Source organism: Oncorhynchus gorbuscha, linkage group LG23, assembly GCF_021184085.1.
Source record: "Oncorhynchus gorbuscha isolate QuinsamMale2020 ecotype Even-year linkage group LG23, OgorEven_v1.0, whole genome shotgun sequence".
NCBI classification, from domain to species: Eukaryota; Metazoa; Chordata; class Actinopteri; order Salmoniformes; family Salmonidae; genus Oncorhynchus; species Oncorhynchus gorbuscha.
In genome coordinates this window covers 22,071,510-22,204,140 of record NC_060195.1, presented here as the reverse complement: position 1 = coordinate 22,204,140, position 132,631 = coordinate 22,071,510, and the positions used below count along the sequence as shown (strand labels likewise).

Here is a 132,631-nt window from a genome sequence, read left to right as displayed (position 1 = left end):
TGTTTGAAATAACGAGGGCCTTGGAGGGGTGTGGTTGCACTGCTCCAGGTGAAGATCGATTATGCAACATTATGTTTAAACATCTGTCTACAGAAGTTCTGGGAAAGATTGAGTTAATTTAAGAAAATATGGAGGTGAGGAGTGCTACCATCAGGATGGAAACGTGCTGTGGTTTTGCCTTTTGTGAAGCCTGGTAAAGATCCATCCAGTCCTGCTAGTTAAAGACCTATTGCACTTACAGTAAATCTCTGTAAACTAATTGAACAGTTGTTTGTAGGCAGATTGATGTGTTATCTGGAACATAGGGGTCTATTAAGTCCATACCAGAGTGGATTCCGAAAAAGAAGGACTCCCCTTGGTTAAAGTTAGTATTGAGGTGACCAAAGTTTTGGCAATGAAGGATGTGATGTCAATAGTATATTTTGATATTGAAAAACTATATGATACAATGTGGCGGGAAGGTCTACTGATTGAATTGAATGGAATGGGTATTAGTGGGAGAATGTACACCTGGATAATGGATTTCTTGTTTGACTGAACCTTCCAGGTCAGGGTGAGTTATCAAGAGAATATGAGGTGGAAAATGGAACTCCACAGGATTGTGCTATAACTATCTTATTCAAGTTGAAGATTGATTATTATCTTTTGGGATATTGGACAGGGCATAGGGGCGGCCTCATATACAGATGATGGTGCCATTTGGAAAAGGGGAAGGGATATTCCTTGTGAAATAGAGAAAATGCAAGGTTCTGTTGCAGCAGTAGAGGAATGGTCTTTATCATGAGGTTTCAAGTTATCTGTGTCAAGGTGCTGTTGTAGCAGTAGAGGAATGGTCTTTATCATGGGGTTTCAAGTTATCTTTCTCAAGGTGCTTTTGTAGCAGTAGAGGAGTGGTCTTTATCATGGGGTTTCAAGTTATCTGTATCAAGGTGCTGTTGTAGATATATGGTGTGCAGAAATTTGAAGAGGGTGGCCAGCAGAGATAGGTGATATGGGCTGAGGGAAGCTGAAGGTTGGGATGGGGAACTGGAGACATGTGGGAGTGGAGTTGCTGGACAGAGGATAGAATGACAGAAAGATAAAAGTCAAAATAAACAAAAAAATTAATGACACTGAGGGGCAACACTCTTACATTTAGTGCCGTGCAGGTGTTTGTTCACGTGTAAACATGCATATACACACACCTGTATTCAAACGCACACGTGCACAACCACATGGACACACACACACACACATAGACGCATGTAAATAGTGCCACACATGCACTCAAATGTATACAGTTGGCCTTTGTTGTCCTTGATGTCTTTTGTTTTTGCATTGTTGTTTTCATTTGTTTTTCTCTTGTTCCTTTTGTTGGTTGTTGTTGCCTTGGGAGAGTTTTATTTGTGTGTGTGTGGGGGGGGGTGATCTTGGATGGTTGTTGGCCTGGCAGTTAGGCGCTTGGGCCAGAGGCCGACAGGTCGATGGTTCAGGTTGGAGATCTATCGACACACCCTTGGGCGGGGCGCTTGACCTTGACTGCTCCTGTGGGTCGCTCTGGATGGGAGTCTGTTAGTTGACTGAATGTAATGTAAATGTTGAGCGGCTTCACTACAGGTAAATTGTATGTTTTAATATTCAATATTCAACAAGAATTCAAATGTTGTTCTGTTGGATTCTGGCTCATACAGGAGTTAATGGAAATAATATAGTAGATATAATAGCAAAAGAGCTGAGAAAAACAATATTGTGGATATACAGGTGGAGTTGGGTTAGCGCACCTGAGGAGGGTGAGGTCTGCAACAGGGCACAGAGAGAGGCCAATCAAACCAGGATTAAGAGTCCAAGGTATTGTTGCGGCCAGAGAGTGTGGGCAACCTTCCTCTACGATACAGCCGTAGTTGACTCCGGCGTTCATCCGCGTCTCCCAGGATAGTGACAATGGGATGAAAGTAGTAAGGGCAGACATTTTTATAGTACTAGGAAATCTGTATGGGAGATAATGTCATATAATGGGAACAGAAGGCAGGAAGTTATGTTGTGTAGGATGAGATTAGGGCATAGAGGATTTCATTCCTCTTTGAAATGTACAGGGAAACATGGTACAGGAATGTGTAATGGCTGTTTGGTAGAGGAAACGGTTGAACATTTATTATTATTTTGTGAAATGTATGATGTAGAATGGTAGAGGTTGTTTGACAGGGTCAGAGAGGTTGGACAGGAATGGTGAGTGGATGGGTTGTCATGTTTGTCATTTATTATCATGTCTTGTCCCTGTGCTCCCCATTCTGTTCGTTTCCCTCTGCTGGTCTTATTGGGTTCTTTCCCTCTTTCTATCCCTCTCTCTCCCCCTCCCCCTCTCACTCTCTCGCTCTCTCTTCTCTCTATCGTTCCGTTCCTGCTCCCAGCTGTTCCTATTCCCCTATAGTTGCTGGTGTGCAGAAAGATAAAGTCAAAATAAAACTAAAAAATTAATGACATCATCATTTAGTCTTCCCACACCTGTTCCCGATCCTTTCCCCTGATTAGAGTCCCTATTTATTCCTTTGTGTTCCGTTCCTGTCCCGTCGGTTCCTTGTTTTGTATTCACCATGCTGTGATTGTGTTTCGCCCTGTCCTGTCGTGTTTTTTGCCTTCATCAGATGCTGCGTGTGAGCAGGTGTCTCTGTCTACTACGGCCTGCGCCTACCCGAAGCGACCTGCAGTCTGTGGCCGCTTCTCCAGTTATTCCCCTCTACAGACTAGAGGATTTCTGTTATTCCCTGTTTGGACTTAAATAAACTCTGTTTCTGTTAAGTCGCTTTTGGGTCCTCTTTCACCCGCATGACATGGGTGCGGTGATGGGAGTAGTGAGGTTTGTAGGGAATGCTTTTATTCAATTAGAAATTCTGGGTTAGTTAAGAGAATATAGAGGTATAGATAGGTTGTGACAGGCCTCACACTCCAGTGCAGCAGGTGGTGTATGCAACTGTCATTTGGTTGCGATTCGCCCAAAAAATGTAAAGAAGAAGTCGTGAAGCCCCAGTGGGGTGCAGAAGGAGCAGGCGGCCATGGGAGGAGGTCGAAAATGGAGGCAGATAGTGCGGACTAAATGGACGAAATGGAGAAAAAGTTGGTGAAGCAACAGCTGTGCTGGAATGAGAACAATATGGGTGTCAGTTCTGATGGTATGGAGCGGGAGGAAGAGGGTCAAGGACCAGAATGGTCAGTGGTGGAAAGACGTAGGAAGAAGAGAGATCATGAGACAGAAAGCAGTGAAGCGTCGAGTGAAGAAAGCATAAAGAGGGCCAAGGTAAGAAACAAGAGTAATGATGTGTTGGAGTGGAAAGTGGTGAAAGTGTTTGAGGCGACCACAGGGCCTCACTTACAACCTATCCAGCTAACTACTGCCGTCGAGAAAGAGGTAGGTGAAGTGAAATTAGCTCGGCTCATTGGAAATGGTAGATTGTTAATATTGTGTGGTTGCCACGCTCAGCAAGGGAAGATTTTGAAAATGGAAAAGCTTAATGGGAAGAAGATTAAAAGCCAGGCAGGTACCTGGTGCTGATGCTAGGTTGAAGGGAGCCATCACTGGGGTCCAAATATCTATGTCCATAGATGATATTAAAGAAAATGTGAAGGGAGGCAGAGTGATTGAGGCCAAAAGGTTGATCAGTAGGAAAGAGGATCAAAGAAGTGAAAGCTTATCAGTGATGGAGAGGTTTGAGAAAGTCTTGCCGGAAAAAGAATAGAACGGATTCCTTAATTTCAATGTTAGAGAATGTGTCCCATATGCACTGCAGTGTTTTAAATGGCAAAGAATGGGACATGTAGCTGCTCAGTGTAAAGGAAAGAAAAGTGTGGAGGGACACATGATTACGGTGGTTGTGGGAGCAATGTGAAGGTTACGTGCTGTAATTGTGGGGGAGAACACAGTGCGGCATTTGGTGAATTTCGGGTACAGAGAGATGTTAGAGAGGCTCAGAGATATAGGATCAGTCATAATTGATCATGTGCAGAGGCCGTAAAACAGATTGGTAAGAACTACAGTGCAGACTGATGGTGCTTATATAGATGTACCTGTAGTAAGTGGACCTACTGTCGGGGCTGGTGCTTCTGATGGTCCTGGCATGGTTTCGAGGCCTGTTCAGAAATCTTGTGCTCAAGGTTATCAATACGACCCGGGTTGAAGGTTATTGCGGAGACGGCAAAAGAGATATTGGGGGTAACAGATGTTACTGTTGAAAAGGTTGTTGACATGCTGAACAAACCTAAGGGTGGAGTGTTTCAGCATGATATAGATACAGTTTAATGGGGTAGGGGGGTTGGGGAGGGTTTTGGGGGAAGGTGAGGGGGAGGGTGTGGTACAAGTTAGTAGGAATGTTATTTGTTTTTTATGTTCATTGTAGGAAAGAATTGGGCAGATCACAATTGATCGTACATTCAGCACAGTAGGTGGCGACATGCACTTAAACGATTGTTTGCGGGCCGCCATGATATCATAGAAAAAAAAGAAGAAGAAGAAGAAGAAGAAGAAGGGGGAAAAAAGAAGAAAGGAAGAAGCCCAGAGCTGGGCATGTTGGACTGGGACACGCTTTAATACAGTAAAAGCCTCTCATTTTACAGTGGGACTGCCGTGGATCTGTGTAGCCTAGTTATGCTAATATATTTGAGACCAGTTTATTGCAGTTAATTTCATATTTTACTTAATAAGTCAAATATATTTGAGTAGTAAACAGAAAAACAACTAGTCCCAGACAGTTCTCAATAGAACATACCAGAGGGGCATCGTTTACGAGGCTATCTAAATTATAGGGGTCTCAGGTTACCACAAGTCTTGGAATACATTGAGTTTGTTGACAAAACAGACCATGGGACACCTTTTCACACGGATATTTATTTGTCAAAGGTCCGTGGTGGGTGGGTCTGTGTAAATAAACTATGTGATTATATTGGAGACAGGTTTATTGTGGTGAATCTCATCTGTTAATTTACTGTTATAGTATTTCTAAGTAGCAGCCATATCAGCCAAGGAAAATAATGGTTCTCACTTTATGATAGAACGTTCAGATTTTCTGCCTGACTGTGGCACTCTTTACCTGAATTGTTAGGATTTTCTTGTGATCACAACAAAATACTTATTTTGCTCAAATAGAGATAATTTGTTTTCTTTGAAAAGATGGTCCTGGCTGAGAATATAACATTATGTTTTCTGCCTGAATGTGGCGCTGTTTGCCATAATTCTCTGGATTCTTTTGTGACCAGAACAAATCTTCTTATTTTACTCAACTACAGATTTAATTAAATGGTGTGTCTTTGAAAAGGTGGGCCTGGCTGACATGAAAAATACATTAAGGGGTCTCCCAAGCGGCACAGCTGTCTAAGGCACTGCATCGCAGTGCTTGAGGCGTCACTACAGACCTGGGTTTGATCCCAGACTGCGTCACAACCCGGCCGTGACCGGGTGGCGCGCAGTTGGTCCAGCATCGTCCGGGTTAGGGGAGGCTTTGGCCGGGTGGCTTTACTTGTCTCATCGTGCTCTAGCGACTCCTTGTGGCGGGCCGGGCACCTGCAGGCTGACTTCAATTGTCAGTTGAACAGTGTTTCCTCCAACACATTGGTGCAGCTGGCTTCAGAGTTAAGCGGGCGGGTCTTAAGAAGAGCGGTTTGGCGGGTCATGTTTCCGAGGACACATGACTCGATCTTCTCCTCTCCTGAGCCCATTGGGGAGTTGCAGTGATGAGACAAGATCGTAATTGGATATCACTAAATTGGGGAGAAAAAGTGGGTAAAAAATAAAATATATATATTTTTTAAAGACATTAAGGGGAAAGGATCCAGAGGCTTATTATCATTCTGCACATCTCTTTATTGACAATGCTGGCTGCCATGGTTAACACAAACGCAGGACATTGAATGCTACCTGAATTGACTCAACAAGATCAAAAAGGTGTGTATCTGTGTTAGTCAGATTATCCAGTGTCCATAGCAACACTATTTATTATTCTCTACCCCCAGTGTATGTAGTGTACTATGGTGTTAGTCATGTTCTCACTAACAGTCATCTATAATCTCTCTCTGTCTCCCCTTCCGGAGGGCCTGAGGCTCTTGGACCACGACTGAGGACACCCTGGCCTGACACCTGGACGTGCCTGGCCCTATCCCACCTGGCCCCGCTCTACCTGCCTGTTACTTTAAAGTCCACAATTAACATGTACAGATCTGGATCCATTGTCTTACCTACTATTGCAACAACTTGTGTCAATAATTTGACCTTTTATAGAATATTATTTTTTACTAATGACTCCAAGGTTTGTGACTATCAACATTGGCTGCATATCCATTGTCCTTCTTCCAAAGTGTGGACATGCACATTTCTTCTCATCTCAGGGATTTAACAATGATGTAAAGTAGCTGGAACTAATGCTTACACCTATCCAATGCTTGGATATCCATGAGGGGAGGGATGGACAATTGGTATGCAGCCATTGATTTCAGGTGGCTTCATCAACAGATGGGATGTGTACCAAATGGCAACCTATTCTGTATATACAGTTTATTCGAATGTATTCAGATCCTTTCCCGTTTTTCACATTTAGTGACGTTACCGCCTTGTTTTAAAATGGATTAAATACATTTCCTCATCAATCTACACATATTACCAAATAAAAAAATTAAAAACAGAAATACCTTATTTAAATAAGTATTCAGACCCTTTGCTATGAGACTCGAAATTGAACTCAGGTGCAGCGACACTCCCCATCCAACCTGACAGATATTGAGATCTGTCAGGTTAAATCCTCGTGGATTGATGACGAATTTAAAACTTGTATGGTTGAGAGGGATGAGGCAAAAGGAATGGCAAATAAGTCTGGCTGCCCAACTGATTGGCAAACATCCTGCAAGTTGAGAAATCATGTGACTAAACTGAATAAAAAGAAGAAGAAACTACACTATGAAACAAAGATAAATGACATAAAGAATGAAAGTAAAAAGCCTTGGAGCACCTTAAATTACATTTTGGGCAAAAAGGCAAACATCTCCATCGTTCAATGAATCAGATGGCTCATTCATCACAAAACCCACTGGTATTGCCAACTACTTTAATGATTGTTTACATTTACATTACATTTAAGTCATTTAGCAGACGCTCTTATCCAGAGCGACTTACAAATTGGTGCATTCACTTTATGACATCCAGTGGAACAACCACTTTACAATAGTGCATCTAAATATTTTAAGGGGGGGAGGGGGGGGGGGTGAGAAGGATTATTTTATCCTATCCTAGGTATTCCTTAAAGAGGTGGGGTTTCAGGTGTCTCCGGAAGGTGGTGATTGACTCCGCTGTCCTGGCGTCGTGAGGGAGTTTGTTCCACCATTGGGGGGGCCAGAGCAGCGAACAGTTTTGACTGGGCTGAGCGGGAACTGTACTTCCTCAGTGGTAGGGAGGTGAGCAGGCCAGAGGTGGATGAACGCAGTGCCCTTATTTGGGTGTAGGGCCTGATCAGAGCCTGGAGGTACTGAGGTGCCGTTCCCCTCACAGCTCCGTAGGCAAGCACCATGGTCTTGTAGCGGATGCGAGCTTCAACTGGAAGCCAGTGGAGAGAGCGGAGGAGCGGGGTGACGTGAGAGAACTTGGGAAGGTTGAACACTAGACGGGCTGCGGCGTTCTGGATGAGTTGTAGGGGTTTAATGGCACAGGCAGGGAGCCCAGCCAACAGCGAGTTGCAGTAATCCAGACGGGAGATGACAAGTGCCTGGATTAGGACCTGCGCCGCTTCCTGTGTGAGGCAGGGTCGTACTCTGCGGATGTTGTAGAGCATGAACCTACAGGAACGGGCCACCGCCTTGATGTTAGTTGAGAACGACAGGGTGTTGTCCAGGATCACGCCAAGGTTCTTAGCGCTCTGGGAGGAGGACACAATGGAGTTGTCAACCGTAATGGCGAGATCATGGAACGGGCAGTCCTTCCCCGGGAGGAAGAGCAGCTCCGTCTTGCCGAAGTTCAGCTTGAGGTGGTGATCCGTCATCCACACTGATATGTCTGCCAGACATGCAGAGATGCGATTCGCCACCTGGTCATCAGAAGGGGGAAAGGAGAAGATTAATTTTGTGTCATCTGCATAGCAATGATAGGAGAGACCATGTGAGGTTATGACAGAGCCAAGTGACTTGGTGTATAGCGAGAATAGGAGAGGGCCTAGAACAGAGCCCTGGGGGACACCAGTGGTGAGAGCGCGTGGTGAGGAGACAGATTCTCGCCACGCCACCAGGTAGGAGCGACCTGTCAGGTAGGACGCAATCCAAGCGTGGGCCGCGCCGGAGATGCCCAACTCGGAGAGGGTGGAGAGGAGGATCTGATGGTTCACAGTATCGAAGGCAGCCGATAGGTCTAGAAGGATGAGAGCAGAGGAGAGAGAGTTAGCTTTAGCGGTGCGGAGCGCCTCCGTGATACAGAGAAGAGCAGTCTCAGTTGAATGACTAGTCTTGAAACCTGACTGATTTGGATCAAGAAGGTCATTCTGAGAGAGATAGCGGGAGAGCTGACCAAGGACGGCACGTTCAAGAGTTTTGGAGAGAAAAGAAAGAAGGGATACTGGTCTGTAGTTGTTGACATCGGAGGGATCGAGTGTAGGTTTTTTCAGAAGGGGTGCAACTCTCGCTCTCTTGAAGACGGAAGGGACATAGCCAGCGGTCAGGGATAAGTTGATGAGCGAGGTGAGGTAAGGGAGAAGGTCTCCGGAAATGGTCTGGAGAAGAGAGGAGGGGATAGGGTCGAGCGGGCAGGTTGTTGGGCGGCCGGCCGTCACAAGACGCGAGATTTCATCTGGAGAGAGAGGGGAGAAAGAGGTCAAAGCACAGGGTAGGGCAGTGTGAGCAGAACCAGCGGTGTCGTTTGACTTAGCAAACGAGGATCGGATGTCGTCGACCTTCTTTTCAAAATGGTTGACGAAGTCATCTGCAGAGAGGGAGGATTCAGGAGGGAGGAGAAGGTGGCAAAGAGCTTCCTAGGGTTAGAGGCAGATGCTTGGAATTTAGAGTGGTAGAAAGTGGCTTTAGCAGCAGAGACAGAGGAGGAAAATGTAGAGAGGAGGGAGTGAAAGGATGCCAGGTCCGCAGGGAGGCGAGTTTTCCTCCATTTCCGCTCGGCTGCCCGGAGCCCTGTTCTGTGAGCTCGCAATGAGTCGTCAAGCCACGGAGCGGGAGGGGAGGACCGAGCCGGCCTGGAAGATAGGGGACATAGAGAGTCAAAGGATGCAGAAAGGGAGGAGAGGAGGGTTGAGGAGGCAGAATCGGGAGATAGGTTGGAGAAGGTTTGAGCAGAGGGAAGAGATGATAGGATGGAAGAGGAGAGAGTAGCGGGGGAGAGAGAGCGAAGGTTGGGACGGCGCGATACCATCCGAGTAGGGGCAGTGTGGGAAGTGTTGGATGAGAGCGAGAGGGAAAAGGATACAAGGTAGTGGTCGGAGACTTGGAGGGAGTTGCAATGAGGTTAGTGGAAGAACAGCATCTAGTAAAGATGAGGTCGAGCGTATTGCCTGCCTTGTGAGTAGGGGGGAAGGTGAGAGGGTGAGGTCAAAAGAGGAGAGGAGTGGAAAGAAGGAGGCAGAGAGGAATGAGTCAAAGGTAGACGTGGGGAGGTTAAAGTCGCCCAGAACTGTGAGAGGTGAGCCGTCCTCAGGAAAGGAGCTTATCAAGGCATCAAGCTCATTGATGAACTCTCCGAGGGGACCTGGAGGGCGATAAATGATAAGGATGTTAAGCTTGAAAGGGCTGGTAACTGTGACAGCATGAAATTCAAAGGAGGCGATAGACAGATGGGTAAGGGGAGAACGAGAGAATGACCACTTGGGAGAGATAAGGATCCCGATGCCACCACCCCGCTGACCAGAAGCTCTCGGGGTGTGCGAGAACACGTGGGCGGATGAAGAGAGAGCAGTAGGAGTAGCAGTGTTATCTGTGGTGATCCATGTTTCTGTCAGTGCCAAGAAGTCGAGGGACTGGAGGGAGGCATAGGCTGAGATGAACTCTGCCTTGTTGGCTGCAGATCGGCAGTTCCAGAGGCTACCGGAGACCTGGAACTCCACGTGGGTCGTGCGCGCTGGGACCACCAGATTAGGGTGGCAGAGGCCACGCGGTGTGGAGCGTTTGTATGGTCTGTGCAGAGAGGAGAGAACAGGGATAGACAGACACATAGTTGACAGGCTACAGAAGAGGCTACGCTAATGCAAGGAGATTGGAATGACAAGTGGACTACACGTCTCGAATGTTCAGAAAGTTAAGCTTACGTAGCAAGAATCTTAATGACTAAAATGATTAAAATGATACAGTACTACTGAAGTAGGCTAGCTGGCAGTGGCTGCGTTGTTGACTTTGTAGGCTAGCTGGCAGTGGCTGCGTTGTTGACACTACACTAATCAAGTCGTTCCGTTGAGTGTAATAGTTTCTACAGTGCTGCTATTCGGGGGCTAGCTGGCTAGCTAGCAGTGTTGATTACGTTACGTTGCATTAAAAGAACGACAATAGCTGGCTAGCTAACCTAGAAAATCGCTCTAGACTACACAATTATCTTTGATACACAGACGGCTATGTAGCTAGCTATGTAGCTAGCTACGATCAAACAAATCAAGCCGTTGTGCTGTAATGAAATGAAATGAAAAATGTGATACTACCTGTGGAGCGAAGCGGAATGCGACCGGGTTGTTGAGTGCGGAAGTTCTATTCAGTAGACGTTGGCTAGCTAGCAGTGTCTCCTACGTTAAGGACGACAAATAGCTGGCTAGCTAACCTCGGTAAATTAAGATAATCACTCTAAGACTACACGCTCTAAACTACACAATTATCTTGGATACGAAGACAGCAAAGACAACTATGTAGCTAGCTAACACTACACTAATCAAGTCGTTCAGTTGAGTGTAATAGTTTCTACAATGTTTCATTGGCAAGATTAGCCAATTTAGGCATGACATGCCAGCAATAAACGCTGACACTACACATCCAAGTATATCTGACCAAATTATGAAAGACAAGCATTGTTATTTTGAATTCTGTAAAGTGAGTGTGGAAGAGGTGAAATAAATATTGCTGTCTATCAACAATGATAAGCCACCGGTGTCTGACAACTTGGATGGAAATTACTGAGGATAATAGCGGACGATATTGTCACACCTATTTTCCACATCTTCAATTTAAGCCAACTAGAAAGTGTGTGTCCTCAGGCCTGGAGGGAAGAAAAAGCCATTCATCTACTTAATAGTAAAGCCCACCTTTACTGGATCAAATAGTCGACCAATCAGCCTGTTACCAACCCTTAGTAAACTTTTCGGAAAAAATTGTGTTTGACCAGATACTATTTGCATTGCCCCCCCCCCTTTTACACTGCTTCTATTCTCTGTTATTATCTATGCATAGTCACTTTAATAACATATTACCTTGACTAACCGGTGCCCCAGCACACTGACTCTGTACCGGTACCCCCTGTATATAGCCTCGCTTTTGTTATTTTACTGCTGCTCTTTAATTATTTGTTACTTTTATTTCTTATTCTTCTTTTTTAAAGGTATTTTTTAAACTGCATTGATGGTTAGGGCTTGTAAGTAAGCATTTCACTGTAAGGTTTGCACCTGTTGTATTCAGCACGTGACAAATAAAATGGGATTTGACTATACACGTACACATGGATTTTGTGTTGTAGATATGTGGTAGTAGAGTAGGGGGCTGAGGGCACTCACTTAATGTGTTGTGAAATGTGTTGTGAATATATTGTAATGTTTTTGAAATTGTTTAACTGCCTTAATTTTGTTGGACCCCGGGAAGAGTAGCTGCTGCCCTGGCAGGAACTAATGGGGATCCATAATAAATACAAATACACCACATGTACTGGGGATAGAGAATAATCAATAGTGTTGCTATGGACACTGGATAATCTGACTAACACACACACACACACACCTGTTTGACCTCACTGAGTCAATTTGGGTAGCATTCAATGTCCTGTGTTTGTGTTAACCATGGCAGCCAGCATTGTCAATAAAAAGATGTGCCAAACGATAATCAGCCTCTGGATACTTTCCCCTTAATGTATTATTCAGGTCAGCCCACCTTTTAAAATAAACACAATTCCATTAAATCTCTAGCTGAGTAGAATGAGTGGTTTTGTTCTGTTCACTAGACAATCCAGAAAATAACGGTAAACAGTGCCACATTCAGGCAGAAACCGGAATGTTATATTCTCAGCCAGGACCATCTTCTCAAAGAAAACGAATTATCCCTATTTGAGCAAAATAAGTATTTTTGTTGTGATCACATGAAAATCCTAAAAATTCAGGTAAAGAGTGCCACAGTCAGGCAGAAAATCTGAATGTTCTATCATAAAGTGAGAACAATTATTTTCCCTGGCTGATATGGCTGCTACTTAGAAATACTATACGAGTAAAGGAACAGATGACATTCACCGCAATAAACCTGTCTCCAATATAATCATATAGATTACACAGACCCACCGCGGACCCACCACTGTAAGTGACAAATACACCTTAGGTGAGAAAAAGCGTCCCATGGTCTGTGTTGCCAACTAACTCAATGTATTCCAAACACTGGTGGTAACCAGATGATCCCAATAATTTAGGTAGCCTAGTAAACGATGCCCCTCTGGTATTTTCTATTGTGAACTGCCTGTAACTCGTTGTTGTTTCCCTGTTTACTACTGAAATATATTTCTATTTTAACTCAAAGACGAAATTAAATGCAATACACTGATCTCAACTACGTTACACATGAAAAGTGTGGACCCGTTGTAAAACGACAAGTTTAAAAGTGCCAGTCCAACGTGCTCAGCTCTGCATTTTTTTCATTCTATGAAGGTGGGGCGTGTGGATGCGATCAGCCAACCCCAAAGAAGAAGAAGAAGAAGAAGCGTTTCCCGTTGTATTTGGTTAGCAGGCTGCAGGAGAGAGGAAGTTGATTTTCAAAAAGTATGTACCATTTTAAACCTGGATTATTTATAATTTAATACATCTAGCTGTCACCAGTCAGTCACCCAAATGTTGAATGTTTTTGTTAACGTTAAGCTGACTTGGGTTGTAAAACCTATTTTACAAGGAGGTAGAGCTTGCATAGGAGCATGTTAGCGTTATTAGCTGACTTTGCTCGTTAGCTAAAATGTCCATTCTCGCTACTATAGCTCATGTTTTCATTATCCAGTGCATTTGTGATAATCAGATACTTTAGCTAGTTGTTTAGACGCATGTCATGCTTAATAAACCGTGTTAATGGCCATGTTCTCGGGATAAACCTACGCTTCTTGATGAGCTGCCCTGCTCAGACCCAGCTAATATGCAAGCTAACCTCATTAACTAAGCTAGCTAACTAACCAGCTGTTTTTGTTATCACAGCAGCTAAACCACACAACAATTGGTTAGTTATGTTTGTGGATAAACGTAGCTAGTATATAAACTCACGTTTTATTTCTCTAAGCAGAGACTGAGATGGATTGGGGTGCTGTTTGGTTTTATTAGCTAGCTAATGTTAATAGGTTTCTATTTTTCAACAACAACAAAATATTGTAAAGGCTCATGCCTAGTGTGTGTTGTGTTTATCAGATGTGACCGCTTGTTTTGTAACGTCATTGGTTTATTTTATTTCCCCAGATTACTGTTAAATTGGTCTCGAGCTTGAGTCGGAACGGATGTAGATTTATCAGCGTGTACTATATTTGACCGATTTTCATCCACACCTTTCCCATCACAACATGAGCAGTACAGTAAGTTCTCACCTTTACATCCCTCATTTTTTTAGACACAGAGAAAATGTCAGTTCTGCTGAGCGCAACGTTGTGAAAATTCCTTGCAACTTCCAGTGTGCGTTTACTGTGAACACTGAGGTTGTACCGGCTGAGGCTATTTGATTATAATGTAGGCCTACCAGAGTGGCCTAACGTCAAAAACGGAGGAAATGCATCCCATAACATTTTTAACATGTAAATGGCTGTTCTAGCATTCAGCCTACGGTAGCAGGCAATGTGTAGTGTTTGTTGTAGGCCCACATTCCTGTCACATGATAACCCTCCAAAACCTTCAGTTTCATTTTCACTTAAGCATAGGGGTCTGGTTACTAAAAAGCAGTACTTTGTCACAGACACAGAGGAAGAGAAGGACTGGAGCCCCCTCAAGTTCCAGACGCACAGCCAAGAGTAGCAGAGTCACCACCACTATGCCACTTCGTGCAGCAGCCGCTGCTGAGACCATTGCTGTGCTGGAGAACAGTAGGACTAGCAGTGAGTACCAATGGCTTTATGCCTTTCTCTCTGGTTGATTATGGATAGGTTTCAAACTCTTCTGTTGGCTGTGCAGGTGAGGAGGTGGTGGACTTGACATGTGAAGGTTCTGAGTCAACTGTGGTTGACTTGACCAACAATGATTCTGTGGTGGTGAGTTTGGGAGCGCTCTCTCTGCAAATAATGATGTATGCATTGGCTGTTTTAATTGTATTGATAACAAGCTTTTGCCACTGTTTAAAGACTGAAATGTTGACATTTTATGTTTCTATTCTCTTCTTTTCCACCACTGCATGATTGCGAATGGGGAAACCAGGTTGTCGATGAAGGTAATTAATTGTTTTCCCTCAATCACAGAGATTAAGATTAACTATGTTTTGACCCTCAAGTAATCATTCATCACTACATCAGACAAACTCTGTTAGAAAAATGCATGTTTATCTGCTAAATGGCATATATCAGGGCTTCAGGGCAGACGTGGACTTGGCCGTGAGAGTTACGTGCTGAGCAGTGATGAGGAGGGGGATACCAATGGGAGCCTCAGTGCTGACCTTCTATCTTCTCTACAGGCCAGCAGTAGAGCCAGGTACTAACTAACAACCTCTCTGACATGATAATCTTATCAGATGACATGTCAAATGTTTGTTTTTTAAACAATTTTATTGGACTATTTGTGTTAAGGCACATAAAAGCATCAATCTCATTCATCCATTTATCCACTCAAAATATTGGCATGTGACCACTGAAATCATGACCTTGGGTTGCGGTAGATCCTGATGGTCTGGTGTTCTCCACAGGTCTACGCCAGGTACAGTCAGCTGCCCAGTGTGTATGGACTCCTATGCTGAGGTAAGAGAAGCATACATCATTGTGTGTGTGAAGGTGACTATGCCAAACTGTTTCTGTAATTGCTGTGTAGCTACCAGAATGTGAAGTTGTCTCTTCAACTAAGATTCTGTTTTCCTCTTCCTCTAGATCATTGAAAGTGGCAGACTAGTGGTCTCTACAAAATGTGGTCACCTTTTCTGCAGTCAGTGCCTCCGTGACTCACTGTCGAGATCCCACACTTGCCCAACCTGCAGAAAGAAACTGACCCACAGGCAATACCACCCCATATACATCTGATGCCAAACACCCATGACTCATCCACCCACTTGTTTCACCCTCCAAACCGGCAACACTTTGAATCATACCTGACTATCACTGCCCCCTACTGGACAAGCATACCTTTTTGTTTACATACACATTCAACCGATGTTTCTTCTACAATGACTCTCATGCCAGAAGACATTCACCTATATTTAAAAAAATGTATTCCACCTATTCTCGTACTGCTGGTCATTCATTCCACAGTAATCAGATCGTTGTGGATCTGCATCACCAGTGACCACAACCAAGAAAAAACTAAGCTCAGAAGCTATATTACCTTTTGATCAGATACTGTTTTAATGAAATGCCACATTTTAGAATTGTATTTTAATTTAGCAACTTGGTCTTTTTATTTTTTATCTTAAGTCACATGTTGTTGATGGCAATAGCACATGTGAATTGCACTTAAGTTGCTCTATGCCGAAATCTCGTCACCATTTCCAATATGCTAAAACTCTAATAGTTAGCCTAATATTAGTTTATATGACAAAATAAGCTAGTATAGTGTAGAGAATCATTGTACATATAAACCATTGAAATATATTTTCCATAACCAAAAATATTGTTTCAGCTTTTTTAAGCTTGTGTACAAAACTGAACGTAAGACTCAAACAGAACTTAAACATAGAAATAGAACTGATGAAAGCGGTATTAGACTTGCTTTAAAGTAGAATAATAGATCTATAACCCAAATTTCTATGTGAATTTGGTCTGGTTGGCCAAAAAGTTACATGTTGCCACAGGAGACCCAACTAACTCCAGTAGAAGCATCGGATTATTGCTGCTGAGTAGGTGGCTGTCCTGAATGGTGGGTGTTGCTTGAATTTGGTCATCACCATTGTAAATAATTTTGTGGATGTGTGGATAGAGATGGATAAAGGATAAGTTAATTTAAGGTTCAATAAAAATGTTGATTGAAAGTATTGTTTCAGGTATCTTTGTGACAGAAACTGTGAGAAGAGACCCCGAGGTAGGAGAGTGCATTGTTGAGCACTGAGAGATCTACAATTCCTGTCAAAAGTTTGGATGTACCTACTCATTCAAGTGTTTCTTTATTTGTACTATTTTCTACATTGTAGAATAATAGGGAATAATAAATATATGCCATTTAGCGGACGCTTTTATCCAAAGCGACTTACAGTCATGTGTGCATACATTCTACGTATGGGTGGTCCCGGGAATCGAACCCACTACCCTGGCGTTACAAGCGCCATGCTCTACCAACTGAGCTACAGAAGGACCGTTTCACCAATCCGCTTGATGGTTTTTGCGACTGCACTTGAAGAAACTTTTAAAGTTCTGGAAATGTTCTGTATTGACTGACCTTCGTGTATAAAAGTAATGGTGGACTGTCATTTCTCTAACCTTATTTGAGCTGTTCTTGCCATAATATGCATTTAGCCCTGTATACCACCCCTACCATGTCACAACATAACTGATTGGCTCAAACACGTTAAGATGGAAATAAATTCCGCAAATCAACTTTTGCCAAGGCACACCTGTTAATTCAAATGCATTCCAGGTGACTACCTCATGAAGCTTGATGAGAGAATATCAAGAGTGTGCAAAGCTGTCATCAAGGCAAAGAGTGGCTACTTGGAAGAATCTCAAATATAAAATATATTTTGATTTGTTTAACCCTTTTTTTGGTTACTACGTGATTCCATATGTGTTATTTCATGGTTTTGAGGTCTTCTATTATTCTACAATGTAGAAAATAGTAAAAAGAAAAACCCTTGAATCAGGTGTCCAAATGACTAGTACTGTGTATATATACAGTGCCTAAGGAAAGTATTCAGACCCTTGACTTTTTCCACTTTTAATGGGACAGCCTTATTAATGATAATCATAATGATGTGAAAATAAGTAATCCAACATATTTTCTAATTGTAAAAAATAAAATACCTTATTTACCCAAGTATTCAGACCCTTTGCTATGAGAATCAATTGAGCTCAGGCGCATCCTGTTTCCATTGATCATCCTTGATGTTTCTACAACTTGATTGGGGTCCACCTGTGGTAGATTCAATTGATTGGACATGATTTGGAAAGGCACACCTGTCTATATGGTCTCACATTTGACAGTGCACGTCAGAGCAAAAACCAAGCCATGATGTCGAAGGAATTGTCTGTAGATCTCCAAGACAGGATTGTGGAGACACGACTTCTTGATGCTGGCCTTCTAGGCAGAGTTGCAAAGAAAAATGCATATCTCAGACTGGCCAATAAAAATAAAAGATTAAGATGGGCAAAAGAACACAGACACTGGACAGTGGAACTCTGCCTAGAAGGCCAGCATCCCAGTCGCCTCTTCACTGTCGAAGTTGAGACTGGTGTTTTGCGGGTTCTATTTAATGAAGCTGCCAGTTGAGGACTTGTGAGATGTCTGTTTCTCAAACTAGACACGAATGTACTTGTCCTCTTGCTCATTTATTCACTGGGGCCTCCCACACTTTCTATTCTGGTTAGAGACAGTTTTAGCTCCTCTGTGAAGGGAGTAGTACACAGCGTTGTACGAGATCATCAGTTTCTTGGCAATTTCTCAGAACAAGAATAGACTGACAAGTTTAAGAAGAAAGTTCTTTATTTCTGGCCATTTTGAGCCTGTAATCAAACCCACAAATGCTGATGCTTCAGATACTCAACTAGTCTAAAGAAGGCCAGTTTTATTGCTTCTTTAATTAGGCCAACTGTTTCAGTTGTGCTAACATAATTGCAAAAGGGTTTTCTTATGATCAATTAGCCTTTTAAAATTATACACTTGGATTAGCTAACACAACGTACCATTGGAACATAGGAGTGATGGTTGCTGATAATGGGCCTGTGTGTGTAGATATTCCATTTAAAAATCTGCCCATTCCAGCTACAATAGTCATTTACAACATTAACAATGTCTACACTGTATATCTGATCAATTTTATGTTGTTTTAATGGACAAAAAATGTGCTTTTCTTGAATGGTAATTTGTAACTGTTTAAGTATTTAAATATGTTGTACTACCAGTTACTTTTGGCTGACTCATTTGTGGCATGCATTCCCTCAAATCTCCACTAAGAGTCACTATCTTTTTGCACATGCTCTCAGTTGTCTAAGAATCCATAGGATAAACACAATAAATAGGTCATGAAGATATTTCCCTGTTTATGTAATTAAAGCATATAAATAGCATAATAATATCATTGAATATTTACCCATTTTATTTATCAGGATTAATATATATATATATACAGGGCATTCGCAAAGTATTTAGACCCCCTTGATTTTTTCAACATTTTGTTACGTTACTGCCTCATTCTAAAATGGATAAAATAAAAAATGTCAATTAATCTACACACAGTACCCCATAATGACAAAGTGAGAACAGGTTTCTAGAAATTTTGGCAAATGTATTAATTAAAAAACAGAAATGCCTTATTTACATAAGTATTCAGACCCGTTGCTATGAGACTCAAAATTGAGCTCAGGTGCATCCTGTTTCCATTGATCATCCTTGAGATGTTTCTACAACTTGATGGAGTCGACCTGTGGTAAATTCAATTGAATGGACATGAATTGGAAAGGCACACACCTGTCTATATAAGGTTTCACAGTTGACAGTGCGTTTCAGAATAAAACCAAAGCCATGAGGTCGAAAGAATTCTCTGTGGAACTCCGAGACAGGATTGTGTCGAGGCACAGATCTGGGGAAGGGTACCAAAAAAATGTCTGCAGCACTGAAGGTCCCTAAGAACACAGTGGCCTCCATCATTCTTAAATGGAAGAAATTTGGAACCACCAATACTCTTCCTAGAGCTGGCTGCCCAGCCGAACTGAGCAATCAGGGGGGGAAGGGATTTGGCCATGAACAAAATGGTCTTTCTGACAGAGCACTAGAGTTCCTCTGTGGAGATGGGAGAACCTTCCAGAAGGACAACCATCTCTGCAGCACTCAAGCCTTTATGGTAGAGTGGCCAGATGGAAGCCGCTTCTCGGTAAAAGGCACATGACAGCCCACTTGGAGATTGCCAAAAGGTAGGTATCTGAAGACTTTCAGACTATGAGAAACAACATTCTCTGTTCTGATGATTGAACACTTTGGCCTGAATACCAAGTGTCACGTCTAGAGGAAACCTGGCCCCATCCCTACAGTGAAGCATGGTGGTGGCGGCAGCATGCTGTGGGGATGTTTTACAGCGGCAGGGACTGGGAGACTAATCAGGTTTGAGGGAAAGATGAACGGAGCAAGGTACAGAGATCCTCGGTGAAAACCTGCTCCAGAGTGCTCAGGACCTCCGACTGGGGGGGCGAAGGTTCACCTTCCAATAGGACAACGATCCTAAGCACACAGCCAAGACAATGCAGGAGTGGCTTCGGGACAAGTCTCTGAAGTTCCTGGAGTGGCCCAGCCAGTCCCGGACTTGAACCCGATCAATTATCTCTGAGCAGCAATGCTCCATATCCATCGTGACAGAGCTTGAGATGATCTGCAGAGAAGAATGGGAGAAACTCCCCAAATATATGTGTGCCAAGCTTGTAGCGCCATACCCAGGAAGACTCGAGGCTGTAATCGCTGCCGAAGGTACTTCAACAAAGTTCTGAGTAAAGTGTCTGAATACTTAAATGTGATATTTCTGATTTTTATTTTGGACTAAATAACAGAGGTTCACATCTATCTACACACAATACCCCATAATGACAAAGTGAAAACAGTAAAAAAAAAAAAAATTGTAAATAAAAAACATAAATACCTCATTTACATAAGTATTGAGACGCTTTGCTATGAGACTCTAAATTGAGCTCAGGTGCATCCTGTTTTTATTGATCATCCTTCAGATGTTTCTACAACTTGATTGGAGTCCACCTGTGGTAAATTCAATTGAATGGACATGATTGGAAAAAGCACACACCTTTACATGTAAGATCCCACAGTTGACAGTGCATGTCAGAGCAAAAATGAATGTACTTGTCCTCTTGCTCAGTTGCACATTATGGGGTGTTGTGTGTAGATTGATGGGGGGGGGGGCGACAATTTTGATCAATTTAGACTAAGGCTGTAACGTAACAAAATGTGGGAAAAATCAGATTATTTTCCAAGTGCACTGTAAGCATGAGGGCTATACAATATACAGTTTATTATAATATGTATTGATAATATAGCAGCTGCTCTATGTCAATGGATTCAACTTTTACTTGAGGGCAACTATTGAACTTTGTCTGTGTAACAATCCCCTTCAGTTGTTTCCTGTGCTTTAAAGTTTGAGAGCAAAGAAGCAAACATTGTTTTGACTTCAAGTCCCTTCATTCAAGTAGGATCAATGATAATTGATATATTGGTGACAAGGTCCTCTCCTCCAGTGAGGTTCTCAACCTGGGTGTGATATTTGACAGTCCGCTCTCGTTTGAGGCGTACATCACAGGTGTGACCAAACTTGAATTGTTCCATCTACAGAACATTGCCAGGTTACAACCTATGCTGTCACAACCTGCAGCTGAACGACTCATCCTTGCCTGTATCTTGCTCTGCCTGGACTATTGAATAGCTCTGTTTGTTGGTGCGTATGCCATGTGTCTAAACAGGCTACAATATATCCAGAACTGTGCTGCACGTGTCCTCACCTACACCTCCCTCCGTGAGCGCATCCCTCCAGTGCTGTTCAACATCCACTGGCTCCCCATATGCTCATGCATTGACTTTAAAATCCTGATTCACACCTACCAAGCTATCCACAACTCTGACCCAAGTACCTGTCTGACATCCTACCATCCTGCAGCCTTCGCTCCTCCAGGTCCATCTCCCTTCAGCATCCCAACACCAGACTGAAAACTATGGGTGACAGAGCGTTCAGTTGTGCAGCTCCTCGGCTATGGAACACACTTCCAGTCACTGCCAGGGCTGCAGAGTCTCTGGCCACATTTAAGGAACAGCTGAAGACAGAGCTCTTCAGAAAAGTGTTCAAAGACCTCAGTTAATTCAGTTCTCCTGCCCACCGGATCGGACGACACCTGTATATAGCTTTGATTGTTGTCTGCTTTCAATCTTCTGTGTTTTGGATCGTTTTCATTATTATTTGTACTACATGTGTTATTTTCTTCAGCGCCTTGGGTTTGAGAAGCACCGTACAAATGGGTTGATCTAATGTTCCTTCTCAGTGCATCGGTGTGTTACTTCATGAATTTATTACGAACCACATGGGGCCGATTTCCTGGACGCAGATTTAACCTAGTCCAGGAGTACATTCTCAATGGAGATTTTACATGGAGCTTGTTTTAATCCAGGATAATGCTTAATCTGGGTCTGATAAAATGACACTTTGTCATATTACATTTTTTCTTTAAATGACCATTTTCTCTTATGAATGTTTTTGACCAATTTTCTAATGCTAGGCCAGTGTGTATTTTTAACACCCAAACCATACCATTTCAATCTTTAATCAATCTGATTACATAATGGGAATAGAAATTCAATTGAATATTAACTATCATTACATTGTAATTACATTATAATGCATTTATTACATTAATGATTTATTGTCATACATTTTGTGATTATGTATATTAGCCTATATATATATATTTACAATTATTATGATGCATATATATATATATATATATATATATATATATATATATATATATATATATATATATATATATATATATATATATATATTTGTATTATTATGATGTAGTCCATGTTTTCAGCAGAACTGCCTTAAATGTAGGCTAATACGAAAGAGTTAATTCTTAAAATTTGTTGAGTAGCTGTGACTAGGGCTACACTGTGATTGGGCAAAAGTTCCGAGCTTGGATGGACCGCCTTTCCCTCGGCTGTTTGTTTGCCTGCGGTCGATTACTGGATGGCAAGGTCTGTTAGCTCAATTATTGCAAAAAGGTATTTGGATGCAAATGAAAATTGCGAAAATAAATAAACAGATTGGGTCTCCAGCGTCTCTTCCTAAATTAATGAGGGTAGGAATGAACTGTAGACTACCGCGAGCAGAGGATTTTTATTTATTTAGTTTTTACGCACGCGTTCTGTCCGGTGAGGTGGTCTCGCACGAGCGTTATGTGATGACTGTCATTCAAAAAACGAACTAGATTTGATCTCTCGCATCTTTGATATTAACGTTCAATAGTGTTCTTTGTATTGGAGGGTACAATGTTTTTCAATAACTGAGCCACAGGTACTTGAGCGACAGTGCGTGCAGTTCAACATTTAGTGGATATTGATTTGTTGATTATTTGGATTAGATCACCTTTGATGCAAAATGTAAAGGCAATAAGAATGATAGACTTTCCGTTAGTGGGGAACCGATTCAATACAAATCATTGCTGCAGGACATTTCAGGTAAGTCACTACTTAACTTGTATTATTTTAAGATGGGTTATTGGCCCTGGTTACAATGTGATTATTTTTAAGCAGCTTATTTTAGAAGGATGCGTGTTTGTTTTAGAAATGCATTAGTAGACAACTTTTGATTGATACTACAGATTATTACTAATGCTTTACTAATAGGACAGTACACAGCTGTATTGCACAAATCAAAATGTTTGGGTTCATCATAAATTATAGTTAGTCTATATTACCTTATAAAAGCTATTATTTGTTGTCCACTTTTGAGTGTAAAATGTTGTCATTCCACTGATTCACCATGTCTCACTGATCTAGAGCGGAATGTAGCCTAGTGGTTAACGAGTTGGGTCAGTAACCGAAAGGTAGTTCCAACCTTCCGAGTCGACTATGTGAAAACTCTGTTGAGCAAGGCACTTAACCCTAATTGCTCCAGGGGCGCTGGACAATGATGACCCTGGCCTCGACCCAACTCACATATGACATGTTTATTTTATGATCTATGTGGATGGTTCATTAGCAGCTAGATTAACTGTAGTTTATACATCAGCATCTATAACCAATTCTAATACAATGAGTTAGGAGGACATGTCTCGTTCTCCAATAGCAGATGCTTTAATATAACAGTCCATGTTATGTTGATCATTCTTATCACAGATTACATTCAAAACTCTAAAGGATGTTCATGATTTCAAATTTGATGTACACAATGGCAGAAATAATAACTCCTCTATCCAGAAACAGAGGGTCATATGAACAGAATAAGAGCTGCTCGTTTGAATGAAGATCATAAATAAAAAGCCTAAATGGCTTTTCCAGAAACACATTTTCTAGTGTTGGGAACAGAAGTCTTGTATTTTCCAGTTAAATGATTAACAACTTGTTTTAATGTCACTAGTTACAAGACTGTAAGTCTGTTATATTTACTCAATGCCTTGGCTATCCCACTTCCAAAGAAATGTCTGTGAGATAATATTGTTGTTGTAAAAGCATATCCAGGAGCTTAGAGATGATGTGGATAAAACCAGTATGTGTTGTTGCACCTCGCCTCACTGTGAATTTTCTTGTTTTCTCATTATCCCAGATTTGAAGTGTTGAAACCTGAGATCCAGAAAGAATGGGGCATTTATGGATTTGCCTGCTCATTTGTGAAATAATCCTGTTGTCGGACTGTGCACGGGGTGAGTAGTAACTTAGTAGTAAGCAACAATAACAACTGAAAGTGTTTTAAAGAATAACTTTCATTAAAACTTTTTTTGATGGAAAACCATGTTTAAGGCTAAGTTATAGTGAGACACCTGCGTTCTGGTCTTCGTTTTGACAGTTCATTGCAAAAGTGATATATTTTGGTCTTTTAGTAGTAAATCTAGCTCTTTCCCCCTAGCGGTTCAACTCTACCATTGACATTTTGTGATGTAGAGGCACCTTGAGAAGGTGCGTCTACGTCATCTTAAGGTAGGGGTTCGGTATGAAATACACTCCCTTCTAGATGTGCTGGGTGGTACCACCGCAAGGCTTACTATAAAAGCAGGTGACAGCGGGCCGTATTTGTCAATGGTCTTGGTAAGTGGAGTGTGCCAATATATTTTGCACGATGCTTCCTTGAATAGACTACTGACGTTACACAACATTCTAAAAGGCAGTAAGGCACATTTCCACATATGACCAAATACAACGTTTTTCCTTACCATTTCATACATATCTATGGGCTTTGACTAAGGGAAAAAAAACATGTAAACGATGAGGATTATACGTTTCTATTCGTAGCTAGATCCATCGTGACAAGAAATGGATGACAATGGTGGTCGTGTCAACTCATTGTATTTTTTCCTAACCGCTATGACTGGCGGTGCAGGCTGCTAAGACAGTTGGCTCATAGTTCAGTGGTTGACATTTCTAAGACCACATGGGGCAGATGTACATTTGTCGTATCCTTCATTGACAACATCCATCCCATGCCGACACACTATTTCATTCTGAGAAGTGAAAGCATACCTGTGAGAGGAGTCACCCCAGTAGTAGGTTTTTATACAGTACCCAAGACGGATCTATGAGATCATTTGACTATTAGGAAAAAGAGCTGCTCCAGAAATATGGCAATGCGGGTTGTATTGAATTGAGCCTCTAATCTTCATTTTCAAGGTGATTATTACACTTTTCTTCCCAACACAATACCTCAATAAATGGAAGTCCACATTTCAATTGTTTTCTTTGCACCCCATGGGGGATTGAACCTACACTGCAAGTGGTAACAGATAGCAGGAACTCAGCACCTTACCACTGTACACTAACTGTCTAGAGCCGTATTTGCTCGCAAGGCACATGTGAAAAAGTGTTGGGATCAGATACAATTAGTTTACCCTCCCCAAAAATGAATATTTATGAGCAATTCCCACAACCTTTCACCTGAAGTAGATCTGTAGGCAGCCATCTTCAAAAAGTGCCTCACCACAGTGAGGACTGATGATATTTACGACAAGCTGCTAATTCACAACTTTGTATTTTTCTGTACAAAGTTGTGGTGGTGTAACTCAAGTTAGGCTTATAGTCCATTCAGGCTTAGTGCCTACCCTCCATTTTCTAACGGACCCTTCCTAAATCACACCTTTTGACTGCAGCGCAGTATGCAAGTGTCAAGTGACGTGCACAGATAGTGTACTCCTCACCCTCCTGCTGCCCAAACTCCTCACACTCCTGATGCTCACCCTCCTGCTGCCCAGCCTCCTCACCCTCCTGCCACCCAGCCTTCTCACCCTCCTGCTACCCAGCCTCCTCACCCTCCTGCTACCCAGCCTCCTCACCCTCCTGCTGCCCAGCCTGCTCACCCTCCTGCTACCCAGCCTCCACACTCTCCTGCTGCCCAGCCTCCTCACCCTCCTGCCACCCAGCCTTCTCACCCTCCTGCTACCCAGCCTCCTCACCCTCCTGCTACCCAGCCTCCTCACCCTCCTGCTGCCCAGCCTGCTCACCCTCCTGCTACCCAGCCTCCACACTCTCCTGCTGCCCAGCCTCCTCACCCTCCTGCTGCCCAGCCTCCTCACCATCCTGCTGCCCAGCCTCCTCACCCTCCTGCTGCCCAGCCTCCTCACCATCCTGCTGCCCAGCCTCCTCACCCTCCTGCTGCCCAGCCTCCTCACCCTCCTGCTACCCAGCCTCCTCACCCTCCTGCTGCCCAGCCTCCTCACCATCCTGCTACCCAGCCTCCTCACCCTCCTGCTGCCCAGCCTCCTCACCATCCTGCTACCCAGCCTCCTCACCCTCCTGCTGCCCAGCCTCCTCACCCTCCTGCTGCCCAGCCTCCTCACCCTCCTGCTGCCCAGCCTCCTCACCATCCTGCTGCCCAGCCTCCTCACCATCCTGCTACCCAGCCTCCTCACCCTCCTGCTGCCCAGCCTCCTCACCATCCTGCTGCCCAGCCTCCTCACCCTCCTGCTGCCCAGCCTCCTCACCATCCTGCTGCCCAGCCTCCTCACCCTCCTGCTGCCCAGCCTCCTCACCCTCCTGCTGTCCAGCCTCCTCACCCTCCTGCTGCCCAGCCTCCTCACCCTCCTGCTGCCCAGCCTCCTCACCATCCTGCTACCCAGCCTCCTCACCCTCCTGCTGCCCAGCCTCCTCACCCTCCTGCTGCCCAGCCTCCTCACCATCCTGCTGCCCAGCCTCCTCACCCTCCTGCTGCCCAGCCTCCTCACCATCCTGCTACCCAGACTCCTCACCCTCCTGCTGCCCAGCCTCCTCACCCTCCTGCTGCCCAGCCTCCTCACCCTCCTGCTGCCCAGCCTCCTCACCATCCTGCTACCCAGCCTCCTCACCCTCCTGCTGCCCAGCCTCCTCACCCTCCTGCTGCCCAGCCTCCTCACCCTCCTGCTGCCCAGCCTCCTCACCATCCTGCTGCCCAGCCTCCTCACCCTCCTGCTGCCCAGCCTCCTCACCATCCTGCTACCCAGCCTCCTCACCCTCCTGCTGCCCAGCCTCCTCACCATCCTGCTACCCAGCCTCCTCACCCTCCTGCTGCCCAGCCTCCTCACCATCCTGCTACCCAGCCTCCTCACCATCCTGCTGCCCAGCCTCCTCACCATCCTGCTGCCCAGCCTCCTCACCCTCCTGCTGCCCAGCCTCCTCACCATCCTGCTACCCAGCCTCCTCACCCTCCTGCTGCCCAGCCTCCTCACCATCCTGCTGCCCAGCCTCCTCACCATCCTGCTGCCCAGCCTCCTCACCATCCTGCTGCCCAGCCTCCTAACCATCCTGCTGCCCAGCCTCCTCAACATTCTGCTGCCCAGCCTCCTCACCATCCTGCTGCCCAGCCTCCTCACCCTCCTGCTGCCCAGCCTCCTTACCATCCTGCTGCCCAGCCGTAGCTGTGTCTGATCTAGACTCAACAGACTTGTAGTCTGCCTGTCTGTCTGTCTCTCTGTCTGTGTCTGTCTGTCAGTCTGCCTGCTCTAGCCTGCCTTTCTGTATGTCTGCCTCCTGTCTGTCTGTTTGTGGGGAAAGCAAGGGGACATGGGGAGCCAAGCGCACGACGCTCAGGCAGATAGGATCAGTGAGTCACACAGCCAAGCAGTCACGGAGACGCTTAAGCAAAAGTCAACAGATACCCATAGAGAGCAATGCGACTCGATTAGGCAATTTATGTTTGTTTGCTGCGCAATGCCACAGCGTTTCTGATCATAAATGGAGCAAGGCGGCAAGGATAGCTGTGGGCTTAAAAGTAGACGACACAACCTTACTGGTCTTCCTGGTGATGATATCGGAAGGGGTTCCTCACTGGGGTTAGCCTAGTTAGCGCCTCACTGGGGTTAGCCTAGTTAGTGCCTCACTGGGGGTAGCCTAGCTAGCGCCTAACTGGGTACACAGAGGGAGAGATAGACGATGGCATGCGGATATTAGAGAAACAAACTTCTTCCTTTCTTCATGATATGACAGATTTGATAAGACTAAGACAAGCATGGTGGTTGTGCAGAAAACAAAATAGCTCAGAGATACTGAAACCGAATCAGAGATTATTTCCCACGTGATCTGAGATACTTTGCACTCCATTTGACCCAACGCTGGGCTTTGGACATACTGTGGGGGGTCAACAATGGCAACTCAACATACAGTAGAAAATCTTGAGTCCACATCAAAACATATGCTGACATTCTATAATTATTTTGTGACCTTAGTTTCATACCTTCAGATGGGACCTTCAGGAGTAGAAAAGGAACATACTTTTAAAACTACTGGACATGTAACAACACTTTTCTTAGAGTTCAGGTTGATTGCTATGATGTGGAGTAGAGAATGCATTTTGAAAGGTTGCTGTTTCGAATCCCCAAGACGACTAGGTGAAAAATCTGCCTGTGCCCTTGTGCAAGGCCATTAACCCTAATTGCTCCTGTAAGTAGCTCTGGATAAGAGCGTCTGCTAAATGACTAACAAAGGAACAACAATAACCCTTGACCCCATTTGAGTTCTCCCCTCCTAAATAAGAGTTTGCTGTTCCTGTGTGTCCTTGGTGCACGGGGAATGCAGAACATCACGTCAGATGACAAATATTTTCCGCTACATGCAGTTTGGGCCCAGCTGCCAGAGAGGCATATGAACTGTATAAGCTTATGCAATGATTCAGGGTCTGCATGGTCGAGAGAGAGACTATTAATGCAGAAATGTGGGTGTTAACATTTGTGCCAACTAAATGGGGAAACAAGTAAGTCATGGGATAGTTACCATAACAGTTAGAAAAAAATAAATTATGATCACAAATTAAATTGAACTGCATTCACCTTGGTGTTGTTGTCTCGTTTAGTAAAGTGCGACTCATTATGACGTACAGGATCGTGGTGCAGAAAAGGTAGACTATATATTACCAGCATTGCATTTAGTCAATGGAGACGGGCAGCCATATGGACATGTGGAGATGTGGGGCCTTTTGGAGGTGGAGCTGTTTGGTTTGTAGGGGCCTGCTGTGCTGTTTGTACAAACTAGGACCACCGTGCGGCTACATGCTGGTGTGTCAATGAGAGGCAGCCCTTCAGGATTCATGACTGAGCATCTGGACACACCTTTATAGAGTAAACCACCAAACGGGCTGATGCTCTAAACGTATACAATGGAAATCAATGCAGCCTGCTTATCTAACTTTCTAACCATCTCTGAGCCTTCTAAAAGTGAATAGAACCTGTGATGAGGTTGAGTCCCTCTCTCTCCCCTTCCTTCGTTCCATATCTCCCTCCATCGCTCCCTCCTTCGATCTCTCTCTCTCTCCCTCCCTCCATCTCACCCTCTTTCCGTCCATCCATCCCTCCCTCCGTCCCTCCCTCCATCTCTCCCTTCCTACCTCACAATCCTCCCACTGCAGCAGTTTATGGCTAGCCCTAAGCCAGAGGGAATGTGTGAAGTTCATTTAGAGTGTTGGAGAAACATAACTAAGCCACTGGGTAGCATTTGGTCCCCTCACAGCTCTGTAGTATATCCACAGAGCCCGGAGTGTGGGTTAAGCAAACAGTAGTTTAGAATAGGGATTGATACATATGTCTTGGTTAAAGTCAATGTTATTAACAATGACAAAGTGTGTGTATTGAGACAAAGGTGTCATAAAATGTAAATACTATATTGCACTGTTATAATAAATTCCTATTGGCATTTCCAGGAAATGATCCACACAAAACCATCAGGCAAAGCTCAGACATAAGCCATCTTCCAGACGTGACAAACAGAGCTGAGTGTGAGTAGGAAGATCTGCTCCAGTTCATGTCAATGATGAGGATAGATCCATAGAGCAAGGCTTCTGTCAGACTACAGGCCATAAAGTGATTATTAGCATGTCAGATGGTGTTTACACAGCAACCATCTTTCTCTCGCTTCTCCTTATTAGCATTGGGCTACTAATCACATTCCCCAGTAATGAAGCTGTGTTACCCAGGAGGTCGTAAATTGATTTAAGACTGGGAACAGCATGTTGCTGAGTTGAGGATGTGGTGATTAAGAAACAAAGTCTGGCTTCAAAAGGAACTGAATTAAACAGGAGCTCAGATCAAGTCAATGTTAGTTTAGCACGTCTGGTGTTTGTGTTTTAATGTGTCCATCAAGACACCTCAGGGGTAGGTTGATGGTTTTTATCCCACAATGGCAGAGGGTGGTATGGGGACACCCTGCATTAGTCCTCCTGGTACAGAATCATGGTGTTCAATGCGACTGGGATAGGTGCCCTGTGGAGGAATGAGGAGAAACAGCTCAATTAGAATAGAGGAGGGAAAGATAGTGAGTTCTCCTGCAGTCCAACTGGCCTACTGTTTTCACCAGTCCTCCCTGCAGTCCTCCAATCTTGTCTGACATGACTTCCATTAGGCTAGCCAGAAGCCTGTACCCCAGTCTGCGTCAATACATGTTGCAAACACATTAGCCACTGAAGGCAACATCTTTATATTGTTGCGGATGTATTGGAATTATGGCACACCCACACTGACATACTTTCCAGCCTGAAATAGCCACAACATAGACAGGCAGGCAGACTAGAGGTCTGTTGAGTCTAGGTCAGACACAGCTATGGCTGGGCAGCAGGAGGGTGAGGAGGCTGGGCAGCAGGAGGGTGAGGAGGCTGGATAGCAGGAGGGTGAGGAGGCTGGGCAGCAGGATGGTGAGGAGGCTGGGCAGCAGGAGGGTGAGGAAGCTGGATAGCAGGAGGGTGAGGAGGCTGGATAGCAGGAGGGTGAGGAGGCTGGGCAGCAGGAGGGTGAGGAGGCTGGGCAGCAGGAGGGTGAGGAGGCCGGGTAGCAGGAGGGTGAGGAGGCCGGGTAGCAGGAGGGTGAGGAGGCTGGGCAGCAGGAGGGTGAGGAGGCTGGGCAGCAGGAGGGTGAAGAGGCCGGGTAGCAGGAGGGTGAGGAGGCTGGGCAGCAGGAGGGTGAGGAAGCTGGATAGCAGGAGGGTGAGGAGGCTGGGCAGCAGGAGGGTGAGGAAGCTGGATAGCAGGAGGGTGAGGAGGCTGGGCAGCAGGAGGGTGAGGAGGCTGGGCAGCAGGAGGGTGAGGAGGCCGGGTAGCAGGAGGGTGAGGAGGCTGGGCAGCAGGAGGGTGAGGAGGCTGGGCAGCAGGAGGGTGAGGAGTCTGGGTAGCAGGAGGGTGAGGAGGCTGGGCAGCAGGAGGGTGAGGAGGCTGGGCAGCAGGAGGGTGAGGAGGCCGGGTAGCAGGAGGGTGAGGAGGCCGGGCAGCAGGAGGGTGAGGAGGCCAGGTAGCAGGAGGGTGAGGAGGCCAGGTAGCAGGAGGGTGAGGAGGACGGGTAGCAGGAGGGTGAGGAGGCTGGGCAGCAGGAGAGTGAGGAGGCTGGGCAGCAGGAGGGTGAGGAGGCTGGGCAGCAGGAGGGTGAGGAGGCTGGGCAGCAGGAGGTTGAGGAGGCCAGGTAGCAGGAGGGTGAGGAGGCCGGGTAGCAGGAGGGTGAGGAGGCCGGGTAGCAGGATGGTGAGGAGGCCGGGTAGCAGGAGGGTGAGGAGGCTGGGTAGCAGGAGGGTGAGGAGGCAGGGTAGCAGGAGGGTGAGAAGGCCGGGTAGCAGGAGGGTGAGGAGGCCAGGTAGCAGGAGGGTGAGGAGGCCGGGTAGCAGGAGGGTGAGGAGGCCAGGTAGCAGGAGGGTGAGAAGGCCGGGTAGCAGGAGGGTGAGAAAGCCGGGTCGCAGGAGGGTGGGGAGGCCGGGTAGCAGGAGGGTGAGGAGGCCAGGTAGCAGGAAGGTGAGGGGGCCAGGTAGCAGGAGGGTGAGGAGGCCGGGTCGTAGGAGGGTGAGGAGGCTGGGTAGCAGGAGGGTGAGGAGGCCAGGTAGCAGGAGGGTGAGGAGGCCGGGTAGCAGGAGGGTGAGGAGGCGGGGTAGCAGGTAGGTGAGGAGGCTGGGCAGCAGGAGGGTGAGGAGGCTGGGCAGCACATACTCTCACAGACAGTGCATTGTGTCGTACAGTGGTGAAACAATAGTTTATTGTTGGTGGCTGGAGTCTGTGTTTGGTCATTGCTACAGGTCAGAGGGCAGCAGGGAGTGTGCATGCCTGACCTTTCACCAGGGGCTTACAATAACACACCAGTCCTCCTGCAGATTCTGCTTTTTCTCCTCTTTGTGTGCCTCCAGAGAGTATTCACACCCCGGTACTTTTTCCACATTTTGTTGGGTTACAAAGTTGAATTAAAATGGATTTGATTGTCTTTGTCAATAATCTGCTCAAAATACTTTGTACTGTCAAATTTGAAGAAAAATTATAAAATGAATTTGAAAAAAGATTAAAAATTGATTAGATACTGTACAGTGCTGTGAACTATTTGCACCCTTTCTGATTTTCTTTTTTTTTCTTGCTATTTGTTTTGTACTGAATGTTATCAGATCTTCAACCAAAACCAATAATGAATAACAATGATACTTTATTTATTTATTTAATTTAACAAAGTTATGCAACACCCAATGCCCCTGTGTGAAAAAGTAATTGCCCCCTTACACTCAATAACTGGTTGTACCACCTTTAGCTGCAATGACCACAACCAAACACTTCCTGTAGTTGTTGATCAGTCTCTCTCATCTCTGTGGAGGAATTGCTTTCACTCAGCAACATTTGGGGTTTTCAAGCATGAACTGCTTGTCTCAAGTCCTGCCACAACATCCCAATCAGTATTAGGTCTGGACTTGGACTAGGCCATTCCAAACCTTTTTAACCATTTTCATGTACAGAACATTCAGAAAGTGTTCAGACCCCATTACTTTTTCCACATTTTGTAATGTTATGCTTTATTGTGAAATGGATTAAATTACATTTTTGCTCATCAATCTACACACAATATCCCATAATACAAAGTGAAAACAGGTTTTTAGAAACTTTAGCAAAATTGTAAAAATAATAATAATAATAATAATAATAATAAGTATTCAGACCCGTTGCTATGAGACTCGAAATTGAGCTCAGGTTCATCCTGTTTCCATCGATCATCTTTGAGATGTTTCTACAACTTGACTGGAGTCCACCTGTGGTAAATTCTATTGAATGGACATGATTTGGAAAGGCACACACCTGTCTATATTAGGTCCCACAGTTGGCCGTGCATGTCAGAGCAAAAACCAAGCCATGGGGTCGAAGGAATTGTCCTTAGATTTTCGAGCCTGGATTGTGTCGAGGCACAGATCTGGGGAAGGCTTCCAAACAATTTCAGAAGGACAACCATCTCTGCAGCACTTCACCAATCAGGTCTTTATGGTAGAGTGGTCAGACGAAAGCCACTCCTCAGTAAAAGGCACATCACAGCCCGCTTGGGGTTTGTCAAAAGTCACCCAAAGGACTCTCAGACCATGACGAACAAGATTCTCTGATCTGATGAAACCAAGATTGAATTATTTGGCCTGAATGCCAAGCCTCACATCAATGGCAGGGACTAGGAGACTAGTCAGGAATGAAGGAAAAGATGAACGGAGCAAAGTACAGAGAGATCCTTGATGAAAACTGTTGGAAGGTTCACCTTCCAACAGGACAACGACCTTAAGAACACAGCCAAGACAGCGCAGGAGTGACTTTTCTGAATGTCCTTGAGTGACCCAACCAGAGCCCGGACTTGAACCCGATCAAACATCGGGAGAATGGGAGAAACTCCCCAAATACAGGTGTGCCAAGCTTGTAACGTCATATCCAAGAAGACTCAAGGCTGTAATCGCTGCCTAAGGTGCTTAAACAATGCTCTGAGTAAAGGGTCTGAATACTTATGTAAATGTGATATTTCTGTTGATTTTTTAAAAATACATTGGTAAAAATTCCTAAAAAACTTTGGGGTATTGTGTGTAGAAAAAAACTATGTTTTAATCCATTTTAGAATAAGGCTGTAACGTAACAAAACGTGGAAAAAGTCAAGGGGTCTGAATAATTTACGAATGCACTGTGTGTTTTGGATCATTGTCTTGCTGCATGACTCAGCTGCACTTCAGCTTCAGCTCACAGATGGATGGCCTGACAGTCCTGTAGACTTCTCTGATACAGAGCAGAATTCATGGTTCCTTCTATTAAGGCAAGTCCAGGTCCTGAGGCAGCAAAGCATTCCCAAACCATCATACTACCATCACCATGCTTGGCCGTTGGTATAAGGTTCTTACTGTCGAATGCAGTGTTTGGTAACATTATGTCTGGCAAAAACAAATGACATCCAAAATGTGGACTCAAGTTTTTCAAAAAAGCACCTGGATGATCATCAAGACTCTTAGAAAAATGTTTCATGGACAGATGATTCAAAAATAGAACATTTTGGCTGACATGGGTCCCATGAAAAAAATGAAATAAGTAAGTCATTGTTGTGTTGTGTGTTAACTCAGTTTCATTTTATCTAATATTAGGTTTTAACATTCAGTTTCAAAAATATGCAAAAGTAGAGAATATTAGAAACGGGTAAATACTTTTGAACTGCACCGTAAGTATTCACCCACTGTTAGACAATACATGTTAGAAACACCTTTGGCAGCGATTACAGCTGTGAGTCTTTCTGGGTAAATCTCTTAAGAGGTTTGCACATCTGGATTGTACAATATTTGCTCATTATTCTTTAAAAAATTATTCAAGCTCTGTCAAGTTGGTTGTTGATCATTGCTAAACAACCATTTTCAAGTCTGGCCATAGATTTTCAAGACGATTTAAGTCAAAACCGTAACTAGGCCACACAGGAACATTCAATGTCATCTTGGTAATCACCTCCAGTGTATATTTGGCCTTGTATTTTAGGTTATTGTCCTGCTGTAAGGTGAATTCCTCTCCCAGTGTCTGATGGAAAGTGGACTGAACCAGGTTCTCCTCTAGGTTTTGTATGTGCTTAGCGTAATTTTGAATAAATAAAATCCCTATTCCTTGCCAATGACAAGCATACCCACAACATGGTGCAGCCGCCACCATGCTTGACAATATGAAGTGTGTTAATCAGTAATGTGTTGTATTGGATTAGCCCCAAACATAACGCTCTGTATTCAGGATAAAAAAGTGCATTTCTTTGCCACACTTTTTGCAGGTTTAGCAATTACTTAATTGCCTTGTTGCAAACAGGATACCTATTTTGGAATATTTATTTCTGCACAATTTTCCTTCTTTTCACCGTCATTTAGGTTAGTATTGTGGAGTAACTACAATGTTGTTGATGCATTCTTAGTTTTCTCTTAGAACAGTCATTAAACTCTGTAACTGTTTTAAAATCACAATTGGCCTCATGGTGAAATCCCTGAGCAGTTTCCTTCCTCTCTGGCAACTGAGTTAGGAAGGACACCTGTATCTTTGTGGTGACTGGGTGTATTGATACACCATCCAAAGTGTTATTAATAACTTCACCATGCTCAAAGCGATATTCAGCGTCTGCTTTTTTTTTTTTTTTACCTATCTACCGACAGGTGCCTTTTCTTTGTGAGGCATTGGAAAACCTCCCAGGTCGTTGTGGTTGAATTTGTACTTGAAATTGACTACTCGGGGCCTCCCTAGTGGCTCAGAGATCTTAAGGCACTGCTTCACAGTGCTTGAGGCGTCACTACAGACCCGGGTTTGATCCCAGGCTGTATCACAACGACTGTGACCGGGAGTCCCATAGTGAGGCGCACAATTGGCTCAGCGTCTTCCGGGTTAGGGGAGGGTGTTAATTAAGAAGCGCGGTTTGACGGGTCATGTTTTGGACGACGCATGACTCAACCTTCGCCTCTCCCGTGCCCATTGGGGAGTTGCAGCGATGAGACAAGATGGTAATTGGATATCATGAAAAAGGATAATAATAAAAGAACTTGACTACTTGATTGAGGGACTTTACAGATCATTTTAAATGTGGGGTACAGAGATGAGGTAGTCATAAAAAAATCATGTTAAACACTATTATTGCACACAGAATCCATGGAACTTATTATGTGACTTGTTAGGCACGTTTTCTGTCCTGCACTTATTTAAGCTTGCCATAACAAAGGGGTTGAATATCTTTTGACTCAAGATATTTTTTCATTTTTTATTCATTTGTAAAAATCTACATAAATTATTATTCCACTTTGACATATGGGGGATTGTGTGTAGGCCAGTGACACAACAATCGAAACCTTAATCCATTTTCAATTCAGGCTGTAACACAACATTACTTTGAAAAAGTCAAGGGGTGTGAAGACTTTCTGAAGGCACTGTATATATGTATGCATGTACTTCCCTCCTCCCCCACCTTCCCAGCTGTTCTCCTGGTCGCATTACAAATGAGATGTTGAAAAGCAATCCCGGGACCGGAGACAGCTCTCCTTGTTTTCTGTAGGATTTTCTGTGTCAGTTTGTGTTGGGGCCTGCACCCCTAAGCAGGTGTGTGTGTGTGTGTGAGAGAGAGACTGTAAGGAAGGATGAGACAGAGAGAAAGAGAGAGAGAGACCCCCTCAAGCATTCTGGGACCTAAACTGAGCATTATCGTGATTGACGAATGGCAGTCATACTGTGTCCACTAGTGGTTTTCTAACCTCTCCTTGGGTACCCCCAGACATTTCACAATTTTGTTGTAATACTGAACTAGCTCACCTAATTCACCTATTCAAGGTCTTGATGATTAGTTGACAATTTGAATCAGGTGTGCTAGCTCTGGTATAGTTAAACTACATGAAATGGCTGGGGATCCCAGAGCAGAGGAGAGGTTTGGAAACCCCTGCTCTACACTACTTTTATAAGTGTCCCAAATGGCACCCTATTCCCTACATAGTGCAATGCTTTTGGCCAGAGCCCTATGTCGTGCACTATATAGGGAATAGGGTACCATTTGGGACACAGCCATAGACTGAGTCAGTCTCTCCCTTTGCAGCATGCCGCTGGTTTGTTCAGAGTGTGGGACTAACCCAGTGCCCCCTGTGCTCTTTCTAAACAACCTGAACCAATCAGCCTCCACCGGCATTTCCTTTGGTGCTGGGGTGAAAGGTCAGCTGTATTACCCCCCACAAAAACGACCCCCAAAAAACGACTTAATATCTGAGAGGTTTTGGTATGTCTGAATGACATCACAGAGCCCCACATAAGCCCAGCTGATGTATATCTGAATGACATCACAGAGCCCCCCCCCCATAAGCCCAGGTGATATGTCTGAATGATATCATAAATCCCCTAATAAGCCCAGGTGATATTTCTGAATGATATCATAGAGCCCCTAATAAGCCCAGGTGATGTATTTCTGAATGACATCTGAGAGCCCCCCTGAAAGCCCAGCTGATGTATGTCTGAATGATATCATAGAGCCCCTAAATATGCCCAGGCGATGTATTTCTGAATGACATCTGAGAGCCCCCCTGAAAGCCCAGCTGATGTATGTCTGAATGATATCATAGAGCCCCTATAAGCCCAGGTGATGTATGTCTAAATGACATCACAGATCCCCCTCCCCCCGCAAGCCCAGGTGGTGTATGTCTGAATGACATCACAAAGCCCCCTCCCCCCGTAAGCCCAGGTGATGTATGTCTGAATGACATCACAGAGCCGAGGTTGTTGTCTCCTTAAATCAGGAAATATGTCACTCACACCAGAGGTTGTTGTGAGGTTCATGTTGGACAGAACCAGAGTGAACTGACAATGGTTTTGTAGTGTTCTTGCCCTTAGCCACATGGATTTTGGTCTCACACCGGCAGAGAATCGAAAGCATAGCACACACACACACACACACACACACACACACACACACACACACACACACACACACACACACACACACACACACACACACACACACACACACACACACACACACACACACACACACACACACATGGCATGTTCATTACACACACACACACACACACACACACACACACACACACACACACACACACACACACACACACACACACACACACACACACACACACACACACACACACACACACACACACACACACACACACACACACACACACACACACACACACACACACACACACACACACACACATGGCTTGTTCATTACGCCAGCTGTCGGAGTGGAATCCACACTGCTGTTGGAATGTATAAGGAGTGTGGGAGTTGTGGGGTGGTTTGAAAGTTGGGAATTTGAAGGCTTTAGCAACTGAGAAGCTTGTGTTGCTTGGGCTGTTAGGTGCAGTGTTGTGGGTTTTTAAAGGATGCAGTCGGGACACAGACCCAGCCAAACCCATAGGCTCCAACCAGGAAATCTGAACCACCTGGCTGACTGGTCCGGATTCAGTGGAGGAGCTTTTGGGTGTCAGGGTGGCTGTCTGGAGTGAATAGGCTTGCACCTGTGGGATTTCTCATCTGTTGCTGCCTCTTATATCTTTCCCCCAGTCCCATGGTGGATCAGGCCTGATGAAAGGACCATGTGATATGACGTGGCTCACTATGAGCAGCTGTCTTTTCCCACAGTTTTAAATCCGTTGTTTGCTGGAGGTCTCGCTATTTCACAGTGTTGTTCTCACAGTTGGTTTGTCTTTAAGCTTAGGGCAACACCATCTATTGTCTCCCCCAGTCTTCCTCAATAGGATTTGAATGGGCCTGAGAAATGTGTGTTTCTCAAAGACCGTGAAGTGAGAGACGTAAGCAGATCCTCTACAGGATATTTAAACTTTGCACATTGGATGTCGTCCCCCATTTCCTCTCTGTGTGTCTGTTTTTCTGTCTCTTCGGCATGGAATTCCACCACCATCACCCTCAGGTTGTGCAGATGGAAAACCTTGAGTGCTACGTGATTATTTTCTGTGCATAAAGTTACACGAGAACAATGTTGAAGTCCTCTATTAACCATATATAATCCTAATTTTCTGGCTCATAGTTGTCACCTATTATCATACTGAGATTTATGTCAGAGACTAAAATATCTCTATTCTTCAGGGTCCCTATTTCAAAATACTTTAAGACCTTTAAGTCTTTTTTCTGGCCAGCTGCCCTGGGTTTTAAAACTTTAACTTTCAGAAGGGGAGAGAAGGAGATAGGAGGGAGAGCAGGGGCTTGGGGAGGCGCGGTCGTCGTCTCTGTGAGAGTGACCCCTGAGTGACAGCAGCCGAGGAGAAACGAACCTGAGGCTGTGGTGAACAGATCGACGGGCCATGGTGAACAGAGTGCCACTCTGCCAGGGCAGTGGTGAACAGAGTGCCACTCTGCCAGGGCAGTGGTGAACAGAGTGCCACTCTGCCAGGGCCGTGGTGAACAGAGTGCCACTCTGCCAGGGCCGTGGTGAACAGAGTGCCACTCTGCCAGGGCCGTGGTGAACAGAGTGCCACTCTGCCAGGGCCGTGGTGAACAGAGTGCCACTCTGCCAGGGTTGTGGTGAACAGAGTGCCACTCTGCCAGGGCCGTGGTGAACAGAGTGCTACTCTGCCAGGGCTGTGGTGAACAGATTGACGGGCTGTGGTGAACAGAGTGCCACTCTGCCAGGGCCATGGTGAACAGATCGACGGGCTGTGGTGAACAGAGTGCCACTCTGCCAGGGCCGTGGTGAACAGATCGACGGGCTGTGGTGAACAGAGTGCCACTCTGCCAGGGCCGCGGTGAACATCACTCCGTCGAGGACGTAACGCCACTCCTCTGGGGAGGAAACTCAGCCTCCACTGACAGGTACAAGTGGCAAGATGACTGATTCATTTGAGGTGATATTCTGGAACTGTTTGCACCGTGAGTGCCTCGGCCTGTCAATGGTCACTTTGTGGGCCCCTACCTGGCTCAGCCCCTGCCTCTGACTCATGCATTCATGTCTAGTTGTGCCAATCCACACTGGCCCTCAACACACAGTCACACACCAAGGACAGCATTGTTGGTGGGGTGTGCGCCAAGTACTGCCGTCATCTCATATGATGAGCTCAACTATTGCAAATGTTTGTGAGCTCACATTGTGTACATCCCTTATCTGACTTAACCTCTTTTCTTAAAAAAACATGTTGTCAATGCTTTCTTTGTTGATTTGAGCTGACTGCTAGTTTGAATGTATGCCTCATTAAGATGTCAGTGATGAGTGCAAGATGAGAAAGGGAGATACACCTCAGTGCTTGTCTCTGTCTGTAGGTACACATCATTTTAATGTTTCCCTGAGGAACAGAGTTAGCCTCATTGTCAGGGCCAGGTTGCCGGGCACTCAATTGACTGGAAATTTCGGATGAAACCTCTTCTGACAGAGACCTGCGCATAACAAATTGAGTTAGTCATGTCTGAGAGGAGGTGAGGAATGTGTGAGAGAGGTAGCGGTCTGGGGTACATATGGGCGTGGGGTGTGTGTGTGTGTGTGGGGGGGGGGGGTCTGGGGTACATATGGGCGTGGGGGTGAGGTGTGTGTGTGTGGGGGGGGAATGCTGTCAGACAAGGAACCCAGTGGAGCAGATACATGGAGGAGGATAAGGAGGAGGAGGACACGTGGGAGAGAGAATAGGAAGCACGTCTCCAAAGCCTTACCAAATTACATTGTATTTTATTGTGCATTTGAATTTTAAGCATTTGAAGTAATTTTGGGTGTAATAATTCACACATGAAAACACAACTATTTGAGAGAATTATTTATTTCAGCTTTTATTTCTTTCATCACATTCCCAGTGGGTCAGAAGTTTACATACATTCAATTAGTATTTGGTAGCATTGCCTTTAAATAGTTTAACTTGGGTCAAACATTTCAGGTAGCCTTCCACAAGCTTCCCACAATAAGTTGGGTGAATTTTGGCCCATTCCTCCTGACAGAGCTGTTGTAACTGGGTCAGGTTTGTAGGCCTCCTTGCTCGCACACGCTTTTTCAGTTCTGCCCACAAATTTTCTATAGGATTGAGGTCTGGGCTTTGTGATGGCAACTCCAATAACTGGACTTTGTTGTCCTTAAGCCATTTTGCCACAAATTTGGAAGTATGCTTGGGGTCATTGTCCATTTGGAAGACCCATTTGTGATCAAGCTTTAACTTCCTGACTGATGTCTTGAGATGTTGCTTCAATATATCCACGTAATTTTCCTACCTCATGACGCCATCTATTTTGTGAAGTGCACCAGTCCCTTCTGCAGCAAAGAACATGATTCTGCCACCCCCATGCGTCACGGTTAGGATGGTGTTCTTTGACTTTTCCTCTAAACATAACGACGATCATTATGGCCAAACAGTTCTATTTTTGTTTCATCAGACCAGAGGACATTTCTCCAAAAAGTACAATCTTTGTCCCCATGTGCAGTTGCAAACCGTGTTCTGGCTTTTTTATGGTGGTTTTGGAGCAGTGGCTTCTTCCTTGCAGAGCAGCCTTTTAGGTTATGTCGATATAGGACTTGTTTTACTGTGGATGTAGATACTTTGTGTATCTGTTTACACTTTTCGCACCAGAGTACGTTCATCTCTAGGAGACAGAACATGTCTCCTTCCACAGCGGTGTGACGGCTGCGTGGTCTCATGGTGTTAATACTTGTGTACTATTGTTTGTACAGATGAACGTTGTACCTTCAGGCGTTTGGAAATTGCTCCCAAGGATGAACCAGACTTGTGGAGGTCTACACATTTTTTTCTGAGTTCTTTGCTGATTTCCTTTGATTTCCCCATGATGTCAAGCAAAGAGGCACTGAGTTTGAAGGTCGGCCTTGAAATACATCCACAGGTACACCGCCAATTGACTCATATGATGTCAAATTAGCCTATCAGAAGCTTCTAAAGCCAGGACATCATTTTCTGGAATTCTCCAAGCTGGTTAAAGGCACAGTCAACCCACTGGAATTGTGATACAATGAATTATAAGTGAAATAATCTGTCTGTTAACAATTGTTGGAAAAATTACTTGTCATAACTGACTTTCCAAAACTATAGTTTGTTAACAGGAAATTGGGGGACTGGTTGAAAAATGAGTTTTAACGACTCCAACGTAAGTCTATGTCAACTTCTGACTTCAACTGTATGTGAGAATGCTGTTCATTGACTACAGCTCAGTGTTCAACACAATTGTGCCCACAAAGCTCATCACTAAGCTAAGGACCTTGGAATTTAACACCTCCTTCTGCAACTGGATCCTGCATTTCCTGATGGGCCGCCACCATGTGGTAAGTAGGAGACTGAACTGATTTGTCATGGGTCCCCAGATCCTCAATAAGTTCTACAGCTGCACCATTGAGAGTGTCCTCGCCGGTTGCATCACCGCCTGGTATGGCAACTGCTCGACATCTGACCGTAATGCGCTACAGTGGGTAGTGGGTGCGGCCCAGTACATCACTGGGGCCAAGCTTCCTGCCATCCAGGACCTATATACTTGGCGGTGTCAGAGGAAGACCCCAAAAATTGCCAAAGACTCCAGCCACCTTAGTCATAGACTGTTCTCTCTGCTACCACACGGCAAGGGGTACCAGAGCGCCATGTCTAGGTCCAAAAGGTTCCTTAACAGCTTCTACCCCCAAGCCATAAGACTGCTGAATAATTAATCACATGGCCACCGGACTAAATGCATTGACCCCCCCCGCCGAGTAGGGGTTAAGGGCTTGTCAGTTTGCATTTCACTGTAAGGTCTACACCTTTATTCGGCTCATGACAAATCAAATTTGATTTGATTTTGATTCATGAACTCAGACCTCTCGCTGTTTATTATCTATGCATAGTCACTTTACCCCACGTTACCCCTTCCTACATATACAACTTATCTTGACTAACCTGTACCCCCGCACATTCACTTGGTACCAGTACACCCCTGTATATAGCCTCGCTATTGTTATTTTATGTTGTTATATTGTTACTTTAATTTTTTTTGAATATACTTTAGTTTATTGAGTAAATATTTTCTTAACTGCATTGTTGGTTAAGGGCTTGTCAGTTTGCATTTCACTGTAAGGTCTACTACACCTGTATTCGGCTCAAGTGACAAATCAAATTTGATTTGATTTTGATTCATGAACTCAGACCTCTCATCTGTCTTCAAGATGGCAAATGCAAAGCTCCTCTAGTCTATTTCAGATATTGACGTGTGCGTGCGTGCGTGCGTGCGTGCGTGCGTGCGTGCGTGTGTGTGTGTGTGTGTGTGGGTGGGTGTGTGGGTGGGTGGAGCTCTCCTCAGAATATATGCCCACTACTCCTGGTCTGCCTTCCATGTGCCTCTGCATACTAGGATGAGGCTGGAGAAACAGAATACTATAATTATTTGTATCCTATTCTCAGCACAGATACCCTTTGTGTCCTGTGAAGTCCTGCTGCCACAGCAAAATCAAACAGGTAAAGGCCAATAAGTCAAGGTTGGATATGGTGAAGTGATGCAGTCATTTATCTCAGTCCTCAGACTTTGTACCGTTGATTTCCTTCTCACTCTCTCTCTCTTACAGCTGTCTTTCTCAATTCAATTCAAAGTGCTTTATTGGCATGGGAAAATGTTTTACATTTCCAAAGCAAGTGCAATAGATAATAAACAAAAGTGAAATAAACAATAAAAATTAACAGTAAACATTACACTCACAAAAGTTCCAAAGGAATTTAAATGTCATATTATGGCTATATACAGTGTTGTAATGATGTGCAAATAGTTAAAGTATAAAATATGGGTTGTATTTATAATGGTGTTTGTTCTTCACCGGTTGCCCATTTCTTGTGGCAACAGGTCACACATTTTGTTGCTGTGATTGCAAACTGGTATTTCACACAATAGGTGTCGGAGTTTAGCAAAATTGGATTTGTTTTCAAATTCTTTGTGGGTCTGTATAATCTGAGGGAAATATGTGTCTCTAATATGGTCATACATTTGGCAGGAGGTTAAGAAGTGCAGCTCAGTTTCCACCTCATTTTGAGGGCAGTGAGCACATAGCCTGTCTTCTCTTGAGAGCCAGGTCTGCATACCGCAGCCTTTCTCAATAGCAAGGCTATGCTCACTGAGTCTGTATGTACATAGTCAAAGCTTTCCTTCATTTTGGGTCAGTCACAGTGGTCAGGTATTCTCTCTCGCTCTCTGTCTCGCTCTCTGTCTGTCTGTCACTGGACCCAGTGCTGGAGGGGGGATGGGCTGCTACTCGTGGAGGGTCATTTTTAGCCACCCCCAGTGAAATACTGTGTAAAGCTCCATAGTGGCAGTGTAATAGTAGTTGTAGCCTTTAACACAGTTGCTGCCAGCTCTCCCTCCAGAACCCAGGTCACAGGCCTGGGAATTATCTGCAAACTTGACATTTTTGTATCACTCCTTTCGCTTCCAGTACATCTGGATACTTGTCATTCAGGCCCAAGTTTTCTTCCACTAGATTCCAGTAAAATTCTTAACTTTTTGATTGAACTCTTCCTCAGGTTCTTGCCTTTTTGGTTACACTTTTAAAATCCCCCCCCCCCCCACCACTGTATGTTCAGGGCATATTCCAGGTCTGATGGCAACATTTCTTAATTTGTTGATCTGTTCACTTGAAAAACGACAGATGTGTTTGTAGATTTTGCACAAAACAAGTGGTAATTGTGGGGTCTGGATTACTTCCAGTACCCAGATCACTTACTGCCATTACTCAGAGCAAGGACAATGGAGTTCGTACTGTGGTATTGAGAAAGACCTGTAAGTGTCTGGGTGAAGTCCTGCTGCTTGTGGTTCTCATGATGACATGGTCAGGCTTTTTGTCCCTCTGAATCCCATGGACACATGGCATCTTCTTTAAATCAAAATCCAATTATATTTGTTACATGCTTCTTAAACAACAGGTGTAGACAAACAGTGAAATGCTTACTTACGGGTCATTCCCAACAATGCAGAGGGAAAAAAAGAGAAATAGTAGAAAAAGAATAACACAAGGAATGCAGGGATACGAGGTAGTTGAGGTAGATATGTACATATAGGTCGGGATAAAGTGACTAGGCAACAGGATAGATAATAAACAGTAGCAGCCAAGTATGTGATGAGTCAAAAGAGTTAGCCTATTTCCAAACCAGGCAGTTAGAATATTCTTACTCAGGCAGAACAATGATGCATCGCTCAAACATCATGACAGGAAAGAAGTGTTGGAGGACTGCGTCACAGGAGCACTGATGTTTCATTTTGCCTGACACACTCACATGGACCTCCGATCTGCCCTGCTCCTGAAAACAGCAAGTGGAACTTTAAAGACTGTGCGCAATCTGCTGACTGGTCGGTGTGGAAACATGATCGGCTAAGTGCCCACACCCCTCAGCTTTCCCAGAACCCTATGATGCTAACACTGAGGCCCTCCACCAGCCCAGAATTGCAGGGCTCCTGAAGGGAGAAGGAGACACAGGCTGTATCAGTCTCTCTCCCTTTCTTTCTCTCTCCCCATCTCTCTCTACCCACCCCCCTCTCTCTCACACTCCTCCGCTCTCATTTAATAAATATGACGAGGACCAGAAGGCACTGTAGTAACTACACCATGCCTGATTATTAGAACTCTTTATATTATTAATAATCTGTATTTCAGGAGGGTCTCTTCAAAATTCCTTTCAGATGAGTCAGTTCAGTAAAGGTGTGACCAGTCTTACTCTGAGGAAAGTGTGGCTACTCTTTAAGTTCACAGTCTTTAATGTAAACGTAACCACCTCCCAACCCCGGGCCAGTGTTAACTGTCATGCTTTACCAATTGGGAGCAATTGACCTATTGACAGCTGTAGAAATGAGCACTCTTTACCTGTGAAAAGGAAAGGCGGTGCAGTCTGTCTACGTGTGTAGTCATCACTCTGCACCCAGGGCTATAGGGAAGGTGAGAGCAAAGAGGGAGATGGGGCTCTCAGTTGGTCTTCGGATAGCTATGAGTGTGTGGAATAGAGAGCGTGCGTATTGGCTTTCCTATGAGCCGACTGTTGTGATGGGCTCTTCTGTTGGGAAACTAAATGTCTGAAATGTATTGTCCCACCATCGTTCCCTAACCTTTATCTTGGCTTCATGCCAAATGGTGCCCAATTCCCTAAATAGTGAACTACAGCCCTGGGCCCTTGTCAAAAGTGGTGCACCCTATTGGAAATAGGGTGCCATTTGGGATGCAGACCATGAGAACCTCCAATTTGTAAGTCGCTCTGGATAAGAGCGTCTGCTAAATGACTTAAATGTAAATGTAAATGTAAACCTGCTCTAATGAGAGGAAGGTTAAGAGACCAAACAGACCCAGTATGTTGCTGTTGGCTCTGCAGAGCCCAGGGTGGCAACATGAGAACCCACCAGGGCCCAGGGTGGCAACATGAGAACTCACCTGGGCCCAGGGTGGCAAGATGAGAACCCACCAGAGCCCAGGGCCCAAGGTGGCAACATGAGAACCCACCAGGGCCCAAGGTGGCAACATGAGAAGCCACCAGGGCCCCGGGTGGCAACATGATAACCCACCAGGGCCCAAGGTGGCAACATGAGAACCCACCAGGGCCCAAGGTGGCAACATGAGAACCCACCAGAGCCCAGGGCCCAAGGTGGCAACATGAGAACCCACCAGGGCCCAAGGTGGCAACATGAGAACCCATCAGAGCCCAGGGCCCAAGGTGGCATCATGAGAACCCACCAGGGCCCAGGGTGGCAACATGAGAACCCACCAGAGCCCAGGGCCCAAGGTGGCAACATGAGAACCCACCAGGGCCCAAGGTGGCAACATGAGAACCCATCAGAGCCCAGGGCCCAAGGTGGCATCATGAGAACCCACCAGGGCCCAGGGTGGCAACATGAGAATCCACCAGGGCCCAGAGTGGCAACATGAGAACCCATCAGAGCCCAGGGCCCAAGGTGGCATCATGAGAACCCACCAGGGCCCAGGGTGGCAACATGAGAATCCACCAGGGCCCAGAGTGGCAACATGAGAACCCACCAGAGCCCAAAAGCCCAGGGTGGCAACATGAGAACCCACCAGAGCCCAACGGCCCAGGGTAGAACATGAGAACCCACCAGAGCCCAGGATGGCAACATTAGAACCCACCAGAACCCAGGGTGGCAACATGAGAACCCACCAGAGCCCAGGGTGGCAACATGAGAACCCACCAGAGCCCAGGGTGTCAACATGAGAACCCACCCTCTCCTCATTCCTCCCCGCTTAAGGGGAGGTTAGGGTTGGAGGCCCAATCAGCTTTTCCCTTCGCCCCTCTGTCGGCTTCTCTCTGCTTTCTCGGCCCACTTCAGACAGTCACTATAATCTGGAAGCTCAAGGACTGGGCCTAAGGACTAAGGAGTTTACATGTTAAGCATTGTGCCAGTGTTTCAAAGTATGTGTGTGTATTAATGATTCCCTAGGAATTATGTGACTTAGAGATGAATTGAAAGTGAACAAACAGGCTGATCTATCCCTTTAGAAGGAGTGCTGTGCCGTTGCCTAGGATACAATCACTATTTTGCATCCTATGTCTACAGTCACCTAACACCATCACATGTCTACAGTCACCTAACACCATCCCATGTCTACAGTCATCTAACACCATCCCATGTCTACAGTCATCTAACACCATCCCATGTCTACAGTCATCTAACACCATCCCATGTCTACAGTCATCTAACACCATCACATGTCTACAGTCACCTAACACCATCCCATGTCTACAGTCATCTAACACCATCCCATGTCTACAGTCATCTAACACCATCCCATGTCTACAGTCATCTAACACCATCCCATGTCTACAGTCACCTAACACCATCCCATGTCTACAGTCATCGAACACCATCACATGTCTACAGTCATCTAACACCATCCCATGTCTACAGTCACCTAACACCATCACATGTCTACAGTCATCTAACACCATCCCATGTCTACAGTCATCTAACACCATCCCATGTCTACAGTCATCTAACACCATCCCATGTCTACAGTCATCTAACACCATCAAATGTCTACAGTCACCTAACACCATCCCATGTCTACAGTCACCTAACACCATCCCATGTCTACAGTCATCTAACACCATCCCATGTCTACAGTCATCTAACACCATCCCATGTCTACAGTCATCTAACACCATCCCATGTCTACAGTCATCTAACATCATCCCATGTCTACAGTCATCTAACACCATCCCATGTCTACAGTCATCTAACACCATCCCATGTCTACAGTCATCTAACACCATCCCATGTCTACAGTCATCTAACATCATCCCATGTCTACAGTCATCTAACACCATCCCATGTCTACAGTCATCTAACACCATCCCATGTCTACAGTCACCTAACACCATCCCATGTCTACAGTCACCTAACACCATCACATGTCTACAGTCATCTAACACCATCCCATGTCTACAGTCATCTAACACCATCCCATGTCTACAGTCATCTAACACCATCAAATGTCTACAGTCACCTAATACCATCCCATGTCTACAGTCATCTAACACCATCCCATCCCATGTCTACAGTCACCTAACACCATCCCATGTCTACAGTCATCTAACACCATCACATGTCTACAGTCATCTAACACCATCCCATGTCTACAGTCATCTAACACCATCCCATGTCTACAGTCATCTAACACCATCCCATGTCTACAGTCACCTAACACCATCCCATGTCTACAGTCACCTAACACCATCCCATGTCTACAGTCATCTAACACCATCCCATGTCTACAGTCATCTAACACCATCAAGTTGTTGGTGAAATCATCTCACGACCAGTTCCAACCCAGCATGTAGGCCTATGTCCTTCTTTTCCGTACCACACACTGATCTTCAATTATGGATTCATTTTATAAATGTATTGCTGTTTTCAACAACATATTTCCATCATATTGGTGTTAATGTCTATAGGGTTGGTCATCTCTATAGACTTGGTGTGAATGTGTATAGAATAGACTTGGTGTTATTGTCCTTATACCTCACTTGGTGTTATTGTCTATAGACTAGACTTGTGTTAATGTCAATTGACTTAGTGTTAATGTATATAGACTTGGTGTTATTGTCTATAGACTAAACTTGGTGTTATTGTCTATAGACTAGACTTGTGTTAATGTCAATTGACTTAGTGTTAATGTATATAGACTTGGTGTTATTGTCTATAGACTAAACTTGGTGTTATTGTCTATAGTCTAGACTTGATGTTAATCTATATAGACTTGTTGTTAATGTATATAGACTTGTTGTTAATGTATATAGACTTGGTGTTATTGTCTATAGGCTTGGTGTTAATGGCTATAGACTAGGCTTGGTGTTATTGTCTATAGACTAGACTTGGTGTTAATTTCTATAGAATATACTTGGTGTTATTGTCTATAGAATATACTTGGTGTTATTGTCTATAGAGTAGACTTGGTGTTAATGTATATAGACTAGTCTTGGTGTTAAATTATATAGGCTTGGTGTTAATGTCTATAGACTTGGTGTTATTATCTATAGACTAGACTTGGTATTATTGTCTATAGACTAAACTTGGTGTTATTGTCTATAGTTTAGACTTGATGTTAATCTATATAGACTTGTTGTTAATGTATATAGACTTGTTCTTAATGTATATAGACTTGGTGTTATTGTCTATAGGCTTGGTGTTAATGCCTATAGACTAGGCTTGGTGTTATTGTCTATAGACTAGACTTGGTGTTAATGTCTATAGACTTGGTGTTAATGTCTATAGACTTGGTGTTATTGTCTATAGACTAGATTTGGTGTTAATGTCTATAGACTTGGTGTTATTGTCTATAGACTAGACTTGGTGTTCAATTCTATAGGCTTGGTGTTAATGTCTATTGACTTGGTATTATTGTCTATAGACTAGACATGGTGCTAATGCCTGAAAGCTTGGTATTTAGGTCTATAGGGTTTGTGTTAATTTCTATAGAATAGGCTTGGTGTTATTGTCTTTAGGGTTTGTGTTAATTTCTATAGACTAGGCTTGGTGTTAATGCCTATAGACTTGGTGTTATTGTCTATAGACTAGGCTTGGTGTTATTGTCTATAGGGTTGGTGTTTCTGTCTATAGGGTTTGTGTTAATGCCTACAGACTAGGCTTGGTGTTAATGTCAATAGACTAGGCTTGGTGTTAATGTCTATAGACTTGGTGTTATTATCTATAGACTAGACTTGGTATTATTGTCTATAGACTAAACTTGGTGTTATTGTCTATAGTTTAGACTTGATGTTAATCTATATAGACTTGTTGTTAATGTATATAGACTTGTTCTTAATGTATATAGACTTGGTGTTATTGTCTATAGGCTTGGTGTTAATGCCTATAGACTAGGCTTGGTGTTATTGTCTATAGACTAGACTTGGTGTTAATGTCTATAGACTTGGTGTTAATGTCTATAGACTTGGTGTTATTGTCTATAGACTAGATTTGGTGTTAATGTCTATAGACTTGGTGTTATTGTCTATAGACTAGACTTGGTGTTAAATTCTATAGGCTTGGTGTTAATGTCTATTGACTTGGTATTATTGTCTATAGACTAGACATGGTGCTAATGCCTGAAAGCTTGGTATTTAGGTCTATAGGGTTTGTGTTAATTTCTATAGAATAGGCTTGGTGTTATTGTCTTTAGGGTTTGTGTTAATTTCTATAGACTAGGCTTGGTGTTAATGCCTATAGATATATCACTAGCCACTTTAAACAATGCTACCTTATATAATGTTACTTACCCTACATTATTCATCTCATATGCATATGTATATACTGTACTCTACATCATCGACTGCATCCTTATGTAACACATGTATCACTAGCCACTTTAACTATGCCACTTTGTTTACTTTGTCTACACACTCATCTCATATGTATATACTGTACTCGATACCATCTACTGTATGCTGCTCTGTACCATCACTCATTCATATATCCTTATGTACATGTTCCTTATCCCCTTACACTGTGTATAAGACAGTAGTTTTGGAATTGTTAGTTAGATTACTTGTTGGTTATCACTGCATTGTCGGAACTAGAAGCACAAGCATTTCGCTACACTCGCATTAACATCTGCTAACCATGTGTATGTGACAAATAAAATTTGATTTGATTTGATTAGACTTGGTGTTATTGTCTATAGACTAGGCTTGGTGTTATTGTCTATAGGGTTGGTGTTTCTGTCTATATGGTTTGTGTTAATGCCTACAGACTAGGCTTGGTGTTAATGTCAATAGACTAGGCTTGGTGTTAATGTCAATAGACTAGGCTTGGTGTTAATGCCTATAGACTAGGCTTGGTGTTAATGCCTATAGACTAGGCTTGGTGTTATTGTCTATAGGGTTGGTGTTATCGTCTATAGGGTTGGTGTTATTGTCTATTGGGTTGGTGTTTCTGTCTATAGGGTTTGTGTTACTGTCTGTAGACTAGGCTTGGTTTTATTATCTATAGGGTTTGTGTTAATGTCTATAGACTAGGCTTGGTGTTAATGACTATAGACTAGGCTTGGTGTTAATGCCTATAGACTAGGCTTGGTGTTAATGCCTATAGACTAGGCTTGGTGTTAATGCCTATAGACTAGGCTTGGTGTTAATGTCAATAGACTAGGCTTGGTGTTAATGCCTATAGACTAGGCTTGGTGTTAATGCCTATAGACTAGGCTTGGTGTTAATGCCTATAGACTAGGCTTGGTGTTAATGCCTATAGACTAGGCTTGGTGTTAATGCCTATAGACTAGGCTTGGTGTTATTGTCTATAGGGTTGGTGTTATTGTCTATAGGGTTGGTGTTATTGTCTATAGGGTTGGTGTTATTGTCTATATGTTTGGTGTTTAGGTCTATAGGGTTTGTGTTAATGCTTATAGACTAGGCTTGGTGTTAATGCCTATAGACTAGGCTTGGTGTTAAATGCCTATAGACTAGGCTTGGTGTTAATGTCAATAGACTAGGCTTGGTGTTAATGCCTATAGACTAGGCTTGGTGTTAATGCCTATAGACTAGGCTTGGTGTTAATGCCTATAGACTAGGCTTGGTGTTAATGTCAATAGACTAGGCTTGGTGTTAATGCCTATAGACTAGGCTTGGTGTTAATGCCTATAGACTAGTCTTGGTGTTACTGCCTATAGACTAGGCTTGGTGTTAATACCTATAGACTAGGCTTGGTGTTAATGCCTATAGACAAGGCTTGGTGTTAATACCTATAGACTAGTCTTGGTGTTAATGCCTATAGACTAGGCTTGGTGTTAATGCCTATAGACTAGGCTTGGTGTTAATGCCTATAGACTAGGCTTGGTGTTAATGCCTATAGACTAGACTATGTTATAGGATGGTGTGGTAGGGTTAACCTATGGTCTGGTATGGTGTGGTAGGGTTAACCTATGGTCTGGTATGGTGTGGTAGGGTTAACCTATGGTCTGGTATGGTGTGGTAGGGTTAACCTATGATCTGGTATGGTTTGGTAGGGTTAACCTATGGTCTGGTATGGTGTGGTAGGGTTAACCTGTGGTCTGGTATGGTTTGGTAGGGTTAAGCTATGGTCTGGTATGGTTGGTGTTATTGTCTATAGGGTTGGTGTTATTGTCTATAGGGTTGGTGTTTCTGTCTATAGGGTTTCTGTTACTGTCTGTAGACTAGGCTTGGTTTTATTATCTATAGGGTTTGTGTTAATGTCTATAGACTAGGCTTGGTGTTAATGCCTATGGACTAGGCTTGGTGTTAATGCCTATAGACTAGGCTTGGTGTTATTGTCTATAGGGTTGGTGTTATTGTCTATAAGGTTGGTGTTATTGTCTATAGGGTTGGTGTTATTGTCTATACGTTTGGTGTTTAGGTCTATAGGGTTTGTGTTAATGCTTATAGACAAGGCTTGGTGTTAATGCCTATAGACTAGGCTTGGTGTTAATGCCTATAGACTAGGCTTGGTGTTAATGTCAATAGACTAGGCTTGGTGTTAATGCCTATAGACTAGGCTTGGTGTTATTGTCTATAGGGTTGATGTTATTGTCTATAGGGTTGGTGTTATTGTCTATAGACTAGGCTTGGTGTTAATGCCTATAGACTAGGCTTGGTGTTATTGTCTATAGGGTTGGTGTTATTGTCTATAGGGTTGGTGTTATTGTCTATATGTTTGGTGTTTAGGTCTATAGGGTTTGTGTTAATGCTTATAGACTAGGCTTGGTGTTAATGCCTATAGACTAGGCTTGGTGTTAATGCCTATAGACTAGACTATGTTCTAGGATGGTGTGGTAGGGTTAACCTATGGTCTGGTATGGTGTGGTAGGGTTAACCTGTGGTCTGGTATGGTTTGGTAAGGTCAACCTGTGGTCTGGTATGGTGTGGTAGGGATAACCTATGGTCTGGTCTTGTATGGTGTGGTATATTTAACCTGTGGTCTGGTATGGTGTGGTACGGTTAACCTATGGTCTGGTATGGTTTGGTAGGGTTAACCTATGGTCTGGTATGGTGTGGTAGGGTTAACCTGTGGTCTGGTATGGTTTGGTAGGGTTAACCTATATTTAGTGTTATTGTCTATAGACTAGACTTGGTGTTAATGTATATAGACTAGACTTGGTGTTAAATTATATAGGCTTGGTGTTAATGTCTATAGACTTGGTGTTATTGTCTATAGACTAGACTTGGTGTTATTGTCTATAGACTAAACTTGGTGTTATTGTCTATAGTCTAGACTTGATGTTAATCTATATAGACTTGTTGTTAATGTATATAGACTTGTTCTTAATGTATATAGACTTTGTGTTATTGTCTATAGGCTTGGTGTTAATGCCTATAGACTAGGCTTGGTGTTATTGTCTATAGACTAGCCTTGGTGTTAATGTCTATAGACTTGGTGTTATTGTCTATAGACTAGACTTGGTGTTAATGTCTATAGATTTGGTGTTATTGTCTATAGACTAGACTTGATGTTAAATTCTATAGGCTTGGTGTTAATGTCTATAGACTTGGTGTTATTGTCTATAGACTAGACTTGGTGTTATTGTCTATAGACTAGACTTGGTGTTATTGTCTATAGACTAAACTTGGTGTTATTGTCTATAGTCTAGACATGATGTTAATCTATATAGACTTGTTGTTAATGTATATAGACTTGTTCTTAATGTATATAGGCTTGGTGTTAATGCCTATAGACTAGGCTTGGTGTTATTGTCTATAGACTAGCCTTGGTGTTAATGTCTATAGACTTGGTGTTATTGTCTATAGACTAGACTTGGTGTTAATGTCTATAGATTTGGTGTTATTGTCTATAGACTAGACTTGATGTTAAATTCTATAGACTTGGTGTTAATGTCTATAGATTTGGTGTTATTGTCTATAGACTAGACTTGATGTTAAATTCTATAGGCTTGGTGTTAATGTCTATTGACTTGGTGTTATTGTCTATAGACTAGACTTGGTGTTATTGTCTATAGACTAGACATGGTGTTAATGCCTGAAGGCTTGGTATTTAGGTCTATAGGGTTTGTGTTCATTTCTATAGACTAGGCTTGGTGATAATGCCTATAGACTTGGTGTTATTGTCTATAGACTAGACTTGGTATTATTGTCTATAGACTAGACAATGTGTTAATGCCTGAAGGCTTGGTGTTTAGGTCTATAGGGTTTGTGTTAATTTCTATAGACGAGGCTTGGTGTTATTGTCTATAGGGTTTGTGTCCATGTCTAGACTATGCTTGGTGTTAATGCCTACAAACTAGACTTGGTGTTACTGTCTATAGACTAGGCTTGGTGTTATTGTCTATATGGTTGGTGTTTCTGTCTATAGGGTTTGTGTTACTGTCTGTAGACTAGGCTTGGTTTTATTGTCTATAGGGTTTGTGTTAATATCTATAGACTAGGCTTGGTGTTAATGCCTATAGACTAGGCTTGGTGGTAATGTCAATAGACTAGGCTTGGTGTTAATGCCTATAGACTAGGCTTGGTGTTATTGTCTATAGGGTTTGTGTTAATATCTATAGACTAGGCTTGGTGTTAATGCCTATAGACTAGGCTTGGTGTTAATACCTATAGACTAGGCTTGGTGTTAATGCCTATAGACTAGGCTTGGTGTTAATGCCTATAGACTAGGCTTGGTGTTAATGCCTATAGACTAGGCTTGGTGTTAATACCTATAGACTAGGCTTGGTGTTAATGCCTATAGACTAGGCTTGGTGTTAATGCCTATAGACTAGGCTTGGTGTTAATGCCTATAGACTAGGCTTGGTGTTAATGCCTATAGACTAGGCTTGATGTTCATACCTATAGACTAGGCTTGGTGTTAATGCCTATAGACTAGGCTTGGTGTTAATGCCTATAGACTAGGCTTGGTGTTAATGCCAATAGACTAGGCTTGGTGTTAATGCCTATAGACTAGGCTTGGTGTTAATGCCTATAGACTAGGCTTGGTGTTAATGCCTATAGACTAGGCTTGGTGTTAATGCCTATAGACTAGGCTTGGTGTTAATGCCTATAGACAAGGCTTGGTGTTCATACCTATAGACTAGGCTTGGTGTTAATGTCAATAGACTAGGCTTGGTGTTAATGCCTATAGACTAGGCTTGGTGTTAATGCCTATAGACTAGTCTTGGTGTTACTGCCTATAGACTAGGCTTGGTGTTAATACCTATAGACTAGGCTTGGTGTTAATGCCTATAGACTAGGCTTGGTGTTATTGTCTATAGGGTTGATGTTATTGTCTATAGGGTTGGTGTTATTGTCTATAGACTAGGCTTGGTGTTAATGCCTATAGACTAGGCTTGGTGTTATTGTCTATAGGGTTGGTGTTATTGTCTATAGGGTTGGTGTTATTGTCTATATGTTTGGTGTTTAGGTCTATAGGGTTTGTGTTAATGCTTATAGACTAGGCTTGGTGTTAATGCCTATAGACTAGGCTTGGTGTTAATGCCTATAGACTAGACTATGTTCTAGGATGGTGTGGTAGGGTTAACCTATGGTCTGGTATGGTGTGGTAGGGTTAACCTGTGGTCTGGTATGGTTTGGTAAGGTCAACCTGTGGTCTGGTATGGTGTGGTAGGGATAACCTATGGTCTGGTCTTGTATGGTGTGGTATATTTAACCTGTGGTCTGGTATGGTGTGGTACGGTTAACCTATGGTCTGGTATGGTTTGGTAGGGTTAACCTATGGTCTGGTATGGTGTGGTAGGGTTAACCTGTGGTCTGGTATGGTTTGGTAGGGTTAACCTATATTTAGTGTTATTGTCTATAGACTAGACTTGGTGTTAATGTATATAGACTAGACTTGGTGTTAAATTATATAGGCTTGGTGTTAATGTCTATAGACTTGGTGTTATTGTCTATAGACTAGACTTGGTGTTATTGTCTATAGACTAAACTTGGTGTTATTGTCTATAGTCTAGACTTGATGTTAATCTATATAGACTTGTTGTTAATGTATATAGACTTGTTCTTAATGTATATAGACTTTGTGTTATTGTCTATAGGCTTGGTGTTAATGCCTATAGACTAGGCTTGGTGTTATTGTCTATAGACTAGCCTTGGTGTTAATGTCTATAGACTTGGTGTTATTGTCTATAGACTAGACTTGGTGTTAATGTCTATAGATTTGGTGTTATTGTCTATAGACTAGACTTGATGTTAAATTCTATAGGCTTGGTGTTAATGTCTATAGACTTGGTGTTATTGTCTATAGACTAGACTTGGTGTTATTGTCTATAGACTAGACTTGGTGTTATTGTCTATAGACTAAACTTGGTGTTATTGTCTATAGTCTAGACATGATGTTAATCTATATAGACTTGTTGTTAATGTATATAGACTTGTTCTTAATGTATATAGGCTTGGTGTTAATGCCTATAGACTAGGCTTGGTGTTATTGTCTATAGACTAGCCTTGGTGTTAATGTCTATAGACTTGGTGTTATTGTCTATAGACTAGACTTGGTGTTAATGTCTATAGATTTGGTGTTATTGTCTATAGACTAGACTTGATGTTAAATTCTATAGACTTGGTGTTAATGTCTATAGATTTGGTGTTATTGTCTATAGACTAGACTTGATGTTAAATTCTATAGGCTTGGTGTTAATGTCTATTGACTTGGTGTTATTGTCTATAGACTAGACTTGGTGTTATTGTCTATAGACTAGACATGGTGTTAATGCCTGAAGGCTTGGTATTTAGGTCTATAGGGTTTGTGTTCATTTCTATAGACTAGGCTTGGTGATAATGCCTATAGACTTGGTGTTATTGTCTATAGACTAGACTTGGTATTATTGTCTATAGACTAGACAATGTGTTAATGCCTGAAGGCTTGGTGTTTAGGTCTATAGGGTTTGTGTTAATTTCTATAGACGAGGCTTGGTGTTATTGTCTATAGGGTTTGTGTCCATGTCTAGACTATGCTTGGTGTTAATGCCTACAAACTAGACTTGGTGTTACTGTCTATAGACTAGGCTTGGTGTTATTGTCTATATGGTTGGTGTTTCTGTCTATAGGGTTTGTGTTACTGTCTGTAGACTAGGCTTGGTTTTATTGTCTATAGGGTTTGTGTTAATATCTATAGACTAGGCTTGGTGTTAATGCCTATAGACTAGGCTTGGTGGTAATGTCAATAGACTAGGCTTGGTGTTAATGCCTATAGACTAGGCTTGGTGTTATTGTCTATAGGGTTTGTGTTAATATCTATAGACTAGGCTTGGTGTTAATGCCTATAGACTAGGCTTGGTGTTAATACCTATAGACTAGGCTTGGTGTTAATGCCTATAGACTAGGCTTGGTGTTAATGCCTATAGACTAGGCTTGGTGTTAATGCCTATAGACTAGGCTTGGTGTTAATACCTATAGACTAGGCTTGGTGTTAATGCCTATAGACTAGGCTTGGTGTTAATGCCTATAGACTAGGCCTATAGACTGGTGTTAATGCCTATAGACTAGGCTTGATGTTCATACCTATAGACTAGGCTTGGTGTTAATGCCTATAGACTAGGCTTGGTGTTAATGCCTATAGACTAGGCTTGGTGTTAATGCCAATAGACTAGGCTTGGTGTTAATGCCTATAGACTAGGCTTGGTGTTAATGCCTATAGACTAGGCTTGGTGTTAATGCCTATAGACTAGGCTTGGTGTTAATGCCTATAGACTAGGCTTGGTGTTAATGCCTATAGACAAGGCTTGGTGTTCATACCTATAGACTAGGCTTGGTGTTAATGCCTATAGACTAGGCTTGGTGTTAATACCTATAGACTAGACTATGTTCTAGGATGGTGTGGTAGGGTTAACCTATGGTCTGGTATGGTGTGGTAGGGTTAACCTGTGGTCTGGTATGGTTTGGTAGGGTTAACCTGTGGTCTGGTATGGTGTGATAGGGTTAACCTGTGGTCTGGTATGGTTTGGTAGGGTTAACCTGTGGTCTGGTATGGTGTGGTAGGGTTAACCTGTGGTCTGGTATCATGTGGTAGGGTTAACCGATGGTTTGGTAGGGTTAACCTATGGTCTGGTATGGTGTGGTAGGGTTTACCTATGTTCTAGGATGATGTGGTAGGGTTAACCTACTGGGATGGTAGGGTTATCCTGTGTCTGGGATGATGTGGTAGGGTTAACCTATGGGGATGGTATGGTTAACCTGTGGTCTGGTATGGTGTGGTAGGGTTAACCTATGGGGATGGTAGGGTTATTCTGTGTCTGGGATAATGTGGTAGGGTTAACCTATGGTCTGGTATGGTGTGGTAGGGTTAACCTATGGGGATGGTAGGGTTATTCTGTGTCTGGGATGATGTGGTAGGGTTAACCTCTGGTATGGTGTGGTAGGATTAACCTATGGGGATGGTATGGTGTGGTAGGGTTAACCTATGGGGATGGTAGGGTTATTCTGTGTCTGGGATGATGTGGTAGGGTTAACCTATTGGAATAGTAGGGTTATTCTGTGTCTGGGATGATGTGGTAGGATTAACCTATGGTCTGGTGTGGTAGGGTTAACCTATTGGAATGGTAGGGTTATTCTGTGTCTGGGATGATGTGGTAGGGTTAACCTATGGTCTGGGATGATGTGGTAGGGTTAACCTATTGGAATGGTAGGGTTATTATGTGTCTGGGATGATGTGGTAGGGTTAACCTATGGTCTGGGATGATGTGGTAGGGTTAACCTATTGGAATGGTAGGGTTATTCTGTGTCTGGGATGATGTGGTAGGGTTAACCTATTGGAATGGTAGGGTTATTCTGTGTCTGGGATGATGTGGTAGGGTTAACCTATGGGGATGGTAGGTGTATCCTGTGTCTGGGATGATGTGGTAGGGTTAACCTATGGGGATGGTAGGTGTATCCTGTGTCTGGGATGATGTGGTAGGGTTAACCTATTGGAATGGTAGGGTTATTCTGTGTCTGGGATGATGTGGTAGGGTTAGCCTATGGGGATGGTAGGTGTATCCTGTGTCTGGGATGATGTGGTAGGGTTAGCCTATGGGGATGGTAGGTGTATCCTGTGTCTGGGATGATGTGGTAGGGTTAGCCTATGGGGATGGTAGGTGTATCCTGTGTCTGGGATGATGTGGTAGGGTTAGCCTATGGGGTATCCTTTGGTCCTGGTGTGGTAGGACTATCCGTTTTAACCAGGCTCACCCTGACCTCCTGAAGGTGAAGACTCTGGCACAGAGAACACATTAGACCTAAGTCCTGCTTAAGAGTTCATAATCAAAAACATTCTACAGATCCCAACTCCCTTTCTCCAAGCTCAGAGTACAGGCGCATGCCAACAGCTTGTTGTGCAATGGACTCTTCGACAGACCAAATGTCCCTATCGGACTCGCTGGCCAATAGACAGTGTATCTGCTGTGGAATTCTTCCTCTTCCTTACAGTCTATGATCAGAGCCCAGACTCTCCAGGATACAAGGACAGTCACACCTCATTGACAATGTTAATCACCACTGGTCAATGGACGGATCCGAGGCCGAGGCCGAGAGAGAGAGAGAGAGAGAGAGAGAGAGAGAGAGAGAGAGAGAGAGAGACAGATAGAGAGACAAAGAGAGGGTTACTGGAAGGAATTATACTTCTGCTGGCCTTACTTGGAATTCTGGACTTCACTTTCTTTCCTTTCATTAGTAGGCATTCCAGACATGCATGTTGACTCCCTCCGTACCTTAAGCCAGCATGTTAACTCCCTCTGTACCGTAAGCCAGAATTTTGACACCCTCAGTACCTTAAGCCAGTATGTTGACTACCTCCATACCTTAGCCAGTATGTTGACTCCCTCCATACCTTAAGCCAGTATGTTGACTACCTCCATACCTTAGCCAGTATGTTGAGTCCCTCTATACCTTAGCCTGTATGTTGACTCCCTCCATACCTTAAGCCAATATGTTGACTCCCTCCATACCTTAGCCAGTATGTTGACTCCCTCTATACCTTAGCCAGTATGTTGACTCCCTCCATACCTTAAGCCAGTATGTTGACTCCCTCCATACCTTAAGCCAGTATGTTGACTCCCTCCATACCTTAAGCCAGTATGTTGACTCCCTCCATACCTTAAGCCAGTATGTTGACTACCTCCATACCTTAGCCAGTATGTTGACTCCCTCTATACCTTAAGCCAGTATGTTGACTCCCTCCATACCTTAGCCAGTATGTTGGCTCCCTCTATACCTTAAGCCAGTATGTTGACTCCCTCCATACCGTAGCCAGTATGTTGGCTCCCTCTATACCTTAAGCCAGTATGTTGGCTCCCTCTATACCTTAAGCCAGTATGTTGACTCCCTCTATACCTTAGCCAGTATGTTGGCTCCCTCTATACCTTAAGCCAGTATGTTGACTCCCTCCATACCTTAGCCAGTATGTTGGCTCCCTCTATACCTTAAGCCAGTATGTTGACTCCCTCCATACCTTAGCCAGTATGTTGGCTCCCTCTATACCTTAAGCCAGTATGTTGGCTCTCTCTATACCTTAAGCCAGTATGCAGTTAAAGGAAATAAAGATACATGGATTATGCGGCTGGAAGAGAGATCCATAGAGATGAGGGATATAGAAACAGGCTACCTCTTTAAGCTACACTATATACAGTATATATATATATATATTATAACAAAGAAAGTATGTGGACAATCCTTCAAATTGGTGGATTTGGCTATTTCAACCACATGTGTATAAAATTGAGCACACTGCCATGCAATCTCCATAGACAAACGTTGACAATAGACTTTCAACGTGGCACGGTCATAGGATGCTACCTTTCCAACAAGTCCATTTGTCAAATTTCTGCCCTGCTAGAGCTGCCCCGGTCAACTGTAAGTGCTGTTATTATGAAGTAGGAATGTCTAGGTGAAAAACGGCTCAGCCACGAAGTGGTAGGCCACACAAGCTCACAGAATGGGACTGCCGAGTGCTGTCCTCAGTTGCAAAACTCACTACCGAGTTCAAACTCCCTCTGGAATCAACGTCAGCACAAGAACTGTTTGTCGGGAACTTAATGAAATGGGTTTCCATAGCCGAGCAGCCGCACACAAGCCTAAGTTCACCATGCGCAATGCCAAGCATCGTCTGGATTAGTGTAGAGTAAGCTGCCATCTGATTCTGGAGCAGTGGAAACCGGTTCTCTGGAGTGATGAAACACGCTTCACCATCTGACAGTCTGACTGACTAATCTGGGTTTGGCGGATGCCAGGAGAACTCTACCTGCCCGAATGCATAGTGCCAACTGTAAAGTTTGGTGGAGGAGGAATAGTGGCCTAGGGCTGTTTTTCATGGTTCGGGCTAGGCCCCTTAGTTCCAGTGAAGGGAAACCTTAACGCTACAGCATACAATGACATTCTAAACGATTCTGTTCTTCCAACTTTGTGCAACAGTTTGGGGAAGGCCCTTTCCTGTTTCAGCATGACAGTGCCCCTGTGCACAAAGCGAGGTCCATAAAGAAATGGTTTGTCAAGATCAGTATGGAATAACTTGACTGGCCTGGAAGGAGTCCTGAACTCAACCCCATCGAACTCCTTTGGGATGAATTGGAATGCAGACTGCGAGCCAGGCCTAATCACCCAAAATCAGTGCCCGACCTCACTAATGCTCTTGTGGCTGTGTGGAAGCAAGTGCCCGCAGCATCGTTCCAACATCTAGTGGAAAGCCTTCCCAGAAGAGTGGAGGCTGTTATAGCAGCAAAAGGGGGACCATCTCCATATTAATGCCCATGATTTTGAAATTAGATGTTCGACGAGCCGGTGTCCACATACTTTTGGCCATGTAGTGTACTTTAGATCCCCCAAGTGGAGCCAGCAGCAGCAGCATAGGGTAAGGCATTTAGGTTTAAATGGACAAAACAGATTGTGTTTTAAAAGGTCCAGCCTGCAATTTCCTCTCTCCACAATTCCCTCTGCTCTCCTCACACAACTCTCTCTCTCTCCTTTCCTGCTCGCTCGCTCTCTCTCTGATGCACACACACACACACACACACACACACACACACACACACACACACACACACACACACACACACACACACACACACACACACACACACACACACACACACACACACACACACACACACACACACACACACACACACACACACACACACACACACACATATATACATAAACAGTTACGCACACACACACACACACATACATACACACACATACATAAACAGTTACGCACACACACAAAGCAACAGTGACCTGCATTCACACTGACAGATAATCTCATGAAAAATCTATGTTTTTTTTGGTCGTTTCTGTTTAATTCCCCCAGAGAGAGGTTAAACAGTATTGGACTCCAGGCCTGTCGTCCCTCCAACGTCAAGGAAAGCTCCTCAGGGAGGAGTTTTCAATTCATCACTCTGGCCAAAAGAGAAGGGCAGGGGAGTGAAAAGCAGGTTAACTGGTGAAAGTGTGTGGGGGTGCAGTCTTGTGTCATGCTCCTGTGATCTCTGGGAGGTGGTGGGATTCTGTTGGACCCCCGAGCCTTTCAGTGTGAGGAGCAGTTATGGGCCCTGAATCCTGGGCTTTCTCTCAAACAGAAGGCACAGAGCAGTACAGCTGGAAATCAACACGGAGAGAGAGAGCAGGATTTTAGGTCTACAGGCTTCCAGAGAGAATGAGATTCCAATCTGTGAGAAAGTCTGACCAGGAAGGATTTACTAGAGGTTTTTGCTCCTGATGAGTCAACCAGTAACAGTGAAGTGGGAGGACAAAGACGAGTCCTGTGAATTCCTCACTGTGACTCATTTCTTTTCACATCTTCAACCTCCATCCGTTTAAATGTTAGTTCTCCTGTGAAATCAGTGGTGTGCCACTATCTTGGTAAGACTGCCCCTCTAAACATCTTCTTCATTGGGTACAGATGTCTATTCCACGTTGGTTTAATGTAATTTCATTAAAATGTGGAAACAACGTTGATTCACCCAGTGGGTCCATACTGCTCTCTGGAATTATTCACCATGATTCCCATCTCTGTAAAATGATTGGCTAAAACAGATTAGAGGATGAATGGACATGATAGAAAGATGTGACTGTCACGCCCTGACCTTAGAGATCCTTTTTATTCTCTATTTGGTTAGGTCAGGGTGTGATTTGGATGGGCAAATCTATGTTTCTATTTCTTTGTTGGCCTAGTATGGTTCCCAATCAGAGGCAGCTGTTTATCGTTGTCTCTGAATGGGGATCATACTTAGGCAGCCCTTTTTTCCCACCTTCAGTTGTGGGATCTTGTTTTTGTTACTGTTACTGTGTAGCCTGCAGAACGTTATGTTCGTTTATCTTTTATTCGTTTTTTTTTGGTGTTCATCAAAATGAAAGAAAGATGTACGCTTACCACGCTGCACCGTGGTCTCATTCCAACAACAGACGTAACAGTGACAGTTAAAGCTGAACAGCCATTGTTTGGGTGAGAACGGCAAAACTTTTCAACTAAGCCAAAAATGCTTCTCTAACGACCCACCAAATCAAATTTATGCCAACCTCTGAACTGCTGTGTATATATGTTTCTCATCACAGGCTCCATCGAGTTACATTTCATGCAAGTCATATTAATCAAATCTGGAATTAGCTTTACGCTAACGGGCATGAGCATGACTCACAGCATGGTGAAGGGAAGGATTTCTGTCTGGTGTTACTCAGGTGGGCACCTTAGTTTTAACCCTGTAATAATGACTAACCAAGGAGCACATTATAGTGACACACACACACACACAAACAGTAGTAAGACCAGCACACAAACAACCCAGTGAATCTGTCCAGCCACAGCCCGGTAGCTGAAGAGTAAGGAGGGAGATGTGGCCAGCTGACAAGGGACTGTGGTTACCATTTCCCACAGACATAAAAAGTGAAACTATCACACTGCCTGCAGACGAGACTGCCTCCAGACTGCTTCCAGGGAGTGTGCCATGTACTGTAGTGTGTGGGCTGGAGAAGCTAGCACTAAAGCCTCACTCAACACATCACTGCACACCACTATGGATGGCTAACACTAAACACATGAAGCACTAGTTGTACTGTAGTCAGAAATTTTGCATTTTTAGCATTTTTCCTCACACATGTCACTTTGGCAATTGGAAGGGCTGACTTTGTACAAGAGGTTGAAGATGTGCACGTTAAAAGGCAGTAATGACTTGTTGACCTCTGGTGCCCAGGGACTGAATCCAGTGGAAATGTGATGTGATTTATTCAGAAAGACTGTTCTAGACGTGCTGCTGACAGGGGACTGATCTAGACGTGCTGCTCACAGGGGACTGATCTAGACGTGCTGCTCACAGGGGACTGATCTAGACGTGCTGCTCACAGGGGACTGTTCTAGACGTGCTGCTCACAGGGGACTGTTCTAGACGTGCTGCTCACAGGGGACTGATCTAGAAGTGCTGCTCACAGGTGACTGATCTAAACGTGCTCCTCACAGGGGACTGATCTAGACGTGCTGCTCACAGGGGACTGATCTAAACGTGCTGCTCACATGGGACTGATCTAAACGTGCTCCTCACAGGGGACTGATCTAGACGTGCTGCTCACAGGGGACTGATCTAGACGTGCTGCTCACAGGGGACTGATCTAGACGTGCTGCTCACAGGGGACTGATCTAGACGTGCTGCTGACATGGGACTGATCTAGACGTGCTGCTCACGGGGGACTGATCTAGACGTGCTGCTCACAGGGGACTGATCTAGCCGTGCTGCTCACAGGGGACTGATCTAGACGTGCTGCTCACAGGAGACTGATCTAGACGTGCTGCTCACAGGGGACTGATCTAGATTTGCTCCTCACAGGGGACTGATCTAGACGTGTTGCTCACAGGGGACTGATCTAGACGTGCTGCTCACAGGGGACTGATCTAGACGTGCTGCTCACAGGGGACTGATCTAGACGTGCTGCTGACATGGGACTGATCTAGATGTGCTGCTGACATGGGACTGATCTAGACGTGCTGCTCACAGGGGACTGATCTAGACGTGCTGCTGACATGGGACTGATCTAGATGTGCTGCTGACAGGGGACTGATCTAGTCGTGCTGCTGACAGGGGACTGATCTAGACGTGCTCCTCACAGGGGACTGATCTAGACGTGCTGCTCACAGGGGACTGATCTAGACGTGCTGCTCACAGGGGACTGATCTAGACGTGCTGCTCACAGGGGACTGATCTAGACGTGCTGCTCACAGGGGACTGATCTAGACGTGCTGCTCACAGGGGACTGATCTAGACGTGCTGCTCACAGGGGACTATTCTAGACTGCTGGTCTCCACATCCAACATGTATTTAAGAGGAGAGGATGGAGATGAAACAGAAGACCACAGATCCTTTCTGTGTTTTATTTCTCTGTCTGCCTTTCACCCGTGTCTCCTACGCATTTTATTCTCTCTCCCTCGTTAAATCACCTTTTATTTCATCTTAATATCTGCTCACAGACATTGTTTTTCTAATCCTCAGATCAGAGCACACCAGCTTCTGTTTAATGTTGATGTAAGGTTGATCTCAGTTCAAATTATAGTCAGTACCAGGCTCAGCATTGTTCTGTTCTGTATGGCAGAAGGTTGATCTCAGTTCAAATTATAGTCAGTACCAGGCTCAGCATTGTTCTGTTCTGTATGGAGAAGGTTGATCTCAGTTCAAATTATAATCAATACCAGGCTCAGCATTGTTCTGTTCTGTATGGCAGAAGGTTGATCTCAGTTCAAATTATAGTCAGTACCAGGCTCAGCATTGTTCTGTTCTGTATGGCAGAAGGTTGATCTCAGTTCAAATTATAGTCAGTACCAGGCTCAGCATTGTTCTGTTCTGTATGGCAGCCCATATTTACCTGAAGTAGCAAACATTGTAGCTGCATATTACTGATTTGATTCAGTTGTCTGTAATCTCCTGTAGGTCCCATTATAACACGTCTCCCTCTCGTCCCAGGCCCTCCCCACGTGGCAGAGAAGATCGCCCACCGGCAGACGGTGCGGATCGGGCGCACCATGAAGCTGCAGTGCCCCGTGGAGGGCGACCCTCCACCACTCATCATGTGGGCAAAGGATGGCCGCAACATCCACAGTGGCTGGATGCGCTTCCGGGTGCTTCGGCAGGCACTGCGCATCAAAGAGGTGGAGGCTGAAGACGCAGGTACCTTCATCTGCAAGGCCACCAATGGCTTCGGCAGCGTCAACATCAACTACACCCTCATCGTCGTCGGTGAGTCTCCTCCCCCCTCCCATCCACCTTGCCGGGTCCCAGATCTGTTTAATGTCTTGGGGTGTGACAATGACCAAGACAGCACGAACAGACCTGAAACCAAGCTATCCACTACTACACAGTCAGTTCAGTATCTCCTCCTCTACCTCGACGGGAGCCAAGTGGATCTAATATGTTTTATGATTTCACACGGCTGCTCTACCACTGGTTGGTTGGTTAGTGGTTCTCCTCTTATCATTCTTATCAGTGGAATGGCTCCTTGTCCTCACAGACAGCAACATTCATTCATGTTGTTAGAGAATCACCACCACCTTGACGCCAGGCCAGAAACCAGTGAAATTGGACGATAAGACACAGAAATAATAACCCTACTACTCTCCTGCTCCTTGGTTCTCGGTGACCCCAACCACCCCCCAGCCCTGTCTATGAGTGGTGCCTGCCTGTGTTCAGGTGTGATGGTTATAAGCCATGTCATGTCTGAGGCTGTCTGCCTAATGAATCAGGGCATAATTTGTCAGGGTGTCCTGGGGAGAGATGGACGCTGGGATGGAGGGGGGTCATCCATCCATGGGCTGGTCTTGTGATTGCCCTCCCTCCTTCCAAACCCCAACTATTTAAGGACTTTAACCCTCATGCCACGGATGAGTGTGTGTGTGTTTGTGTGAGTGATAGAGAGAGAGAGCTTTTCCTATTCAGATTGTTTTGGTTGAACGTGTGTGCTTGCATATGAGCGAGTTTGACTGTGTGTGACTGTGTGTTCGAGGCCAGTGTGGAGCGTGCTCATTCCCAATGCCAGGGTTTTATCTTGAGAGGTTGTTTTCTTTAGCTGGTCATTATTCATAGTCTGACTAGTGTCCTAACAACTCAGGGAAATGTTGGAATGAACATGCTCAGACAGATGTCTGTAGACATTTAACTGATATTGTAAAAAAGCCAAACTGGCAACAATTATTGCCGTCTTTGGGAACACAAACAAGTTCTCCATCAGTCTAAACAGAGCCGGTGTTTAAACAGCAGGAACTGAGCTTCAGCGTATGTGGCCCCTGGCTGCGTGGCCAGAATGGCTGCCATTGGGACAAAGAAAGGAGGGTAATTAACTCCACTGGTGGTAAATCAGACTCAAAAAGGAGGGAAGCCATTACCACGGACCCACCCTCAGCCTCATATTGGCTACATCCCAAATGGCACCCTATTCCCTATATAGTGCAAAAGTAGTGCACTATATATGGAATTAGGGTGCCTTTTGGGCTATCCTCACTACCACAGTACTAACGGACCCTCAAATTGGCTCTTTTCACTACCACAGTACTAACGGACCCTCAAATTGGCTCTTTTCACTACCACAGTACTAACGGTCCCTCACACTGGCTCTTTTCACTACCACAGTACTAACGGTCCCTCACACTGGGTCTGTTCACTACCACAGTACTAACGGTCCCTCACATTGGCTCTGTTCACTACCACAGTACTAACGGTCCCTCACATTGGCTCTGTTCAGTACTAACGGACCCTCACATTGGCTCTGTTCACTACCACAGTACTAACGGTCCCTCACATTGGCTCTGTTCAGTACTAACGGACCCTCACATTGGCTCTGTTCACTACCACAGTACTAACGGTCCCTCACATTGGCTCTGTTCAGTACTAACGGACCCTCACACTGGCTCTGTTCACTACCACAGTACTAACGGACCCTCACACTGGGTCTGTTCAGTACTAACGGTTCCTCACATTGGCTCTGTTCACTACCACAGTACTAACGGACCCTCACATTGGCTCTTTTCACTACCACAGTACTAACGGACCCTCACATTGGCTCTGTTCACTACCACAGTACTAACGGTCCCTCACACTGGCTCTGTTCACTACCACAGTACTAACGGACCCTCACATTGGCTCTGTTCAGTACTAACGGACCCTCACATTGGCTCTGTTCACTACCACAGTACTAACGGTCCCTCACACTGGGTCTGTTCAGTACTAACGGACCCTCACATTGGCTCTGTTCACTACCACAGTACGAACGGTCCCTCACATTGGCTCTGTTCAGTACTAACGGACCCTCACATTGGCTCTGTTCACTACCACAGTACTAACGGTCCCTCACACTGGCTCTGTTCACTACCACAGTACTAACGGTCCCTCACATTGGCTCTGTTCACTACCACAGTACTAACGGACCCTCACATTGGCTCTGTTCAGTACTAACGGACCCTCACATTGGCTCTGTTCACTACCACAGTACTAACGGTCCCTCACACTGGCTCTGTTCACTACCACAGTACTAACGGTCCCTCACATTGGCTCTGTTCACTACCACAGTACTAACGGATCCTCACACTGGGTCTGTTCACTACCACAGTACTAACGGACCCTCACACTGGGTCTGTTCACTACCACAGTACTAACGGTCCCTCACACTGGGTCTGTTCACTACCACAGTACTAACGGTCCCTCACACTGGGTCTGTTCACTACCACAGTACTAACGGTCCCTCACACTGGGTCTGTTCAGTACTAACGGTCCCTCACACTGAGTCTGTTCACTACCACAGTACTAACGGTCCCTCACACTGGGTCTGTTCACTACCACAGTACTAACGGTCCCTCACATTGGCTCTGTTCACTACCACAGTACTAACGGACCCTCACACTGGCTCTGTTCACTACCACAGTACTAACGGTCCCTCACATTGGCTCTGTTCAGTACTAACGGACCCTCACATTGGCTCTGTTCACTACCACAGTACTAACGGTCCCTCACATTGGCTCTGTTCACTACCACAGTACTAACGGTCCCTCACATTGGCTCTGTTCACTACCACAGTACTAACGGTCCCCCACCTTGGGTCTGTTCAGTACTAACGGACCCTCACACTGGCTCTGTTCACTACCACAGTACTAACGGTCCCTCACATTGGCTCTGTTCACTACCACAGTACTAACGGTCCCTCACATTGGCTCTGTTCACTACCACAGTACTAACGGTCCCCCACCTTGGGTCTGTTCAGTACTAACGGACCCTCACACTGGGTCTGTTCACTACCACAGTACTAACGGACCCTCACACTGGCTCTGTTCACTACCACAGTACTAACGGTCCCTCACACTGGGTCTGTTCAGTACTAACGGACCCTCACACTGGCTCTGTTCACTACCACAGTACTAACGGTCCCTCACATTGGCTCTGTTCAGTACTAACGGACCCTCACACTGGCTCTGTTCAGTACTAACGGACCCTCACACTGGCTCTGTTCACTACCACAGTACTAACGGTCCCTCACACTGGGTCTGTTCAGTACTAACGGACCCTCACACTGGCTCTGTTCACTACCACAGTACTAACGGTCCCTCACATTGGCTCTGTTCACTACCACAGTACTAACGGTCCCTCACACTGGGTCTGTTCAGTACTAACGGTCCCTCACACTGGCTCTGTTCACTACCACAGTACTAACGGTCCCTCACACTGGGTCTGTTCAGTACTAACGGTCCCTCACACTGGCTCTGTTCACTACCACAGTACTAACGGTCCCTCACATTGGCTCTGTTCACTACCACAGTACTAACGGTCCCTCACACTGGGTCTGTTCAGTACTAACGGTCCCTCACACTGGCTCTGTTCACTACCACAGTACTAACGGTCCCTCACACTGGGTCTGTTCAGTACTAACGGTCCCTCACACTGGCTCTGTTCACTACCACAGTACTAACGGACCCTCAAATTGGGTCTGTTCAGTACTAACGGTCCCTCACACTGGGTCTGTTCAGTACTAACGGACCCTCACATTGGCTCTGTTCACTATAAATCAACCACAGTGCTAACCACAGGAGGCTGGTGGCACCTTAATTGGAGAGAACAGACTTGTGGTAATGAATGGAGCGGAATCAGTGGAATGGTACCAAAGATCTACTGGCCCGAACAGAATTTCTACTGGCACGGACATGGTATAGTTTCTAAATGCATTGGGGTCATGCAGGGCCTATAGGTTGGCATGCTTTCTATCTATATGCAGCTATTAATGAGGCTATATGTATAATAAATAAATAAAATATTTCTGCATATCCCAGCTCCCCTTAATCAACCTTTGGAGAGTGGGGTCACGGCCAGGGTCTACCATTATTAGTGCCTTGGAGATTTTTCACCTTGTCGGATTGTGGATTCGAACAAGTAACCTTTTGGTTACTGGCCCAATGCGCTAACTTCTAGGCTACCTGCAGCCTCTTTTGTTTAGAATGATGTATTAAAAACCTGTTTAATAGAATTTAGCAATGCAAGTCATTACTCTATTCTTAAGAATTGCATTGTATTAATTGCATTCATTATAGTTTCTAAAGTATGTCACTTTGAGAATAGTTTTTGTCATCTCAAAATAGGATGCTGCACCTTTAAGAGAACTGTGATTCCAAAAGCAGTATCAAGCTGGCTACAGTAGGCTAGCCAAGACAGATGCTATAGTGTATTTTTGTAGCTTTTTTGTAGACTATCAACAGTAGCCAGTATATTGATAGTATGTTCACTATTGAAAGTTTTACTTTTGTAAATAATTTTCCTTAAAATAAATAACACAGCGAGTAGATTGATGGACGCTTCTTTTTGCTCAGGATAGCTTGTGCTGTGTTGAACGTGCCAACTTCTGGATTGGTCGAGAAGTTGTGACTTGTGGGAGCGTAGTGGTGCTTGAATAAATGACTAATCAGATCACTCAAATACAAATGTCACGACTGAAGAGAGAGAGAGAGAGAGAGAGAGAGAGAGAGAGAGAGAGAGAGAGAAAATCGAATTAGTTTTTATTTGTCACGTGCGCCAAATACAACTGGTGTTACTTTACCGTGAAATGATTGCTTACGACCCCTTCCCAACGATGCAGAGTAAAAATTTTTTTTATTGTAACACAAGAGGGAAGAGAGAGTGAGAGAGAGAGTCTGAATGGAGAATAGGTCTGCCGTAGTTATTAGAAGCGTGGAGGCCGGGCCACAATGATGGCTGTCTGGGCCCCAGTGTTGGCTGGCTGGGCCTGTGAGGTGTGGAAAGAGGCAGCTGCCCAGATGACCTCAGCAGCAGCTGCTCCCCCTTCCCCTGCCTGTGCCAGGGTGCTCTGGGTGCCAGCCTGTGTTTGAAGCGCCGACATGGGCCTGGAGATGCTGTTTAGTCAGGTTTCTTAAACTTGTTCTTGTTTTATTTGTTGGCTTGCCTCCTCTCGCCTCCTAAACCAAGCCCGGGCGGCATGTTGTTTACGTGGCACAAATAAGAAGAAGTTCAAAGGTGGCCGCCAATTTGACTTCCATGTATTTTTCAGTCAGGGAACGTACACGTTAACTAGGGTAGGGTCACATAATTGTGCAGATGCAGAATTAGACTTCAGTGCCTCCTGCCGTGTTGGCTTTGAAGGAGACCGTCATGAATCGTGGATTTGACCCCAGAAGACGGTAGGTCATGTAATAGGAGCATTAAGCTATGAGATCCCCACTGAGGTCCACTTAGCATGGAAACAGGCAAGTGTATTTTCATTAGCCCAACCAGTCTGCTTGGTGAACTCTGAATCAAACATGGGAACATAGATGAATCCATGCTTCACTTGTTTGGTCCCAAAAATGATTTGGCGTGGTTGGAAAGGCAAGGTCTAACCCACACCGGGACTGACACCTTTTTAAAATCTAACCCACACCATAAATAAAGTCTAACCCACACAGGGACTAAAGTCTAACCCACACCGGGACTGACACCTTTTTAAAATCTAACCCACACCAAAAATAAAGTCTAACCCACACCGGGACTAAAGTCTAACCCACACCGGGACTAAAGTCGAACCCACACTGGAACTAAAGTCGAACCCACACTGGGACTAAAGTCGAACCCACCCTGGGACTAAATTCGAACCCACACCAGGACAAAAGTCTAACCCACCCTGGGACTAAAGTCGAACCCACACCGGGACTAAAGTCGAACCCACACCGGGACTAAAGTCTAACCCACACCGGGACTAAAGTCGAACCCACACCGGGACTAAAGTCGAACCCACACCGGGACTAAAGTCGAACCCACACCGGGACTAAAGTCGAATCCACACCGGGACTAAAGTCGAACCCACACCGGGACTAAAGTCTAACCCACACCGGGACTAAAGTCGAACCCACACCGGGACTAAAGTCTAACCCACACCGGGACTAAAGTCTAACCCACACCGGGACTAAAAGAGCCTTGATGTTTTTTTCTGGAGTATAACTCACTGAAGTATTGACACCTTTTCCCCATTAAGGCTGGTCTCTGGCTGCCTTGCCAACTGCTGCTTCATGGACCACATTTCATTTGTATAAATATTTTCACAGTTTTCTTTTTCCACTTTATTGTATTTGATCGCACAAAAGATTTACTGTTCGATCCGGTTACAGAAGCCAGTCAAGAGAGTTACATGATGACACCTGTTCACAATTTTAGGGAAATTAAAAAGATTCCTTTTGCATTTTTTTTCTCATTGCATATCTGTTACTACGTTGAAGATATCAGTGCACTGGCCAATGGGATCACGGGGAGCCAAAGCCTCACTGATTGTATGCAGGTGTCAGCCACTGGGACCCAGCAAGGCTCAGAGGTGAAGCAAGGCTGATTATAGACTTACATGACTATAGGGCTCAAGCATCTTTAGCTTGCTATTATGGCCCAGTATTCATTCAAATTTTGTATCAAATGTGATAAATTGCATTTGTGTGAAGTGTATGTATTGTGCATAACTGCTGTATGGAGTATTGTGCATGACTGCTGTATGGAGTATTGTGCATGACTGCTGTATGGAGTATTGTGCATGACTGCTGTATGGAGTATTGTGCATGACTGCTGTATGGAGTATTGTGTATGGAGTATTGTGTATGAATGGTGTATGGAGTATTGTGTATGGATGGTGTATGGGTTTATTATACAGAGTGAGCTGGTTGATGGACCACAGGAGCAGTCAGTCGCAGCAGACTGAGTTGGCTTCAAGTCAAATTTGATTTGTCACATGCAGCAAATACAACAGGTGTAGATCTTACAGTGAAATGCTTCCTTTCAGGGTGCCCAAAATGGCGCCGGAGGAGATGGCTGCCGTTTTACGGTCTCCTAATCAATTGTGCTATTTGTTATTAGCTATTTGCCATTTGTTACTGTGTTTTTTTTTCACAATATTTGTAAATGATTTTGTACGTATTGTTTCTGAAACTGTATCTTACGGCATAAAAGAGCTTCTAGATATCAGGACAGCGATCACTCACCTCCGATTAGACAAAAAAAATTCAACAACAACAGCAAGCAGGACTCACCTAGAGAGTTCTCAGCTATACTTTTCGTGGCTGTTTATTTACCACCACAGACAGATGCTGGCACTAAGACTGCACTCAGTCAGCTGTATAAGGAAATAAGCAAACAGGAAACCACTCACCCAGAGGCGGCGCTCCTAGTGGCCGGAGACTTTAATGCAGGGAAACTTAAATCAGTTCAACCAATCTAAAAAATCTAGATCACCTGTACTCCACACACAAAGACGCGTACAAAGCCCTCCCTCGCCCTCCATTTGGTAAATCCGACCACAACTCTATCCTCCTGATTCCTGCTGACAAGCAAAAATTAAAGCAGGAAGCAGCAGTGACTCGGTCTATAAAAAAGTGGTCAGATGAAGCAGATGCTAAACTACAAGACTGTTTTGCTATCACAGACTGGAACATGTTCTGGGTTTCTTCCGATGGCATTGAGGAATACACCACATCAGCCACTGGCTTTATCAATAAGTGCATCGAGGATGTCGTCCCCACAGGGACTGTACTTACATACCCACACCAGAAGGCATGGATTACAGGCAACATTCATACTGAGCTAAAGGGTAGAGATGCTGCTTTCAAGGTGCGGGACTCTAACCCGGAAGCTTACATAAAATCCTGCTATACCCTGCGGCGAACCATCAAACAATCAAAGCGTCAATACAGGGCTAAGACTGAATGATACTACTCCGGCTCTGATGCTCGTCGGATGTGGCAGGGCTTGCAAACTACACTGCTCAAAAAAAGGGAACACTAAAATAACACATCCGAGCTGACACGGTACAAATCTGTCGTTCTGCCCCTGAACAGGCAGTTAACCCACTGTTCCCAGGCCGTCATTGGAAATAATAATTTGTTCTTAACTGACTTGCCTAGTAAAATAAAGGTTAAAAAAAATGCTGGGTTGTTGCCTACCTGGTTAAATAAAGGTGAAAAAAATAAAAAATCTGAATGAATGAAATATTCTTATTAAATACTTTTTTCTTTACATAGTTGAATGTGCTGACAACAAAATCACACAAAAATTATCAATGGAAATCAAATTTATAAACCCATGGAGGCTGATCCAGCTTTGATGTAATGTCCTTAAAACAAGTCAAAATGAGGCTCAGTAGTGTGTGTGGCCTCCAGGCCTCCATGTGCCTGTATGACCTCCCTACAACGCCTGGGTATGCTCCTGATGAGGTGGCGGATGGTCTCCTGTGGGATCTCCTCCCAGACCTGGACTAAAGCATCCACCAACTCCTGGACAGTCTGTGGTGCAAAGTGGCGTTGGTGGATGGAGCGAGACATGATGTCCCAGATGTGCTCAATTGGATTCAGGTCTGGGGAACGGGCGGGCCAGTCCATAGCATCAAAACCTTCCTCTTGCAGGAACTGCAGACACACTCCAGCCACATGAGCACCAGCATATGGTCTCACAAGGGGTCTAAGGATCTCATCTCGGTACCTAATGGCAGTCAGGCTACCTCTGGCGAGCACATGGAGGGCTGTGCGGCCCCCCAAAGAAATGCCACCCCACACCATGACTGACCCACCGCCAAACCGGTCATGCTGGAGGATGTTGAAGGCAGTAGAACGTTCTCCATGGCGTCTCCAGACTCTGTCACGTCTGTCACATGTGCTCAGTGTGAACCTGCTTTCATCTGTGAAGAGCACAGGGTGCCAGTGGAAATACTCAGAAATACTCATTTCCCTCATTAAAATGCAAATCAATTTATACAATTTTTGGCATGTGTTTTTCTGGATTTTTTTGCTGCTATTCTGTCTCTCACTTTTCAAATAAACCTACCATTAAAATTATAGACTGACCATTTCTTTGTTAGTGAGCAAACGTGCAAAATCAGCAGGGGATCAAATACTTTTTTCCCTCACTGTAGGTAGGGGTAAAGTGACTATGCATAGATAATGAACAGCTAGTAGCAGCAGTGTACACATTTTTTTAAAGTGGGGGGGGGGGGGGGTCAATAGGAATGGCTTGGAGGTAGAAGCTGTTAAGAAGCCTTTTAGACCTAGACTTGGCGCTCTTGTACCGCTTGCCGTGCGGTAGCAGAGAGAACAGTCTATGACTAGGGTGGTTGGATTCTTTGGCAATTTTGCGTTCCTTCCTCTGTATAGAGGTCCTCGATGGCAGGAAGCTTGGCCTCAGTGATGTGCTGGGTCATACGCACTACCCTCTATAGCACCTTGCGGTTGGAGGCCGAGCAGTTGCCATACCAGTCAGTGATGCAACCAGTGTGTTATAACACCTTCATGACATAAGACATATAAAACATGTGGTGTCGTTCCATGTAAGGTATAGCTTTATATGCTCTCGACGGTGCAGGTGTATAACATTTTGAGGATCTTGGAACCCATGCCAAATCTTTTCAGTATCGTGAGGGGAGAAATGCGTTGTCGTGCCCTCTTTATGACTTTCTTGGTGTGTTTTGACCATGATAGTTTGTTGGTGATGTGGACACCAAGGAACTTGAAACTCTTGACCCGCTCCACTACTGCCCTGTCGATGTGAATGGGGGTGTGTTCGGCCCTTCTTTTCCTGTAGCCCACAATCATCTCCTTTGTCTTGCTCATTTTGAGAGAGAGGTTGTTGTCCTGACACCACACTGCCTGGTCTCTGACCTCCTCTCTCTAGGCTGTCTCATCATTGAGCGGTGATCAGCTGTACCACCATTTTATTCTCAGCAAACTTAATGATGATGTTGGAGTCGTGCTTGGCCACGCAGTCGTGAGTGAACAGGGAGTACAGGAGGGGACTAAGCACACACACAAGTCCCCTGTGTTGAGGATCAGCGGGGGCCCCTCAGGATGGTTGTCCTTTTGGAAGGTTCTCCCATCTCCACAGGGGAACTCTGGAGCTCTGTAAGAGTGACCATCAGGTTCTTGGTCACCTCCCCGACCAAGGCCCTTCTCTCCCGATTGCTCAGTTTGGCCAGGCGGCCAGCTCTGTGAAGAGTCTTGGTGACTGCAGACATTTTTTGGTACCCTTCCCCAGATCTGTGCCTCAACACAATCCTGTCTCGTAGCTCTATGGACAATTCCTTCGACCTCATGGCTTGGTTTTTGCTCTGACATGCACTGTCAACTGTGGGACCTTATATAGACAGGTGTGTGCCTTTCCAAATCATGTCCAATCAATTGAATTTACTACAGGTGGACTCCAATCAAGTTGTAGAAACATCTCAAGGATGATCAATAGAAACCGGATCCACCTGAGCTCAATTTCGAGTCTCATAGCAAAGGGTCTGAATACTTATGTAAAGAAGGTATTTCTGTTTTGTTTTTTTGCAAAATTTCTAAAAACCTGTTTTCACGTTTTCATTCTGGGGTATTGTGTGTTGATTGATGAGAAACAAATAACTAATCCATTTTAGAATAAGTCTGTAACACAACAAAATGTGGAAAAGGTCAAGGGGTCTGAATACTTTACAAATGCACTGTATGATGCTCATTTCTGACCGTTGCATCTGGCTCAGTCTTTCAAGCACTGTGGGACCACGGTTGGTCCATCTCAAAATGAGTGGGAGGTTGTACATACTGTAATCTCCCCACCCCAGCAGCATTATTTCAGTGTTATCCTGGTGTTGATGACTGACCGGTGATGAGAGGAGTCTGTTGGAACCCTTCGTCCATCCAGCTGGTAGTCGTTGATATTGAATGTGTATATAGACGGGTTGGTTGTTTAGCAACAAAATCGATGCGTGCTCCACTATAGGGCAAAACAGACTGGGTTGGCTTCGATTGTTGACAATATGTAAACTATATTTAGTCTCAAATGTTTATTGAAAACATAAATACATTTTCCCAATGAATACATTGTTACATTTGTTTGTTAGCTAACAAGCAAATTGTTTCCCATTTTAGCATTGACATGAAATCAGTCAAAACACCTCAAAACAAGACATGATATCAGGAAAAAGATTAAACTAGCAGAAACGAGTCCACTACCATTCCCCACATTGCAATTTCTTGTCATTGTTGGTAGCTACAGTATCTGCCCGTCCAGAATCACAACTCAGACTTCTGCCCCATTCAAGTGTGTGCATCGTTTTCGTGACGTTGTCAGCTAACCCATCTATTATGAAATATAACCCAACCTTATGGTTTTTTAAATACATGATGTATCTGTGCAATCAAGATAAAGCCCTTTAAACAAGAACAAACAAAAAAGAAAAAGGACACAAGGATCTAGGAAAAGGAGGCGCCAAGCGTTACCGCAAAAACACAAGTAAAGGCATCGCTGTTCATCGGCCAGTGGCAGGCCGTGTCCCCCCTCACACCCGCTGCATCCCCTTCACTTACTCATATGTGAATGAATTTACTACACTGCAGGCTGCCATGATGACAGATGTATTTTTCCTCTTGCCACACGAGCATCCCAGTTTGTTTACTAATGCCTGCTGCCTCTGGCATCCAAATGTTTTGTCTGGGGGTTTGATCAGTTTTGAGGATTGGGCTCACGTAATAGGAGCACATGTTGATCTGGGCTTCTATCACCAAGCTCAGAGTTTTCTAGCAGGCCTGGCTAAAGGGGGGCCTGAGTGAAAGTTCCTCAACACTAGAAAAGGGGATTCTGAGTGAAAGAGTTTGAGAACCACTGATGTAGAGGAACAACGTGAGATGGAGACTGGCTTCATGATGGGACCCACAGCTTGTACTGTACTCACAAATCTACTTCTCATATTTATAAAGTTGTATACTGCTCCATCGAGAATGACACTACCGGATTTATTAATGTGATGACAACACAAGCGTGACTAGAAAGGAGTGTTGGATAGAGATGTGTGTGTGTGTAGGGAGCTGGTTGGAAGTGACACAATGTGATTTATGGTGATTTTTGCAGCTTACTCTGGCGCTAGAAGCTCAGACTGAGCCAACATCTGGGACTGATCCTAGACCAAGAGGAATAGACAGGCAGATAGACTGATCCTGGACCAGGAGGGATAGACAGGCAGACTGTATCTATTTCTCTATGCACTTGGTTCTCTTACCATTAACCCAGGGTATCATTGTACTCTAAAGGTTATGGGAAAAATGTTTTGCTGTACCAACTCGTCTACAGTACGGTTCAGTAACCTGACAGTACTGTTTATGATGGTTCTGTTGACCTCACGTGCTGCCAGTGGGATGGGGTGTAGACATACTGTACAGATAGTGCAGAAGTGATAACCTCTACCAGCAGCAACATTTAGTTTTCATTTTCAGGAGTAGAACAGGATAGGCTTCCAGGGTTTATGTCAGGGTGTCAATACAGGAACAAAGTTAACTCTGAAGGTCACATTTTGTGTCCAAATAGGGATGTGCCTTTTTTTTACTAGTAACAGTAGTTAAAATAAACACTTGTTTCACTGGATCAGTCTGGTTAATCTGACCAGAATGTGACTGCTGCTGGTTAGAGTGCATGACTGCCTGGTGACTTGTGTTTACGCTGGTGATTGTTGGAGTGAGAGGTCAATGTCACTCTCTCTGCCTTCTATATATGTCCGTCCTCCATGTGCACAACTGTGATAGGCTCTGGAATGGTCTGTTATTCCTTGTAAGTAAGAACATTGCTGTAGAACTCTGAATGTGTGTTACTAGAGACACTAATCTTCAATGCAAGTTAATAACACACTATTGGTCATGTGTCTTACATCTGTTGAGGGGTAACGATTACTGCATATGGTAGAGGATCGCAAGGGTGTCCTGTCCCGCAATTGTAATTCTCAGAATGTTATTTTCTTTACAGGCAGGCACACTGTATCCATGTTCCACACACACAGACCTTGAGTCTGTACTGAAAAACACACAGAGAAAGAAATGTTACGAGAAGGTAAATGAACTGGGAACAAACTCTCTGGACCTGCCTGTTCTCCTTAATCTCTCTCTCTCTCTCTCTCTCTCTCTCTCTCTCTCTCTCTCTCTCTCTCTCTCTCTCTCTCTCTCTCTCTCTCTCTCTCTCTCTCTCTCTCTCTCTCTCTCTCTCTCGTTCTCTCTCTCTCGGCACCATGACGCAAGTGTCAAATTCCACAGCTCTCTCCGTGCAGAACCGAAGAAAACAGATCATATTACCACCAATATCACAACCTTCATGGGTGCTCTCCACAATATCCCATTAGATGTTGAATAAATTGAAAAGTGCTCGGAGGCATTGACTCGAGTTACTGCAGTTTTATTGAGAAATCTGGTGTCTCATCAGACAGGGAGAAGAAAGAACCCAAAGTGTAGGGCCTCAAACAGCGGCTGTCCCTCCCTCCCTCCCTCCCTCCCTCACACACAGAGGGTTGAATGCTGAACGCTGTTCCATGGTCTGCACTCAGATCCTGTGGTCAAGTTACAAAGGGCTTTTACTGTAATTCACTGATTTCCGTTTGATTTTGACTTCATGTGGAAGGGAAAATATTTATTTGAAATGAATAGTTGGTGATTTAATTTAGATATATGTTTATACCTGGAATCTGGCATCTTTGTAGTGTTTTCACATCTGTTTTCATTTTCTTAATTATTGAACTTCTAGCCACACTACCATTGCAAGAGGTGGACAGGAAGGGGGAGGATAGGATTGGCGGTTTTCCTTTAGTTCTTGGTTCAGAGAGCTGGGCGTTGGGGTAGTGTTGGTAGCTGGGAAGCTGCTCTCTGATGTTGACCCCCCCCCCCCCCCGCTTGCCTCCCCTTCATGTGCTAACGAGGCCTTTGTGACGTGTGGCTGGGTAAATTTGTCTTCACTTGTGCTCCACTAATCCTCACTGGCCATGTGTCCACAGGCCTGCCTGCCATGATGGTGGGGTAGTATGAGCGAATGGGTGGTCAGGAACCAGGGGTTGACTGGCAGTCTGTAGTAGGGAAGGATCAGGAAGGGGAACAGTGTTACAGAGCATGCTTCCCTAATGGCACCCTATTCCCTATAAAGTGCCCTATCGACCCTGGTCAAAAGTAGTGCACTAGAAATGGATAGGGTGCCATTTGGGACAGAAAGGGGAACAGGGTTACAGGGTGTGGCAGAGCTGAAGAAATCATAGTTGACAGACAGAGCTTCTGCTCTCCCTCATGTTAGAATTCACAAACCTGTTTCTCACATCGTAAAAGTTAGAAATGCCATGTGTTGAGGGAGTAGTATACATGCAGTAAGCTACACACATTTCTAAGATCTTTTTAGTGTAACTTCAGCATTAGGTACAGTCCATGCCAGTTCATTAAAAAGCACTATTCTTTGCAGCCATAGCCACAGATAGACCATAGTGATATCATATAGTGTTTAGTTGAGCCAGATTGTTGTGCCTACAATGTTAACTAGACCGTTGCTATCCTACCCCCCCCCCCCAGCTGATAACATTGCCTCCCTATCACATTGTTAGAGAACCTACTCCCCTTGGAAACAGCACAGTGGAAATGAAGAAAACAACACAAATGTCAACATAGCAGTCCAGAGGGGTTGCCATGCCACAGGTGGGAGTGGGGCTTTGGGTTTCAAAGCTATTTGCAAGCAGTTATTCAAAGAGCCGGAAAGGAGACCGCAACAGACCTGTGAGGCAGAGACAGAGCCCCCCCCCCACAACAAGCACAGGGGCATGGGGGTCCAGACTTCCATTTCACGCCTGCCTGTTCCTGTGGGCTGGAGAGGAGGCTGCACTGTCATGGGCCCACATCACGGTCCTGGATCAATTCACCGACCACAGATAAACAGTAACAAGATTGAGAGAATGGATGAGATCTATGCAGGCAGACACCAGAAAATACTAGCTCAACATCTTTAGATGGACCAATTCTGTTCACAGTATCGGGGCAGCAGGTAGTCTAGTGGTTAGAGCATTGGACTAGTAACCGCAAGGTCAAATCCCCGAGCTGTCATGGTAAAAATCTGTCTTTCTGCCCCTGAACAAGGCAGTTAACCCACTGTTCCTAGTCTGTCTTTGAAAATAACAATTTGTTCTTTAACTGATTTGCTTAGTTAAATAAAGGTTCAAAAAAACTTACGCTTTGGAACACTTTTATTACAGGAATGTTCTAGAATAAAGAGAGTTGATGCATCTTCAAAGCTGATCTGGCTAGTGGGCTTATTCATTTGTAGCGCTTAATTGTCCCCTCATCCCTGAAGTGGCTGGTCGTTTGTCTCCCCATCGGGGGCTCATGCGGCTCCACTAGGAGCTTAAATGGAACATGGAGTCGTGGAACCAAAATCTTTCATTTGGTTCGGCCACAGAGCAGCTCTCCCTAAGCCGATTAGCTGTCATTCTGTTTTAATGGATTCCTCATCCAGCCCTCTCCCTTTCCCTCGCTGACCCACCGCTCAAAGGGAAGAAAGGCTCCCTGGCAGAGCGTTACATGCTTCAGCTGGAAGTCTTCTTTCTCTCAGGAGTTGAATTGGTTTCGGGTCTATTGTTTTCTTCTGTATGTCTTCATGCTCTGTTTGAGGTTAGGGGCAGTGTTGTATGGGTTAACCCTTTACACTCTTACCCGTATACGAGTTGAAAATGTCAGATTTCAACACTGATAAACACCTTAATTGGAATGCAGTGGCTGTACAGTAACATGCTATACATGAAGTCGGAGCTCAGGCTCTGCAGTTGACAGCTCTGTATGGGTTTTGACTGACAGCCATTCTGAACTTGAGCACCGTGTGACAAGAAGTTTCCCCCATCCCTCCTGGGAATTGGGCAACTTTATCAAATGTTTTGCTGTCTGAGGGAAATGCTGTAAATTACAGGGACTCAATGTATTTTGAAAGACGAGACGTCGATGATTCTAATAAATACCGCTTTGATGTCATGCAAGCAAGCCAAACACCTATGATTCCAAATGTGCACTTCACATTTCCACATAATAAAACTCAAGTAATATATAGTGTCAACGTTTATGATCACTATGTTTGATGTGCAGTTTGACATGGGGTTATACCCTGGGTTGCAATTGAACAGAATGAGCCTATGTGTGTTCAATTGTGAAGAAAATGTTACGTGGACCACGAATGACGCCATTCTATGTGCACCAAAATTACGATCTGCTTCTCTGAATTGCCTTGTGAAGCCTAACACTGTAAGATCCTATTTTATAGCTTAGCTAGTCATGTTGGCAGTAGAACAAGATTTCAAATTATGCCCACCTGACCCAGATTTCTATTTTTAATGGACCGTTGGACCGTTTTTTGGATTGCGTAAACAACAAAAGTAATTGTGTAAAGGTGGGGATGCAGGGTTTTGTTCCAAAGAAAACAACTGTGCTTGCTCTAGTTCCTCAACGGCACAGCTAGGAGAGCTATATAAAAAAAACACCTTAAAGTTGAAGACTCTTCTTTGAGTCATGAAAGTACATTGAATTTGTAAGTCGCTCTGGATAAGAGCGTCTGCTAAATGACTTAAATGTAAATGTAATGTAAATGAAATGACTTAGAAACTGTGCACACTTTGGAGAGGTGTGTGGCCACTTGGAAACACTAGTTAGTCCTCTCAGTCAAACCCTTGTCATTTTTTTTGTTTTACATTGCACCTACCCCAAATTTTCCGATTTGGACCGATCTCTGAAAAATGTAGTTCATTTCATCTGATTGTCATAAGTGACTTTGTCCACACAGAGCATCTGAACACACAAGATACATTTTGATGATTTTCATAACATTTTGGCTGTTTTATTTAACTTTTGTACACCTGTGGTGTTCCCGGTCAAATAAATTAATGGGTGAGACAACAATTAGTGTATAAAATTGAGTTCAGGTATATGCCCATTCATCAGATGGACACACTTCCTCTCCCAGACCCCCACATGCATGTGTGTTTGAGGGCACACACACACACACACACACACACGCACACACACACACACACACACACACACACACACACACACACACACACACACACACACACACACACACACACACACACACACACACACACACACACACACACACACACACACACACACACACACACACACACACACACACACACACACACACACACACACACACACACACACACGCACCTCACTCCCCTTCTTGGCTTCCATGGCAACCCCCACAGGAACCTTTTCCCAATATAATCTTTCCACACCTGTTGGCATTCTCACAAACAATCATAACATTGTTTCAATAATATATTGAAGTTTTCTCACAGCTCTGGTATATAAAGCTTTTTTGAGGCCATGCTCACAATTAATTCTGAGGCAGCACAATGACCAAACGATGTAGTGTATGTGAGGCTCTTGATTATATATTTCATCATGACACTGGTGAGGAGGAGTGTCCTTGTTAAACTTTGACGCAAAGTAGTCTGTGATAAATAGCACAATATGTTTCATCTGAGTATTTGTTATAGTCAAAATAATCTATACATAAGGCTTTTTTTACTCAACAAGTTGTATGAGCTCAGGTCAATGAGGCCCACAGGCCATAAATAGCAAACAGAAGTGCAAAACATGTTATTTTCACAAGACCTTAAGTTGATTAAAAGATCTAACACAACATGCGGACGGACGCCATAAGTCAAGCTCTGTTTTAGGCTAGATACAGTGTTGTATGTGTTGAAATGTGGGCCAGAGTAAGTCAAGCTCTGTTTTAGGCTAGAGGCAGTGTTGTATGTGTTGAAATGTGGGCCAGAGTAAGTCAAGCTCTGTTTTAGGCTAGATACAGTGTTGTATGTGTTGAAATGTGGGCCAGAGTAAGTCAAGCTCTGTTTTAGGCTAGAGGCAGTGTTGTATATGTTAAAATGTGGGCCAGAGTAAGTCAAGCTCTGTTTTAGGCTAGAGGCAGTGTTGTATATGTTAAAATGTGGGCCAGAGTAAGTCAAGCTCTGTTTTAGGCTAGAGGCAGTGTTGTATGTGTTGAAATGTGGGCCAGAGTAAGTCAAGCTCTGTTTTAGGCTAGAGGCAGTGTTGTATGTGTTGAAATGTGGGCCAGAGTAAGTCAAGCTCTGTTTTAGGCTAGAGGCAGTGTTTTATATGTTGAAATGTGGGCCAGAGTAAGTCAAGCTCTGTTTTAGGCTAGAGGCAGTGTTGTATATGTTGAAATGTGGGCCAGAGTAAGTCAAGCTCTGTTTTAGGCTAGAGGCAGTGTTGTATATGTTGAAATGTGGGCCAGAGTAAGTCAAGCTCTGTTTTAGGCTAGAGGCAGTGTTGTATGTGTTGAAATGTGGGCCAGAGTAAGTCAAGCTCTGTTTTAGGCTAGAGGCAGTGTTGTATGTGTTGAAATGTGGGCCAGAGTAAGTCAAGCTCTGTTTTAGGCTAGAGGCAGTGTTGTATATGTTGAAATGTGGGCCAGAGTAAGTCAAGCTCTGTTTTAGGCTAGAGGCAGTGTTGTATATGTTGAAATGTGGGCCAGAGTAAGTCAAGCTCTGTTTTAGGCTAGAGGCAGTGTTGTATGTGTTGAAATGTGGGCCAGAGTAAGTCAAGCTCTGTTTTAGGCTAGAGGCAGTGTTGTATATGTTGAAATGTGGGCCAGAGTAAGTCAAGCTCTGTTTTTAGAGGCAGTGTTGTATATGTTGAAAGAGAGTAAGTCAGTGTTTTAGGCTATATGTTGAAATGTGGGCCAGAGTAAGTCAAGCTCTGTTTTTAGAGGCAGTGTTGTATGTGTTGAAATGTGGGCAGTGTTGTTTTAGGCTAGAGGCAGTGTGTTGAAATGTGGGCCAGAGTAAGTCAAGCTCTGTTTTAGGCTAGAGGCAGTGTTGTATATGTTGAAATGTGGGCCAGAGTAAGTCAAGCTCTGTTTTAGGCTAGAGGCAGTGTTGTATATGTTGAAATGTGGGCCAGAGTAAGTCAAGCTCTGTTTTAGGCTAGAGGCAGTGTTGTATGTGTTGAAATGTGGGCCAGAGTAAGTCAAGCTCTGTTTTAGGCTAGAGGCAGTGTTGTATATGTTGAAATGTGGGCCAGAGTAAGTCAAGCTCTGTTTTAGGCTAGAGGCAGTGTTGTATGTATGTGTTGAAATGTGGGCCAGAGTAAGGCTCTGTTTTAGGCTAGAGGCAGTGTTGTATATGTGTTGAAATGTGGGCCAGAGTAAGTCAAGCTCTGTTTTAGGCTAGAGGCAGTGTTGTATATGTTGAAATGTGGGCCAGAGTAAGTCAAGCTCTGTTTTAGGCTAGAGGCAGTGTTGTATATGTTGAAATGTGGGCCAGAGTAAGTCAAGCTCTGTTTTAGGCTAGAGGCAGTGTTGTATATGTTGAAATGTGGGCCAGAGTAAGTCAAGCTCTGTTTTAGGCTAGAGGCAGTGTTGTATATGTTGAAATGTGGGCCAGAGTAAGTCAAGCTCTGTTTTAGGCTAGAGGCAGTGTTGTATATGTTGAAATGTGGGCCAGAGTAAGTCAAGCTCTGTTTTAGGCTAGAGGCAGTGTTGTATATGTTGAAATGTGGGCCAGAGTAAGTCAAGCTCTGTTTTAGGCTAGAGGCAGTGTTGTATGTTGTTGAAATGTGGGCCAGAGTGTTGTGTTGAAATGTCAAGCTCTGTTTTAGGCTAGAGGCAGTGTTGTATAATGTGGGCCAGAGTAAGTCAAGCTCTGTTTTTGAAATGAAATGGGCCAGAGTAAGTCAAGCTCTGTTTTAGGCTAGAGGCAGTGTTGTATATGTTGAAATGTGGGCCAGAGTAAGTCAAGCTCTGTTTTAGGCTAGAGGCAGTGTTGTATATGTTGAAATGTGGGCCAGAGTAAGTCAAGCTCTGTTTTAGGCTAGAGGCAGTGTTGTATATGTTGAAATGTGGGCCAGAGTAAGTCAAGCTCTGTTTTAGGCTAGAGGCAGTGTTGTATATGTTGAAATGTGGGCCAGAGTAAGTCAAGCTCTGTTTTAGGCTGTTTTAGAGGCAGTGTTGTATATGTTGAAATGTGGGCCAGAGTAAGTCAAGCTCTGTTTTAGGCTAGAGGCAGTGTTGTATATGTTGAAATGTGGGCCAGAGTAAGTCAAGCTCTGTTTTAGGCTAGAGGCAGTGTTGTATATGTTGAAATGTGGGCCAGAGTAAGTCAAGCTCTGTTTTAGGCTAGAGGCAGTGTTGTATATGTTGAAATGTGGGCCAGAGTAAGTCAAGCTCTGTTTTAGGCTAGAGGCAGTGTTGTATATGTTGAAATGTGGGCCAGAGTAAGTCAAGCTCTGTTTTAGGCTAGAGGCAGTGTTGTATATGTTGAAATGTGTTTTAGGCTAGAGGCAGTGTTGTATATGTTGAAAGAGTAAGTCAAGCTCTGTTTTAGGCTAGAGGCAGTGTTGTATATGTTGAAATGTGGGCCAGAGTAAGTCAAGCTCTGTTTTAGGCTAGAGGCAGTGTTGTATATGTTGAAATGTGGGCCAGAGTAAGTCAAGCTCTGTTTTAGGCTAGAGGCAGTGTTGTATATGTTGAAATGTGGGCCAGAGTAAGTCAAGCTCTGTTTTAGGCTAGAGGCAGTGTTGTATATGTTGAAATGTGGGCCAGAGTAAGTCAAGCTCTGTTTTAGGCTAGAGGCAGTGTTGTATATGTTGAAATGTGGGCCAGAGTAAGTCAAGCTCTGTTTTAGGCTAGAGGCAGTGTTGTATATGTTGAAATGTGGGCCAGAGTAAGTCAAGCTCTGTTTTAGGCTAGAGGCAGTGTTGTATATGTTGAAATGTGGGCCAGAGTAAGTCAAGCTCTGTTTTAGGCTAGAGGCAGTGTTGTATATGTTGAAATGTGGGCCAGAGTAAGTCAAGCTCTGTTTTAGGCTAGAGGCAGTGTTGTATATGTTGAAATGTGGGCCAGAGTAAGTCAAGCTCTGTTTTAGGCTAGAGGCAGTGTTGTATATGTTGAAATGTGGGCCAGAGTAAGTCAAGCTCTGTTTTAGGCTAGAGGCAGTGTTGTATATGTTGAAATGTGGGCCAGAGTAAGTCAAGCTCTGTTTTAGGCTAGAGGCAGTGTTGTATATGTTGAAATGTGGGCCAGAGTAAGTCAAGCTCTGTTTTAGGCTAGAGGCAGTGTTGTATATGTTGAAATGTGGGCCAGAGTAAGTCAAGCTCTGTTTTAGGCTAGAGGCAGTGTTGTATATGTTGAAATGTGGGCCAGAGTAAGTCAAGCTCTGTTTTAGGCTAGAGGCAGTGTTGTATATGTTGAAATGTGGGCCAGAGTAAGTCAAGCTCTGTTTTAGGCTAGAGGCAGTGTTGTATGTGTTGAAATGTGGGCCAGAGTAAGTCAAGCTCTGTTTTAGGCTAGAGGCAGTGTTGTATGTGTTGAAATGTGGGCCAGAGTAAGTCAAGCTCTGTTTTAGGCTAGAGGCAGTGTTGTATGTGTTGAAATGTGGGCCAGAGTAAGTCAAGCTCTGTTTTAGGCTAGAGGCAGTGTTGTATGTGTTGAAATGTGGGCCAGAGTAAGTCAAGCTCTGTTTTAGGCTAGAGGCAGTGTTGTATGTGTTGAAATGTGGGCCAGAGTAAGTCAAGCTCTGTTTTAGGCTAGAGGCAGTGTTGTATGTGTTGAAATGTGGGCCAGAGTAAGTCAAGCTCTGTTTTAGGCTAGAGGCAGTGTTGTATGTGTTGAAATGTGGGCCAGAGTAAGTCAAGCTCTGTTTTAGGCTAGAGGCAGTGTTGTATGTGTTGAAATGTGGGCCAGAGTAAGTCAAGCTCTGTTTTAGGCTAGAGGCAGTGTTGTATGTGTTGAAATGTGGGCCAGAGTAAGTCAAGCTCTGTTTTTAGGCTAGAGGCAGTGTTCAAGCTCTGTTTTAGGCTAGAGGCAGTGTTGTATGTTGAAATGTGGGCCAGAGTAAGTCAAGCTCTGTTTTAGGCTAGAGGCAGTGTTGTATGTGTTGAAATGTGGGCCAGAGTAAGTCAAGCTCTGTTTTAGGCTAGAGGCAGTGTTGTATGTTGAAATGTTGAAATGTTTTGGGCCAGAGTAAGTCAAGCTCTGTTTTAGGCTAGAGGCAGTGTTGTATGTGTTGAAATGTGGGCCAGAGTAAGTCAAGCTCTGTTTTAGGCTAGAGGCAGTGTTGTATATGTTGAAATGTGGGCCAGAGTAAGTCAAGCTCTGTTTTAGGCTAGAGGCAGTGTTGTATATGTTGAAATGTGGGCCAGAGTAAGTCAAGCTCTGTTTTAGGCTAGAGGCAGTGTTGTATATGTTGAAATGTGGGCCAGAGTAAGTCAAGCTCTGTTTTAGGCTAGAGGCAGTGTTGTATATGTTGAAATGTGGGCCAGAGTAAGTCAAGCTCTGTTTTAGGCTAGAGGCAGTGTTGTATATGTTGAAATGTGGGCCAGAGTAAGTCAAGCTCTGTTTTAGGCTAGAGGCAGTGTTGTATATGTTGAAATGTGGGCCAGAGTAAGTCAAGCTCTGTTTTAGGCTAGAGGCAGTGTTGTATATGTTGAAATGTGGGCCAGAGTAAGTCAAGCTCTGTTTTAGGCTAGAGGCAGTGTTGTATTGTGGGCCAGAGTAAGTCAATGTTTTGTTGAAATGTGGGCCAGAGTAAGTCAAGCTCTGTTTTAGGCTAGAGGCAGTGTTGTATATGTTGAAATGTGGGCCAGAGTAAGTCAAGCTCTGTTTTAGGCTAGAGGCAGTGTTGTATATGTTGAAATGTGGGCCAGAGTAAGTCAAGCTCTGTTTTAGGCTAGAGGCAGTGTTGTATATGTTGAAATGTGGGCCAGAGTAAGTCAAGCTCTGTTTTAGGCTAGAGGCAGTGTTGTATATGTTGAAATGTGGGCCAGAGTAAGTCAAGCTCTGTTTTAGGCTAGAGGCAGTGTTGTATATGTTGAAATGTGGGCCAGAGTAAGTCAAGCTCTGTTTTAGGCTAGAGGCAGTGTTGTATATGTTGAAATGTGGGCCAGAGTAAGTCAAGCTCTGTTTTAGGCTAGAGGCAGTGTTGTATATGTTGAAATGTGGGCCAGAGTAAGTCAAGCTCTGTTTTAGGCTAGAGGCAGTGTTGTATATGTTGAAATGTGGGCCAGAGTAAGTCAAGCTCTGTTTTAGGCTAGAGGCAGTGTTGTATATGTTGAAATGTGGGCCAGAGTAAGTCAAGCTCTGTTTTAGGCTAGAGGCAGTGTTGTATATGTTGAAATGTGGGCCAGAGTAAGTCAAGCTCTGTTTTAGGCTAGAGGCAGTGTTGTATAGAAATGTGGGCAGTGTTGTTTTAGGCTATGTGTTGAAATGTGGGCCAGAGTAAGTCAAGCTCTGTTTTAGGCTAGAGGCAGTGTTGTATATGTTGAAATGTGGGCCAGAGTAAGTCAAGCTCTGTTTTAGGCTAGAGGCAGTGTTGTATATGTTGAAATGTGGGCCAGAGTAAGTCAAGCTCTGTTTTAGGCTAGAGGCAGTGTTGTATATGTTGAAATGTGGGCCAGAGTAAGTCAAGCTCTGTTTTAGGCTAGAGGCAGTGTTGTATATGTTGAAATGTGGGCCAGAGTAAGTCAAGCTCTGTTTTAGGCTAGAGGCAGTGTTGTATATGTTGAAATGCTCTGGGCTAGAGGCAGTGTTGTATATGTTGAAAGTAAGTCAAGCTCTGTTTTAGGCTAGAGGCAGTGTTGTATATGTTGAAATGTGGGCCAGAGTAAGTCAAGCTCTGTTTTAGGCTAGAGGCAGTGTTGTATATGTTGAAATGTGGGCCAGAGTAAGTCAAGCTCTGTTTTAGGCTAGAGGCAGTGTTGTATATGTTGAAATGTGGGCCAGAGTAAGTCAAGCTCTGTTTTAGGCTAGAGGCAGTGTTGTATATGTTGAAATGTGGGCCAGAGTAAGTCAAGCTCTGTTTTAGGCTAGAGGCAGTGTTGTATATGTTGAAATGTGGGCCAGAGTAAGTCAAGCTCTGTTTTTAGTGTTGGCTAGAGGCAGTGTTGTATATGTTGAAATGTGGGCCAGAGTAAGTCAAGCTCTGTTTTAGGCTAGAGGCAGTGTTGTATATGTTGAAATGTGGGCCAGAGTAAGTCAAGCTCTGTTTTAGGCTAGAGGCAGTGTTGTATATGTTGAAATGTGGGCCAGAGTAAGTCAAGCTCTGTTTTACTAGAGGTGGGCAGGCAGTGTTGTATATGTTGAAATGTGGGCCAGAGTAAGTCAAGCTCTGTTTTAGGCTAGAGGCAGTGTTGTATATGTTGAAATGTGGGCCAGAGTAAGTCAAGCTCTGTTTTAGGCTAGAGGCAGTGTTGTATATGTTGAAATGTGGGCCAGAGTAAGTCAAGCTCTGTTTTAGGCTAGAGGCAGTGTTGTATATGTTGAAATGTGGGCCAGAGTAAGTCAAGCTCTGTTTTAGGCTAGAGGCAGTGTTGTATATGTTGAAATGTGGGCCAGAGTAAGTCAAGCTCTGTTTTAGGCTAGAGGCAGTGTTGTATGTGTTGAAATGTGGGCCAGAGTAAGTCAAGCTCTGTTTTAGGCTAGAGGCAGTGTTGTATGTGTTGAAATGTGGGCCAGAGTAAGTCAAGCTCTGTTTTAGGCTAGAGGCAGTGTTGTATGTGTTGAAATGTGGGCCAGAGTAAGTCAAGCTCTGTTTTAGGCTAGAGGCAGTGTTGTATGTGTTAAAATGTGGGCCAGAGTAAGTAAAGCTCTGTTTTAGGCTAGAGGCAGTGTTGTATGTGTTGAAAAAATGTGGGCCAGAGTAAGTAAAGCTCTGTTTTAGGCTAGAGGCAGTGTTGTATGTGTTAAAATGTGGGCCAGAGTAAGTAAAGCTCTGTTTTAGGCTAGAGGCAGTGTTGTATGTGTTAAAATGTGGGCCAGAGTAAGTAAAGCTCTGTTTTAGGCTAGAGGCAGTGTTGTATGTGTTAAAATGTGGGCTAGAGTAAGTCAAGCTCTGTTTTAGACTAGATACAGTGTTGTATGTGTAAAATGTGGGCTAGAGTAAGTCAAGCTCTGTTTTAGGCTAGAGGCAGTGTTGTATGTGTTAAAATGTGGGCCAGAGTAAGTCAAGCTCTGTTTTAGGCTAGAGGCAGTGTTGTATGTGTTAAAATGTGGGCCAGAGTAAGTAAAGCTCTGTTTTAGGCTAGAGGCAGTGTTGTATGTGTTAAAATGTGGGCCAGAGTAAGTCAAGCTCTGTTTTAGGCTAGAGGCAGTGTTGTATGTGTTAAAATGTGGGCCAGAGTAAGTCAAGCTCGCACAAACGCTTCCTAATGGAACTTAAGTAGCCAACCCACAGTTTTGGCTGAAATTCTCAATGAAAGCATTAATATTTCTCGTGCAGTTAGCATGCTATGTCTTTTTCGTTCTCAATAAGTCATTCTGAACATTTGTAGCGGCTCGCTGGGAATAATGAGGGAACGAGATTGGTCATTTGTCCACTCCTAGACCACATCTCCAACATGGGTCTTCCTCACCAACATGATAGCACAGCGAGAATCTCACATCAACAAAAAGCCTCTCAACATCTAAGCAGATGCCGAGCCATCAAAAAATGGAAAGCATCTCAACGAGAACCCTCCAATGCAACGAGAAATGAGGTCCCATCCATCCATTCTCACGGGTCGTCCAGCACTCAAACTTCATCAACACTTAAAAATGGAGTGAGTGACGAGGGTTAGCTGAGAGGTGCAGGAAAGAACAAGGTTTTCAGGCCTGTGAATGGGACAAGGGTATTTGTCTGTGATTAGAGCGGTAAGCAGGGAGACATTTCTGTGCTGAAAGGAAAGCTTACAGCTCATTATGTGGTACTGGGGATTAAGATTGTCCACTATTGTTCCCTGAGGGCTTGGCCCACAGAGGGAGGGACTTGTCCTCCTTTGAGTCAGCAGCCACACACTAACCTGAGTTCCCCCACTTTAAAAGGCCCATAATAGGTTCTCTGCAGCGGCTAGGTTGTATGATGAAGGAATCTTTTCTCATTAGAAGTATTTTTTGTTTCCTCTGCTTGGTTTCCTTTGTGATTCCGCAGGGTGATTATCATCCCAACCTCTGCAGTGGTCCAACCTGAATAGAAAAGAAAGAAGTGGAGTGTGGATAGGAGGGAATAGGCAAAGCAAAGTAGAGGGTGGATGGGGGGAATAGGCAAAGCAAAGTAGAGGGTGGATGGGGGGGAATAGGCATAGCAAAGTAGAGGGTGGATGGGGGGAATAGGCATAGCAAAGTAGAGGGTGGATGGGGGGAATAGGCATAGCAAAGTAGAGGGTGCATGGGGGGAATAGGCATAGCAAAGTAGAGGGTGGATGGGGGAATAGGCATAGCAAAGTAGAGGGTGGATGGGGGAATAGGCATAGCAAAGTAGAGGGTGGATGGGGGAATAGGCATAGCAAAGTAGAGGGTGGATGGGGGAATAGGCATAGCAAAGTAGAGTGTGGATGGGGAAATAGGCATAGCAAAGTAGAGGGTGGATGGGGGAATAGGCATAGCAAAGTAGAGTGTGGATGGGGGAATAGGCATAGCAAAGTAGAGGGTGGATGGGGGAATATTCATAGCAAAGTAGAGGGTGGATGGGGGAATAGGCATAGCAAAGTAGAGGGTGGATGGGGGAATAGGCAAAGCAAAGTAGAGGGTGGATGGGGGAATAGGCATAGCAAAGCAGAGGGTGGATGGGGGGATAGGCATAGCAAAGTAGAGGGTGGATGGGGGAATATGCATAGCAAGTGTGGATGGGGTGGAATAGGCATAGCAAGTGTGGATGGGGGAATAGTCATAGCAAGTGTGGCTGGGGGGAATATGCAGAGCATGTGGAGTGTGGATGGGGAGAATAGGTATAGCAAGTGTGGATGGGGGAATAGTCATAGCAAGTGTGGATGGGGGGAATAGGCATAGCAAGTGTGGATGGGGTGGAATAGGCATAGAAAGTGTGGATGGGGGAATAGTCATAGCAAGTGTGGCTGGGGGAATATGCAGAGCATGTGGAGTGTGGATGGGGAGAATAGGTATAGCAAGTGGAGTGTGGATAGGGGGAATAGGCATAGCAAGTGTGGATGGGGGAATAGGCATAGCAAGTGTGGATGGGGGAATAGGCATAACAAGTGTGGATGGGGGCAATAGGCATAGCAAGTGTGAATGGGGGCAATAGGCATAGCAAGTGTGGATGGGGGAATAGGCATAGCAAGTGTGGATGGGGGCAATAGGCATAGCAAGTGGAGTGTGGATGGGGGAATAGGAATAGCAAATGTAGTGTGGATGGGGGGAATAGGAATAGCAAATGTAGTGTGGATGGGGGAATAGGAATAGCAAATGTAGTGTGGATGGGGGAATAGGAATAGCAAATGTAGTGTGGATGGGGAGAATAGGAATATCAAATGTAGTGTGGATGGGGGAATAGGAATAGCAAGTGGAGTGTGGATGTGGAGAATCGGCATAACAAGTGGAGTGTGCATGGGGGGAATAGGAATAGCAAATGTAGTGTGGATGGGGGGAATAGGAATAGCAAATGTATTGTGGATGGGGGAATAGGAATAGCAAATGTAGTGTGGATGGGGGAATAGGAATAGCAAATGTAGTGTGGATGGGGGAATAGGAATAGCAAGTGGAGTGTGGATGGGGGATATCGGCATAGCAAGTGGAGTGTGGACAGAGGGAATACGCGTAGCAAGTGGAGTGTGGAGGGGGTAGAATGGGCATAGCAAGTGGAGTGTGTATGGGGGCAATAGGCATAGCAAGTGGAGTGTGTATGGGGGCAATAGGCATAGCAAGTGGAGTGTGTATGGGGGCAATAGGCATAGCAAGTGGAGTGTGTATGGGGGCAATAGGCATAGCAAGTGGAGTGTGTATGGGGGCAATAGGCATAGCAAGTGGAGTGTGTATGGGGGGCAATAGGCATAGCAAGTGGAGTGTGGATGGGGGCAATAGGCATAGCAAGTGGAGTGTGGATGGGGGCAATAGGCATAGCAAGTGGAGTGTGGACAGAGGGAATACACGTAGCAAGTGGAGTGTGGAGGGGGTAGAATGGGCATAGCAAGTGGAGTGTGTATGGGGGGCAATAGGCATAGCAAGTGGAGTGTGGACAGAGGGAATACACGTAGCAAGTGGAGTGTGGAGGGGGTAGAATGGGCATAGCAAGTGGAGTGTGGATGGGGGGCAATAGGCATAGCAAGTGGAGTGTGTATGGGGGGAATAGGCCTAGCAGTTCGTTAAAACATGTTTGAAGAAAGAGTACGTTGCACACAAAAATAATAATTTTGAGGTTTCACAAGCCTTTGTCCAGCAGTTCTGCATAATGTTTATGTTTGGTACTCCTGTGTTTTTGAGAAATGTTTGTCCCTCTAGAAATGCCCAAGAACCACTAGCATCACTTTGATCAGTAATGAGGACGTGACAATGACTTTACTCTTGTCTTCTTTTGTTCATGTGCAGATTCTCTGGATAAATGAATCTTTTCAATCTTGTTGTCTCCTTTATAAGAGTTAAAACAACATTCACGTTCCATTAGATCCAAACAAGATGGAAAACTTGTTTCAGTTAATATGAACTTGTTTCAGTTAATCAGCATGATTTCAGAATTCAGCTACTTTTTATTTCTAATGTTGATATAAAGGTCTCCCTTTACCAGGCCGTATCTGGGTATGAGTATAGCTATGCGATTACCCCTTTTAGTTAGTTTGTTACACAAACATAGGAATCATTCCCTGGCGCCGTGGCTATCGGACGTCAGTTTGATCAGCAGGACGCTGTGTTGAAAGTGATAGCTTGTGTCAACGGGAGGAAGGCTTGTTTTTACATTCTTCTGACCTGAGCGCATTTCAAAACGTTCTGTATACCCACGTATCATTCACTGTAATCATTCTTAATTCATTTCAACTGCAGACATTTGCGTTATTCTGAGATTTACCATAGTTTATGAAGGTATGTCGGTCAGCGTGGCAAAGACATTCTCCTTGAGTGGAAACTCTGTGTTGATGTGGTTTGTAGCTTCCACTGTGTGATTTGTAAGATCTAAGTGATACTCCTTCAGGATGTGCTATACTCGTCTGGGAGAGGGAGGAAAGCTGTCATATGGTGGAAAGTCAATTAGTTAGGCTTTATAAACATGTTGTACCAAGTCAAGCACAAACCACAAAGTAGAGTTCACTCAACCCTCATCTCCTCCTCTTAATAATGTACGGAATAGTCGAATGATGTAGAACAGTAAAAAGTATAAGTTAGTGTTTTGCTGTAAATGTTTATTTGTCAAAGGGACACTGTCAGCAGTAACCTCGACACAGTGAAAGATGACATGTTTTTTAACCTAAGGCTTTAGTTTTTGGCTGACTGTTGACGTTGTAGTATGGGTTGCATAAGGTAGTCTCACATTCCACAAAGGGTTTTATAGTACAGTGTAGCTCAGACTGTTTATCTGTGTTTTGTCCATGCACATAAAATACGTGTAAACAATCTGTAAAAGTGTTTTGGCAGTGTTTTCGGCTTTTGTTTGTTGTTTGGCAGGCTGCAGTTTGTATAAATATGATTTATAATATTATCCATGCCCTGCATATTACCCATCTTCTTAACCTTATGTTAGATGTAGGGGATGTCAATATATGTTCCCTGCTTCTCTGAATTAACTTTCATTTCTCCGTAACAAGAACCTCCAACCTGAACCCCATTGCTTTTACAAAGTCTTTATATGTTGAAATGATTTAGGCGGAACTGTAGAGAGGAGTTCAAAGTGCAAGGGCGGGAGTGTCGGTTTCAAAGGGAGCGTGGGGCGATCAATATGTGAGATATGTTAATTCGGTAAAGCCCCGTCCTGGCCTTGATGTTTGCTAGAGTTACACTGAAGCAGCTGGGATGATGAGCGGGAGAGTGGAAGAGAAGAGACAGAGACGCACGTCGCAGGCAGCGACCACCTCCGAAGACAACTGTGAATCTCCTAATTTCACTTCCCCTCAGATATGTCTTAGGAGGGCTGCTCTTACAACTCAGAGAATAAAAAGTTAAACTGAACAAAAACATAGCTAGAGACTAAATTAAATCGAGATAGACCTGTGTGGACATAAGTGTGTCACTTCCTCATGTGCACTGTCCTCTTTGGTGTTAGTGAGAGGCTCTTGTGAGACAGGCAGACAGGCAGACAGACAGGCAGACAGACAGGCAGGCAGGCAGGCAGGCAGGCAGGCAGGCAGACAGACAAACAGGCAGGCAGGCAGACAGACAGACAGACAGACAGACAGACAGACAGACAGACAGACAGACAGGCAGGCAGGCAGGCAGGCAGGCAGGCAGGCAGGCAGGCAGGCAGGCAGGCAGGCAGGCAGACAGACAGACAGACAGACAGACAGACAGACAGACAGACAGACAGACAGACAGACAGACAGACAGACAGACAGACAGACAGACAGACAGACAGACATGTGAGGTGGAATCCAGTCGGTTCCCTCCTTGAAGTGAATCCATGTGGGACCTGCCTGGACAGATCATCCTAATGTGAGGGGGTTGGATCAGTCCATCATCCTAATGTGAGCGGGTTGGATCAGACCATCGTCCAAATTTGGGGGGGGGGGGGTCAGCGTTCCATTGTATCTTCTCCAGTCCACCCATAAACCCATTTTAGGCAAATATTTGGCTTTCATACCTGATCCTGAGGAAATGAAGTGTTAACATGATATGAAGCAGCCCCTGCACACAGGCATGAGGGAAATGTGCTTTCCAAGTGAGGCAGAAACCAAGGTTTGAACAGTGAACAAAAAAAGTCATTTTAGTGCGGATACACACAGAACATGATACTAACTGCAGGTTTCAGAACTTATAAAATGCATCACACTTGACATTTATGACCAACTGGATGGACCACTTGTACTCAGATATGTTATTTTAGCGAATGTTGACATTATATTTGTACTTAGTGATGTTCATGCTCCAAGGATCTGTTCTTTATATTCATTTTGAAAATGTTCATCTCAACAATCAACCGCACCATCAGTTCCAAATTGATCAGCAGAATATGATAGCCTTCCATTACCGTTTAAAGATACATTCAAGTAAATGATACAGAGACTTAACAGTAACCCTGGTATAGCACATTTCAATAGTGAATAGGAATCGGTTTGCAACGTTTCATGACAAAAGATCCATCACATGAATCATTAATCACACTGTGTATTTGAACTATGATAAAGAAAAGATCCATCCAAAACCACAAATTTATATCATTTGGAGTGTTAAATATTTTTTGTCATAATAATAAGGTTTGATAGCAACATTGTGGAAATCAGTTGCAGCTCAAGTTGACCACAAAAGCCGCAATGCAATACCCTCTCTATGGGCTGGCTAGCTAGCAAACTATCAAAATAATACCAAAGTCAATATCAGCATGTGAAGTAGCTAGCTAGCTGTAAAATCGCCTAAACAAACTGCACTATCAGTTTAGGAGTCTACAATCTCACCATGTTCAACCTACAGATCTATGTGCCTCGCAGAATGTAGTCTGACATTGGGCAACGGCCATGCGATGCACCCTGGCCTGAAAAGGCAGACGAATAGGACAAATGTGTTAGATCCTCTGTTAAATTACAAATTTATTTAGGTAGGAGTATCACAAAAATATGATCAATGGCTCATTCGAGAGAAGTCAACCTCCCGTGTTATGACATCAGCCAGTATTGACACCTGACATGTATGATAGACGTTTTCGTGATCTAAAATCGTATTCTTATTAACTTCAAGTGTAGTGAAAGCGGCTTTATCGCAATGCTACGTCATACCAGACGAAAATGGAAAGTGTTTAGCCATCTACCTTTATCAGTTACTGTACAACCACTGAAGTACCCCCTTGTGCATTTTACCAGTAGGTCTATAGTCTCTGGAGTCTTCTCAAGTACCCCCTGTGCATAGGCCCGCATGTATCCCCCAGGGGTCCTAGTACACCTGATTGGAACCACTGATCTGCACTACTATAGGTACATTTCTTCCTCTCACTAATACCAGGAGACTGAATGATGCCTAATCAGACATTACCTACCTCTCTTCCACACACAGAGCAACCCTCCAACACTGCGAGGTATAGAAACCACAAGCCCAAAGTGGTTCTGACAGGGTATGTCAGGGAGACACTGACCAGTGGCCTAGTTTTACAGAATATGCACGGCACATCAAAAACAGCTTCCATTCTCTTAACCATAAGTGGAACAACAAATGGATATTTTTCTCCAGAGAATGACAGTCAAGGACAGTGTGTGTGTGCGTCCCAGCTGTGTGTGCTGAACGCGGCAGCCCACGGGACTCTGTACACACTGGAACCTGAGGTACAGCAGGTCCTCTTTCCTTCCCCTCACACAGGTGACCACAGTTAGACCAACGTGAGGAAGTACAGAGCTCTGCTTGGAGTTACAAAAACACACACACACGTAAGCTATGTTTTTCTTTTGTCTGAAAGATCGCAGTAGAAATCACTGAAATACTTGTCTGTTAGTGTTGACTTTGAACATAGAGAGCTGAACCTGTTGCTGAACTGCTCGGTTTGTTTCTGAATTTAGAAGGGACATATACTGTGGTGTTTTAGGGGGTTCGAATGACCTGTTATAATAGCAGGTGTTTATCTTGGGGTCCCTAACAGTCTGAGTAAGGAAAAGTGTTAGCTATTGCTTAAGTTCCCACTGAACCACTGCCATGTTGAACTAGATTGGCTCCCAGAATGTTTCTCCAGATACTGATGTAGGTACATCTGTATCATGTTGTTTTGATTAAATGGAACCCATCCCCAACCTATCTGTTACACATTCATATGCTTTTTTAAATACATTGCATTCTGGACAATGGACTTATCATACCAACATTGCGCTATTTCTTGCTAGTACTGTAGCTGTTCATTTGTTGACAAGCCCCTTAGACATCGACCTACGTGTCAGTTGGCAGCTCCTGGCTGTTGCAGGGGAGCTTCAGAACAGCTGGGTCCAGACTCATAGGACAATGGTACTCAGTCCAGACTCATATAGAAAAGTGGGTCCAGAACAGATAGACCAGGAGTCAGCCCAGAAGGCCAGATTGTGGCTAGTTTTGACCCTCGGACTCTCCTGGTGCTGAGGTCCCAGAGAACCCTGGACTGAGGCAGGAAGACGCGTGGTCCAAGTCGTTCCCCCCTCTGTGCCGGTAATCCCTAAAAGAGAAGAGGAAATGCTTAATGCCGGGTCAGTCCTCTGCTCGACAGAATAAGGCCTCCCTAAATCTGCCCTGCAATTCCTCGCCGTGGAACCCTGCCAGAGAGCAAGGCATCCTGGGTAATCGGCCCATGCAGATGGATTACCTTATGGAATGGTCTGAAAGCTGGAAACTATTCACAGAACAATTCACAGTTTAAGCATGTTCATATTTGTTCATATAGCTCAGAAATTGCAATGTGTAATCACATTTAGTAAATAGTATTAGTCATAAACGTTGTTGCCTTGGCTCAGTCTAAAATGACTTTCAAAGGAGCAACTATTAGGTGGACAGCTTAGTTAAAAAGAATGTTTAAAAAGATTCACTCTAGTTTCATGTCTCTTTCATGTTGAAGACACTCGCTCTACAAAAAGGGAGATGAAAAGGATTTGTGGAGGGCCTCTGCGAATTGAGTTCTTAGGCAATGCAAGCCAAGCATACACAGTCTGGCCATTAAAACCAATTAAAACTCACACACTCAGGAAATGTTGTGAAATGTCAACATTTTAATAGCGCCGAATCAGTAATGTTTAATGAACTTTGAAAATGTTAACGCTTCAAAGATGCATCTGGTGCGATTTTGACTGTAAATATCCTCAACAGGTTGTTAATCTGTCGGCCTCTGTGTTATTCATTCCTTTGTACGGGTGTAGTGGCACTAGGTAATGTAGTAACGCCACTGCTCGTAAATCTCCCCTCCGTTTAGAGACAGTCGTTAATACAGACCTGTGTAACAGCACCAAATGGTAATGGTTTCCATAAGCTAGGCCCTGGAATTGTGTAAATCAGATTCTCAAGAGAGCTGGGGGTGAAGGCTGTAGCTAACATTGCACACTGTCAATCCTCTGGAGTCTTTGTGTGTGAAGCTGGAATAACAGTCCCTCTCAGGTTTCACACTCTAGTTTCTCTTCAGAAAGCAGAAAAGATGACAGAGTAATTAACGTGGTTTTGGGAGAAATATTATTTGTTTAGATCTGGGTGTTTAGTTGGAGGTCAAATTCTGTCCGAGCGTTTTATTATCTGGCATTGTACATCAATCTAAAACGTGTTGTGGCTAAGCTCTGATTCTGAGGGGTTCAAGCCACAATTGAACTGTGAAGAGTTAGGCTTGGCCAGTGAATAGGAGAGGACAGTAGACACTGACCCACCCACCCTCTCGCTACCAGACTAGACTGTCCAGACTGAGATCCAATGTCTCTGAATAAAAATGACTGAAAGAGATGACTCTGTTGGAAACAGAGGCCTACACTAACACTGGAGTCAGGGATTCATATTTCGGAGGACTGAGCTGAGCCCTCCAGAGCTGCCGCCTAGCTACTCTGCAGACATTAAAACAAATACACTGTGGGGTTACACAAACAGGCCTGTCACAGGGCACCCAGTCACTGAATGTGTCAAATGTAGCACGCTGTTGTGCCATTTTCCTCAGAAGAAAGGGGAAAGGGAGTTTGTTTTATTGAGAAACCTGACCCCTCATACTGCATGTCTTTGTTTGACTTCCTATGAATCAGGGAGAGTTTTTGATGGGCGGGCCGCAACGGGTGAAGGCTGATTTTCTGCAGCCATGCTGTTTGGATATTATTTTTTCCCTTTATTTAACTAGGCAAGTCAGTTAAGAACAAATTCTTATTTTCAATAATGGCCTAGGAACAGTGGGTTAACTGCCTGCCTACTGTAGGACATGGAGGGTATATTACTGTAGGACATGGAGGTTGTATTACTGTAGGACATGGAGGTTGTATTACTGTAGGACATGAAATGTATATTACTGTAGGTCATGGAGGGTATATTACTGTAGGACATGGAGGGTATATTACTGTAGGACATGGAGGTTGTATTACTGTAGGACATGGAGGTTGTATTACTGTAGGACATGGAGGTTGTATTACTGTAGGACATGGAGTTTGTATAACTGTAGGACATGGAGGGTATAATACTGTATGGCATTTGACTTGTGATTGGGGGGGTTCTTATTAAAAGAGGAGGGATATTGTTATTGAGTACAGCTGAAATTGATGGAATGATGTTCAACATGGTCATGTTCTTTGTGTGCGTGTGCTCAAATGTAAGTGCACAGTGCAATCACAATAAACCCTCATAGTGCCTTTAGTGTTTGAATGTGCAGTAGACACCACTTGAGAGCATTCTGTCGGGCTGTATCACCGCCTGGTACGGCAACTGCACCGCCCACAATGGCAGGGCTCTCCAGTAGGTGGGGCAGTCAGCCAAACGCATCACCGGAGGCACACTGCCTGCCCTCCAGGACATCTACAGCAACTGGTGTCACAGGAAGGTCAAGAAGATCATCAAGGACCTCAACCACCCGAGTGTGTTTATACCGGCTAGCATCTAGAAGGCGGAGACAGTACAGGTGCATCAAAGCTGGGACCGAGAAACTGAAAAACAATTTCTATCTCCAGGCCACCAGACTGTTAAATAGTCGTCACTAGTCAGCCTCCGCCCAGCACCCTGCCCTGATCCTTAGACACTGTTACTAGCAGGCTAACACCAGGTACTCTACCCTGTACCTTAGAGACTGCTGCCTTATGTACATAGTCATGGAACACTGGTCACTTTAATAATGTTTACATACTGTTTTACCCAGTTCATATGTAAAGTTTAAGTCGGAAGTTTACATACCCCTTAGCCAAATACATTTAAACTCCTGACATTTAATCCTAGTAAAAAAATCCCTGTCTTAGGTCAGTTAGGATCACCACTTTATTTTTTGAATGTGAAATGTCAGAATAATTGTAGAGAGAATTATTTATTTCAGCTTTTATTTCTGTCATCACATTTCCAGTGGGTCAGAAGTTTACATACACTCAAATAGTATTTGGTAGCATTGCCTTTAAATTGTTGAACATGGGTCAAACGTTTCGGTTAGCCTTCCACAAGCTTCCCTTAAGCCCATTCCTCCTGACAGAGCTGGTGTAACTGAGTCAGGTTTGTAGGCCTCCTTGCTTGCACACACTTTTTCAGTTCTGCCCACAAATTTTCTATAGGATTGAGGTCAGGGCTTTGTGATGGCCACTCCAATACCTTGACTTTGTTCTCCTTAAGCCATTTTGCCACAACTTTGGAAGTGTGCTTGGGATCATTGTCCATATGGAAGACCTGTTTGCTACCAAGCTTTAACTTCCTGCTGATGTCTTGAGATGTTGCTTCAATATATCCACATAATTTTCCTACCTCATGATGCCATCTATTTTGTGAAGTGCACCTGTCCCTCCTGAAGCAAAGCACCCCCACAACATGATGCTGCCACCCCGTGCTTCACGGTTGGGATGGTGTACTTCGGCTTGCAAGCCTCCCCATTTTTCCTCCTAACATAACGACGCCCATTATGGCCAAATAGTTCTATTTTTCATTAGACCAGAGGACATTTCTCCAAAAATCTTTTTCCCCATGTGCAGTTGCAAACCGTAGTCTGGCTTTTTTTTGCGGTTTTGGAGCAGTGGCATCTTCCTTGATGAGCGACCTTTCAGGTTATGTCGATAAGGGACTCGTTTTACTGTGGATATAGATCATTTTGTACCTGTTTCCTCCAGCATCTTCACAAGATCCTTTGCTGTTGTTCTGGGATTGATTTGCACTTTTCGCACCAAAGTACATTCATCTCTAGGAGACAGAACATGCCTCCTTCTTGAGCGATATGACGGCTGCGTGGTCCCATGGTGTTTATACTTGCATACTATGGTTTGTACAGATGAACGTGGACCCTTCAGGCGTTTGGAAATTGCTCCCAAGGATGAACCAGACTTTGCTGATTTCTTTTGATTTCTCCATGATATCAAGCAAAGAGTCACTGAATTATAAAAGGTAGGCATTGAAATACATCCACAGGTACACCTCCAATTGACTCCAATTGACAGAAGCTTCTAAAGCCATGACATCATTTTCTGGAATTTTCCAAGCACAGTCAACTTAGGGTATGTAAACTTCTGACCCACTGGAATTGTGATACAGTGAATTATAAGTGAAATAATCTTTCTGTAAACAATTGTTGGAAAAATGACTTGTGTCATGCACAAAGTAGATGTCCTAACTGACTTGCCAAAACTATAGTTTGTTAACAAGAAATGTGTGGAGTGGTTGAAAAACTAGTTTTAATGACTCCAACCTAAGTGAATGTAAACATCTGACTTCAACTGTATGTGGTGTATATACAGTGGGGCAAAAAAAGTATTTAGTCAGCCACCAATTGTGCAAGTTCTCCCACTTAAAAAGATGAGAGAGGCCTGTAATTTTCATCATAGGTACACTTCAACTATGACAGACAAAATGAGAAGAAAAAAAATCCAGAAAATCACATTGTAGGATTTTTAAATTAATTTATTTGCAAATTATGGTGGAAAATAAGTATTTGGTCAATAACAAAATACTATAATATCTCAATACTTTGTTATATACCTTTTGTTGGCAATGACAGAGGTCAAACGTTTTCTGTAAGTCTTCACAAGGTTTTCACACACTGTTGTTGGTATTTTGGCCCATTCCTCCATGCAGATCTCCTCTAGAGCAGTGATGTTTTGGGGCTGTTGCTGGGCAATAGGGACGTTCAACTCCATCCATAGATTTTCTATGGGGTTGAGATCTGGGGACTGGCTAGGCCACTCCAGGACCTTGAAATGCTTCTTACGAAGCCACTCCTTCGTTGCCCGGGCGGTGTGTTAGGGATCATTGTCATGCTGAAAGACCCAGCCATGTTTCATCTTCAATTCCCTTGCTGATGGAAGGAGGTTTTCACTCAAAATCTCAGGATACATGGCCCCATTCATTTTTTCCTTTACAGGGATCAGTCATCCTGGTCCCTTTGCAGAAAACAGCCCCAAAGCATGATGTTTCCACCCCCATGCTTCACAGTAGGTATGGTGTTCTTTGGATGCAACTCAGCATTCTTTTTCCTTCAAACACGACGAGTTGAGTTTTTACCAAAAAGTTATATTTTTGTTTCATCTGACCATATGACATTCTCCCAATCTTCTTCTGGATCATCCAAATGCTCTCTAGCAAACTTCAGACGGGCCTGGACATGTACTGGCTTAAGCAGGGGGACACGTCTGGCACTGCAGGATTTGAGTCCCTGGCGGCGTAGTGTGTTACTGATGGTAGGCTTTGTTACTTTGGTCCCAGCTCTCTGCAGGTCATTCACTAGGTCCCCCTGTGTGGTTCTGTGATTTTTGCTCACCGTTCTTGTGATCATTTTGACCCCACGCCGTGAGATCTTGCGTGGAGCCCCAGATCGAGGGAGATTATCAGTGGTCTTGTATGTCTTCCATCTCCTAATAATTGCTCCCACAGTTGATTTCTTCAAACCAAGCTGCTTATCTATTGCAGATTCAGTCTTCCCAGCCTGGTGCAGGTCTACAATTTTGTTTCTGGTGTCCTTTGACAGCTCTTTGGTCTTGGCCATCGTGGAGTTTGGAGTGTGACTGTTTGAGGTTGTGGACAGGTGTATTTTATACTGATAACAAGTTCAAACAGGTGCCATTAATACAGGTAACGAGTGGAGGACAGAGGAGCCTCTTAAAGAAGAAGTTACAGGTCTGTGAGAGCCAGAAATCTTGCTTGATGTAGGTGACCAAATACTTATTTTCCACCATAATTGGCAAATAAATTCATAAAAAATCTTACAATCTGATTTTCGTGATTCTTTTCTCTCATTTTGTCTGTCATAGTTGAAGTGTACATATGATGAAAATTACAGGCCTCTCTCATCTTTTTAAGTGGGAGAACTTGCACAATTGGTGGCTGACTAAATACTTTTTTTTGCCCCACTGTACCTATACATTGTATTTGCATTTTGATTTGAAGAAAGGGTACTGTGGATGGAGAGCGGGAGGGAGTGTAGGGGCCCACTGTAGGGGCCCACTGTAGGGGCCCTTTGTAGGGCCACACTGTAGGGGCCCACTGTAGGGGCCTAGTATGTAAGGAGCATGGCTGGGTGGGTGGATTGATAATGAAGCTGTCCGGTGTCCATCAATGGTGCTCTCTTCTTCTTCTCTTCCTCTCCTCTCCTCTGACTTGCTTAGTTAAATTAAGGTTACAAATGTATCCCCCCTCTTCTCCTCCTCTTCCTCTCTCCTCTACCTCTTTCCTCTTCCTCTCCTCTCTTCTCCTCTTCATCTCCCCCTTTTTTTATTTCCTCTTCCTCTCATTTCCTATCTTCTCTTCTCTTCCTCTCTCTTCCTATCCTCTTTCCTCTTCCTCTCATAACCTATCTTCTCTTCCTCTCTTCTTCCTCTCTCCTCGTCCTCTTTCTCTCCTTTCTTCTCCTCCTCTTCCTCTCTACTTTTCCTCTCCTCTCTTCTCCCCTTCCTCTCTCCTCTTTCTCCCTTCTCTTCCTCTATTTTCCTCTCTTTCTCCACTCCCCTCCTCTCTTCTATTCTCCACACATTTTCACCTCTTCCTCTCCCCTTCTCCCCTCCTCTCCTCTCTTTTGGAGGCCCAGTACTGTAAGAGTGCTTAACCATGTATTCTTTGAGATCAAACTGTCCTGCCGCCGGCTTCAAAGAACTGGCAGCTCTGAACATGCCGGTCATGTGTTGGAGTTGTAGGGAGGAGCAAAGGAGAGCGTGGTGTAAGCAGAATACCATACAGCAACTCAGGTTACCAGTTCGTCAGATACAACCATCCAGCACTGCACGTATAGAGCCAACAGGATGCTGTCTTCATTTTCTTCTATTTGCATTTAACATATATTCTCAGTCCAAATGGCTAAATTCAAAGACGTTGGCTCCAAATCAATACATGTGGCACCCGCAGGTGGTCCAAGACTGTTCTTGGCTCGCTCTTTTCACAAGCAGATTTTTCTTCAGCGCAGGCCAGCCAGGCCAATATTAGCACATATAGCCACTGAGAATAGATCAGTCACTTATCAGTTTTGACAAGTTGGCATTGGTTTACCCAGTCCTACCTGATGTAATGTCTGATTCTTGCATCTCTGATGAACGGCTCCTCAGACAGAACATGTCCACATCTTGAAGTGGTTTCATGACGTTCAGTATGGCCGATCTGTTTAGCATTGACTCATCATTGTTAGTCCATCACTCTGTGTCTCCTGGAGTGAGGAGGGGGGTGGCAGAACAAAGCCTTGAGCAGAACCAGTCACAGAGATGATCTGGGGTCTTCATCATCCCATGATACTTCAGGCTGGATTCTGGTTCTGGCCTAATCCCACTACTACATCCACAGACACATTAGAGCATATTGGGTCACTGCTAGAGCTGTGAGTTATAAAACTGTTTTATCACTGGGAGGATGTTATTTCCCACTGACACTGATGCTATGCTAACTCTATCTGTTTGTCTGTGTCTCTCTCTCTCTCTCTCTGTAGAGGATGCCAGCACTGGGAGGGACGGAGCAGGGACAGCGGGAGGCCCAGAATACCCCACTGACCTCTTAGGGAAACTGGGTAAGACACTGAGCACTGTCTCTCTCTCTCTCTGACGTTTATCTCTGGTTTTATCTGACCCTAGATCATTTAGAAAACAGGGCATTGTCTTAGTGATGGGTATGTAGTGGCCCAGTCTCTGGAGAGGGGGTGTAGTTCTAGTGTGTCTGGCCACACCTGGCACCACTCTGCCCTGTGTGTGCTTCCCTGGCACACACAACCCTCACCAGCAGGGTGCTGTTTGCTTGGGTAATTACCTCTGACAGGCCAGAGAGCAGGCTATTTGAATGAAGTGTGTTTGGGGAAACATTCCATTCTCTCCCCTCTCTCCCTGTTGGCTGCCCCCTTTGACCAGTCGTATCAAACTGGAGTCCACTATTGTATTTTCTCCTGTTGACTCTGCCTCGACACAGTTCAGATACAACCAGTGTTGAACTGCTGAGTGAAACTTTAAAGGGGAAAGTGTTGATCAACATGCCCCTTGGTGGGTTATGTTATGCTGAATAGTGCCGCCACACCAGAAATACTGTTTGACCCCAAATGGAAGCCCTACAACATACCCTTCATATTTATTTGTTCAGTGTTAGAAAAATAATGTTGTCAAACAAACATACTCAACCTTAATTCTTTTCAAAGTCCTCCAGTGTGATTCGTTGCGATATTTAATAGCTGTCTGGTGTGCATTGTGCATACCATTATAAACTGTTCCTGTGAAGTTTATCCTTTTTCTCAACAACGCTATTTCGTAAACAACCCTTTCTTTGATCGCAGTCCGACCTCGCTTCACGCAGCCAGCCAAGATGAGGAAGCGCGTGATCGCCCGGCCGGTGGGCAGCTCAGTACGGCTGAAGTGCACGGCCAGCGGGAACCCTCGTCCGGACATCGTGTGGCTGAAGGACAACAAGCCGCTGACCCCTGAGGAGGTGGGTGAGGGCCGTAAGAAGAAGTGGACCCTGAGTCTGAAGAATCTGGCCCCTGAGAACAGCGGGAAGTACACCTGCCACGTCTCCAACCGGGCTGGAGAGATCAACGCCACATACAAAGTGGAAGTCATCCGTAAGTTTGGTCACTTACTTACAGTATAGATGTATCGTTTTTTGGTTGATTTATAAGCTTTGGTCATTGTTGAAGTTTGATTAGCATTGAGGGTAAGGGAAAGGGGGATACCTAGTCAGTTGTACAACTGAATGCCTTCAACTGAAATGTGTCTTCCGCTTTTAACCCAACCCCTCTGAATCAGAAAGGTCCAGGGGGCTGCTTTAATCGACATCCACATCTTCAGCGCCCAGGGAACAGTGGGTTAACTGCCTTGTCAGCTTGGGGATTCGATCCAGCAACCTTTCGGTTACTGGCCATTAGGCTACCACTAGATTAGAGTATTAATACAGGGTGTTGAGTTTGGAGGTTGGGCATTAACTCTTGTTTACTGGTCAGATTGGTTTATAGTTGAGTTTTGAGGATGGGGTTTGGGTTTGGGTTTAGGTTGGTAATGGTTGATTGAGTGTTGCGAGGCTCGGTTAATCCTGGGCTGATGTGGTATGGTGAGCCTCAGCCTCCCTCTCTCTCTCCCCTTGACCATCTGCTTAGCATTATATCCCAGCTGTGTGCTGACTACAAAAACACATGTTTCTACCAAACCCAGAAGCAGAGAGGAGGAAGTGAATAAAACTTGTGCTTGCTTGTGTCAAATGTGGCATTTTCTCCCTCAACCTCAGCCTATTTTAGCCGCAGCACAGAGAACGAGAGGAAAGCGCTGAACATGGCAATAACATTTTCTGTTCATTTGAATTGTATGAATACGCTCTATACATATTTTTCCCGTTATAGAGCGGACAAATTCCAAGCCTATCCTGACCGGCACCCATCCGGTGAACACCACGGTGGACTACGGCGGTACCACCTCATTCCAGTGTAAGGTCCGCAGTGACGTCAAGCCGGTGATTCAGTGGCTGAAGAGGGTGGAGCCGGGGGACGAGAACAAGTACAACTCCACCATCGAGGTGGGCGACCATGGCTTCGTGGTGCTGCCCACGGGAGAGGTGTGGTCCAGGCCAGACGGCTCCTACCTCAACAAGCTGCTCATCACCCGGGCCAAGGAGGAGGACGCTGGGATGTACATCTGTCTGGGTGCCAACACCATGGGTTACAGCTTCCGCAGTGCTTACCTCACTGTCCTGCCAGGTGAGTGGAACACCGTGCTTAACCATAACATCCAGTTACAACCATATTTTCACACCCTGTTTAACCATAACACCATGTTACCACCATATTATAGCACCCTGTTTAACCATAACACCCTGTTACCACCATATAAAACACCATGTTTAACCATAACACCCTATTACCACCATATAAAAACACCATGTTTAACCATAACTCCATGTTACCACCATATTATAACACCCTGTTTAACCATAACTCCCTGTTACAACCATATTATAACACCATGTTTAACCATAACACCATGTTACCACCATAGTATAACACCCTGTTTAACCATAACTCCCTGTTACAACCATATTATAACACCCTGTTTAACCATAACTCCCTGTTACAACCATATTATAACACCATGTTTAACCATAATACCATGTTTAACCATAACACCATGTTACCACCATATTATAACACCCTGTTTAACCATAACTCCATATTACCACCATATTATAACACCCTGTTTAACCATAACACCATATTACCACCATATTATAACACCCTGTTTAACCATAACACCATATTACCACCATATTATAACACCCTGTTTAACCATAACACCATATTACCACCATATTATAACACACTGTTTAACCATAACTCCCTGTTACAACCATATTATAACACCATGTTTAACCATAATACCATGTTTAACCATAACACCATATTACCACCATATTATAACACCCTGTTTAACCATAACTCCCTGTTACAACCATATTATAACACCATGTTTAACCATAACACCATGTTACCACCATATTATAACACCATGTTTAACCATAATACCATGTTTAACCATAACACCATGTTACCACCATATAATAACACACTGTTAACCATAACACCATGTTACCACCATATTATAACACCCTGTTTAACCATAACACCATGTTACCACCATATTATAACACCCTGTTTAACCATAACACCATGTTTAACCATAACACCATGTTCCCACCATATTACAACACCCTGTTTAACCATAATACCATGTTACCACCATATTATAACACACTGTTTAACCATAACACCATGTTACCACCATATTATAACACCACGTTTAACCATAACACCATGTTACCACCATATTATAACACCATGTTTAACAATAACACCATGTTACCACCATATTATAACACCATGTTTAACCATAACACCATGTTACCACCATATTATAACACCCTGTTTAACCATAACACCATGTTTAACCATAACACCATGTTCCCACCATATTACAACACCCTGTTTAACCATAATACCATGTTACCACCATATTATAACACCACGTTTAATCATAACACCATGTTACCACCATATTATAACACCCTGTTTAACCATAACACCATGTTTAACCATAACACCATGTTCCCACCATATTACAACACCCTGTTTAACCATAATACCATGTTACCACCATATTATAACACACTGTTTAACCATAACACCATGTTACCACCATATTATAACACCATTTTTAACCATAACACCATGTTACCACCATATTATAACACCATGTTTAACCATAACACCCTGTTACCACCATATTATAACAAACTGTTTAACCATAACACCATGTTACCACCATAATATAACACCACGTTTAACCATAACACCCTGTTACCACCATATTATAACACCATGTTTAACCATAACACCCTGTTACCACCATATTATAACACCATGTTTAACCATAACTCCCTGTTACAACCATATTATAACACCCTGATACAACCATATTATAACACCCTGTTTAACCATAACACCCTGTTACCACCATATTATAACACCCTGTTTAACCATAACACCCTGTTACCACCATATTATAACACCCTGTTTAACCATAACACCATGTTACCACCATATTATAACACCATGTTTAACCATAACACCATGTTACCACCATATTATAACACCCTGTTTAACCATAGCACCCTGTTACCACCATATTATAACACCATGTTTAACCATAACTCCCTGTTACAACCATATTATAACACCCTGATACAACCATATTATAACACCCTGTTTAACCATAACACCATGTTACCACCATATTATAACACCCTGTTTAACCATAACACCCTATTACCACCATATTATAACACCATGTTTAACCATAACACCATGTTACCCCCATATTATAACACCATGTTTAACCATAACACCATGTTACCACCATATTATAACACCCTGTTTAACCATAACACCATGTTACCACCATATTATAACACCCTGTTTAACCATAACACCCTATTACAACCATATTATAACACCATGTTTAACCATAACACCATGTTACCACCATATTATAACACCATGTTTAACCATAACACCATGTTACCACCATATTATAACACCCTGTTTAACCATAACACCATGTTACCACCATATTATAACACCCTGTTTAACCATAACACCCTGTTTAACCATAACACCATGTTACCACCATATTATAACACCATGTTTAACCATAACACCATGTTACCACCATATTATAACACCCTGTTTAACCATAACACCCTGTTACCACCATATTATAACACCCTGTTTAACCATAATACCCTGTTACCACCATATTATAACACCATGTTTAACCATAACACCATGTTACCACCATATTATAACACCATGTTTAACCATAACACCCGGTTACCACCATATTATAACACCATGTTTAACCATAACTCCCTGTTACAACCATATTATAACACCCTGATACAACCATATTATAACACCCTGTGTTACCACCATATTATAACACCATGTTTAACCATAACCCTGTTACACCCATATTATAACACCCTGATACCACCATATTATAACACCCTGTTTAACCATAACACCATGTTACCACCATATTATAACACACTGTTTACCTGTAACACCCTGTTACCACCATATTATAACACCATGTTACCACCATATTATAACACCCTGTTTAACCATAACACCATGTTACCACCATATTATAACACCCTGTTTTTAACACCATGTTACCACCATATTATAACACCATGTTACCACCATATTATAACACCCTGTTTAACCATAACACCATGTTACCACCATATTATAACACCCTGTTTAACCATAACACCATGTTACCACCATATTATAACACCATATTTAACCATAACACCATGTTACCACCATATTATAACACCCTGTTTAACCATAACACCATGTTACCACCATATTATAACACCCTGTTTAACCATAACACCCTGTTACCACCATATTATAACACCCTGTTAACCATAACACCCTGTTACCACCATATTATAACACCCTGTTTAACCATAACACCATGTTACCACCATATTATAACACCATGTTTAACCATAACACCATGTTACCACCATATTATAACACTCTGTTTAACCATAACACCCTGTTACAACCATATTATAACACCATGTTACCACCATATTATAACACCCTGTTTAACCATAACACCCTGTTACCACCATATTATAACACCCTGTTTAACCATAACACCCTGTTACCACCATATTATAACATAACACCTGTTTAACCATAACACCATGTTACCACCATATTATAACACCATGTTTAACCATAACACCATGTTACCACCATATTATAACACCCTGTTTAACCATAGCACCCTGTTACCACCATATTATAACACCATGTTTAACCATAACTCCCTGTTACAACCATATTATAACACCCTGATACAACCATATTATAACACCCTGTTTAACCATAACACCATGTTACCACCATATTATAACACCCTGTTTAACCATAACACCCTATTACCACCATATTATAACACCATGTTTAACCATAACACCATGTTACCCCCATATTATAACACCATGTTTAACCATAACACCATGTTACCACCATATTATAACACCCTGTTTAACCATAACACCATGTTACCACCATATTATAACACCCTGTTTAACCATAACACCCTATTACAACCATATTATAACACCATGTTTAACCATAACACCATGTTACCACCATATTATAACACCATGTTTAACCATAACACCATGTTACCACCATATTATAACACCCTGTTTAACCATAACACCATGTTACCACCATATTATAACACCCTGTTTAACCATAACACCCTGTTACCACCATATTATAACACCCTGTTTAACCATAACACCATGTTACCACCATATTATAACACCATGTTTAACCATAACACCATGTTACCACCATATTATAACACCCTGTTTAACCATAACACCCTGTTACCACCATATTATAACACCCTGTTTAACCATAATACCCTGTTACCACCATATTATAACACCATGTTTAACCATAACACCATGTTACCACCATATTATAACACCCTGATACAACCATATTATAACACCCTGTTTAACCATAATACCCTGTTACCACCATATTATAACACCATGTTTAACCATAACTCCCTGTTACACCCATATTATAACACCCTGATACCACCATATTATAACACCCTGTTTAACCATAACACCATGTTACCACCATATTATAACACACTGTTTACCTGTAACACCCTGTTACCACCATATTATAACACCATGTTACCACCATATTATAACACCCTGTTTAACCATAACACCATGTTACCACCATATTATAACACCCTGTTTACCTGTAACACCATGTTACCACCATATTATAACACCATGTTACCACCATATTATAACACCCTGTTTAACCATAACACCATGTTACCACCATATTATAACACCCTGTTTAACCATAACACCATGTTACCACCATATTATAACACCATATTTAACCATAACACCATGTTACCACCATATTATAACACCCTGTTTAACCATAACACCATGTTACCACCATATTATAACACCCTGTTTAACCATAACACCCTGTTACCACCATATTATAACACCCTGTTAACCATAACACCCTGTTACCACCATATTATAACACCCTGTTTAACCATAACACCATGTTACCACCATATTATAACACCATGTTTAACCATAACACCATGTTACCACCATATTATAACACTCTGTTTAACCATAACACCCTGTTACAACCATATTATAACACCATGTTACCACCATATTATAACACCCTGTTTAACCATAACACCCTGTTACCACCATATTATAACACCCTGTTTAACCATAACACCATGTTACCACCATATTATAACACCATGTTTAACCATAACACCCTGTTACCACCATATTATAACACCATGTTTAACCATAACACCCTGTTTACCCATAACACCCTTTTACAACCATGTAACATCCTGTCACATTTACAACTAAACAACATGTGATGCACTCATCATCCAAAACTGTTAAACTGAAGTTGTTTTAATAATGGTTATACTTACTACTGTATGTATTCACCATCAGGTTTTAATAGTGACTTTTGACCAAGCTGTTCATAACTCCGCATATTTCCTCTTCTCTCCCCTCCAGACCCAAAGCCTCACCACACTCCCATCCCCACGGCTACCTCTCCCAGCCTGCCCTGGCCTGTGATCATCGGCCTCCCAGCAGGGTTGGTGTTCATCCTGGGTACTGTCCTGCTGTGGTTCTGTCAATCCAAACGCCACTGCTCATCTGGAGGTGTGGTCACCGCCCAGGCCCTGACCGCCTTACAGCGCCCGCCCCCACGGGTACCAGCCTGCCCCCCCAGCGGGGACAAAGACTGCCTGAGCTACTACATGACCCAGCAGCAGCAGCTCCTCCTGGCCCAGGGAGGCAGCGGTCTGGCGGTCCCTAAAGTCTACCCAAAGATCTACACAGACATCCACACACACACACACTCACACATGGATGGAAAAGTGCACCAACACCAGCATATCCACTACCAATGTTAGCTGCCACTGTCCCGACAGGCCCTCATGTCTGCAGTGTTGGGTCAGCTCCCACCACCTCCCCTCCACATGCCCAGTCCTGCTTTCCTCATAAAGACCCAGCCAAACAGTCTGAGCTGGGGTCTGCACACAAACCCTCTTACTGCTAAATACTATACTGAACCAAGGCCCTGGGGAACATGGACACAGTCAGGATAGATAGCACCCTCCATGAGGTACAGAATAAGGGACATGGAAATGCCTTCAGGAATCGCACATTAACTAATGTGAGTCCAAATGGAGCAATATTTCACACAGAACCCCACTCTGCAGAGAGATGGCAACATTTGTTTCTATAGTCTGGTTCAATCTGCACAAACTCACAGTGACTGAAATGAGTGAATGTATAGAGTTAGCTCTGTCTCCTTTGAGAGTCTTTACTCTGTAGGAAAATAGCAGCATTTCCTGCAACACCTCTCTGGCCTTCACGTGCAGTGTCTGTGGAAGGGTCCAAGAGGATTATGTATATTAGCTCCACATTTTTGTCAGATGCACAGCCTCAGCAAGCACCAAAAGGAATACGATGCAATGTAAAATGTTCACAGATTTTATGGATTGCTGTTGGATTGAATCAGAATCCAAATGTGCCTTCACATCCTGAGAAGGTCAGAAGCAGGTCAAACCAACAGAGACACAGCGGGATTGAGTCAACAAGGATTGCATGTATTTTGTTTCCCAAAACGGTTTTGTTCAAGGAAAAGGACCTGCAAGCATTACAGTCTTTTGTCTGTTGTATGTGTATGTGAATGGGAAATTATTTATGGGTAATAGGAAATGGTATGAAATCGTGTAAAGAACGTTATAATTCCTAAGGCCGATCATATTGTCACTATCCTAAAAAAGAACCTAGATACTGAAATATTCAGGATTACAGCAACGCATACAATAATTCTGTGTTCTTCACGTTATTACTTGGGTTTTACAGGTCACTGACATGTGGGCTTCATGGTCAGTGGTACTGTTGGGCTGATCCAAACCGCAGGGGCACCCAATCACAAAAGGACTTGTTCAACTTTTGAATTCTCAGGTGGCCATCTTTCTTTTTGTCTCTTGTTCTTTGGGTGTGTATAGGGTATAACTCTGACCACTAGAGGAAACTGTGGAATATGCTCATGTAATGGAACCCTTTTTAAGCTTTGAGAAGAGAAACAGAAAGCTTCCCAAAAACCAAAATACAGTATGATTGCTGCATTGTCTGTGAAAAGTGTCCTCAAACTGATTGTTCAGTTGTTCTGTGTTTTACCCCAGTATTTGTTCTGTCAAAGCTAATGGACTGCCAGATTCAGAATTCATGCACTTATTCCAAGTATGTTGATCAAAGTAGTGTTAAAGTTCATCTATTACTTTCAGCCTTTTGGGGGGAATCTAGAATCATGGAATATACCCTGTTGAATTGACCTACAAATTGAAATCCTAAGTAATTGTCTAGACTCAATATATATATATATATATATTTATACACAGTGCATTCTGAAAGTATTCAGACCCCTTTACTTTTTAGTTTTCCCCCTCAATCTACGCACAATACCCCATAATGAAGAAGCAAAAACAGGTTTAGACATTTTTGCACATGTATACTTGTATTTCTTTTTTATATCACATTTACATAAGCATTTAGACCCTTTACTCAGTACTTTGTTGAAGCACATTTGACAGCGATTACAGCCTTGAGTGTTCTTGGGTGTGACGCTACAAGCTTGGCACACCTGTATTTGGGGAGTTTCTGCTGCACAGCTATTTTCAGGTCTCTCCAGAGATGTTCAAACGGGTCTGGGCTCTGGCAGGCTGTGTGCTTCGCTTTCTTGCCCTGTTGGACGCTGAACCTTCGCCCCAGTCTGAGGTCCTGAGCGCTGAGGTTTTCATCAAGTATCTCTCTGTACTTTGCTCCGTTCATCTTTCCCTCGATCCTGACTAGACTTCCAGTCCCTGCTGCTGAAAAACATCCCCACAGCATGGTGCTGCCACCACCGTGCTTCACAGTAGGGATGGTGCCAGGTTTCCTCCAAACGTGACACTTAGGATTCAGGCTAAAGAGTTCAATCTTGGTTTCATCAGACAAGATAATCTTGTTTCTCATGGTCTGAGAGTCCTGTAAGTGCCTGTTGGAAAACTCCAAGCTGGCTGTCATGTGCCTTTTACTGAGGAGGGGTTTCTGTCTGGCCACTACCATAAAGGCCTGATTGGTGGAATGCTGCAGAGATGGTTGTCCCTCTGGAAGGTTATCCCATCTCCACAGAGGAACTCTGGAGCACTGTCAGAGTGACCATCAGGTTCATGGTCACCTCCCTGACCAAGGCCCTTCTCCCCCGTTTGCTCAGTTTGGCCGGGCGGCCATCTCTAGGAATAATCTTGGTTTTTCCAAACTTCTTCCATTTAAGAATGATGGAGGCCACTGTGTTCTTGGGGATCTTTAATGATGCAGACATTTTTTGGTACCCTTCCCCAGATCTGTACCTTGACACAATCCTGTCTTGGAGCTCTACGGACAATTCCTTTCGACCTCATGGCTTGGTTTTTGCTCTGACATGCACTGTCAACTGTGGGACCTTATATAGACAGGTGTCTGCCTTTCCAAATCATGTCCAATCAATTGAATTTACCACAGGTGGACTCCAATCAAGTTGTAGAAACATCTCAAGGATGGTCAATGGAAAACGGAGTCTCATATCAAAGGATCTGAACACCTATGTAAATAAGGTATTTATGTGTTTTGTGTTTAATACCTTTGCTAAAATTTCTAAAAAGCTGTTTTTGCTTTGTCGTTATGGTTTATTGTGTGTAGATTGATGAGGAAGAAAATGTATTTAATCCATTTTAGAATAAGGCTGTAATATAACAAAATGTGGAAAAGGTCAAGGGGTTTGAATACCTTCCGAATGCTTATACACAGTTCTGTGAAAAAGTTCCCCACCCCATTCTAATGTTCTCTACTTTAGTATATGTTTGATACTGAATGTTATCAGATCTTCAACCAAAACCTCATATTAGATAAAGGAAACCCGAGTGAACAAATAACACAACAATGACTTAGTTGTTTCATAAACAAAGTTATGCAACACCCAATGCCCCTGTGTGTAAAAGTAATTGCCCCCTTACACTGGTTGTGCCACCTTTATAGCTGCAATGACTCCAACCAAACACTTCCTGTAGTAGTTGATCAGTCTGTCACGTCTCTGTGGAGGAATTTTGGCCCACTCTTCCATACAGAACTGCTTTAACTCAGTGATATTTGTGGGGTTTTAAGTATGAACTACTCGTTTCAAGTCCTGCCACAACATCTCAATTGGGATTAGGTCTGGACTTTGACTAGGCCATTTCAAAACTTTTTTGCCATTTTCATGTAGACTTGATTGTGTGTTTTGGATTATTGTCTTGCTGCATGACCCAGCTGCGCTTCAGCTCACAGACGAATGGCCTTGCATTCACCTGTAGAATTCTCTGATACAGAGCAGAATTGACAGTTCCTTATATTAAGGTACTTGCCTTACCGTCAATCCAGGCCCTGTGGCAGCAAAGCATCCCAAACTATCACGCTACCACCATGCTTGGCTGTTGGTATAAGGTTCTTACTGTGGAATGCAGTCTTTGGTTTTTTGCCAGGCGTAATGGGACCCATGTCGTTCACAAAATGATACTTTGACTCATCTGTCCATAGAACATTCTTCCAAGAGTCTTGATGATCATCCAGGGTCTTTTTGGCAAATTTGAATAAACGTTTTGGAAGAGATGGGTTTCATTATATCCGGCGAAAACCAACCACAATCAAGTGTACATGAAAATGGTTTAAATGCAACAAATTTGAAGTTTTTGAATAGCCTAGTCAAAGTCCAGACAAATCCCAAATTAGATGTTTTCGCAGGACTTGAAACGAGTAGTTCATGCTTGAAAAACCGTCAATGTTGCTGAGTTAAAGCAGTTCTGCATGTGCTAGTTGGCCAAAATTCCTCCACAGCGATATGAGAGATTGATCAACAACTACAGGAAGCATTTGGTGGCAGTCATTGCAGCTAAAGGTCGCACAACCAGTTATTAAGTGTAAGGGGGCAATTCATTTTTCACCCATGTGAATTTGGTGCGGAAGGTAACCTGCTGGTTAGAGCATTGGGCCAGTAACTGAAAGGTTTCTGGATCGAATCCCCGTGCTGACAAGGTAAAAGTCTGTCGTTCTGCCCCTGCACAAGGCAGTTAACCCACTGTTCCCCACTAGGCCGTCATTGTAAATAAGAAATTGTTCTTTTAACTGACTTACGTAGTTCAATAAAAAAATAAAAAAATTGAGTGTTGCAATACTTTGTTAAATAGATCAAATAAGTGTCCATTTTTTGGTATTTATAAACTCAGGTTCCCTATTAGGTTTTGAAATCTGATTCACTATTGAAAATATACAAAAATAGAGAAAATCAGAAAGGGGGCAAATACTTTTTATTTATATATATATATATATATATACATATATATATACACACACACATATACACACATATATATATACACACACACACACACACACACACACACACACACACACACACACACACACACACACACACACACACACACACACACAGTATATCAAAATTCAAAAGTTTGGACACACCTACTCATTCAAGGGTTTTCCTTCATGTTTACTATTTTCTACATTTTAGAATAATAGTGAAGACATCAAAGCTATAAATAACACATATGGAATCATCTAGTAACCAAAAGAGTGTTAAAACAAGTCAAAATAGATTTTAGATTTTAGATTCTTAAAAGTAGCCACCCTTTGCCTTGATGACAGCTTTGCACACTCTTGGCAGTCTCTCAACCAGCTTCCCCTGGAATGCTTTTCCAACACTCTTGAAGGAGTTCCCACATATGCTGAGAACGTGTTGGCTGCTTTTCCTTCACTCTGCAGTACAACTCATCCCAAACCATCTCAATTGGGTTGAGGTCGGGTGATTGTGGAAACCAGGTAATCTGATGCAGCACTCCATCACTCTCCTTCTTGGTCAAATAGCCCTTACACAGCCTGAAGGTGTGTTGGGTCATTGTCCTGTTGAAAAACAAATGATAGTCCCACTAAGCACAAACCAGATGGGATGGTGTATCGCTGCAGAATGCTGCTGTGGTAGCCATGCTGGTTAAGTGTGCCTTGAATTCTAAATGAATCACCAACAGTGTCACCAGCAAAGCACCATCACACCACCTCCTCCATGCTTCGTGCTGGGAACCACACATGCAGAGATCATCCGTTCACCTACTCTGCGTCTCACAAAGACACGGCTGTTAGAACCAAAAATCTCATATCTGGACTCATCAGACCAAAGGACATATTTCCACTCATCTAATGTCCATTTACCCCTTTTTTTCTACCCAATTTTGTGGTATCTAATTGGTATTTAGTCTTGTCGCATTGCTGTAACTCCTATATAGACTCAGGTGAGGCGAAGGTCGAGAGGCGTGCGTCCTCCGAAACACAACCCAACCAAGCCACACTGCTTCTTGACACAATGCCCACTTAACCCGGAAGCCAGCCGCACTAATGTGTCTGAGAAAACACTGTACACCTGGCGACCGTGTCAGAGTGCACTGTGCCCGGACCGCCACAGGAGTCGCTAGTGCGCGATGGGACCAGGACATACCTGCCGGCCAAACCCTTCCCTAACCTGAACGACACTGGGCCAATTGTGTGCCTCTCCATGAATCTCCCCATTAGTTGCCCAAAAGAACCTGGACTCAAACCAAGAATCTCTAGTGGCACAGCTAGCACTGCGATGCAGTGCCTTAGATCACTGCGCCACTCGGGAGGCCCCTTTGCTCATATTTCTTGGCCCAAGCAAGTCTCTTCTTCGTATTGGTGTCCTTTAGCAGTGGTTTCTTTGCAGCAATTTGACCATGAAGGCCTGATTCACACAGTCTCCTCTGAACAGTTGATGTTGAGATGTGTCTGTTACTTGAACTCTGTGAAGCATTTTTTTGGGCTACAGTTTCTGCTAATGAAGGAGGTTTTATGCCGGCTCTTATTTTATTTTTGACAAGCGTCTCTGCAACAACACACGCCTCCTTCACTCTATCTCAGTACTCTCATCAACTATAGATTTTTGGGCTCATGCATTTAAAAAAAGGTTTTCCTACTTACAAAGCATGTAGAGGTCTGTCATTTTTTATCATAGGTACACTTCAACTGTGAGAGACGGAATCTAAAACAAAAATCCAGAAAAGCCCATTGTATGATTTTTAAGTAATGAATTTGTTTATTTTTCATGTTTAAAAAAGACTAACTGTTTTAGTGTGGGGAAAACAACCAGGTTCTATTTTGTATAGGGTATCTCTGCAGCAGAGGTAACTCTGGGTCTTCTTTTCCTGTGGTGGTCCTCCATGGGAGCCAGTTTCGTCATAGCGTTTGATGGTTTTTGCGACTGCACTTGAAGAAATTTGAAATGTTCTTGAAATGCTCCATATTGACTGACCACATCTCATGAAGCTGGTTGAGAGAATGCCAAGAGTGTGCAAAGCTGTCATCAAGGCAAAGGGTTGCTTCTTTGTAGAACTTCAAATATAAAATATATTTAGATTTGTTGAACATTCTTTGGGTTACTACATGATTCCATATGTGTTATTGAATAGTTTTGATGTCTTCACTATTATTCTACAATGTAGAAAATAGTCTAAATAAATAACCATTGAATGAGTAGGTGTGTTCAAACTTTTGACTGGTACTGTATATCAATGCCTACTTTAATTTAATTTCATAAACAAGAATTATAATTTTTTTTTTACAATTGGGCATTATGCAAAAACTAAAATAGCACCTCATCAGTGGATGACATTTTGTCTTATAGTTACAGTGTAAGCTATGTAGCAAATATGTATCAAGTGTAAAATATTTATATGTGCCATTCAGATATTCAAAACATTATTGGTAAACTTTCTATAGACACTCTTGTACAGTCTATTGTCTTTTAGGTTCAATATGATTTTGTCACATGGAAACATTTTAATCATTTTATCAACGTCATTAAAATGGTAGTTAATCTTTGCAATTTGTGTTTTATATGAAGCTGTGCAATGAATAGTGCTGTTTATGTGTACAATTCATGCATGCATGTCAATTGACTTTTATTATATAAAAATAATAGAGTACATCATAAAATCAGCCATCAACAAATAGTCTAGAGGGACAGGCCACAGACAGCCAAGAGGGACAGGCCACAGACAGCCAAGAGGGACAGGCCACAGACAGCCAAGAGGGACAGGCCACAGACAGCCAAGAGGGACAGGCCATAGACAGCCAAGAGGGACAGGCCACAGACAGCCAAGAGGGACAGGCCATAGACAGCCAAGAGGGACAGGCCATAGACAGCCAAGAGGGACAGGCCACAGACAGCCAAGAGGGAGAGGCCACAGACAGCCAAGAGGTACAGGCCACAGACAGCCAAGAGGGACAGGCCATAGACAGCCAAGAGGGACAGGCCACAGACAGCCAAGAGGGACAGGCCACAGACAGCCAAGAGGGACAGGCCACAGACAGCCAAGAGGTACAGGCCATAGACAGCCAAGAGGGACAGGCCACAGACAGCCAAGAGGGACAGGCCACAGACAGCCAAGAGGGACAGGCCACAGACAGCCAAGAGGGACAGGCCATAGACAGCCAAGAGGGACAGGCCACAGACAGCCAAGAGGGACAGGCCATAGACAGCCAAGAGGGACAGGCCACAGACAGCCAAGAGGGACAGGTCACAGACAGCCAAGAGGGACAGGCCACAGACAGCCTAGACTAGACGGACAGGCCACAGACAGCCTAGAGGGACAGGCCACAGACAGCTTAGAGGGACAGGCCACAGACAGCCAAGAGGGACAGGTCACAGACAGCCAAGAGGGACAGGCCACAGACAGCTTAGAGGGACAGGCCACAGACAGCCAAGAGGGACAGGTCACAGACAGCCAAGAGGGACAGGCCACAGACAGCTTAGAGGGACAGGCCACAGACAGCCTAGACTAGAGGGACAGGCCACAGATAGCCGGAGCAGACATGAGGGTATATAACACATTTTAGGAGATTAGAAACAAATAACTCTTATGTAAACAAAATTGACACATGGGAATAGGGATCATTAAACACAAGTATATGTGCTATTTAAAATGCAATTTGCTGTTAAAAAGATAGGGCAGTCAGAGCAACTAATTGAGCTGTCTGTCAGTGTTTTTGTTCCAGATGATAGATGAACAAGTCTTGCGTGTGGACTCAGGATTGAGAAGCTCTCAGCGGAGTGATTGAAGCTGATGACACACACCTGTGCTGTTGACAGACATCGGTGTTGAGTTCACAGCCTCTCAATGAGGACGACAGGGTGAGGAGCAGGCATCAATGAGAATGGTCTCATTCTGGAACACTCAGTGACAGTATGTAGCCTCGCTAGTTCAGCCTTCAAAATAAGACTTTTGTTGATTGACAATAAAATATACATTTTGGATAATTGTGAATGGGGGCTTTATATCCAAATCACTAATATATTGATACTATATATTAGTGGTACACTATATATTAATACTATTGGTGGACATGCATTAATTGTAATGTTTAAGAATCAATAGTGCTGGAAAAAAGAGCGTGTGAACCCTTGTACCAGATTCTTGGGCACTTGTGCAACTACCAACTGTATTGTGATGATGGAAAAGTGTCCAGAGGTCTTTACTGGTGCTCACTGAAAGGAACTGTCAGATGAATGAAGTCGGCGTGAAGGACACACCTGTGAATATCTGGCTGAGAATAATTCCCTCTGTTTGCATAACTCCGTCTTTTCAAATTGATATTCGGAACAACAAAACCACTGTTTAAAACTGGGGAAATAAAAACCACACAAAAAAATAAAGAGGCCGTGGTTTCCCCCAGATGTTTACTGTACTGGTGAAGAGAGAGGGATGCAGAGTGAGAAAGGAAATCTTTGTGATGGGAAAGAGGCCAAGGCCTCTAAAGTCTGCCACGGAGCCGTGACAAAAGCAGCCTAATCTCAGGGTTGTCTTTCAGACTTTCTTTACACATCCTGCCAAGCTGTCTGACAGGAAAGGACTTCCACAGCCCGGCTGACATCACTCAAGCATGGGTTGGAGTCAGGGCCTTCAAAGGCCCTTCACATGCGGGATGTCTGTGTGTGACTAAGAGAACATGAGTGGGCCGGCTAGTACCACACCAGCCTTATCCTCTTTTTACTCATAGACCACCATAGATGCTATTTCGACTCTCCCAAATGTATCAAATCCACAATTTAGATCTTTATCCTCAAAAGCTGTATTAAAAAAATTTTTACAAAATTATTTAACTAGGCAAGTCAGTTAAGAACACATTCTTATTTTCAATGACAGCCTAGGAACAGTGGGTTAACTGCCTGTTCAGGAGCAGAACAATAAATTTGTACCTTGTCAGCTCGGTGGTTTGAACTTGCAACCTTCCGGTTACTAGTCCAAAGCTCTAACCACTAGGCTACCCTAAACAAAGGTTGTATTCAAATTCTCCCTTGAACAACCTCTTTTTTCAATTTTCACCTAAAATGACATACCCTAATCTAAGTGCCTGTAGCTCAGGGATTGAATCAAGGATATGCATATTCTTTACACCATTTGAAAAGAAACACTGACGTTTGTGGAAATGTGAAATTAATGTAGGATAATATAACACATTAGATCTGGTCAAAGAAAATATAAAGAAAAAAACTACCTTTTTTGTGCTATCATCTTTGAAACGCAAGAGAAAAGCCACAATGTACTATTCCAGCCCAGGCACAATTTAGATTTTGGCCACTAGATGGCAGCAGTGTATATGCACATTTTTAGACTGATCTAATGAACTGTTGCATTTCTGTTCAAAATGTTGTATCACGACTGCCCAAATGTGCATTTTTGATAAAAACATTTTTATTTAACCTTTATTTAATTAGGCAAGTAAGTTAAGAACAAATTCTTATTTACAATGACGGCCTACCAAAAGGCAAATGACCTCACACATGACTGTAAGTCGCTTTGGATAAAAGCGTCTGCTAAATGGCATATATTATTATTATTATTATTACCTCCTGCGGGGATGGGGATTTAAAAAATATATATATAACATATAAATATGGGACAAAACACACATCACGACATGAGAGACAACACAACACTATGTAAAGAGAGACCTAAGACAACAACATAGCAAGGCAGCAACACATGACAACACAACATGGTAGCAACACAACATGACAACAACATGGTAGCAAAACAACATGGTAGCAGCACAAAACATGGTACAAACCTTATTGGGCACAGACAACAGCACAAAGGGCAAGAAGGTAGAGACAACAATACTTCACGCAAAACAGCCACAACTGTCAGTAAAGTGTCCATAATTGAGTCTTTGAATGAAGAGATTGAGATAAAACTGTCCAGTTTGAGTGCCTAATTGCTTTATTAATAACTTTTCAAGTTCATAACTGTGCACTCTCCTCAAACAATAGCATAGTACTGTTTTACTGTAATAGCTACTGTAAATTGGACAGTGCAGTTAGATTAACAAGAATTTAAGCTTTCTGCTAATATCAGATATGTCTATGCTCTGGGAAATGTTCTTGTTACTTACAACCTCATGCTAATCGCATTAGCCTACGTTAGCTCAACCGTCCCGTGGGGGACCCACCGATCCTGAAGAAGATTTAAATAAAAGTTGTGTTGAAATCAGAGGCTGTCCATGGGAGTCTAGTGGATTATAGTGCGAGCCACTGACCACTGGTTCACATCACAGGTAGCTGGTGTCAGGAAGACAACTGAGCCTAAAGCGTATTTACCTGATGACTCGTCCTGAATTGAGATTTACTGCTCTATTTATTTCTCTGTACATCATTGAGAAGAAACAGTGGGCTAGAGCAGTGTGGATGAGTAGCCAGGCAAGAACCATATCACTCATCCACAGAACTTGAGACAACGTATTCTGAACAGCAAGTGTGGGCAAGGAGAATCATTTATTTGTGAGATAAGTCTTTCTGTAATTATACCTGTCAACCACCTAAATTGTGGTTGACAAGAACAACATGCCTTGTGAGAATATCCGATTTAAAACTGGAGCATATTAAATGTAATTTCAATTTATCAAGCAGATGTATGCCCCTATGAGAGGACACACTGTGAGTGTTAAATAATTGTGCCCACCATTATAAATTGTTTTCTTTTCCTTGGTGAAGTGGCACGACTCATTTGTAAGGCCTGCAGCCATCCAGGAGAGAGAGAAAGCACTGATTTGCATTTCTCTCTTTGACACAATGACAGCTTGCCCCAGGGCTGAATTTCACTCTCACTGGACCCCAAACAGGAAATTATACCAAATCCCAGCACAGGAGTTCATGCACATTTCTTATATACAATAGTGTCTGTTCACACCTGATTCCTTTTAAATTGTGGTCATTCACAACCATGAAAAGCTACCGAAACGGCACGTGTTGCTGTGGGCAACAGAGGAAACACAGATTATACAAAGATACCTGTCTGGACAGGCACATCACGACAAGATACACAACTGGGTTCTCCTTTTTCTCTCAGTAATCATCACATGCTTACAGCTCTAATATTTATCTTTGTTATTTAACAGATTGGTCAAGTAAAATCTTGCAACTGTAGCCAGTGCTGTGGAAACGAGGCAAGTTGGCAGTGTCATGAAGTGCTATGGGCTTGTTGTGATGTTTATGGAATGGCCTGAAAACTGTGACCAAATTAGACAGGTCCAGATTATGACTCTTAACAGTATTGTCTTTGAGTCAGAAATGCCACTACACAGGGGAATCCAACTCTGTGGTCTGACTTACACTCTTCGACACACTGGTTTTCAACTCCTCTTTGTTGCATGTCTCGTGATGAAGTGAATAATGTACTCTGTGCATCTGTACAACACAGTTAAGGCATTGTTCAAACTCAGCTGAATATAAATGAAACACGTGTCCATGGGGGGGATTCAGTGATGGGCTCGTCAAGCTGTGGTAAGCCACGTGTAGGCCCTATGCCTACAGCCTTTACATTGACGGTTTTGCAATGAAACGCTCCGCCGTGCCTGCTGTGTGGGAGCACGTACATTCTGTTTCTGCTCTCGCTTGGCATAATGGAAAACTCTTTAACTAATTTAGATTTAAAGCCATATTAGGAGTTTACCCATGGTTTAAATCCACACAGATTTAGCCCAGAAGCAAGAGGGGATAGGGTTCTGCCTAACCCAACATGATAGCCTGTTTTCTACCTCTGAGTGAGCTAACGAGCACCAGGTGTGTGTGTGTGTGTGTGTGTGTGTGTGTGTGTGTGTGTGTGTGTGTGTGTGTGTGTGTGTGTGTGTGTGTGTGTGTGTGTGTGTGTGTGTGTGTGTGTGTGTGTGTGTGTGTGTGTGTGTGTGTGTGGTAGTGTGTGTAGGTGAAAGTATATCTGCCTGTGAGAATGCACATGTGTTGGGGAGGTCATATGTCCATGCAACACATGCATGTAATTATATGTGTTTATACAGTGCCTTCGGAAAGTATTCAGACCCCTTGACTTTTTCCAAATTTTGTTACGTTACAGCCTTAATCTAAAATGGATTAAAATAAGTAAAATATCCTCAGCAATCTGCACACAATACCCCATAATGACAAAAGCAAAAACAGGGTTTTAGAAATGTTACCAAATTAAACAAAATGAGAAAACAGAAATTGAGCTCAGGTCCATCCTGTTTCCACTGATCATCCTTGAGATGTTTATGCAACTTGATTGGAGTCCACCTGTGGTAAATTCAATTGGACATGATTTGGAAAGGCACTCAACTGTCTATATAAGGTCCCACAGTTGACAGAGTACGTCACAGCAAAAACAAAGCCATGAGGTCGAAGGAATTGTCCATAGAGTTCCGAGACAGGATTGTGTTGAGGCAAAAATCTGGGGAAGGGTACCAAAGAAATTCTGCAGCATTTAAGGTCACCAAGAACACCGTACCCTCCATCATTCTTTAATGGAGCAAGTTTGAAATCACAAAGACTCTTCCTAGAGCTGTACGCCCAGCCAAACTGAACAATCGGGGGAGAAGGGCCCTAGTCAGGGATTGGCGAAGGTTCACCTTCCAATAGGACAACAACCCTAGGCACACAGCCAAGACAACGCAGGAGTGGCTTCGGGACAAGATTTGAACCCGATCGAACATCTCTGGTGAGACCTGAAAATAGCTGTGCAGCAACACTCCCCATTCAACTTGACAGAGCTTGAGAGGATCTGCAGAGAAGAATGGGAGAAACTCTGTAAATACAGGTGTGCCAAGCTTGTAGTATCATACCCAAGAAGACTCCAGGCTGTAGTCACTGCCAAAGGTGCTTCAACAGAGTACTGAGTAAAAGGTCTAAATACTTACGTAAATGTGATATAAAAATAAAACATATATACATGTGCAAAAATGTACATGTGCTATTACATTTTTTAAATTATAGATTAGCAGAATAAAACATAAAAAAATATTTTTGCTTTATTGTTATGGGGTATTATGTATAGATTGAGTATTTAATCAATTTTAGAATAAGGCTGTAATGTAACAAAATGTGGAAAAGGTCAAGGGGTCTGAATACTTTCTGAATGCACTGTACGTGTACGTGTCCACTGCACTCATCACACAACAAACTGATTTAGCATGACTCATTTTGAGTGGAAAGTCAGCTGCAAATCAATGTGAATGGAATTTCCATTCCCTGAAATGTTATCAGAGTAGAATTACTTTTTTGGGGATTCCCTAATCATATTTCTCTATGTCCAAACTGAGAATAGGTGGTACTTTGGAATGTTCTGCCAAGGGACCTATACATTAAAGTAATGTGCATTGGCAAATTCTAATAAGACAAACAAGGAGGGTCATTTTGGTTCATCGGCCCGCAGGAGACTTTGTTCTGCCAGATCAGAGCCATGTTCCCGCCATACTTCCTGTGTTTCATAATGCTTCATTTGCGGCCCACAGCTGCCTGAATTGACGTAAAATGAATGAATGGTCCTCATCTCGTGCCACAGCTGTCTTCAGGGTGTCATCATTCCATGTCATCATGTCTGTTAAAAGCTTTAAGGAAACATTGAAACCACAGGAAATAATCATAGTGTGCTTCCAAGATCTCCTCTCTCTTTGTCCTGAAAGGTAGCAGGTCACTGGTAGCAGATGGCTGATTCAGATGGGATTGGGAAGTGTAGCCTTCTGAGTCTAACTGCCATCTTACTAAGGTGTTCCAACACTCACCCTGCAATCTACTTTTGCACGCAAACCACCGCTTTTGCCCTGTGCAAGTCGGTAAATCCTTAAAGTAGTTATGACAGCCAAAACCTGTGCTTGTAAGAAGTAATTTCCTGCCCTTGGGGCTCGGAGCAATCAAAAGGCCATGGAGGTTGTTCTAATCATGTGTCATATCTGCCATGTTAGACAAGCTATTTGAAGAAATAACACAATTATGTTGCCTACACCTCTTCACACGGTGCCTTTGTGATTAGTTGACCTTGAGAATGCCTCGGAGGGACAGGCAGGCAGCAGCAGGCCCCCCAGAGACAACAGAGAAGAGAGTAGAGCTGGTCCTGTCCTGGGTGAGTCATGCTGGAGGCCAATGGAACGCTTGGCATTGTCTGGGACTCACTGTGGGTGTTAACTAATTGTGCTGCAAATCACAACCTCTAAACATGCCTATCAGATGAGTGGTTTGTTAATGATTAATGACTCAGTGGTACAGAGGTTACTGTACAGGTTTTGTGATTTCAGTGTCTTATTGGTCAATTAATTATTGAGAGATCAATTTGATTGGTTTGTTAAATTTTATTTTTTACTGTGACAAATAATACTGTATGTAATCCATTACAATGACAATATACACGCTACACTGCACACACAACCAAGACCACAGTTTCCAAACTCTTCTTAATCCTGTATGAAGGGGGCTCAATTTCTGAACAACACTTCCTATTCCACAGCGCATCTCTCCATGGTGGAGTGTTCAACCATTGCCAGGTGATTTGATACTCTAGCTAAGGCACTCGTGGAGGGCATAGAAGTGGATCAGATACGTCTCCTTGTGCCGTCGTGATGGCTGGCTCTTGGCGGTGTTACGGTGGAGGGCAGGTGACCCCCAGAGAGGACATGACCAGAGAAGACATGGAGGAGTGTCTGTAGGCTGACGGAGGCTTGAACACAGGCGTCTCCCACCCCGTGTTCCTACGATACGGCAGGTTAGGGGTCATCTGCAACTCCGCCAGGCGGCTGGGAGGACAGAAGGCAAGGCATCAAAGTTAATTTATTGTGTCATGGCACATTGTTGTATAAATGATTAAGTTATGATAATGATGTGATTATAACAAGTTAGACCTGACAGTGGCCGAGCGAGCTGAGTGGTTGACTAGGGTGTTCTGATTGGTCGATCGATGGGGGACGGTACCTAAAGATGCAATATTTAGAATTCACACACCACAAGTTCAGCAACACCCTAAATATTGTATGTTAAAACTCAGATATAGTGCTTCCAGACTCATAGCCGAGTCTACAAACACAAACGAAAAACCTTATTCAGATACAACAGACAGAAGTTGAATCCATTGAAGCATTGTGCTGTTACGTAAGCAGTGAACAGCTCCATAGGTATCTGGCTGTCTGTGAGTAGAGCAGAGTAGAGTAGCAGACGTACCCATCCGGCCATCCTGTGGAGGGCTGATCAAGGACAACCTCTGGACACTTCCAGAGAGCTCCGGCTGTTCAGGGAGAAACAAACATTTCCATTTGCACAAACATACGTCTCCATCATTAAAACCAGTTTCAGTCTGCCGTACAACTCATCACTGGTGTTAAACATCAAATAATGATTTGGAATGATTTGGAGAACGATTTGGAGTCAGGGTATACACGGCTAAAACTAAATAAGTATACTATTAATATGAACCGGAGATATATTTAGATACAATTTTTTCGATTATTTGTCTCTGATTTGAACCATATTTGGTCAAATGAAAAGGTTGACATACTTTCCTAAACAGACCTCTGTTATCCACCTCCATGTTTTCTGCCCTGAGGGGAAATCACATAACATGGCATGTCACATTTCATTCTCATAGAACCCAGGAAGAAAGATTATGGAAATGCTCACTCAGACATAATGTTCACAAGCCTGCCCAGCTTATTCAGGTGAGACTGGTGTGGTACTGCAGGGCAAAGCCAAACAGCAGCTAGGGTGAATGAAGTCAGGATATACACAGTTTACATTGGAGGATCCCCTTTCTCCCCTGCAGCTCAGGGCTGTTGTGATAGAGGTCTGGAGCAAAGGGCCCCACAGAGAGCCCAGTAGACAGACACATGCTCTGTCAGCTAGACTAGTCTACAGCATGCCGACTATAAATCAAACCGAGTCAGGACGAACGCAGAACGCAGCACGTCATGTCATATTTTATGTCAAACCATCAGAAAACAGTTACACAATACATTGGCTTGTTCCTGGATATATACTATGTACTGGCATCTATGTTCATTTAGGCTAAATATTTGTAACCTTCAACTTAAGGGTTCACATTTGTTTTTTATATGTGTAGGCCTAATGCAGATTTCCTAAGATGTAATACTTACAGACTTGTAGTAGACGAGTAGCGAGAGAGGGACATGGGTGAGTTGAATGGTATCTGCATTTGATCTGATTTGATTTGATGCGAACGACCATTGTGAGAACTACGGTTCAGCTGTGATGTAGAAGCTGCTTTTGCACTGTACAGAGAGAGAGAGAGGAATGTGATTCATCTCCAACCATGGTCATTAAGAGTTGGTCTGAATAAAAAATATGTTGATAACAAATGAGTCCCCCTCCATGGTCTCGTGTTTGAAAAACAAAGATGACGATAGTGACACCTGGTGAGTAGAAAGCAGTAACACCCATAAAGATATTGATACCTTTGCTGCTGACGAGTGCTCTCCAGCTTGGCAATATAGGTATTCTGCTCTGTAATTTTCCTGGTAAATATAAGAATGTTAAAGTCACACTAAGCAGTCGTTAATATGTGATGTCTAATGATTTACATTCTTACTTGGACATTTGCTGCATTTCTTGCTTCATTTTGAGTAAAACTTCTTCTAACTTCTCATTCTAAACGGGTTGAGAAATAAGGAGCACAGATGTTTCAAATTATAACACCAGAAGAGAGAGGCTACCATTAAAAACTATTTGGTATTATTAAATAGTAGTAGAGATACAACTAAATGTCCCCCAGCCTCACCCTCTGCTGGGAATGTGCCAACAACCTCTTTTGGTGCCTTGCCTGGAATAGTAACACCTAATAGAGTGGATACATATGTTGTTTTTATACATGCAGTACAACTTGAGGTGTTTCAAATTATCACTATAAATAGGCTAATATCTTATGTGCCTATCCTATTATGAGCATCAAGAGAAATACCTTGCTTATCTCTGTTAAGTGTTTGGTTGCTACAGAATTTATGTCAGAGAAGAGGGCCTTTACTTCTGCACTACTCTGTGAAAGTAAAGATTGTAAAGTTTAGGTTATCAAATAGATTTATTTGTGAGCCTTGCCAGATAATCACATCTATAAGATACTGTATCACTGCTTACTTTGTCTGAGAGAGGAGTAACTTGACATTTTGCGTTACATATCATGCACTCTCCTTGATTGGCTGAAAGAAAATGTACAAGTACACTATTTTATACAATACAATAGCATGCCATTACGATATAACACGGACTAGAATTATGCTTTCAAACTGCATGACGGTTTTTTGTGCAGCCAAATTGTTTCTGTAACATCAGACAACGACCAGCAGAGGTCCGTATGTTCAAGTTTAGCCTGTGTATTCTAAAAAAGACAGAACTGCTGCAAACCGAGAAGTAGGCTGAGCTTCATGGAGGAACATATCCCCTATAGCATCATACGTAAGGTAGTATGATATGTTGAACATCTCTCATATAGCATCATACGTATGGTAGTATGATATGTTGAACATATCTCATATAGCATC

The 132,631-nt window shown here is 43.8% G+C and overlaps 3 protein-coding genes across 8 annotated transcripts in view; 2 read left to right on the top strand and 1 right to left on the bottom strand.

Moving 5' to 3' along the window:
• Positions 1–12,807: 12,807 nt before the first annotated feature.
• Positions 12,808–16,302, top strand: rnf4 (ring finger protein 4). The gene is made up of 8 exons (XM_046323977.1): positions 12,808–12,932; positions 13,608–13,720; positions 14,095–14,233; positions 14,310–14,386; positions 14,550–14,562; positions 14,696–14,819; positions 15,031–15,082; positions 15,209–16,302. The coding sequence occupies exons 2-8, from the start codon at positions 13,709–13,711 to the stop codon at positions 15,356–15,358; spliced, it is 567 nt and encodes a 188-aa protein (XP_046179933.1). The 5' UTR covers positions 12,808–12,932; positions 13,608–13,708; the 3' UTR covers positions 15,359–16,302.
• Positions 16,303–22,209: 5,907 nt separating this feature from the next.
• On the top strand, positions 22,210–115,844 carry fgfrl1a (fibroblast growth factor receptor like 1a). Its single transcript, XM_046324054.1, has 7 exons — positions 22,210–22,709; positions 23,797–23,893; positions 65,714–65,986; positions 106,479–106,556; positions 107,307–107,591; positions 108,363–108,716; positions 114,209–115,844. The coding sequence occupies exons 2-7, from the start codon at positions 23,830–23,832 to the stop codon at positions 114,610–114,612; spliced, it is 1,458 nt and encodes a 485-aa protein (XP_046180010.1). The 5' UTR covers positions 22,210–22,709; positions 23,797–23,829; the 3' UTR covers positions 114,613–115,844.
• A 13,578-nt stretch (positions 115,845–129,422) lies between these two features.
• LOC124011665 (probable E3 SUMO-protein ligase RNF212) overlaps positions 129,423–132,631 on the bottom strand; it is a 4,203-nt gene continuing 994 nt past the window's right edge. For 2 of the 6 annotated variants that reach the window (XM_046325127.1, XM_046325129.1), the window contains exons 3-12: positions 132,228–132,289; positions 132,055–132,129; positions 131,875–131,931; positions 131,686–131,744; positions 131,552–131,611; positions 131,234–131,368; positions 130,639–130,681; positions 130,305–130,368; positions 129,989–130,058; positions 129,423–129,883 (exon numbers count right to left, since the gene is read on the bottom strand). In XM_046325127.1, coding sequence (XP_046181083.1) covers positions 129,730–129,883; positions 129,989–130,058; positions 130,305–130,368; positions 130,639–130,681; positions 131,234–131,368; positions 131,552–131,611; positions 131,686–131,744; positions 131,875–131,931; positions 132,055–132,129; positions 132,228–132,289 — 779 coding nt within the window. In that variant the 3' untranslated portion in view covers positions 129,423–129,729. The remainder of the gene's footprint in view (positions 129,884–129,988; positions 130,059–130,304; positions 130,369–130,638; positions 130,682–131,233; positions 131,369–131,551; positions 131,612–131,685; positions 131,745–131,874; positions 131,932–132,054; positions 132,130–132,227; positions 132,290–132,631) is intronic. The other 4 variants (XM_046325131.1, XM_046325132.1, XM_046325130.1 and 1 more) reach the window with 3 other exon arrangements.

Coding starts and splice junctions, on each gene's coding strand:
- rnf4 (XM_046323977.1), top strand. Junction 14,234..14,309: donor GGAGAACAGTAGGACTAGCA/GTGAGTACCAAT, acceptor TTGGCTGTGCAG/GTGAGGAGGTGGTGGACTTG. Junction 15,083..15,208: donor GTATGGACTCCTATGCTGAG/GTAAGAGAAGCA, acceptor CTCTTCCTCTAG/ATCATTGAAAGTGGCAGACT.
- fgfrl1a (XM_046324054.1), top strand. CDS start 23,830: ATGGGGCATTTATGGATTTGCCTGCTCATTTGTGAAATAATCCTGTTG. Junction 23,894..65,713: donor GTTGTCGGACTGTGCACGGG/GTGAGTAGTAAC, acceptor CTCTCGTCCCAG/GCCCTCCCCACGTGGCAGAG. Junction 108,717..114,208: donor TTACCTCACTGTCCTGCCAG/GTGAGTGGAACA, acceptor TCTCCCCTCCAG/ACCCAAAGCCTCACCACACT.